Raw genomic sequence first — 143,729 nt, forward strand, 5'->3', positions numbered from 1 at the left:
TAATCTTTTCCATGAAATGTTTCAAAGCCACCAGTCAATTTCATCAATTTAGTTGAAAATAACACGGGATTGACCAACTGCCTACAAACCATTGGCCAGAGCTAGTCACATAGTTCTACCCAAGGAGGGTGTAGGCAGAGAAGTATAATCCTACCATATAACTGGAAGAAGAGGAGAATTAGAGAAGGACAAGTCTGCATCACAGTAACTAGTATAGTGCCTTTCCTATAATGGACAATCACTCTACATCTGTCAAAAAAAATTAGCAAAAGGATGAATGTACAACAAGTAGCTATAAAAACAAAAGAATGGTGACTAATGGAATATGCTTTGCTTTTTAATTCATTTTCATTTTTATAAGTAAGAAAGTATTAACATGGATTTTTTTTTCTGCTAAGTATATAGCTATAGCAACCTTATATAATATAAAAAACTAGTGAGATGTGTGTTTTTCTCTGTGTGTTTAAAAATGGGAGGATGGAATCAGGGAATTGTAAATATACTACCTACTTTTGGAAGAATTAGGATCTGCACTATGAACACACAAAATGATAAGGTAGAAAGAATGTCCAAAACTGTCACAAGATGGTGATGGAAAAGCAAAGTGGTCCAACAAGAGAGATGACTTAGCCAACTCAACTTCTTTCTCCTGGGAGATAAGCACTATTTTCCCTTGATTATAATCAGATGTTAATAAGTTGTTATGAAGTAAATAGTAATCTGAGGAAGATCCTCCCGAGACTGAACTTGGGCGTGCATGACACAGGAAAGCACAAGAAAAGGTATGGGCCTAAAGAGGCCCTTTGAGGTACCAAGTCAACTGGGACCCTGAGAAAGGACACAGCTCAGCCAACACCAGTTTGTGTTCTGTTCCCCTGGGAAAACCATGATTCGACCAAGAATCTCTCAATCTATGACCTGGAACCTATAACCTCTTTTACTTTTGTCTCTGATAAGATTATTGTCACCCTAGCAAGGTAAAGCATTAAGTTAGGGAATTAAATGAAACCCACTGCTGCTGTTGTTAGATGCCATTGAGTTGGTTCCCATTCATAGTGATCCGAGGAAACACTGCCTGGTCCTGTGCCATCCTCACAATCATTGTTATGCTTGAGCCCATTGTTGCAGCCACTGTGCGAATCCATCTCCTTGAGGGTCTTCCTCTTTTTCACTGTCGCTCTACTTTACCAAGCATGGTGTCCTTCTCCAGGGACTGGTCCTTCCTGATAACAGGCCCAAAGTATGTGAGATGAAGTCTCGCCATTCTTGCTTCTGAGGAGAATTCTGGCTGTACTTTTTCCAAGACAAATTTGTTTGTTCTTCTGGCACTCTATGTATATTCAATATTTTTCACTAACACTGTAATTCAAAGGAATCAGTTCATCTTCGGTCTTCCATACTCATTGTCCAGCTTTCACATGCATTTATGAGGTAATTGAAAATACTATGGTGTCTTAGTTATCTAGTTCTGCTGTAGCAGAAATTCCACAAGTGGATGGCTTTAACAAAGAGAAATTTATTCTCTCACTGTCTAGTAGGCTAAAAGTCCGAATTCAGGGTGCCAGCTCCAGGGGAAGGCTTTCTCTCTCTCTGTCGTCTCTGGGGGAGAGTCGTTGTCATCAATCATCCCCTACTCAAGGAGCTTCTCAGCACAAGGACCCCAGGTTCAAAGGACACGCTCTCTGGCTCTTCTTGCTTGGTGGTACTGACTTCCCTGTCTCTCTTTTATATTTCAAAAGAGATTGACTCAAGATACAACTTAATCTTGTAGATTGAGTCCTACCTGCCTCTAATCCTGCCTCATTAACATAGTGGTAGGATTTACAACATTTAGGAAAATCACATCAGATGACAAAATGGTGGACAATCACACAGTACTGGGAATCGTGTCCTAGCCAAGTTGACACACATTTTGAGGGGACACAATTCTATCCATAACACATGCCTTTGAAATTGAAAATACCATAGGGTTGATATTTTGAACTAGACTTAAATGTGGGTGTAGTAATACAGTGATGTTTACAGTCACCATAATATTCGTTTGTGTTTTTAATCTAAGAGAAGTTATGATATTGGGCTCGTAACTTCATTGAAATGCCTAAAAGACCTTGACTATGGAAACCAGGATTTAAGTATTCAAGAAAATTGGTTTATGAAATGTGTAGTTTGATTTATTTGTTACATAAAAAATGTGCTTCATAGGTGTAAAAGCTTAACTGACTGAACATTAAACAAAAAGAAGTAGCAGTAAGTGCTGTTTCCAGCCCAGAAGCCCCTGAGACACTATAGATTCTAGCAACAGAGAAGGCAGTTATTATCTATTAGATTCAAACAGGCTGTACCTTCAAGCAAAAACACATGAAGTCTGACTATTACTATTGAAAACAAAATCCAAGCTAATATGCTTAGCAGGAAAACCCAGTCAGCAGCTATATAGGTTGCCTTTTTGCCATCACTTATCTTGACAAGGATTATTGCTTAAGTTGTGGCTTGATTAGGCTTGAGTCACTGGCAGATGTTTGGTCATGTTCATCTCTCTAGTAGCAAGTCCAAGGTTTGTTCCTTTAAAACACTTCTGAGTTCTAAGTAGTTTCATTACATGTGGCTATCATGACAGAACAACTCCAGTTGTCAATTGATGCTAATGTAGTATAATTAATGGATTTGTCCATGATTCTTCATTGCTGTGGACAGCAGCAATGTTCAGTTATTTTCCTGCAATAGACACCTCGACTTGCCCTTTGCCTGGCTGATCTAAGATGCTCTGAGGATTCTCTGAGAACTTATGAGCTAATAATGCTTAGGGATTTAGTGTCCTGAACAACTCTTTAATCCTCTGCTTCTTGAATCCCACCCTAAGCCAGGACCTTCTGTCACATCTCTAAGAGCTTCAGGCAGTTTCAAATCTCCTGAGCGGCCATTCTGTCTGACCCTTAGGGTTTCTATGAGGTACCACTCAGGATTTCCTCAGTCATTTTGACCCGGATGTATTTCCTCCTTGGCACTCTGCCTCAGGTAGTACTCTGAAGGCTGAACAACAGCAGCAAAGCAAACCACACCATGGGTGAGATCAGTCAAGGTGTCGTAGAGAAATACCTTGAGGAGAACCCTCGCTTTGCCAAGGAGTACTTTGACAAGAAGCTTCGGGTGGAGGTGCTGGGAGAGATATTTCAGAACAGCCCGTTGTCCATCAAGGACAGCGCCTCCTTTGCTGAACTAACACAGGTGGAAGAGTCGGCCGTGTGCTTGGAGTTGCTGCGGACAATGCAGGAGGAGGCAGGGAGCATGGAGCTGATGGTGCACAAGGCTCTGCAGAGGCTGGCCCAGCTACTGTGGGCTGACCGCTGCAGCATGTTCATATGCCGGGCCCGCAACGGCACGCCGGAGGTGGCCTCCAGGCTACTGAACATCACCTCAGCCTCTAAGTTTGAGGACAACCTGGTGGTCCCTGACAGAGAAATTGTGTTTCCATTGGACATTGGGATTGTGGGCTGGGTTGCTCACACGAAGAAAGCCCTTAATGTCCCAGATGTGAAAAAGGTAGGTGGCCTTGTAATAGTGGGGCAGAGCAGAGGTCTTGGTGGGGTTGAGGAGGAGCCCATGAGAAAGACAGCTGTGGTTCAGGGGCCATCTTGTGACATTGGTTTGACCATAACCTGGGGGCAATGAGGAAGAAGAGTGTCCAGGCCCAGGAATGTCAGATTTAGTAAATAAAAAAACAAGATGCCCAGTTAAGTTTAAATTTCAGATAAATGATGGATTTTTTTGTTTTTAGTATAAGCATGTCCCATGTAATGTTTTGCATTTTATGGGGCCTGGTGTATTCCACCCCTGCTCTCTTACACCTCCTAGTCTAGTGGCTCTGAGGGACTTCCCTTCTGAACTCCAGCAAAGCAAGCCTTCCCCCACCCCCCACCGGGGAGATCAACTAAGATGCCAAGAATCCAAGGTTTATGAACAGCTCCCTGTGCCTCTCATTCCCAACCCTCTGAAGACAGTTCTTTGGAATGGATTGGCTCACAAATGGATTCATCTGTAGACCCAGTGTGCAAAAAGAAAAATGATACCATTTGAAAGGTTAGATGTTCAAATCTGGATCATTAAAAACGTGAATTTAGGTGATGATTAAGTGCAAGTTCACCACCCCCACCCCCATCCAATAACTCAGCTATCAAGAATGAATTCCGATCATGTGGACCCCCTTGAAGACCAACAGCATATGGCACAAATGCAAGGCATGTTTATGCCCTCTTAAAAATATAAAGTTTCACTTTCTCTTCTTGCCACTGAAATAGATGTCCATTTTAGAAAGATGATAAAATACAAACAAACAAAAAAGGAGAAAATGCAAATCACCCATAATCCTTCCACTTAGCGATAACCACAGGTACCAGCCAGGAGCTTCTCCCTCCACCCTTTTTCCTACACATCGTGTCCGTGCTTGTGATTTACTATACAGAAAAGGAGTCCCTGGGTAGTGCAAACGGCTGAAGTGCTTCACTGCTAACCTAAAGTTTGGAAGTTTGAGTCTACCCAGAGGTGCCTCAAAAAAATGCCTGGCAGTTTTACTTCTGAAAAATCAGCCATTGAAAATCCTATGAAGTGCTGTTCTACTCTGGCACACATGGGGTCACCATGAGTCAGAGCCGACTGAATGGCAACTGGCTTTTTTTTCTTTAATGAATAAAAGGGGAGAAGTGGATCATGACAGTATGGAGTTAAATAGGGGAGAAAGGGAGGATCCCAGCAGTCAAACAAGGGCAGCCAGAGAGGCTGGAGGATAATCCCCACAGGCCTCCTGAAGCTGATTACGGGAGGAGGGCTGCATAGATCCAGAAGGGACAGATGTTGGCAAACATTAGCAACATTCGGCAAACAACCACAGGACACCCCTCAGGTACAAGGGTTGCTGTTGGGCACCTTGGGCCCTCAGTCCTTTACAACCCTCCGTTCAGTGAGTTTAATCTGGTTTTAGTTTGCTTTTGAGGAAGACTGTAGCTACATCAGGTGACTAAACTGATGCATCCTTAGAATGCTATGTCCACACAATCTGAGGCCTTTTCTTGCAAATATGCTTCATGACAGTCTCCATGTAGGCCCCCTCCACAATTACTGCAACCATCACACTTAAAGTGATTTTCGAAATTTTTTTCCCAAAATTTTTTAAAGAAGAGATGGTAAAATGAATTTCTGCTGTAATGCATTGTTAATGAGCCCAGTTCTCCGTGTTGAGGAGGAAATACTATAATGGAACTTCTTAAAAGATCTGGGGGCCTTGGTCTGTTCCCATCCAAGGCATCCCAACTCTGGGTAGACAGGACACTTCGCTGGAGCGTCACATCTTTCCCTCTTCCTCTCCTCTCCCTGAGGGCTCCTGGCAGCTGTGGGTGGGACAGAGGGGGTAAGTGTGTTTTGGCGAAGAAAGTCACCCTCCTGAGCTCTGAGGGGAGATGAGGGACCTCATTTATTCTCCATTTCTGTTAGACCAGTTGTCTTTGAGTTGACACTGGCTCATGGTGACCCCAACTCATGACAACCCCTTGTGTGTCAGAGTAGAACTGTGCTCCCTAGGGTTTTCAGTGGCTGATTTTTTGGAAGTAGATTGCCAGGCCTTTTTCCAAGGTGCCTCAGGCTGTACTCAAACAGCCAACCTTTTGGTTAGTAAGCGTGTGTGTTAACCATTTGCACCACCCAGGGACTCTTACAGTGGTGAGTTTCAATCCTGGCTACACATTTGAGTCAAACGGGGGAGTTAAAAAAAAAAAAAATTACTGATGTCTGACATTCTCAATGGACTGATTAGATCAGAATTTCAGAGATTGGGACTCAGGCATCAGCTTGTCAAAATGGCTCCAAGCGATTCTAATATGTAGCCAACAACATTGGAAACCACTGGTCTAGAGGGTGAGCAGACGTAGCAGGAGGAAGTGAATTTCAAATAAACTGAAATACTAGAGATGGCAACAGTTTAGAAATTATTAGGCCCACTCTTTCCTTTGACAGACAGACACCGAGGAGGACACTGAGGGACTGTGTTTCTCCCCCAGAGTGTGTGGTACGGGTCGTCGAATGAGGAGGCCTGGAATAGACTCAAGTCCCCATGGCTCCCACCCACCCCCTCTTTCCATCCCACCCCACTTTTCTTGCAATGGTGGCACTCGTTAGCCGCTGCTGTCAATCTTCAATGAAGGCAGAAACCCATGTTTAAATGAAATTTCTGATTAGTTCATCTTTTCATTGTGCTTCACAATTTATAAAGCACTTTCTTGGAGCTTCTGGGTGCTTCATGTATTTGGCTGCTAACCGAAAGCTTGGAGTCCGCACAGAGAAGCCTCAGAGGAAAGATCTGGCAATCTACTTCCAAAAGCTCAGCCATTGAAAACCCTATGGAGCAGTTCTACTCTGACACACATGGGGTTGCCATGGGTCAGAACTGACTTGTTGGTAACTGGTTTCTCAATCCTGCTTGATTCTGAGAAAGCAGGGAAGAAGAGTGCACTGAGACCACATCATGATTTCCACCCCCTATGTGAAGGAGGAAACCCTGGTGGTATAGTGGTTAAGTGCTACAGCTGCTAACCAAAAAGGTTGGCAGTTCAAATCCACCAGGTGCTCCTTGGAATCTCTATGGGGCAGTTCTACTCTGTCTTACAGGGTTGCTATGAGTTGGAATCGACTTGACGGCAACCGTTTTTTTTTTTTTTTTTTTAATGTGAAGGAATCTGCCCAAGGTCAGGTATGGCAGGAAGTGGCAGGTCTGGGACTCTAACCTGGGTCTTTTGAGTTCGCCCTCTTTCTACCACACCACGGACCACACATGCTAGCACTGGGGCACAGGCGAGGGTAAGACTTCCTGCATCTAGACAAAGATGGAGAGACTGATACTCCTGACCTTGGGGCTCCATGAAGATGGAAACAAGGAAGACACATGATAGAGGGCGAGGGCTTTGGCCTCAGGCAGACCTGGGTGCAGATCCAGGTCTGAGACTTAATAGCTGTGTGATGGATTCAGTTTCTGCCCCTGAGAAATGGAGAGAACCATATGCACAGATAAAATGTACATAAAGGACCCGGCCTAAAGTAGATGCATGAAATGATAGCTATGGTGATATTATTATTGTCATGCTGAAGGAGGCTTGGGGGCTGGGAATGGGCAGCAAAAAAGGACCAGTGGTTATTATCTGTTTTTAAAACAGGTTAAAAGCAGGAGAACTTTCTTTAAAAATATGTTATTGTGTTCTTGGTGAAAGTATACACAGCAAAACAGGTTCCCATTCAACAATCTCTGCACATAATGTTCAGGGGCACTGGTTACTTTCTTCACATTGCATCAACATTCTCATTATCTCTGTTCTAGTTGCTCTGTTCCCATTGCCCTACTGTCACAGCTCCCGAACCTTCTCATCTGTCTATGCTTTAGAGTAACTGCTGTCCATTTGGTCTCATATAGGCAATTTTTTTTAAAAGAGCTCAGTACTCAAGGGTGACATTTCTTTACTTTTTGAGCTAACCTGCTATTTAGTAGTTAAAGGGTAACTTCAGGAGATAGTTTCAGTTCACAGGTTTAAAGAGTATCTTAGGGAATCCTCTAGTCTCAATAGGTCCAGTAAGTGTAAATTCTTTGAGAATTTGAAGTTCTGTTCTGCATTTTTCTCCCTCTCTATCAGGATCCATCTATTCTGTCCCTGATCAGAATGTTTGGTAGTGGTAGCTGAGCACCCACCCTCTAGTTCTTCTGGTCTCAAGGTAGAGGAGGCCATGGTTCATGGAGACAGTTGGTCCTGTAGTCTTCTCTGATTCTTGGGTTTCGTTCTTTCTCTTTTGCTCCGGACAAATAGAGACCAAGAGTTGTATCTTAGATGACTGCATACAAGCTTTGAAGACCCCAGATACTACTCAGCAAACTAAGATGTAGATCATAAACTTTATGAACTATATTATGTCAATTGACTGAACTGTCCCACGAGACTGTGACCTTAAATCTTCAAACCAAGAAAACTAATCCTGTGAGATGATTGGTTATGTCTAAGAAGTATCAGCATCTGTAGCCCCTGTTTGTTTTATTATCTATCATCTATCCATCCACCCATGCACCCATGCACCCACGCACCCACGCGCCCACCCACCCACCCACCCACCCACCCATCCATCCATCCATCCATCCATCCATCCATGCATCCATCCATCCATCCATCCAGTCTGTTTCTCTGTCTATCTAGCTATCTATCTATCATCTATCTACCTACATTTTTCTTGGTTGTTGTTGCAAAATTGTCTGTAACATAGCTTTTACCAATACATCCTTTTTCTTGTGTACAACTAAGTGGCATCAATTACATTAGTCAAGCTGCACATTCTTCACCCATATTCAGTGCTACTTTTCCCATCACCATAAATAAAAAGTAACTACTATCTAGAGAATGATTCCCCTCCCTCCCCTACCCTTGCTAACCATTAATGAATATTGATTTCTGTATATATACCTATTCTTGTCATTTCATAAAAGTGAGATCAGACAATATTTGTCCTTTCGTGATCGACTTATTTTGCTCAGCATAATGTCTTCCAGGTTCATTCATGTTGCAAGATGTTTCAAGAACTCATTTTTCTTAATGGTTACAGTCAGGGGAACTTTTAATAACAGGAAACAGAGATATTTAAGTTAATTCTTTTTCCATTGGGAAAGCTGTTATTTAACCATATGGGTGGTTCTGATTCTGGTTGTGGTTTAACAGAAAGCCTAAGTGTTCAATAATTGACTGGGCCCTGATAGCTTCCTTTCTTCCCTCCTCTCTCTCCCTTCTCTCCTCTCTTTTTGCCTCCTGATGTCAAGGGTTAAAAAAAAAAAGGGTTAGCAGTGTTTAATCAGGATTTAGCAAATCTGAGGCAGGATGAAGCATCCAGGCGTCTTGCTGCTCTAAACATTTTTCCAGCTGTGTTCAGGGGTTCCTTTGAAGAAGGACCATGGGGAGGGGGCGGGAGGGGAGGAGTTTGGGAGTCCCAGAAACACAGGATTGACTCAAAGAAACTTCGGGAAGGATTGTTTGTGCTAGGGAAGATTCAAAACGGAAAACTAGGACGCTCCATCTATCTGTGTTCCTGTCAACTCCTCTACCCTGTAATTTGACAGGGCTTTCAGATGCAAAGAAAAATCAAGCTTTAAATTTTGAAACTGATAATTCATTTTCTCAAAACATCCAATTTATCTTAAGAACATTTCCTTGTGTTTAGAATCTGGAATAAAGTCGGCATCAAGTTTTGAAGCTGCAGAGTGAAATGAGTTTGCAAAGAAATGCTGACTGGCTTCATCCCATGGTGTATGTTTCTGGTATTTTGATTATCCCTTTAATGCCTAGGATTGCTGTGTAAATGAAGGTGACTATGACGTGTAAGGGATAATAGGTTAAGAGGAAAACAGAATGCGAGCTGGCCTGGGCAAGCAACGGATTAAGAGAAAGAACCTAAGGAATTCTGGAGACATCCAGGCCTGACGGTAGGGGTGCTACAGGAAGCAGAGAAGGAGTAACAGAAAAAGTCATCAGGAAAGAAATGTGACCTTTGATGGCGTGGGGCAAAGTACTGGCCCTTGGGAGGAGGCCTACATCCAGATAAAGGCATACACGTTCTTCAGTGATTAGAATTGACTAGAAAACCTAGAACTTGGAAACAGAATGGCACTTGTAAAAGAGAACTACTCACTGAATCATACATTTAAAAATGGCTGAGATGGCAAATGTTTTGTTATATATACTTTAAACACCATAAAAGAAAAAAGAGAGCGAGAACTACTTCTCATTCAGGGGGTCCCCAAAAGTGTCCCAGTTTTCTCTTCCCAGTATTTATTGAATACCCACTGTGCGCCAGACATTTTTTAAAATGCTCTACCCATCTTCACAACAAGTATACTATGATTATCCCCATTTCAGATTAGAAAAGAGAGTAAGTAATATCCTGAGGCTCACACAGCTAGTAAAATTGGGGCCCAGTTTCAGCCCAGGAAGTCTGATTCCAGAACTTTCTTAGCCATTATGCGATGCTGCCTCCTAATAGCTGGGCTGTGTGTTTCCGCCTTGGGAATGGTATGGAGGAGATCTAGGGGGCAGAGAATGCATCTGGCTCCCTTAGCATCACATATCTTCTTGGTCATGGAATGGCGGAGTGGAGTGGGACCTTTGTTCGGGACCCCTGTGCTGGGCTAATCTGTCCCAAGGGTGTGGAGACTCTGGAGAATGATCTGTCACCACTCCTGGGTCTGTCATCCTTCGGTTCTGTGCTGCTTTGGCAAAAGAGTGAATATTTCTTTCAGAATAGCCATTTTTCAGACTTCATGGACAAGCAAACCGGATATACCACTAGAAACCTGCTGGCAACCCCGATCGTGATGGGCAAGGAGGTGCTTGCTGTGGTTATGGCACTTAACAAAGCAAACGCATCTGAATTTTCCAAACAGGACGAAGAGGTAATGCCAACCCTGGGCTTCCAGTCGGAGATGCAGGGATTTTCTTTCTTTGTATAATCGAAGGAATGATGTCGCAATCATAATTTGCTTTTCTCTGCCATCTGTAGGTCTTTTCCAAATACCTCAATTTTGTTTCTATCGTCCTAAAGCTGCATCACACCAATTACCTGTACAGTGTTGAATCCCGAAGAAGCCAGGTAAAGGGAAGATGACATCAATTACCCTATGCTGACCTGTTCTGGCAAAGGGATCCAGAGGCAACACATCCAGGCCCTTCCTCTGCCCTCATGGGGGTTTGAGCCACATGGAGTAGATCCCCCAACTTTCGTCCTGGGGGTCCTCTAATGGTCTCCTCTCCTCCCCCATTCAATTCCACTTTCACAAAAGGATCTGGTTGATGTCAGGCTAATTTTCACTTTATGCTCAATCTTTTATTGTGGAATGAAACGATTGGTCTCAGGAATAAATTACAAACAATGCTATGCATGAGGGGGGTAGATAAGCCCCTGAAATTCTGCTACATATGTGCCCAGTTACTCTATCTGTATGTGCAATTGGCTTGGCTTTCTTCAGTCTGTATCCTGGGTGACTTTGGTTTCTTCATCTATGAGAGTGATGATAATAGTACCTATCTCACATGGTTGTTGTGACTATTAAATGGTGATTAAATGAATTAGTTCATATAAAACACTTAACAGTTCCTGGTACATAGTAAAGCTATTAACTTGAGGAGCAAATCGCTCCTCTGAAGTTCTTTGCCTCCATGGGGCAGAAGGATAAAAAACACAGGGTTGGTAGCCAACGATACCCAATTCTGGACCACCCTCTGGACCTCAGCTTCCTCATCAGTACAGTGAGGGGAGGGGGAGTTGGTATGGGGGACTTCCAATGTCCCTTCACATTCTAACTCTCAAGGTAAATTTATCTCTGACTAGCCCAGGGTAGAAGACCTGGTGTCACAGTGGCGAAAGTACTTGGCTGCTCACTGAAAATTTGGTGGTTCAAGCCCACCAGCCACTCTGAAGAAGAAAGATGTGGCAGTCTGCTTCCATAAAGATTACAGCCTTGGAAACCCTACGGGGCAGTTCTGTTCTGTGCTATGAGCTGGAATAGACTCAATGACAATAGGTTTAGCCCAAGATGCATGGAAGGGGGCATGTAGCATTCTCCCTTCGAGGGCCAACAGGAGCCAGTGGCTCACCAATACTGGATCCTTGCCCAGGGGCTGTCTCTGCATCCATGTCCTGAACTTCCCGTTTGGAGCCACAGCATTTTAACATGGGGGCCAATCACATCTTCTTCTCCCCCTTCACAAACAGGCTTGCAATGGTCTGTCTAAATTATTCCACCTAGATAATCTGAGTATTTTGTTGGATGGAATTGCATTGAGACTAGTATTAGAATGTGTATTCACTTTATTTGATGTACCTCATGTCTTCTTCTGGCTAATGCTCTATCACTTCAATGTATTGTTCTCTCTCTTCATTATTTATTTTGTTCTAACCGTTTTCTTTTTAATGCCTACTTTCAGATCCTTATGTGGTCAGCCAATAAAGTATTTGAAGAGCTCACAGATGTTGAGAGACAGTTTCACAAAGCCCTCTACACAGTTAGAACATATCTCAACTGTGAACGATACTCCATCGGACTACTAGACATGACCAAAGAGAAGGTCCTTGTTGTTCCATACATTTTTGTCTCACCTAAAATCGCCTATAAAATACTTGTCACATGAAGTGTGATACATTAAAAACTGGAAAAGCGATTTAAATAATCCCTCATGATAGGTCACATGACCCAGTACCAAGAGGCATGGCACAGAGGCAAAAGCATACATTTTGGACCAAAAAAAGATCTAGACCTGGATCTTGACTTTGCTACTTTGTAGCTGTATGTACCCAGCAAGTATTTTCACTTCGCTGATTCTTGGCTTCCTCATCCATAAAAAGGTGACATCTCTCTCATCAGTTGTAAGGATTAGAGATATTGCATATAAAAATCGTCTAAGGTTTTTACATAAATATAATTAAAAATATAATGTAATATAACATAACAGTATAATATAATATACATAGTAGGCTCTGTTAGCAAGGAAGATGGGGAGAGTGAATGTTGGGTAAGGCAACCAACAACACTGGCCAGTCTGTGTGACCTTGGCCTTGCCTCTTAACGCACCTGGATTTAGCTTAATTTTTTGTAAAAGAGCTGCTATATATTGAGTACTTTTAACTGTGTGTCAGGATAGGTGTTTTGCATGTATTATTTACTTACTCTTCGCAATGACTCTATTGTAGAAATTCTAGTATTATCCCTAATAACTTTACAGATGAAAAAAATTTAAATGAATTGCTCACAATCAGAAGTTAATAAGCAGTATCTCTGGGAATTATAGCTCCTTTCCAGCTCCAAAATGCCTAATTACATACTTCAACACAAAACATGAAAACACATAAAATTCATACAAGATAGTATTGTAATAGAACAGAATATAAATAAAATTAAATATATTTAAATAGAATGGAATATAAATATAATTAAATATAATATAATGTTAAATATAATCTCTTCCAGGAAATATACTAATAATATAGTGATGTTATAATAAAATACTAACTATAGATAAAATTATATTTTATTTAATATTAAACAGTATAAATTAAATACTTATTTTTATATACTATTAATATGAAATTATATGAAATATGAAATTATAAATTTATATACTATTAATATGAAATTAATTAAAAATTTGTTTTATTAATATGATTAATTTACGTAACATAAAATTTTATATTTGTATATAATTATATGTAATTTATTAATATTATATTAAATAATGATGTATTGAATAATGTTGTTGTTAGGTGCTGTCGAGTCGGTTCTCACTCGTAGCGACCCTACGCACAACAGAACGAAACTCTGTCCGGTCCTGCGCCATCCTTACAATCATTGTTATGCTTGAGCTCAGTGTTGCAGCCACTGTGTCGATCCACCTCTTTGAGGGTCTTCCTCTTTTCCGCTGACCCCATACTCTGCCAAGCATGATGTCCTTCTCCAGGGATTGATCCTTCCTGACAACATGTCCAAAGTATGTAAGATGCAGTCTCGCCATCCTTGTCTCTAAGGAGCATTCTGGCCGCACATCCAAGATACATTTGTTCGTTCTTCTGGCAGTCCATGGTATATTCAATATTCGTCGCCAGCACCACAATTCAAAGGCGTCAGCTCTTCTTCGGTCTTCCTTATTCACTGTACAGCTTTCACATGCATATGATGTGATTGAAAATACCATGGCTTGGGTCAGGCACACCTTAGTCTTCAGGATGACATCTTTGCTCTTCAACATTTTGAAGAGGTCCTTTGCAGCAGATTTGCCCAATGCAATGCGTCTTTTGATTTCTTGACTGCTGCTTCCATGGCTGTTGGTTGTGGATCCAAGTAAAATGAAATCCTTGACAACTTCAATCTTTTCTCCGTTTATCATGATGTTGCTCATTGGTCCAGTAGTGAGGATTTTTGTTTTCTTTATGTTGAGGTGTAATCCATACCGAAGGCTGTGGTCTTTGATCTTCATCAGTAAGTGCTTCAAGTCCTCTTCACTTTCAGCAAGCAAGGTTGTGTCATCTGCATAACGCAGGTTGTTAATGAGTCTTCCTCCAATCTTGATGCCCCGTTCTTCATATAGTCCAGCTTCTTGGATTATTTGTTCAGCATACAGATTAAATAGGTATGGTGAAAGAATACAACCCTGATGCACACCTTTCCTGACTTTAAACCAATCAGTGTCCCCTTGTTCTGTCCGAACAACTGCCTCTCGATCTATGTAAAGGTTCCTCATGAGCACAATTAAGTGTTCTGGAATTCCCATTCTTCGCAGTGTTAGCCATAATTTGTTATGATCCACACAGTTGAATGCCTTTGCATAGTCAATAAAACACAGGTAAACATCCTTCTGGTATTCTCTGCTTTCAGCCAGGATCCATCTGACATCAGCAATGATATCCCTGGTTCCACGTCCTCTTCTGAAACCGGCCTGAATTTCTGGCAGTTCCCTCTCGATACACTGCTACAGCTGTTTTTGAATGATCTTCAGCAAAATTTTGCTTGCATGTGATTTTAATGATATTGTTCTATAATTTCCACATTTGGTTGGATCACCTTTCTTGGGAATAGACATAAATATGGATCTCTTCCAGTCAATTGACCAGGAAGCTGTCTTCCATATTTCTTGGCATAGACGAGTGAGCACCTCCAGTGCTAAATCTGTTTGTTGAACCATCTCAATTGATATTCCATCAATTCCTGGAGCCTTGTTTTTCTCCAATGCCTTCAGAGCAGCTTGGACTTCTTCCTTCAGTACCTTCGGTTCCTGATCATATGCCATCTCTTGAAATGGTTGAATATCGACTAATCCTTTTTGGTATAATGACTGTGTGTATTCCTTCCATCTTCTTTTGATGCTTCCTGCATCATTTAATATTTTCCCCATGGAATCCTTCACTATTGCAATTCGAGGCTTGAATTTTTTCTTCAGTTCTTTCAGCTTGAGAAACACAGAGCGTGTTCTTCCCTTTTGGTTTTCCATCTCCAGCTCTTTGCACATGTCATTATAATACTTTACTTTGTCTTCTCGAGAGGCCCTTTGAAATCTTCTGTTCAGTTCTTTTACTTCATCAATTCTTCCTTTTGCTTTAGCTGCTCGATGCTCAAGAGCAAGTTTCAGAGTCTCCTCTGACATCCATCTTGGTCTTTTCTTTCTTTTCTGTCTTTCCAGTGACCTCTTGCTTTCTTCATGGATGATGTCCTTGATGTCATTCCACAACTCATCTGGTCTGCGGTCATTGGTGTTCAATGCATCAAATCTATTCTTCAGATGGTCTCTAAATTCAGGTTGGATATACTCAAGGTCATATTTTGGCTCTCGTGGAATTGCAAGTCCAATATATACAATAATACATAATATTAAATAAAAATGTTATAATGAAATATAATATGGCATAAATGTAGCATAATTATGTAGTATAATTAAATATAATATAATGTTAAATATAATTTCCTCCAGGAATTCTTTGATGAATGGCCAGTCAAGCTTGGAGAAGTGGAGCCCTATAAAGGTCCAAAGACACCAGATGGCAGAGTAAGTGCAAACATCTTCCTTGATGATATCTGCATGGTATTCAGGTGCTAAAACTACGAGGCAATGATTCATAGAGAAATGAGTACTGGCCTGGGAAGGCCTGGGTTCTAGTTCTGTACCTTTCTGTGGGATCCTGGAGAAGCAGGAAGAAAAATGACAAGGAGTTCGAGGTTCAAGACCCAGCTGTGCCCCAAGCCAGCTGGGTGGCCCTTACCTTAATTTGTCTGTTTCATTTCCTGTAGAGCCAGGGCTTGGTAGATCAGTGGTTTCCACTAGAAAGGCGTACCTCAGAGCTTTCTGAGCAGCTTTTTAAACACACTGATACTGAGACCCTTCTTCAGAATTGAAATCTCCAGGGTGCAGTTGGGTTAGATTTACTTTCCCTCAGGAACCATGCTTGTTTTACTCACCACTGTCTCCCAGCACACAGGAAAGGTAAGGTTATGGGATGGAATGTGTCCAGGCCTCAGGTTCTTCGTCTGCCAAATGAAATGGATGGTCTAGTTCTCAAGTCCCTTCCAGCTTTGACAGTGTATTGGCCAGAACCTGTTTCTGAGGGATCTGCTTATATTAGCCAGTGCTGGAAGGAGGTTTAAGCTCTCATTGGAAGTGGAAGCATTAACCAAGGTTGAGAAATCACACCATTTGTTCAAGTGAAGGTATCAATATCAGGTGTTTCTGGACAACAGAAAGGGATCAATTAAAAACAAAAACAAGCACACAGACTAGCTGGTGATTTGAAAGGTAAAGGTTCCCTTCAAAACTATTGGGTTGAATTCAACTTTTAAAATCTAAATTTAGTTAAACAGACCTGTGCATGTGGATAAGTAGCCAATATTTCCAGGGTAATTATAAGCTTGGTAATTTATGTTATGCTGAAAAATATATGGTTGGGAAATAAAATACTGTGTACTTGAAAGGGTTATGAAATTATGGTATAAAGTCTAAGTTCCTCAGTGAAAAATGTTTCCCTAGGGAAATAAGATTATTCTCATCATCCTTTTTTCCCCTCTTAGGAAATCATCTTTTATAAAGTCATTGATTACATTTTACATGGAAAAGAAGAAATCAAAGTGATTCCGTGAGTATTAAAATAAAGTAGCTGCATGGGTTGCCATTTTTATCTTTGTACACAGTGCATTTGTTTGTATGGCAATGATTTTTTCTTCTACTCTTCCTAAAGGACACCTCCTGCAGACCACTGGACTTTTGTTAGTGGGTTGCCTACATACGTTGCTGAAAATGGACTTGTAAGTTATTAAACACATTCACATTTTAAATAATATTGCATGAAAATCTTATTAGTTAAGAGATTAAAAATATGTACTGTGAAAGCAAGAATCCACCAGATAAGGGTGAGATGGCCACTTCCTCTGGCTCAGGACATAGGAGAAAAGGATCTTAGCGTGTTGAATGTGGGTTAACTGGAGATTTCTAAACTCTAAATGAAAATAGTTAGTCAACATGAGAAAGATTCATCCATCCCCCAACTTCTTAGTCTGCAGCCACACACATTTCCGATGTCCCCGAAGTCATTGACTATGATTTATGCCGAATTTAATTCTATCCCAAGTACAGTTACTTTGGTTAAGGCTTTTGGAGCATGGAAAATTACTCACCAAAGAGGAAAATATATAAAGGGAGAATTTTACCCCTGACTGCAATGTAAAATGTACTGAGTTGGTAAAGGAAGTGAAGATTTTTCTACCTTGTCTCTTGAATGGGGTGAACAGTGGGCCAAACCTGGCTGAGAGAGGTCAAGAGTGGGAAGAAAACCAAGAGGGCTGTGGTATGCCCCATGGGTGTCTTGGGACAGAGATCCAGGCAACCGTAGCTTTCCACTCAGCCTCAACCATACTTTTCTTCTTTCTCATGGCCAATTTCTCTTCCTGGCTAGGCTTCACCATCTATGTAGGTTTTTGGCACCAAGATCCCTCTCTGTAAGAATGTTTTATGGTTTCAACATTTCTTTATGTTGACATCTTTCTTCCGCTTCATATCCAAACTACTTAAATATACTTTACAGCATCGTTAGGCATATTTGTGTTTTTCTTTAGTGTTTTCATTTGGTTTTTGCAGTCTTCATTTATCTCCATTATTTAGTAAATGCGCATGTGAATCCAGTACTAACAGTGTTACCCAAGGGACATAAGAAAAAGTTAAATAAGATATAAGTTGTCTACTGTTTTCTTTTACTGTTACAAATTTATCAGTGCTTTGAATACAAATTACTGGGTTCAGAATGGTGACCCAGAAAGGAAAATTCTGTACATGGCTATAAAAAAAAAAAAAAAAAAATTTTTTTTTTTTTTTTTATGACTATAGGGTAGTATTTATATGTAGGATGCTGTACTTGGGGTTTCAAGCAGGAGGTCTTAGCCCAGGCTTTGTGGTTACAGGACCAGTCAGCCACAGCAGCTCCAGACTTCACTGTCACGTTCCCCATGGTAGAGATATGTCAAAGTGACCAATTCCCAAAGCCACTGAGGATTTTTTTCTAGGTTTTGATTCCGCCACAGATTCTCTGCAAATGCTGCATGGTACATCTAGGATCCTTTCCTTGGCCCCACCCCTGCCCTTATCCATGCTGGCAGCCCAAGACTGGTGGCGAACTGCTATAAATCTGGTTTAAATTTTTTGTCACCAAATTGCTCATTGGGCAATTAGCATTCCCAAAGTGATTTTTAAGAGAACAGATCTTGGGCTGTTTCCTGGGGCTCTATAACTAGGGTGAACATATATCCCAGTTTACCTGGGACAACCTTGCGTTATACCTGTTGTCCTGGTGAGTTATAAATATTCCTTTCCTTCATTCTCAAAAGTAACATCCTGTATTATGTACTTGCGGGAGGCAGGACCTAACCTTGGCACCATTAATATTTGGGACTAGATAATTCTGGGTTAGGAGCCCTAGTGGTACAGTGGTTAAACACTCAGCTCTAACCAGAAGGTCGGTGGTTTGAACTTACCAGTTGTTCTGCAGGAGAAAAGATCTGGAGATCTGGTTTCATAAAGATTATAGCCTAGGAAACCCTATGGGGCAGTTTTACTCTGTCCTATAAAAAAAAAAAAAAATTTTTTTATAGGGCTGCTATGAGTCAGAATTGACTCAATGGCACACAACAACAACATAATTCTGTGTTCTGGGGAGCTGTCTTGTGCATTGTAGGATATTTAGCAGAATCTGGGCCTCTACTCATCGGATGCCAGTAGGACCACTCTCACCCCTGCCCCCAGTTGTGACAACCAAAATGTCTCAGATTTTGCTAAACATCCCCTGGAAGGCAAAATCACACTGGTTGAGAACCACTGGTCTAGAGGATTATATCAAAACATTTTGGCAGACCCAGGCAGAGCAATACCACTCCTGGGGACCTGCTGTAATACGGCAGCAGGTTATAGTGAGAAGATCAAGAGACTCTGACTCAGGAGTCCTGGGTTGCTTGTCTTCATTCTGCAATTGACCTTGGGGAAATCCCTTGACCTCTCTGGGTTTTAATGTTCTCATCTGTAAAATGAGGAGGTTGGCCTAATTATTTAAGAAATGACGACTTGAAAAAAATTTAAATTTCTGTTTTCTGGATAATAAAAACATCTGCAGTTTTAATCAAAATTGTTTGTATATATATGATGCTTTCCTAAACTGAAAACTTTGCCTTTTAGCTTTTGAAACTTCTCCTTTGATAACAATTTTCTCATGAACTCTTTTTTATAGAGAGTAAAGTCAGGCTTTAGTGCGACGGTGCCCAGGAGTCCTCATCGGTGAGATCCATTAGGCTCACTGGACTTAGGGAACATGGGAACAGGAGTTCTCATTAACCATTAAATCCCAGCTCTTAATGGGGAGATGACAGACCTCAGTTTAGTGATTTCTTGCAGTTGAAAACTTTGTCATTAAAAACAAAAAACTAGTTATATTTCTAGAATTGGAGGCATTAAATACAGGATCAACTAAGCTGGAATCAAAATGACATGCAAACTCAGGGAGAGAGAGAGAGAGAGATTGATTCTGAATATTGTGATAAAAACTTGGGCTTCTAAGGCCTTGACTGATCTGTAAACGTTCTCTAGAAGCCTGCCGATGGCAAGGTCAGAAAAGAGGAATAAGCTGTTTTTTGCCTCTTCAAGGATGCTCAGCCAATCAGTTTACGTAATCCATTCAAATTAGATCATGAAATTAATGGGATGACACAGGAGAATCCTTAAATTCTTAGACTGTAATAAAAGAAACGCTGGTGGCATAGTGGTTAAGAGTTATGGCTGCTAACCAAAAGGTCAGCAGTTCGACTCTACCAAGTGCTTCTTGGAAACTCTGTGGGGCAGTTCTATTCTGTCCTGTAGGGTCACTATGAGTCAGAATTGACTTGATGGTGATGGATTTTGGTCTTTTATATGCCAATAAAAGCTTTGAAAGATTGCCGTGTTTGCTTTGTAAGAATAGTTCAAGAACAGTTAATGTGGTTTAATCACCCAGAAAGCACTTGGGCTGAAGGGCTGGCAGGGTTTGGAGAAGTGGCGTGTGGGAGCCCGTTCCTAACTGCTCACAAGAGAAATATTCAGAAATGTTGTGAGCAAGTTGTTAAATGGTTGACAGCTTGAAATCACCCATAGTGGGATTATTTACACCATAGAAGTTGGCAAATGCTGCAATACAGGACTTTTCCCCCCCTTTCCTGAGGAAAGCTTATTTTATCAGCACCCTCCCTGGAAACCCAAGTTCTAGTTTTATCCTGTGAATTTGGACAAGTCATCTAGCCTTTTTGGGCTCCTATCTCCTTTTCTTTAAAAGGAAAATCTTGAACTTAATTTCTGAAGTCCTTTCCTGCTTTAAAAATCCTATGATTTTAAGTATCTTATTTAATTTTGATGGGAAGAAGACACAGTCTTTTATTAAGACCCATTTATGGATATGACCAGAAGCCCAGGTATTTCAAAATGATAAAAAATGAAATCATTTCTTGTCCTTATGGATGTGAGCAATAATCTCTGAAGTCTAGTACTTAAAGTGATGTTTCACAATGAACCTGTACTTTGGTGTAACTGAAAGACCGTTGCTGTTTCCCTCCGGCTCCCTAGCTAACATCTTCTAACCTACATTCCAGACAAAACAAAACAAAACATTCCCACCTGCCCCTAGCAGCTTTGTCTTTCTGCTTAGCCTGCTCCTCTCTTGGCCTGAACAGCTAATTGCTTTGAATTTTAAAGGGGAACCTTTACAGGCTGAGAGAGTAGGAACTAGTAGAGATTCTGCTAAATGTCACCCAATGACCCAATTAGCAGAAGAGAAGCCAACTTCAATGAGTTGTTAGCAAACCTGTGAACAGTCAAGAACTATGTTAAGAAAACCTATCTCTAGTTCTTCCTTATTCTGCGTTGTGGGTTTATTGGCTCTACCACAAGGTGTTTCAGAAGGACTTTTGTCTTCTCTTGCTTTGCAGATATGTAACATGCTGAATGCCCCGGCGGATGAATACTTCACATTTCAGGTAAGTGCTCCCCTTCCGGGCCTCACCTCTCTGAGGGGCAGCACTGTGGGGGCTCTCCCTTCCATCCTGAGCTGGCCTCATGCTCAGGTGTGGCCAGAAGGCACACATGGGGCTTATGCCCACTCACACTGGCTAGACCAGTGGCCACCATGTAGCAGATTCTTCAGTGAAGGGAGAAGAGGTAGAAACAGGAAAAGGAGAGGAGAGAAAAGAGGAGACACAGTGTTTGTCACCCTGGCATGAGGGCGGCCATTTCTCCACTGTCTCCCATTCCTGGTCATCTAGTGGCAAAAACAGTGGGTGTTCTTTGGATGAATGATTTGCTGGACACATTGTATGTCCTGAAGTCAGCCCTTTTGGTGGCTTCCTCAGCTGCTGTTCCCTACAGCTTACTGCAACTGTTCTCAGGAAAAAAAAAAAATCTTACTGGGCTTTTCAAGGCCTCTCCTGGTTTTCTTTCTCCTCTCTTGGTTTATTCTTCCTTCTCCAACGCTCCAGAAGCACTTCCTGGAGAATCCACCCTCTCCTCACCATCATTCTAGCCCGGGAAGCAGCACCCCTTAGTTCGCTTCCCTACCTGCCCCCCTCCTTTTCACCTCCGTGTCTTTCTCCTTGGACCTGGCTACAGGACTTGGTGGCTCATGCCTCCCCTTCCCAAGTTCACCCAGCCCAGCCCAAGGGTGTGTCTGTCATCTCACACCTCCTCCCTCATCAGACTGTTGGAAAAAAAGTGGTATTAGGGCTCTGAACCCTCTTCTTTTCTGCCTTCTGGTACTTGTTCTGTGCCCTGTGTTTAGCAAACTTCCAGTTGAAGCCCTAATCCCAGTCAGGAATCACACTGCCAGCTGGCAGTCAGATCTGAGGCTGCCCTTCCCAGTCAGGACCACTCATGTCTGTCTTTCTGTCTCTCACACAGACACACACGCACACAGAGCCCCATCTATGCCTGGATGAAAAAGCTGGTGTTCTCAGGGTTTGAGTGGTGTGTCCTTGGCAGCAGAGCCAAACAAGGCCTTGAGAAAACCTGTACATGCTTGCTTAGTTACATGGAAGGTTTTCCTTGGATCTACCTGCTCATCCCTGTGTTCACTGACATGGAAAACAAGCGAACACCATATGATTGCAGTTGTCCTTGCTCCTTCCTCTTGCAGCCAAAGCCTACTTGTGACTACAACTGTACCCAGCCTGGACCCCTATATTTATGCCAGTTGGGTGCCAGGGAAGAATGCATAGGCAGGAAGAAGGGGACATTGACTTCCCAAAGGTTCTGAATCTGAAGCAGTCATTGTCTAAACAGGAAGTGGGAGTGGAGCTAGCCCAGGAGAAACCAGGGCTGATCTTTGAGGTTTGAGGGGCCCTGCTTTCTCTGGGGCCACACTGTGGCTCCCACAGTGCTCTGAAGACCCTGGTAGAAGCTGGGGACCTCAAGGAGTCCCCATTATGGGGTAAACCTCCAATTCACAGGAATTCCTCAGTTTTCCAAAAGACATCAGTGCGGCGCCCATGAAAATGTTCTCAGATCTCCATCTATGAAAAGCACACTTGTCCAACAGCTGCTGCACTCTGAGACGTACTGCCGTATTGGCACTGAGGCGCCTCTTTCTTGGGCTCCTCCTAGCCCATGACTGGGCACAGCAGGGACACTAAGGCAGGTCCATTTCTGGGAGACTCCTGGGCTCCCCTGACAGGCAACTTTGGCTCCAGAAATCCCAACGGACCTGCAAACTCTTTCAGAGCTGCACTGTAGTCTAAGATGCTTCCACCAGCCTTCTATCCCTCCCTTTCTCATCAACCAGTATTGTGGTTTATCGGCCTCCTCAGGATCCCTCCCCACTTTCCCCCACAGGCATTACCCTGTCCATCATTCCACAGAGCAGACTCAGGATGGTGCAGCTGTCCTCTCCAATCCACCACCTTCTTTCTGCGCGCTGCCTTCCTTGTCTCTACTTGCTCATGCCCCACCCTTAGGCTCATTATTCCCTTTTGCACCTGAGAAGTTTGTTGGAAAAGCCAACGAGCCAAAGTGAGCTACTGTCAAAGTGAGCAAACCTGCAAATAAAGTGGTTCTCAAACTATGTTCCTTGGGGACATGGTGTTTGTATTAATTTCCTATTGCAGCAGTAAAAAATTACCTCAAACTTAGTGGCTTAAAACAACAGAGATGTATTATCTTACAGTTCTGGAGGTCAGAAGGTTTCTCTCAGATCTACCAAAATGGGTCTTTCTGGACTAAAATCAAGGTTTTCAGAAAGGAGGCTCTAGCAGAGAATCCGTTTTCTTGCCTTACCAGCTTCTAGAGGCCTCCCACATTCCTTGGCTCATGACCACTTCCATCGTCAAAGCCAGCAATTGCATTACTCTGATCTTACTTCTCTGTCTTTATTTTCTCCTTCTCTGATTCTTACTCCAACTCTTTTCCCCTTGTAATTACACTGAACTCCCCTGGGAAATCCAGGCTATTCTCTCTATTTAAGGTTAACTAATTAACAACTTAATCCCATCTGCTACTTCAATTCTCCTTTGCCCTATAAAGTAACATGTTCACAGGTTCCAGGGATTAGGATTAGGACTTCTTTGGGGGCCATTATTCCGTCCACCAAAGCATCATTTACAATGAACCCAAGGGTTTGATTCTTCTTTTACCATCAATTTGATCCCAATTCACAGGAAAAGATAAATATATAGAATTTTCTCAGTTTTAAGTTTCTGTTCTACTAATTTTTAACTCTTAGGTCCTTCTCTCAGTTACCTGTCAACAAGCTCTAACTAATGGCAAAACACATGAATGCGTAGGAAGTGAATATTACCTGGAAAACTGAGTAGTCAGGAAAGCGTATTTCGGAAGCTTGTTAAACTATATGTGGGTGCTTGTGGTTGTAAAGTTACTTTGCACAAATATACTATAATCTAGTTTCTGCTATTGCTTCTGTCCCTAGTCTATACGATGGTATTAAGTATATACATATTTTATGATATTTCCAAGGATGACCACTGCGCATTTCGTCTTTTCCTAAGTTTGACCATTAACCAAAACCATTTGCCAAGGGGTCTCCATTGTGTGTCAGAGTAGAACTGTGATCCATAGAATTCTCAGTGGTTGATATTTCAGAAGTCGATCACCAGGTCTTCTGAAGTGCCTCTGGATGAACGTGAACCTTCAACCATTGGGTTAGTAGCCGAGCATGACTACTAACCGTAATAAGTATTCTAATACATCCAATCAGGTGTGCTTGAACCAAGAGTCTAGATTTTTACAGCCCTAACTTGTTCTCTTTGTTATCATTTAATTGTCTGAACCACCCAGAGACTCTAACCATGTTGTTGTTGTTGTTAGGTGCTGACCAATTGGTCCCAACTCATAGTGACCCTATGTACAATAGAATGAAACATGGCCTGATCCTGCACCATCCTCACAATCATTGCTATGCTTGAGCCCATCATGACAGCCACTGTGTCAATCTATCTCATAGAGGGGCTTCCTCTCTTTTGCTGACCCCCTACTTTACCAAGCAAATTGAGGTGTGGTTTTTCTACTTTTCATTCTAAGCCTAAGGACTAGATCTTCAATTAATAAACAGTTGTTTATTGAGCAACTATTATATGCCCAGCCCTGTCCCAGTAGTTATGTGGAATTGAACACTTCCTGCTCGTCGTTTAGAAAATACCCTCAGAGACAAAATAAACAATTCTGAAGCATTTAGAAAATATCTAAATCTAAATTGTGTGGTCTGGGCTATAGTGCTGCTGGAATTCTGAAAAAAGAAAAAAAAATTCCATGTGAGTAGGGAAAGTTAGAGAAGGCTTCATGGAGGAGGTAAGATAACCTGAGCCTCTAAGGATGACTAAATAATCCATGGAGAGGTGGAAGAGCGAATACTGTGGCATGTTGAATGCTTGGCTAATTTTATCTTGACTACATACTGTGCAGATGCCACCGCATGGTTCTCAAACTTCGGAGGGCATTACAATCACCTGGGGAACTTACTGAAGACGTAGGGTCCTGCCAAATGCCCACAGATTATAAAACAAACAAAAAAAAATCTGTTGCAGATGGTCCTTGGGTCACGTTCTGAGGAACACTCCTAAACTTCTGTGCCTGCATCCCCCAGTAGACTGTAAGCATCTTGAGGTGAAGGCCTATGCTGTATTCATCTTCACACCTCCAGCAACTAGCCTACTTCCTGGTACATCAGGGGTCTGACATATGCTTGCTGAGTTGTATGCACCATACCACACAGACCTTCTTGATGGAAAAGTTAGGAAAACAGAAACCACACTAGATATTTCAACAGAAAAAATTTAATATCAGAAAATAGTTAAGCAGGTGCTGGAGGACAGCAAAACTGTATAGGGGACACTGAGCTAACACAGAGCTAAGAACTGCAGAAGTGCTTCTTACCCTCAGGGCTAAGGGAACAAAGAGAAGAAGTTAGGGCTGTCAAACTTAGACTTTGGTTCAAGCACACCTGACTGGCTGCATTAGAATACTTACTATGGCTGTGTAGTCCTAGCCATGATCTTTTGACACAAAGTGAGACTTGTGCATCTTAACAACCAAAGATTAGCCTTTCTCTAAATTAAAAGCAACCCAAGTAGGGGTGGTGGTGGTGGTTACACAGAGATAGCACAAAGGAGCCTTGTGTGATAGTTCTGTATCTTTATTCTAGTGGTGGTTGCACAAAATCTACACACAATAAATTTGTATAGGACAGCACATGTAAGTGCATATGCTGTTGTTAGTTGCCATCAAGTTGGCTCCGATTAACACGATCTTATGTATAACAAAACAAAACAGCCAGGTCCTGCAAAATCTTCCTGATTATTGGTATGTTTGATTCTACTGTTTTGGCTATTATGTCAGTCCATCTCGTTAGGGATTACCCTTGTTTTTGCTGACCCACTACTTTGCCAAACATGATGTCTTTATCTAGTGATTGGTCTTTCCTGATGATGTGTCCAAAGTAAGCAAGCCGAAGTCTCACCATCCTTGCTTCTAAGGAGCATTCTGGTTGTATTTCTCCTAAGACGGATTTGTTCATTCTTCTGGCAGTCCATGGTCTATTTGGTATTCTTTGCCAACACCACAATTCGAATGCATCAATTCTTCTGTCTTCCTTTTTCATTGCCCATGTGCAACCATTCTAACCCTCCTTTTCTGAGTTGTTCCTTCCTCATTAAACAAATTCACTGCCCCCTAAGGTTCCTATCTAATTTTTCAATTTGCTGTTGTCACTTTGATCCCATGCATATAGTTCTTAAAAGAGCATAATGCCCCAAAGAATTCACGAGAAAACTACTGCAACTAATAGAAGGTTTCAGCAAAGTATCAGGATACAAGATAAACATCCAAAAATCAGTTGAATTCCTCTAAACCAACAAAAGAACTTTGAAGTGGAAATCACCAAATCAATACCATTTACAATAGTTCCCAAGAAGATAAAGGACTTAGGAATAAATCAACCAGAGATGTAAAAAACCTACATAAACTACAAGACACTATTGCAACAAACCAAAAGAAACCTACATAAGTGGAAAAACAAGGCTTGCTCATGGATAGGAGGACTCAACATTGTGAAAATGTCAATTTCTACCCAAAGCAATTTACAGACCCAATGCAATCACGATCCAAATTCCAATGACATTTTTTAATGAGATGGAGAAACAAATCACCAACTGCATATGGAAAGGGAAGAAGCCCCCAAAAAGTGAAACATTACTGAAGAAGAAGAACAAAGTGAGAGGCCTCACGCTACCTGATTTTAGAACCTATTATACCACCACCACCACGACCACGGAAACCCGGTGGCATAGTGGTTAAAAGCTACAACTGTTAACCAAAAGGTCGCAGTTCAAATCCACAAGGTGCTCCTTAGAAACTCTATGGGGCAGTTCTACTCTGCCTTATAGGGTCACTATAAGTCAGAATCGACTCGACAGCAGTGGGTTTGGTTTTGGTTTTATACCACCACAGTAGTCAAAACAGCCTGGTACTGGTACAACACCAGATACATAGACCAATGGAACAGAATTGAGAACCCAGATGTAAATTAATCCACCTGTGAGCAGCTGATATTGACAAAGGCTCAAAGTCTGTCAAATGGGGAAAAGACTGTCTCTTTAACAAACGGTGCTGGCATAACTGGGTATTCATCTGCAAAAAAATGAAACAAGATCCCTACCTCATACCATGTACAAAAACTAACTCGAAATGTATCAAAGACCTAAATATAAAACTAAAATGATAAAGATCATGGAAGAAAAAATAGGGACAATACTAGGAGCCCTAATACATGGCATAAACAGAATACAAACCATAGCTATCAATGTACAAACACCAGAAGAGAAACTAGATAACTGGGAACGTCTAAAAATCAAACACTTATGCTCATCAAAAGACTTCACCAAAAGAGTAAAAAGACAACCTACAGACTGGGAAAAAAAAATTTGGCTATGACATATCTGATCAGGGTCTAATATCTAAAATCTACCAGATACTACAAAACCTCAACAACAAAAAGGCAAATAACCAAATTAAAACATGGGCAAAGGATATGAACAGACTTTTCACCAAAGAAGATATTCAGGCAGCTAACAGATACATGAGGCAATGCTTAAGATCATAAGCCATTAGAGAAACGCAAGTCAAAACTACAATGAGATACCATTTCACCCCAACGAGGCTAGCATTAACCCAAAAAACACAGAATAATAAATGTTGGAGAGGTTGTGGAGAGACTCCAACACTTACACATTGCTGGTGGGAACATAAAATGGTACAACCACTTTGGAAATCGATTTGGCGCTTCCCTAAAAAGCTAGAAATTGAACTACGGGATGATCCTACAATCCCACTCCTTGGAACATATCCTAGAGAAGTAAGAGCCATCACACAAATAGATATATGCACACCCGTGTTCATTTCAGCACTGTTCACAATAGTGAAAAGATGGAAACAACTCATTAATGGACAAATGATTTAAAAAATTATGGTATATACACACAATGGAATAATACACAATGACAAAGAACAATGATGAATCCGCAAGACATCTCGCAACATGGATGAATCTGGAAGGCATTACGCTGAGTGAAATTAGTCAGTCACAAGAGGACAAATATTGTATGAGACCACTATTATAAGAACTCAAGAAAAGGTTTAACCACAGAAGAAAACATTCTTTGATGGGTACGAGGGTGGGGAGGGAGAGAGAAGGGTATTCACTAACTAGAAAGCAGACAAAAATTACCTTAGGTAAAGGGAAGGACAACACACAATACAGGGGAAGTCAGCACAACTGGACTAAACCAAAAGTAAGACATTTACTGAACACAACCAAACACTTCAAGGGACAGAGTAGCAGGGGCAGGCATCTGAGGACCATGGTTTTGGGGGACATCTAGGTCAATTGGCATAACAAAGTTTATTAAGAAAATGTTCTGCATCCCACTTTGATGAGTGGTGTCTGGGGTCTTGAAAGCTTCTGAGCAGCCGTCTAAGATGCATCAATTGGTCCCAGCTTACCTGGAGCAAATGAAAATCAAGAGGACCAAAGGCACAAGGAAAATATCAGTACAAGAGACAAAAGGGCCACATAAACCAGAGACTCCATTAGCCTGAGACCCAAAAGAACTAGATGGTGCCCAGCTACCACCAGTGACTGCCCTGACAGGGAATGAAACAGAGAGTCCCTGATGGAGCACGAGAAATGTGTGGTGCAGAACTCAAATTCATGTAAAAAGACCAGACTTGATGGTCTGACTGAGACTAGAGGAACCCCAGAAGACATGGCCCCCAGACTTGCCGTTAACCCAGAACTAAAACCATTCCTGAAGGCAACTCTTCAGACATAGATTAGACTGGACTATAAAACATAAAATAATACTTGTGAAGAATGTGCTTCTTAGTTCAGGAAGATACATAAGACTAAATGGACAACTCCTGTCTGGAGGTGGGATGAGAAGGCAGAAAGGGATAGGAACCGGTTGAATGGACACAGGAAACCAGGGTGGAAAGGGGGACTATGCTGTCACATTATAGGGATTATAGCTAGGGTCACATAACAATATGTGTATAAATTTTTGTATGAGAAATTAACTTGAGCTTGTATGTAAACTTTCACCTAACTCGCAATAAGTAAATAAGAGCATAATGCTCAAGGCAGACATTTTTTACTAGTTAAGCCAAACTATTATTTGGTTTTAAGAAGACTTTTGGGGATATTTTTAATTTATGTTTAAAAGATAATTTCAGGGCAATAGCTTCAGGGATTTTTCCAGCCCCCTTGTCTCTAGAAAGTCTGCAGTCCATGGGAATTTGAAATTCTATATTGCATTCCCCCCTTTTACTCAGGATTCTTCCATAGAATCTTTGATCAAAACGTTCACTAATGGTAGCTGGGCGCCGTGGAGTTCTGATCTCATGACAAAGGAAGCAGTTTTTCATGGAGGCGACTAGCTATACATTCCACATCCTCCTATTTCTGGCTCTTCTTCTTCCACTATTGCTCCAGAGGAATAAAGACCAATTGTCGTGTCTTAGATGGCCGCTTGCAAGATTTGAAGACCCCAGGCACTACACAACAAACTAGGAGGTAGAACAGAAGCACTAAACACGTTATTAGGCCACTTAATTGGGATGTTACATAAAACCATGCTCCTAACCCTCCAAACCAAGGAACCAAATCCCGTGAGGTTTTTGGTTGTACATAAGCGGTCTCAGCAGCTACTGTTTTTTTTTTGTTTGTTTGTCATTTTTATAAATATATCCATCTCATAACTTTTGCCAGTTCAGCTTCTTACAGGCGTACAGCTTATTGACAGGAGTTACAATGATCAGCTGTGCAATCCTACCCTTAATCAATGCGATTTTTCCATCACTGTTAATCCCTGTCCCCTTTTCTAGTAACCACTAATAAACTTTAATCTCTAAACATCTGCCTTTTCTTGCCTTTTTACATAAGTGAGATCATACAATATTTGTCCTGTTGCTGACTCATTTCATTCAGTATAAGGTCTTTAAGCTCCATCCATTTTGTAGCATGTCTTAAGACTTTGTTTCTTCTGCTGGCTGAATAGTATTCCACTGTATGTATGTACCACATTTTGTTTATCCATTCATCTGTTGACAGGCATTTAGGTTGTTTCCACTTTTGGTTATTGTGAGTAGTGTTGCAGTGGACACTGGTGCACAAGTCTCTGAGTCCCTGCTCTCAAGTCTTTTGGGTATATACCTAGGAGTGGAATTGCTGGATCATATGGCAGTGGCATCACTAGGGTTGGTGTCACTCAGTGTGGTAACTCATGGTGTCACCTCTCTCCCCATGGACCTCCTCCCCTGGTGCCACCAGGGACCATCACTGCAGGTAGGTAATGGATGCGAATTGAGGGGCACCCTGGTGCCAAGTACCCTGTGGCCCAGGCAGGAGCCAGAGTGCCTGGGGAGGGGGGCCTTGGGCTCAAAGTACAGCCGGGGAAGCTGGAATGAAGCAGGCATGGGCCAGAGTGAGCCCAGGAGTGCAGGCCGGTGCCCGACATCTGCCTGAAGAGCCCAGGAGCCACTTCAGAGCATGACTCTGAACCTCGTGGGCACAGGGACACCGCTAAGTGGAGGTGGAGGGGCAGTGGCAGTTAGAGGCACCCCCTCTCTTGGCCAGTTCAATTGGCCTGGCTGCCTCCTCCCAGGCTGCACGGTGAAAACACTGCACACAAATTTTATAGACAGTCATTTTGGTGTCACCTCCTCTGACAGTGTCACCTGGTGCAGTCTGCACCCCTGCAGCTCCCTGAAGATGCCACTGGATCGTTCTATTTTTTGTTTTTTGGGGAACTTCCACACTGTTTTCCACAACAATTGTACCATTTTGCATTCCCACCCCCACATCCTCACCAACATTTGTTATTTTCTTTTCTTTTTTTTTTATCTTAGCCCACCTGCCTGGTTATTGTATTATTGTACTATAGTTACACAAAATGTTACCACTGGAGAAAATTGAATGAGAGCTACACGGGACCTCTCTGTACAATTTTTTTTTTCCCACAATATCCTGTGAATCTGTAAGTGCTTCAAAATATAAGTTAAAAAAAAAAAAAAAAAAACTAAGTGACATTATTATTACTTGTAGAAAGGACCTATAGATGAAACTGGTTGGGTCATTAAAAACGTCCTGTCCCTGCCTATTGTCAACAAGAAAGAAGACATTGTGGGAGTAGCTACATTTTACAACAGAAAGGATGGAAAACCTTTTGACGAGTATGATGAACACATTACTGAGGTAAGTGCAGTAATAAAATAATGGAGGTAAATGAAATTCATGAAACAACAGAGGATGCATAGTTACGTTGTTATTCTGGAATAATAGTTTGGAGGAGCAATTAAGAAATGAGTCATACATGGTTGCAATCAATATATTGTTATTGTGTCATCTCCGTTTTCTGACTTCCATAAAGTGCAAAATTCTCCATCAAAGTGGAAAATTTTGTCTTAACCAAAATTCTTTATGATACTAGGAAGGAAATTAGGAGAGATTTCAATCTCTTTTCAACTCTTCTTTCTTCCTTCTTCTGTTTCCTCTCATTCTTCCTCTCACACTTCGCCTCTGTCTCATTTTCAGGCCCTGCTTTATTCTCCCAAATGTTGGTAATTCCTCTCCTCTAATAAAGTATCCATGGTGTATCAGTGATGAACAAATGCTGACCCAAATCCTGTATCCCAAATTGTTCTAATAAAACTACTTAGGAAAGGAAACCAAACTTTAAAGTCTTAGTGTGCTTTTCAGAGAAATCCCTGGGGGGCGCAAACAGTTAAAGTGCTTGGCTGTTAACCAAAGGTTGGAGGTTCAAATCCACCCAGAGGCACCTTGGAAGAAAGGCCTGGCGATCTACTTCCAAAAAATGAGTCATTGAAAACCCTGTGGAGCATAGTTCTACTCTGACACACATGGGGTTGCCATGAGCTGGAGGCAGTTGGAAGGCAACTGGTGTATGATTTTCAGAAGCCATAATTATGTAACTCTCAATGTATTTGAATAGGCAAAATTACTAATCAGGTAGTTAGTTTTCCCAATTCTCCCCCTTTTCACTCCTGCCCCATGCTGCCGCTCTTGTGCCTTCAATTTCCCAAATCTGTTGTGATTGTTCCCTTCCTAAATCTGTTCTGGATTCTGTACTCACACCAAGGTGGAAATGGCTGATTAACAATTTACTCCACTTTTTTTTTTTGAGATAATTTACATGCAAACAAGGGCCCAAGTCTTGAAGTAATTAAGGTCTAAGGGCAAGATTTCTGGTCATGGTTAACAGGTAGAAACCCTGGTGGCATAGTGGTTAAGAGCTACGGCCACTAACCAAAAGGTTGGCAGTTTGAATCTACCAGGTGCTCCCTGGAAACTCTATGGAGCAGTTCTGCCCTGTCCTATAGGGTCACTGTGAGTCCGACTTGACAGCAATGGGTTTGGGCTTTTTTTTTGCGGGGCGGGGGGTTGGTCAACAGGCAGGGAAGATGCTTTTGGAATGGCCTAGCTCAGTTTCTCACACTTTAATGTGCATAGGAATCACCTGGAGATCTTGTTAAAATGTAGGTTCTGATTCAATAGGTCTGGAACTGGAAGAGGGGGAGGGCAAGATTCTGCATTTTTAGCAAGCTCCTGCACGGTACAGGTGCCTCTAATCTGAAGACTACACTTTGAAAAGCAAGGGCTTAGTGAATTTTATTGTCTGTGATTAAGTATTAATATGCTTTTTCTTAGATTAAAATATGGTACTGGGTTGTTAAAGGAGCCCTGGTGACATAGTAGTTAAACGCTTGGCTGCCAACCCAGAGGTCAGTGGTTTGAACCCACCAGCTACTCCACAGAAGAAAAGATGTGGCAGTCTGCTTCCATAGCCTTGGAAACCCTATGGGGCAGTTCTAGTCTCTCCTACAGGGTCGCTATGAGTTGGACGGCAACAGGCTTTTGGTTTACTGGGTTGTTGATAGTGGAAGGGAGACTGGTAGAAATGCGTGTAGATATTGGCCTCCAAATCAATTTTCAGTTAATTTTAAAGACTCTGAATCACCTCTTATCCATTTCAGACTCTCACACAATTTCTTGGATGGTCCCTTTTAAATACTGACACCTATGAGAAAATGAATAAACTAGAAAACAAAAAAGACATTGCTCAGGAAATGCTCATGAACCACACCAAAGCCACTCCTGATGAAATTAAGTCTATATTGGTAAGTGAGAAATTCAGCCCTGTAGACAGTAGGTGGTATCTAATCAGTGCCTCTGCAGCTCATCTATTTACCCCCGGGTCTAACAAATAAGAATAGGTTTAGTCCTGGGCTACGGTTCCTCTCCACAGAGAAGGTGGAGTTGGGGGAGGACCTGGATGGCCCCGCATACACCTATTCTGGACTTCCAGACTGCTTTGTTGTAATAGCTCCTGAATCCATAGAAGCCAGAAGAGTGACATCTAGATTCAAGCATGTTAGCAAGTGAAAAAAAAAAAAAAAATCCCAGGAAGGGAAATGTATCAGTAAGCTACTACCATAACAATGCTGCGTAACAACAACCATAACATCTCAGCAGTGTACAACAATAAGCATCTCTTACTCATTCTTTTGTGGGTTGACCAAGCTTTGATTGCTCTTGGTTGGCCTGGCTTAAAATTGTAAGTTGGACCTAGATTTGCTCTACATGTCTCTCATTCTTCTTGGACCAGCAGCTGCCTGATTGATATTCTTCTTGGGGTGATGGAGAAGTACAAGAGAGCAAACCCAGCTGTGCCAGCACATTTCAAGTCTTTGATCACATCACATTCATTAACATTCTCGTTGGTCAAAGCAAGTCACATGGGCAAGACCAACATGATGGATGAAGGGGGAGTGAGTGGATATTTGATAACAGGATTTTAATCACCATAAACCGAAGGGAAAATATACACCCAATACCTCCATTCCTTTTATTTTCCTAGTTTTAGAGTGTATAGGTGTGGTTTTGCTGTTGGTTTTGTTTTCAGTTGGTTTTGCTGGGTGGTTTGGGAGTTAAGAGAAGGTTGATTTGAGAGTTTGAGATGGTGATGAGGAGATGAAGGGGAATTGCTATAAGGTAATAGAAAAACAAACGTAAGCTGCTCATTTTTCTCTTTCTTTCCCCTTTCCTTCCTTCCTCCCTCCCTTCTTTCTTTTCTTCCTTCCTGTCTTAATTTCTCAGGGCTGTTGTAACAAAATACCATGAAGTGGGTGGCTTTAAAGAACAGAAATTTATTGTCTCACAGTTCTGTAGGTTAGGAGTCCAAATTCAGGGCATCAGCAGGGCCAGGCTCCCAGTCTGCTCTACGGGACGATCCTTCCTTGTCTCTCAGTTTCTGGTAGCCCTGGTCCTGGGCGTTCCTCGGCATTCCTTGCCTTTTAGATGAATCTTTACGTGGTGTGTGTGTGTCTCTTCTTGTGTGTTGCTACCTTTATAAAACACCACCCAGAAAGGACTAGGACCCACCCTACTCGGGTATAACCTTAACTGAAAACATTTTCAAAGAAAGGCCTCATTTCCAAGGTCACGTTCACGGGTACAAGTGTTAGGATTTCAACATATCTTTTTGGGGGGACACAATTCAATTCCTAACACTTATATACAAATAATCCACCCCTCTTTTTTTTTTTTTTTTTAAGACAGCTACTGTTACATTTTGGAGAGATAGAGAAATCAATTATATGACATTATTTCTTGTATAAAACTTTAAATAATCGGGGGCTATAGGTCTTTGTAGCCAGAATACATCTTTGTCACAGGACTTGTTATAGCATATTTTAAGTATATTTTAATTGCTTTTAATAGTAGAGGAATGAAATAAAAGTCTTCTAACTTCATAGGAATTTCACACCTCAATTGCTTTCACTTTTTAGAAATTTAAAGAGAAGTTAAATATAGATGTAATTGAAGACTGTGAAGAAAAGCAACTTGTCACCATTTTAGTAAGTACTTTCCGTCTATGCTTAACGCCTTTTTAACAAAATGTATTAGAACAGGCGGTCTCAGTTTTTAAATAAATGTTGGGTTTCCTCTTCCCTGAGAACTTTAAGCCTAAAAAGAAAGAAAATTTCTCCCGAAGACTGACCTACTAGTTCCCTGCTTTTCGACCTCTTGGTCTCTTACAGTTCAAGCCACACAGATAAATTAGAATTACAACTAAATTAGACTGGTGTATGAGGAGCCCCAGTGGCTCAGTGGTTAAGCGTTTGGCTGCTAACCAAAAGGTGGGCAGTTCAAATCTACTGTTGCTCCTTGGAAACCCTATGGGGCAGTTCTACTCTGTCCTACAGAGTTGCTATGAGTTGGAATTGACTTGACAGCCACAGTTTTGTTTCGTTTTGTTTTTTAAACGAGTAACTTCAGGCATATTCTATAGTGATATCATGGTCTACTTTATTTCGGTAGTTTGAATTGCAACATGGCCATCCCAGAGGACACGACAGAATTGTAGTACATTGACCCTTCTAGGCACAATTAAGGAACCCTGTTGGTGCAGTGATTACAGTGTTAGGCTGCTAACCAAAAGGGGGTGGCAGTTTGAAGCCACCAGTTGCTCCTTGGGAGAAAGATGTGGCAGTCTGCTTCTGTAAAGATTTACAACCTTGTAAACCCTATGGGGGGCAGTTGTACTCTGTCCTACAGAGTCTCTATAGGAACCAGCTCGACAGTGCGTTTGGTTTTGGTAGGCACAATTATCGTCTGTCACCTCTAGCTTTTCTTCTGGAGTCTAGAGGAATTTGGCCCTTTTCTATTGCTGCTAATAAGGTCACCCGTATTATTTCTGCTTGAAATTAACCTCTCCTTCATTAATGTTGTCCCTTTTTGTGTTCGACCTATTGTTAAACCCAACCAATAAATTCTTAATTTTAGAGATTGTCTTCCTCAGTTCTAGAATGTCCATTTATTTTTCACAGAATCCAAATTTCTGTTGAAAATTTCCATCATTTTATCTTTTTTTTTGTCTTTTTCTCTATTTTTTAAAATATTGATCATTAGGGGGAGAGCAATCGGGAGTATGTAGGAAGGTGTAAATAAGTTTTTGTGTGAGGGACTGACTTGATTTGTAAACTTTCACTTAAAGCACAATAAAAATTAAAAAAAAATTATTGATCATAGTTACTTTAAAGTTTCTGTTTCTATACCTGAATTATCCCTAAGTTTAGGCCTACTGTCTATTTTTACTCTTGGGTTTCAGCCATTTGATCCTGTTTCAAAGCACGCTTTGTCATTTTTTCATTGAAAACTGGACGTTGTGGATAATAACTTGTAGGGGCTTTGGGTGATATTATCTTCCTATAAAGAGGACACCCTGGGGCAAAATTTAAGAACAGTACAGAGGCTCTGTAACAGAGCGAGGAAGGGAGACACAAGATAGCACATTGTCTTAGGGACACCGATCGCAGCTGGAGCATCAGTGGGCAGAGGACAGAAGTAGCCTTTGAGGCTGACATGGAGGTGGGACAGGACCATGCTGGGCCTGCACGACAGGAGCTAGAAAGTGACGTGGTCCAATGTCACTCTGGACGTAGATCAGCTGGAGGAGCCAGCCTAGAAGCAGGTAGCCCGGAGCGGGGCCACTTTATAGCCAAGTGAATTGGCAGCAGGTGAAAGCTTCCTCCTCCTCCGCCGTTATCTCTGCCGTGTGACTCCTGCGGCAAGAGGTCAGCCTGGGGAAGCCAGAGTTCCTACTTATTGGACCAATGAAAAACCTTTTGAATGAATCATTTCTTTTATAAGGATCAGCACAAAGCTGGTTCCTATGAGGCAGAGGTTAAACCAAAAACCAAATCCAGTGCTGTCGAGTCGATTGCGACTCATAGCGACCCTACAGGACAGAGTAGAACTGCCCGGTAGAGTTTCCAAGGAGCACCTGGCGGATTCGAACTGTCGACCCTTTGGTTAGCAGCCGTAGCACTTAACCACTACGCCAGCAGGGTTTCAAAGGTGTCCCAAATGTCTAACTCTTCCAGGCTGCTGTACCACTCCATCGTTTCTAACATCAGCTACTCCCTCTTGCCTCAGTACTCTCTATCCCGTCTTTGGGTTCCCTATTTGCTGAACATCTCACAGAACTCAGGAACCATGAAAGAAAATGGCGCATGCGGTTGTGGAGGCTGGCAAGTCCCAAATTCGTGGGCCAGGCATAGACTTCTCCCTGGCCCTCAGTCTCTGCCCAAAGGCACTCAGCTTCTTTGCTTCATGGGCTGGGAAGCCTCCTGCGCCAACTCCTGTGAGTCTCTGCATGCATCTATGCTGCAGGTCTCTCCTTCTTTGGGTGGTGGTGGGCTCTTCTCTCTGCTCTGAAATTGGCTCTCTTTTAAGGCAAAACTGACCAATCCCATCGGTTGGCCACAATGATCTTACTTGCACAGCCCCGCCCAATCACCAGGGTGGGAGTCACAAGACCACACACAAAAGTTATTAATTGCACTTCGTCTTTATTTTTATCAACCTCTCAGTATCACAGACTTAAAACAGTTGACTCTAAACTGTGTTTTGTTGTTGTTAGGTGACATCAAGCTATTTCCGACTCATAGTGACTCCATGTGACACAGTAGAACTGCTCCATAGGGTTTTCTTGGCTGGAATCTTTACAGAAGCTGATTGCCAGGTCTTTCTTCAGTGGGGCCTTTTGGTTAGCAGATGAGAGCTTAACCAGTGTGTGCCAGGGCTCCTTAGCTGTTTTACGGTATTATTTCATTGGCTCACCTGTGACTGCAAGTGTAGCCTGGGAGTCACAACTCTGAGAACTTCTTCCTGTTAACATGTACATTACATTTACATTATGGCACCAAAAAGCATTTCCACATTTTATCTTTACCTAACACTCTGAAATCTGTGGGGCAGAGACAACCCACTACGGAGAGGCTCTGTGGCAAGGGGCAGCCACACCAATCTCTCATCCTCTACCCCGAGTTTTAGTCGAAATGGACTCCACGGCAGCAGGTGGTAGATTTTTAAGGAATGTTATTATCTGTTTCTCCCCATGAGAATGTATGTTTCAGGGGAGAGTGACTATGTCTCTTTTATTCATTGCTTCATCCAGAATGTGTAGAGCACACAGTAGGTACCATAATAGGCTGTGAGGGAAGTGAACTATCTTCCTCTATTTTTGTATCCTCTTCAGTACAGTGTTAAGGATATGGTATGCACTCAGAAAAGATGGTTCACTGATATTTCTTGAATAAGAAAAATGAGAAGCTGAGTATTGAAGAGTGTGTAAGGCTGCTGATAACTGTAAACAGTTTATCTTGCATCATAGAAAATAGCCAGTGGAGTTGAATTTGGAATTGAATCCCATCATTTAGAAAGTTTCTTAATATAGCAGAATCTCAGTTTCACCATCTGTAAGATGGGGATAATTTTGCAGGTTTGTTGTGCGGATGACATATGTAAACCACATAACCCAGTGCCTGGCATGTAAGGATTCAGCAAAGTGTGCGTGGAATTCTTTTATTGTAATTTTGTTTTATACCAGATTTTGGGTATGTGCACAAAAAGGAAAAAAGATGAATGTAATCTGAAACAGTCCATCCTTGTTTCCACAGAAAGAGGACTTGCCAGACCCAAAGCAAGCAGAGCTGTATGAATTCCGCTTTAGCGACTTGCCCATAACCGAGCACGAGTTGATTAAGTGTGGACTACGACTATTCTTTGAAATAAATGTGGTGGAGAAATTCAAAGTGCCTGTAGAGGTCAGATGGTACTTAACTAATTAAAGTACTGTGTGATTCTGAAGCTGAACTTCACAAGTATTTTCTGTGGTTCAAAAAGTAACTTCAGTTGGGATTTTCAATGATTATTAACTTTGTAAACATATCAGCTGAAACCCGGTAAACATAACAGACACATCTTTTTAGATAAGATTGTCACAAATCTTCTAACCTTTAGAATTCTATTCCAAAGTCTGCATGGTGGTGTCTTTTTTTGACAACAGGTTCTTACCAGGTGGATGTACACTGTGAGAAAAGGGTACCGCTCTGTCACTTACCACAACTGGCGGCATGGATTCAATGTGGGGCAGACCATGTTTACTTTGCTGATGGTAGGTGCCAGTTAAACCAGTTGCCATGGAGCTAATTCCAACTCATGTGTGTCAGGGTAAAACTGTGCTTCATAGGGTTTTCAATGGCTGATTTTTCAGAAGTAGATCTCTAGGACTTTCTTTCGAGGCACCTCTGGGTAGACTCAAGCTACCAACCTTTTCGTTAGCAGCTGAGTGCTTAACTTCTTGCATCACCCAGGGAATTCAATAATAGGTACCAAAACCAAACCAGGCCCGTTACTGTTGAGTTGATTCTGACTCAGCATTGGAAATAATTGTAAACCTGCAAAATTCCCACTTGAGCATAGTGCAAAATGGATATAATCCTTCATTTTAGATGAGTAATTTGGAAATCACAGGCACAATCCCATATACTGCAAGCCCCTGTGTAGATGATCCCAGAGAACATGAGTGTCCCTGGGCACTTGGTGTCCCTTATCACTCTGACATTCATGTACTTCCCTCAGTGGGGAAATACAGTCATCTGCTGAGTTCTGTAATTGCCCAGATGAGCTGAGATACTTACAAGAAATAAAGCCAGCTTGCTCTAAAAGCATGGTGGGTTCCCTTCTCTGTTGCAGGCTTCATGGCATTTGGTGTGTTGTTGTTAGTTGACATCGAGTTGGCTCCAACTCAGCGACCTTAGATATAACAGAACAAAATGTTGCCCAATTCTGTACTTGGTGTAAAGGTGTATTAATCCAAGTAAATTTATATATATTTTTTAGACAGGAAGACTAAAGAAATACTATACGGATCTTGAAGCCTTTGCCATGCTTGCTGCTGCTTTTTGCCATGACATTGACCACAGAGGCACCAATAATTTGTTTCAGATGAAGTAAGTGAGCACACACCACCATGCTGACACAGACTGGTGGATGTTTGAAGGAGCCTAGAGGGAGAAGAAAACTCTTTTATCTGTTCTTTAGCTCAACCAATTCCTCTTTGCCATGTTTAGTAATCTCAGAACCATGTTCTCTTCCTTCGTAACTCCTGTCTTCCTCCCTGGGTGCTTGGACCTCCGTTTCCTTTCTGTTTCCATTTGCAAATGTGCCCCTACCTTATTTGTATACACCATCACTCTTTTGTCTTTTCAAGTTTTTTTTTTTTTTTAATCAAAAGTATTGGATTCATATATTGAAGTGCAGAGAGTACATTATCTTGTGTTTAATGGATTTTTACACTCGTACACCTGGGTAACACTACCCAGCTCAAGCTAGAAAACATTTCTTCCTGAACTTACTACCTTTCACTTCCCTGGTCCTTTTGCTTCTGCCAAACCCTTCTTCATCTGGCCCTCCATGTAAACATCACTGTCATCTTCCTCTTGGTCCTATGTAGGAAGCACAGAGTAGGTATTCAAATATTAGCTAAAATTAGAATCCATTATAATATTGACCAGACATAGTCTAATCATTCCCTAACTAGAGTATTTGGTTTACCAGCCCTGTCAATGACCTGTCAATGACTCCTCCCTCCCTAAATTTCTGTTGTCTCTGAACTAAAATGAGGCTTCTCTACTAAAGCTGCCACCCAAGTTTCTGATTTCCTTCTCCCTTAAAATTATTATTCCATATTTCCATGACTGAGTCTTCACATAAATCTGTATAGACCGTTGGCCTCAACCTCTTCCCACCTGTTCTTCCTTTCACCTTTCAATTTTCAATATCGCTTCCCCCAGCTCCATCAGGAAGGCTTGAAGAAAGACTGCAAAACCAAACGAAACCCGCTGCCGTCGAGTCAATTCCAACTCATAGCGACGCTATAGGACAGAGTAGAACTGCCCTATAGAGTTTCCAGCGAAAGATAGGACACCAAAAACCGAAGTTACCACTTACATAAAGTTGTGATTTAGTCATTAGCGTATGGGAAGCTTAAGTTTATGTCACTGTCTTGGAAGAGGAAAGAAATGTTACTTTATGGTGATTTTCATTTCGGTGCCTGGAAATTCTTAATGAACACTTCCTATGTAAATAACCTACAGCTTCAACAGGTTTGCTACACCTTCTATAAATCATAGTCCACCACAGTAAGCTCCAGGGATTTGAAAGATTTTAGATACAGGGGATGAGCTAGATTTCCTGCTTTAAATAATTCACTCATTTATGCATTCAGCAAATAAGATTTTTTTAAGGACTGGTTTCTTTAAAAAGAGCATTTTCTCATCTTCTCAATCTAAAAAACCCTTTACAAGATGATGTTTTTGACCACTTTGCAGATGTGAGATGATGAAAAAATATTCCTGCCCACAGTAAAGATTCTATATTGTATGGACTTATGTGTAATAAGCAGCTATGTTGTTAGTGGCCGTTGAGTCAGTTCTGACACATGGCGACCCTATACGTGCAGAGTAGAACTGCTGTATAGGATTTTCAAGCCTGTGACCTTTCGGAAGCAGGTGGACAGGTCTGTCTTCCGAGGTGCCTCTGGGTAGGTTCGAACCACCAACCTTTCAGATAGTAGTCTAGTGCTTAGCCGTTTGCTCCACCCAGGGACTCCGTAAGTACTTATAATGCTGGCATAGCCTTTTCTTCCTAGATCTGCATCTCCATTGGCAAAGCTTCATGGATCTTCCATTTTGGAGAGGCACCACCTGGAGTACAGTAAGACTCTACTGCAGGATGAGGTACGGGAGACTCTCATGAGCTCTGGATCAAAGCCCTAACCCACAAAAATACCTGGAATTGGACAAACTTGAATTATGGCATTGACAATATATGCCCTTATCAAAGTCAACTGACAGAAACTGCTATTTTGCAAGTTTTGATAATCAAGTTAGACCTGATGATACAGATGAGACAAGCCATGGAATTAAAATATAAGGATTTGGGTTCAAAACTCAAACCTATATAACCTTAGGACAATCATCGAATTTCCATAGGTCTGTAAGGAAACAAAGAAAAAGCTTATGGTGGATGTGACAGGGCTGTGTGCACCCAAAAGTATGTATCAGTGCACCCAGCCACTGATTTACTTTCTCATTCAATCAGCGTTTACTGAGCCCTGCCAGTCTGAAGCATTCACTGCCAGGTGTGGTCCATACCTTGAGAAAGTCAAGTTTAGTACAGGAAGAAGACATGAATCAGGATATAAGACAGTATATCTGCCATCTGAGAGGCACTGAGCAACACTCTCAGTGTTTCAGAAGGCAAAGATACAGACTGGCAGGGGAGAGGGGAGAGAAAGGATGGGATCAGGGATGGCTTTGGACAGGATGTGGCTTTGAGCTTGGTCTTGAATTCACTGTGATTTCCATATAACATGCACTACGGCACTGGGGTTTTTTTTTTTTTTTTTTTGGATTAACATTCCACTTGGGGTAGTCTTTCTTCTCCCCTCTATCAATTGTATTTTACGAGAATGTAGACACGTGGAAAACTGTGGATGTAATCTAATTATACTTAAAAGAAAAAAAAAAAAAAAGCCTCTTGAGAAAGTTCCAAACCAAAAGTGGTTAAGATGAATCATTATCAGATTGAGGAGAACGCTGTTCTGTTGTGGATAGAGAACTTGTTTAGAATTACACACACTCATTAGGGTAAATAGGCCCTCTGGACAGTGGTTTTTTTAAATCAGTTTCTATAATGACCTTAAGGAACCCTGGTGGACTGCAGTTGAGCGATTGGCTGCTAACTGAAAGGTGGGTGGTTTGAACCCACCAGCTGCTCTGCAGGAGAAAAACATGGCAGTCTGCTTCCATAAAGATTTACAGCCTTGGCAACCCAGTGGGGCAGTTCTACTCTGTCCTGTAGGGTCACTCTGAGTCAGAACTGATTTGACAGTAACATGTTTATAGTAACCTTCCATCCTGAGCCAGCTGTGGCATTTCTAATTCTGCCATGCTCTCGGGGAACCACTGCCCATGTAACTCCAGACCAGTGTTCTCAGACATGGGTACTAGGACCAATGGCGTCAGAATCATTGCTTTAACAGGGTGGGACAGGAAGACTTTTAAACACACAGACTCTGGGCTCTCTGGAGCTGCAGTCCAGAAATTCTGCATTTTCAATCAGAATTCTAGTAATTCTGATGTGCAAATCAAGAACCTGGAGCAGAATTCAGCCATAAAAATGACGATGATTCTATTCTATGAGAAACAGAAAAACGAGTCAAATAGAAACTAATTCAGGAAGGTAAGAGTAAATTGTTATTACTCAATTTGTTAAAGTCTTTGTGTTGCTGGTTGGGGCAATTTTGAGCAAGAATTTTCTGTGCCTCCCAGAGATTATGTGATACCATAGTCAAGTGGTGTCAAATACAGTATATGATTTAATTATGCATTTATTTACTAAAGCAAAACATATTTAAAAATGCTACAGCCGGATATTTAAATGCCTAACATAGGGACGGGTCCTAGTATCTTTTATGTTTTTCTTCTGAGATTTGGCAGGTTATAGTTATTGTTTTCCATCTTATTATTATTATTATTTAATGTTATTTACTCAGCAGCCTGAACTGGCTTTGATGGTATTTAAAAAGACTTATTATTCTTTCTAAAGAGGAATATTGCATCTCAGTAATCCATACCATCTTTGTGAGAACCTTTCTGCAATACTACTCAACCTGTTAATTGCAGACTTTTAAAGCCTTGTCAATAGAGTCGCTAGGCAATGCAGCCACACGCAGCTTGTTTATGTGCAGTCCAACTGCACACACACACAAAAAATTGAAATTTTTAGTCATTAGATGTTCTTTTTACATCTTTGGGAGACAATGGAGCTCTCTCTTTTTTTTTTTTTCATGTTAGAAGGTAATAATGTCCATGCTTACAAACTTTGTTTTTTTTTTTAAATAAGGGAAATCCTTAGGGTTTATGGAGGAATGCTGGCATTTTGTGGGCATTACTCATTTTGTTTTTCACGTTATAAAGCTTTGAACTAAAATGTCCATCTCTCCCAGTAGAATTGGATTCACTGCTTTGAGGATTAGAATCACTTGCTTCTAAGCCAACTAGAAATTAACGCTCAAACCTGACTGAATGGGTGGAAGCCTAGTTAGCTGAATTAGCAGGAGCATACATTTTTAGACTCTACTGTTCTATAGAAATGACAAAAATAAATTGCTCTGGATAAATAACAGAATGCTGTTGTTATTCAAAATACCTTTCACGAAGTGTATGACAATTGTATTTATGCTTTTTCCTATCATCCTCCTCAGGTTGTCTTGTTTTGTACAAAGAAGGAACGAAGAAGAAATTAAGTGTTTTGTGTGTGGCCATCAAGAGTCAGGAATGTGTTGGCAATATTCTCTCATAGGTGTCAAGGTCCCCACATTGAAGATTGGAATGGCTGGGACTTGCTCTGGCCTCACATCACCTAAAAGCCCCAATCAGAATAAATTAGAGCCATTTCTACCCATTTTGGTGTGCTACACAGAATTTGTATTTTTAGTGCCATGTTAATAGTCAGAGGAGAACAAAAATAGACTCTTCTTGTGATCAGGTGAGACCACCTGAACAAGCAGGGGCCCAGATGGAACAGGGCTGGGAAGTAGGTTCACTCTTGTTCTGTGGCACCTGTCTTTACACCATGTTTTCAGCACAAGGCTCAGGAAAACAAATGCAATATTACATACTTATATATCTTTAAAATTAATGACTTATACCTGTAAGGGTGGTACATGCCCACTATGAAAATTCAAGCAATAGGGAAAATTTCAAAGACAAATATAAAAAGTCTCTTTGAATCCTACCACCCAGAAATAGACACTTCATTAACATTAATGAGCTTCATTGCAGCCACCTTGTGAATATATGCAGGCAGCATAGACAGAAACAAATTTAGAAAAATTAGATCATAGCATCCAAGCTATTCATTTTTCCTGTGGTCAGAGTTTGGTTTTTTAATCAACATAATTAAGGTGTAAGTGTACAATTCTATGAGTTTTTACAGTTGTTTACACCGGTGAAACTCCCTCCACAATCAAGATACAGAACACTTTCATCACCCTGAAAGATTCCTCACACCCCTTCACATCCGCCTCCCCACTCCAGCCCCAGCAGACACTGACCTGCCGTTCGTTACTCCAGCCGACTAGTGCCCTTGAGTTGCTTCTAATTCCTGGTGCCCCCACGCGCGGAGCTGTGCCCCGTAGGGTTTTCAGTGGCTGAGTTTTCAGCAGATCACCAGGCCTTTCTTCCGAGGTGCTTCTGGGTAGACTCCAACTAGTTTAAATTTTCTAGAATTTTATATAAATGCAATCATATAATATCTACTCTTTTGTCCTAGCTTCCTTCAAACAGAATAACTTTGACATTTGTCCATGTCATCTTTGTCACTGTTGTTGTATGTTAGTAATTCATTCCTTTTTATTGCTGAGTAGCATTCCATTTATTTTAAAAAGTATTAAATTTAATTTTACTTGAATTTTACAGAAGAAACACTTTTGAAATGGAAGGAACTGCAGATTTCAGATATTTCCTTACTACAAGAGATATTAGTTTTTAAAAACCCTCTGAAATTAATTTAAAAAAAGACTGGAAAATTATGAAAAGCTGTATCTGAGCATTTAAATCTTTGACACTTTTAAAACTATATGATAACTTTAAAATATCTATTAACTCCCTGCTATTTTTTTATGAAATATGAAAGCAATTATAACACTTAGCTTCTTCCCACATCTCTACCTCTGTCTAGTAAGGTATTATCATCATTAGTATTTTCTACAACTATCAAAATTTATAGCATTTATACTGTGCTCTAGAATTTCAATAATTTCCCAAATAATTTATTCTTCATTCCACATTTAAATGGGGTCAATATTTACCATCAGTACTTTTGCCATGGTTCCTCCATGCCTGTGTATTTTATTTTGACTTCATTTTCAGAAACCCTGGTGGCGTAGTGGTTAAGAGCTACAGCTGCTAACCAAAAGGCTGGCAGTTCAAACCATCAGGCGCTCTTTGGAAACCATATGGGCCAGTTCTGCTCTGTCCTATAAGGTTACTTTGAGGTGGTATTGACTTGTCAGCAGTCGGCTTTTTTTTTTTTTTTTTTTAATACTTTTGTCATCTGGTAGTTTTTTCAAGAGGGCTAAGCTAAGAACATAAGTATATTTATATTTGAAGTTTGATTTTTAAAGATCAGTTCGGTAGGATGTAAAGATCTTAGATAACACTTCGTCTCAGAAATTTGAGGACATTTCTCTAATGTCCCTTGGCATTAAATTATAATGCTTTTATTTTCAGAGCCACTACTTTTCATCCTACTAATGAGCCTTTGCTAGTTCACTTTTTATTCTAGTACCGTTACAGTCTCCTCTTTAAATACTTATATTTTTGAGACTATGGAGAATTATTGGTGTGAATTTTTCATATGTTTCCTTGGGTAATTCTTTATATATTTTGTATCTGTCTTTTACATGTGTTCCTTTCTTCCTTTGCTATTTTCCTGCATTTTTGTGTGTGTGTGAATATACTATATTTATTCAGCCATCTACTGAAAGACATTTGGATCATATCCAGTTTGGGACTAATATGAATAGTCCTGCTATGACTATCTAGTACATGTCTTTTGCAGGACACATGCTTGCATTTCTGTTTGGTGTATATCTAAGAATGGAATTGCTTGGTCATAGGGTGTGCCTATGTTCAACCTTAGTGGATACTACCAAACCGTTTTCCAAAGTGGTTGTACCAATGTACGTTCCTATCAACAGAGTATGATGGTTTTGGGTGCTCTGTATCCTCTCCAACTCTTGGTCCTTTCCATCTTTCTCATTTAGCCATCAGGTGGGGATTGGGTGGCATTGTATTGAGATTTTAATTTGTATTGAATTTGTTTTGCATCAGATGAAATAGCATTGATTAATAAATTTGAGCACAGTTTCATATGTTTACTGGTCCTTTGATATTCTGTTATTTGGGTTGCCAGCCTATATTTTCAAATTAATTTGTAGGAGTTCATTATATATTCTGGTTCATGTGTCTTTTTTGCATGTGTGTATTGCAAATATCTTCCCCCTCTCTGTGGGTTGCCTTTTTACTCTCTTAATGGTAGCTTTTGGAAGACAGAAATTTGTCATTTTAATATAACCCATTTGATCAGTTTTTAAAAATTAGCTCTTAGTTTTACAAGGAAAAAAAAAAAAAGATTAGCTCTTATTGTGTCCTGTTAAAAAATCTTGCCTATTCAAGGTCATGCAGATATTTTTCTCTAAAAGTGGTCTTACTTTACCTTTGTCATTTAGATCTACAATCCCTTTATAACTGACCTTTATATATGGTGTGAGGTAACGGTCAAGACACTTTTTTTCCATATGGAAATCCAACTGACTCAATATCATTTATTAAAAAGCCCATGGGGTCACCATGAGTTGGAACCGACTTGATGGTAACAGGCTTGGTTTTGGTTGCTACATGCTCTTAGGTTAAAGTGTCTAAAAGGAAGGAAAGAAAACAGGTTCATTGTGCTATATACAAAGGAAAAAAAGTTGAATGTAAACCATTTTTTCTTAATTGTACGAATTTTAAAAGTATTTCATTGTCATTTTTTTTTTTTTTTTAAGTCCAGGGTTGATTTGCTTTGTAAAGTGAAAGACCTTTGGATAATCTGTTGACTTTAATACAGCTGTTTTATTATTTTAGATCGGAAAAAGCATGATTTAAATTTTTTTTTTACAGCAGTATTCATCACATTTATTTTTATTTCTCCCTTTTTCTCTCACACACATGTGTATATATATCAAAAAGCAACACATATCCAAGTTTATAAATATAAGTAACATGTTTTAAAATAATTGCCATGGAATAAATAGATTTGGTTGACAGTTGTAGATTATATACTCTGTACAACGTGACACTTGGTAGAAACAAAGAGACTGTCCTAAGGTATTATTTATTTGAATTAAACAGGTTGTTTTCCTTTTTAAAAAGACTTCACATGCCATAAATATTAATTTGTCTAAAAGTTTAAGGCATTTCCATACATCTCTCTCATCCCACCTTTTTTCCTAGTACAGCAATCAAGGTTGACTTTAGGTGTTATTGGCTCTGCAAAGTATGTATCTGAATCATATAATACACATTACTTTTGAAACATAACAGTGTGCATCAGAAAACAAAGGCCATTACTCACTGCCATAAATATGAAACTGGGTCACCCCACTCCAAAGGGAAGCCACCATTGTACCCAAATCAGGGGCAGGTTAAGTGAGATTAAAACTACAAATGCCCCACTTACTCTTCCCCTCTCTGGCCAACCCAGACCAGGTTTAAAATAATTGACATACAGAAGATTTGGTTCAGCCATTATGGACTGATATGGCTAATGCACTGTTCCAAGGAAGAAACTGATTCTGATCCAGACAAGCTTTCTTTTTATTTTAATTGGAAGTGTAAGGTAACCACTACTTCACTGTATCAATTTAAAAGGCTAAATGTAATAGGTATTATGAACTCATTATTTTAACAAAGCAAATCACAACTTTCCTTTCTATTACTTACTTTGTAAAATACCATTTTTCTTGTCCTGGAAGTTGTTATGAAAAGGCTGCTTGAGTGAATTTTCATAATATATATCATAGTGTCTAAAACTTGAGTTCTTGTCCAACTTTTGCTTTCTAATATTTCAATCTCCTGGAATGATTGAGAGCTGCATTTGGCTGTGGGTTTGCAATTCTATTTTAACCTGAAGCTAGCCTCAAAATTTTACATAGCAATAATGATACAGCAATCATTAAATTTTGTAGCAATTTAATTTTCATCAATGTGTTCTTAGTTATAATCACATTTGACTCAATATTCCACCAATATTTATTGAGGGTAGACTAAGTGCTAGACAGTTAGGCAAAGCCAAAAAAAAAAAAAACTATTTGCTGTGGAGTCGATTCCAACTCATAGCGACCTTATAGGACAGAGTGGAACTGCCTCATAGGGTTTCCATGACTGCAAATCTTTATGGAAGCAGAGTGCCACATCTTTCTCCTGTGGAGCAGCTGGTGGGTTCAAACCGCCTACCTTTCAGTTAGCAGCCTAGCGCTTAACCACTGCGCCACCAGGGCAGGGCAGCTGTTTTTATCCCCATTTGATAGAACAAATACAGATGTTAAGTGACTGTCTAGGGTTATACAACTACCTAGTGTGAAGTTGGATTAGTAAGCACAACTAACCTGTGCATACCTTACTTATTGGGTAATCCTGAGAGCATGAACTCTGCAGATTGGTTGCCTTGCTTTAGATACCGGTGCTATCACAAACCGGCCAAACTGTAGCCTGGGACAAGTTATTTAAACTCTGTGCTGTGGTTTGTTGTGAGAATTAAGAGTATTCATAAAGCACTTGGAACAGTGTCTGGTAAACAGTAAGCACTGTGTAAGCATTTGCTATTAGTTGATGCTTAGTCCCACTTTCTTTTCTAATTATGCTACCTCTATTTCTACTCTGTCCTATAGGATTGCTATGAGTTGGAATCGACTCGATGGCAGTGGGTTTGGTTTTGGTTTTTGGTATTTCTACATAAGAAACCCTGGTGGCACAGTGGCTAAGCGCTAGGCTGCTAACTAAAAGGTGATGATTCAAACCCACCAGCCGATCCACAGGAGAAAGAGGTGGCAGTTGGCTTCCATAAAGATTACAGCCTTGGAAACCCTATGGGGCAGTTCCAACCTGTCCTATAGAATTGCTATGAGTCAGAATTGACTCAACAGCAATGAGTTTCTTTCTGTCTCTTTTTTTCTTTTTAATCTACATATGTTAACAGGCTGTTTCCTCTTTCTTTCCAGTGGAATTTGTCTATATTTCATAATTGTCAACTTCATTTGGTAAAACTACTACATTATCTGCCCATGTGGTTTTTATGCCTAAAATGGTCTATCTAAAGTGTCAGACCTTTTAAAAACCACCTCTGGCATTACACGCTCATTTTCTAGAAAACTGAGAAATGAAATTGACTGATATGTGAAGAAATTATTAGTAGGAAGCTCTTTGAAGAAAGATCGTTAAGTCTTTGTAAAATATAATTGTAAGATAGCATTTTAAGAATAACATGGGAAGATTTCTTCTTTTTTTTCCATACCTGCACACAAGTGTTAATGTAATTTGCAGTTTTTGAAGGACCAAGGGTTTCTGTGGTTCTCTGAATTACCTAATGGGTAAATTCAACATTTCTAACAAGCATATATCTACCAGAATTTCCTTATTAAAGCTCTACAACTAATACAAACAAAATTTTAATCTATTATTAATTTTTAAATGGTTCTGAAAGAAAACTTTTTACTCTCAAAACTTAAACATTGATTATATGAACATTCGCTAACAGTGGCTATTTTTATAGTTTCAATTACCTTACTTAAAGTAGAGAAATCCATGAGATAAAAGTTGAAAGCAAAAAAAGTGTTGCAAGACCTCATTTTTCTTCTTTCCGTAATAGAATAATCTTTGCTTACTTTGTTAAACACACTTCGGTTGGTTGCTTGTTGAATCAAAGGCAAGTTAACGATTGCACTTCATTGTGAATTTTCATCTTACAGACTTTAAACATCTTCCAGAACCTAAATAAACGCCAGTTTGAAACAGTCATTCATTTGTTTGAAGTTGCAATAATAGCAACTGACCTGGCTTTGTATTTCAAGTAAGTACATTGCTCTCTACCACAGAACTCCCTTATACTCTGTGAGGCTCTACCTTCCATAAGTGGTTTTTCTGCATTAAAGCTAAAAGCTATTCTCTCTCTCACATACACACATTTGTTCATTTTCCTTTTAGATTGTCAGTAGAATGTCCTCAAAATGCTTGGCAGTGAATTTACCAGACATCTGGAAACATTTTAAGTCCCTAATAATAAGTTTGTTACCTGAAGAAGTTTGAGTTGAAGAACATGCAGCAAGTTTTGTGTTTTGCCAGAGGAGTGATGCCAAGAAACCTCACAAGGTGGCTTTTTGTCTTGGTGACAAATCTTGGCCCAGAATCTGTTATAGTGTTATAGGCTCAGGAATTTGATCCTGTCAGAGTCTGGGAAATGAACAATCTCAGTGATTCTGATGCCCACTAACCAAACTCACAAAACTCTGGGTTATATATGACAGAGTGCTAGCCTATTTACAGTAATAAAATACAATTACCAAGGAGACCAGATACTCCAAGCTTCTGGCCAACATTTTCTCATAAGGGAATTATAAAGTAACTTGGCAAACATGGATTAGAACAAGGTGAGCTAGTTACAGGATCCAAACATTTAATGACTTGGAAGGTCTTTGCCAAACTGTGCCTCTCTGATCCTTCTTAATTAAAAATCTAATTATTAAATATTTCAAACATACTAAGAATAGTACAATGGATATTCAAAATCCATAACCCAGATTCAACAAATGCTAGCATTTTGCCATATTTGCCTCAGATCTCTCTTTTTTTTTAAGGAGAAACAATAAACCCTTAGTGATATAATTAGAGTATCTTGTCCCCACCCGACTATAACAATCCCCTCCCTTCTCCCTCACAGATTTATCACCATCCTGATGTTGATACGAACTCATCCTTTCCAATACCATACTATATTATACCGTGTATGGTATTGTTTTTAATGTTTCCATAAATGATATCATACTGTATATACCTTTTTCTGCAACTTGATTTTTCCACTCATTCTATTTTAAAGATACCCTCTGTGATAAGTAGAGATCTAGTTCATTTAACTGTATATTCAACTGTATAATTCATCTATTTCTCAATTCATGGACATTTAGATCGTGCTCACAATGCTACATTGTATATCCTGGTACATATGAGTTTCTCTAAGGTACATACCTAGAAATGGGATTGCTGTAGGGTTTGTGTATCTTCAATTTTGTGCCACATTGCAAAACTGCACTCCCGAGCATTTGTGCCAATTTACACTCCCACCAGCACTGAACAAGAGTTCCTGTTATCCCATATCTGGAATCCTCTGGCTCTGGGCATATTTAAATTCTTATTTTTTTTTACTAATGTAATGAATGTGAGATGGTTTCCTATTCTTGTGTAAGTTTGTATTTTCTTGATTACCAGTGAGACTGAGCATCTTTTCACATTATTTGGGTTCTAATCTTTTGTTGTTCCTATGTCTTGTGACATCTCATTATAGTCTGTGGCCTTTATCCTTTATGGCATGATCTCTTTGGTCATATGTAACTTTTAGTTTTAATGTATTCACATTTACCAGTCCCCCCCCTCCCCTTATGGTATATACTTTTTTTTCCCTTAAACTGTTTCTGTGCCAAGGTTACACAGCCATTCCCTGTTCTTTTATCTCCTGACCCCTTAGACTCCACTATGTGGACATCTTAATGCAAGCATCTGAAGGGCATGTATTTAAAAATGCCTTTTCTCTGCTCTCATATGTGAAAATGGGCTGCACAGTTGTTATCTTTTTTAGGAAGAGAACCATGTTTCAAAAAATTGTTGATGCCTGTGAAAAAATGGAAACTGAAGGAGAGGCTATCAAATACGTAACCACTGATCCAACCAAAAAAGAGATTATCATGTGGGTAGTCAGAATTTTATTCTTCTTTTGGAAAAATAGCTTACTTGTATTTATTTCTCTTTTAACAAATTTCACTTTCGTCTCTTCCAAAGGGCAATGATGATGACTGCATGTGACTTGTCTGCCATAACCAAGCCCTGGGAGGTACAAAGCCAGGTGAGTCCATTTGTTTTATTTCTGTCCCACTCTCAGGTACTGCCTAGATCCCATGTAAAAGTCCATCTGGCAACCCTTGGAATCTTATCATTGCTACTAGTTACATGACTATACATATTTTATAAGCAATTATCTTTCATTACACCAGAAATGTCCTCTCGAATAATTGGTTTATAATTTTAAAGAAAGAAAAAATAACTTGAGAAGTTATGACAGAAATAAATGTTCCCTGTTGGGTTTCTGTTAATGACGAAAGGCAAAAAACTTTCAAGAGCTCACAAATATCAGTAAGACAATAGGTAATTTGATCAGGCCCTAGACCAAAGCAGAGGGAACCTTGGACAGAAAATGTTTTCTAGAAGGAATTCCTTATGATTGGACGGGTTGTAGAACGTTTACATAAAATTACTCAGGGACAGTCTGAGTTTTTTAGTAGAGGAGGTAAGTCAGCCTAGACCAGGTTGAATCCTAAGTGCTTTCTTCTGTCAGGGCTGGTTTTGCTCTTACAATCAATCTCTTCTTAAATGGGCTGCTAATTATTAGAAGGCATTGTCTGTGAGTTCATGTTTAAGGTGGTCTTCCACTGAAGTTCTTCCCCAAGCTTGGAGAGTGGGAGTGGGGAGGCATTAGTTCATCCAGTATTGTTTTCCCACTAACTGGATGAAAGATATGTCTCCTTTCCCTTAATAATTTCTAGGAAAAACTCTAGGCAAGAGAGGCCAGAATCAGCCAGGTCCAACTGTAAACGTGGATTGTCTTGTAATGATGTCGTAATTGGAACCCATCAAGCCCAAAACCAAGCACTTGCACTCCGTCCACCCTGACATGCCTGCTCTTCCTCCTAGATTCTTCATCTGTGCAATCACCTAAGCCAGAATCCGGGGGTCTTACTTGAAGGCATTGCCCTCATTTCAAAACTGTTTCTCTCACCCTTGCTACTGCCTCAGTTTAGACTTTTCATCCTCTTTTATCAGAATGATGAGGCTCTGGTGGCAACCTCATCATCAACTCCCCACACCATCCTCTGACCTGATTGCTGGGGTTGCTTATAGAGCTGAGCCACTCCACTGCTTAAAAGTCTCCTAAAAACTTCACGTTGCCAGTTTTCAACTTTTTAAAAAAAAAGTTCACCCCCCCCCCCAAAAAAACCCTCAAAAGCCACTTGATAAAAGAGAAAAAAAAAAGCTATTTTAGCTTTAATCTCTTTTGGCCTCCACCCGCCTGGACCCTTGGTACACTTTGGAGAGACTCTAGGGCTCCAGGAATAAATCCACTAGCCTAGACAATCAAGTTCAAGTTTCCCAGCAAGGTTATGTGGCTGGCCTGTCGCTACCTGTCCTTACCTCACTTTCCCAGGCTCATTTCCCTGCACTCTCTCCCATGTCAGTGCCTCACACTCTAAGCTCCTACTCCCATAAGTTCTGCACATTGAATTTGATCACTGTACATGCTCTCCCCGCCCCCTGCAAACTACTATTCATTCTTAATGACACAGCATAAACGCAGCTTCCCTCCGTTATGACGCTTGCCTTTCCTCCCTCCTTGTTCTGTAACACTTCATAGTATCGCTGCTATAGTACTTCCTTCATTATTCACATGGTTGTCTTCACTAGATTGTGAGCATCTTAAAGAATGCTTTCTTTCTTGAAGACAAAAGTCATGTCTTATTCCTCTCGGCAAGCACGGCATATGCCAATAAAAGGCAGCCAACAGGTGTTCAATGAACTTGACAGATTTTTTTTTACAATATAAATTAACTCTGAGTCTCCTCACACTGTAATCAAGCAGCACACTAATGTGTGTGTGTGTCTGTGTGTACCCATGTATGTTCTGGATCCTAAAAGATAAGCAGGACAAGAGGAGGACTTGGGAAGCATCAGAGCATGATATGTTTAATGGAATCCAGCATCCTCCCATCTCCCTCTTTACTGTTGAGAGGTGGTGGCAATAGCAATGAGGAGACAGGCACTACCGGAATGAGTCCAGGACATTGAAGGAGGAGGAAAAGTTTCCCTTTCCCATTTCGATACAATTTGTAGATGATCTTTTCAAAGGTCAGGAGTATACGGTACAAATACACCTCAAGTATCAACTATAACGCTATATCCTTAAGCATCACTCATACTAATAAAATGCAAATTCTCTATTAATAAGTGGACTTTAATGAACCAAGCTTCTCTTATTTGCAGGTAGCTCTTCTGGTTGCAAATGAATTTTGGGAACAAGGAGATCTGGAGAGAACAGTGCTACAGCAACAACCTATTGTAAAGACCCTGACACAAAAATGCACTACTCATGCACAATTATCAGTGCCCCTCAATCTATTTTGTTTATTGAATCATAGAAAACTGTATTAAATAGATTTATTCTCTTTTTAGCCTATGATGGACAGAAACAAAAAAGATGAACTACCTAAACTGCAAGTTGGATTTATTGATTTTGTTTGTACTTTTGTATATAAGGTAAGAAAACAAAATTATTTTCTTGAAATATGTAATCACTTGGAGGAGAATTTTTCTTCCAAATGTAACAAAATCGAAAAGTCACCCCCATGGAGAAACATCAGGGATGTCCTTGTTTCTCCAAAGTAGTTTGAGGTTTTATCCTAATTGCTCATTCAGTGGTGGAATAAGAGGTGAGAGAACGCAGATGTGAGCATATTGAACAGACTTACGAAGGCAGGAAAGACAGGGGATGTCTTTCTCAAGTTTCAAAGCCACTGAGCTAAGCTCATCCTCACAGCTAAGAGCATGTTAACAATTTCTTACAGCAATCCTCCTTTGCTATGAAAAGTACTTAAAATCAAGTGTATGGTTTAAGTGGTTTCTGGACCTAAAATTCTTTCTAGGAGTTCTCACGGTTTCACAAAGAAATCACACCTATGCTGAATGGTCTTCAGTGTAACAGAATAGAATGGAAAACTCTAGCCGATGAGTATGATGAAAAAATGAAGGTAATTGAAGAGGAGGTGAAAAAGCAGGAAGAAAGAAACACAACAGAAAAAGGTTAGACGGAATCTGTTTATGCTCCTTGTAAAGCAGCCCAAAGTCAGGCCAAGCTTAACTTTGCATGACAGAGATATGAGAAGTAACTGCAAACAGGAAATGAGCTTTACCGTGCACAGAAGTCGACTAGTGGTTTTCCACTTTTTCCCCCAATCTTATGTAATTCCAGATAGCACTGTGCTGTTTCAGTTGAAGCAGAGGTTGGGGGGCTTCTTCATCCACTCTATAAGGTGGCCCCTGAGGCATCTCCACAGAACACTGGGTTTTTAGGATTAGTATGAAAAGCCACAGAATCAGTGAGATCAGGGTTGAGTTAGGAAAGTTTCTGTCCCAATATTACGCATTAGCTGTGAAACTGTGGGCAAATTGCTTCACCTCTCTGAACTTAATATTCTTCTCTATATAAGGTTTTTCAAGGTATCCAATTACTTCCACACTTAAGGAAGCTCTATACCCAACCCAGTACCGTCGAGTCGATTCTGACTCATAGCGAAGCCCTATATGTACAGTAACTCTGACAAGCTTTGACAAATATCCCAAACATCTTTACACAGTGCTATTTTTCCTGGCCTGAAATTTCTACTCCTAAAGTCACTCTAAGGAGACCTGGTGGTGCAAATGGTCAAGTGCTTGGCTCTTAACCAAAAGGTTAGCAGTTCAAACCCAGTGGCAAAAAGACCTGGTGATATGCTCCCGTAGATTACAGCCAAGAAAACCCTATGGGGGTAGTTCTACTCTGTTACATGGGTTGCTATAAGTCGAAACCGACTCGACTGCAAAAAACCACCACTACAAAGTCACTCTATCGGGTTTAACACTGTCTCCAGAAAGCCTCTGTTAAAACTTAGAATCATCAAATGACCCAAACATCATCTTGAAAGTGGAATGACTTCATTATTTTGTCTCAAAGCTCACAACTCAAAAGGTTTTATAAGGAATTCTTATTATTGACCTTTTGGTTAGCACCCAAGCACTTAACTACTGTGTCACCAAGACTCCTTTCTAGTTTAATTAAAAAAAAAAAAAAAAACCCACTGCTTTTGAGTAGATTCCGACTCACAGTGACCCTATAGTACAGCATAGAACCGCCCCATAGGGGCAACTGGTGGATTCAAACTGCCGACCTTTTGGTTAACAGGCGAGCTATCAACCACTGTGCTACCAGGGCTTCAATTTAGTTCAATTAAACATATACAAATCTTCCAAAAATTTGTGTGACATATTTTAATAGAGGTAGAATTGGGTTCAAAATAATAACCAACACGGTCTTCCACAGCCTTCAAAGGTAAGTTTAAATCTAATATCAGTGTGTTAGTTTAAATACAACTGAAAAGATCAATTGTGTATAATAAAACCAAGAAGACCAAAAAAAACCTCCCAAAACTGTGGGTCCATTTAAATACTTTCATGTGCCAATACTTTTTGAATCAATATGTAAAATATGCTTCATGTTTAACATTATTTTTAAAGAATTTAATTTTAATTCTTTAAAAATATAGCCCAAGTCCACTCATAATTTTAACTAATTCAAGTCCTTCATTTTCAAAGTCTTCATTATTCATTTTTAAGTGTACAGATAAATAAGAACTGTGGAAACTTCCAGATTGTGTGGTTCAGTGTTTTCCTTGAAAAACTGGATGTTAACTAATTATTCATTAGAGTATCTTTTAAATGGAAATATTCATACACAGAATTCAAGTTTTTAAGTGGTTCAACCCTTAGTACTTGATATAAGCTAAAATTGATAATTAGGCTATCGTGTTGACACTAATATCATAAGAGTGTTAACATAAAAATGCTATATATGCATTGACTTCCAATAACATTGCTTTTCTCCTTTTCACTAGCTGCAGAAGATTCAGGAGGTGGTGGTGATGACAGAAAGTCCAAAACATGTCTAATGTTGTAATATTATCCAACTGGTCTGATTTTCAAATACTGTTTCTACTTTCAAAGAAAAATAGACAACAGTCAAAAGAGCTTCAGCAAATTTCATTCAGTAAATCATCAAGTAACAAAGAGGATCTTCAGAAAAGTCACCCTACCCCTGGCTACTAAGAAGAGAAAATATATTGCTAGCCTGACAACTCTGAGGATAAAATAAAGTTCAACAGAAGTGCAAAATAAGACAAAAATGGGTGCATTTCTGGTGCCAATTTGTTTTTAATTAAAAATACGCAATTCTGAAACTAGTCATTTTCCTTATAAAATATGCTCTTATTAATAACTGTGTGACGCAAACGGTTAAGCACTAGCCTGCTAACAAAAAGGTAGGTGGTTTGAGCCCACCTATCAGCTCTGTAGAAGGAAGACCTGGCGATCTACTTCCATAAAGATTACAGCCAAGAAAATCCTATGGGGCAGTCCTACTCTGTCACATGGGGTTGCTATGAGTTGAAATCAACTCAACAGCACCTAAGGACACATACATCAAACTCCTTTCTGAAAAATCTCTCATCAACATGTTTTAATGTAAAGGAATACAGAATGTAAATACAGTATAGAAAACAAACAGAAAAAAGGATGACAGATGGTATTTCATCTGAAATGAATACTATCTATTTCCTCTACTTTTTACTCTTGATGATGGAAGGGTAAAGACCATACCACTTTTGGCCATTAATAAAAACTATGTCTTTGTCCTGTTCCCCCAACTCAACCACCACCACCAAAGTCTGAAACCAATTATTTTTCTATGTGTAACTATTTTTTTAATGTTCAGACCTATTTTTCTCATTGAAAAAATTGTCAATTTATAAGGCACTACTTGGATAATCTGAATGCAAGTTAAATCAGCTAATAAATATGCATTATTAAGAAGCATGATTTGATTATGCAAGAACTTCACTATCAAAGGCAGTTCGAAGGACTTCAACAGAGGAAACTTTTTTTTAAATGGTTAAGAAAACTAAATACTGAATTGTTGAGAGAAACTAAGGACAATCAACTACTTCCACTACATGCTGCAAGGCTACATATCAGAGAAATGTTTAAGATTTCTTCCTTTTACTTATCTATAAAAAAAACTATAAGCATAGTCTAAATTAGAAAACAGACCAAATAATAACAATTATGCCATATATCTTGCCATAGCTTTTCTTGTCAAAGGAAATCTGAATTGTAATGAGTCAAATTGGTTCACTATGGATCCTGAAGGTTTTGTTATGTACAAGATACTGTTCAATTTTAGGCAGCCAAGAAATAATCACCATTTGTTATACTTTTAGAAGTTAGGTACTAAGAATCATAAAATTGCTTCACTCACATTAGAATGTAAGCTCCATAAGAGATTTTTTTGTCTTTTATTCATAGCTCCATTCTGGCACCTAGAATAGTGCCTGGCCCATGGTAGATACTCCGTAAATATGAATGAATGTTATTTTGAATAAATATTGTAAGAAACAGGCATAAATGAGGAGTGACTATAGGCTAACAAGATAGCTTTAAGGAGAAAAGACCACTCAATATACACAACCAAATGACTGTTGTCTGTTAAAGCTGTCACCCTAGTACACGTCCTTATTTCCATTTCTTAAAATAATTAGAAATTCCTCTCCGAGGATCTTTTGAAACCACATAAAAAACTTACCCCTTTAGCCTTACGCACTTTTGGACCAAGAAGTATCAGTCAGCTCAAGCAGCCTCCCTTCCTCATTCACAAGAAACTGAATTGAGGGCAGAGGCGTGCCATCACTGAAGGTCCGAAAAAATAAGAACTTTGCTTAAGAGCAAGGTCATAAGAAAAGCTTAACTTCCAGTGCCCCAGAGTTTACTGAATACCCCTGACTGCACTAACCTTTAGCGAAGTTTGAAATCGGTATGCTGGAGAATTAACCTTTAAACTAATCGTCATAGAGACCTTTTCAAAGACTCCTTAAAAATATGGCTCCCATTATCTGTCATTGTATATAAGTGGATTAAATGTTGTGATTATGTATAATGGACTAACTTGATATCTTAAACCATACTCATAATACTGAATGTACGAATCTACTTTAAAAGGATCTTTACATATTCTTCCTAGACAGGCATTTAATTTTGCAGGAACTTTATTTTCCGATTACCACTAAAATATATGTATTTTATCATAAAAATGTTTTAACTAGATGTATTACTAACATCACAGTTTTGTGACTGGATATTTCTTTTTATTTATTTTTGAGAGCTATCTAGGAGACAATTTTTAAAGAAAATTTATTGTGGTCTAATATACTTAACAAAAAATTAGTCATTTTAACCGTTTTTAAATTACATTCATTACATTCATGTTGTACAACCATCCCCGCTCTCCATTTTCAAAAGTTTTTTTTTTTAAATCACCCCAGACAGAAACTCTGTACTCCTTAAGATGCTGCACATTTCTAACATGTTTTTTTGCAAAAATTAAGGTGCCCTTTTACTCACGATAGATTGTGAGAGGAAAAAAAAAAGTTTCTTTAAAGTAAGAAATGAGGGGGCTTTCAAAGTTGAACAGTAAATCAACGGTTTACTGTCTTCTGGTAGAAGTTCAGAAATGGTTCCACAGTTTGTTACTCTCCTAGACAGTTCCTTTACAGCAATGTCCAGCACAGTGCCTCACACAATGGACACCTAATAAATATTTCTTGAATTAATGAACAACTATTTAGAAAAAGAAAAATCTCTGATACTAACCATTTTAAAATAAGACTTTAAATTACTTATTTTTCAGGTTTATGGCAATCATTCCATTTTTAAAATGAGATTTAAAATAGTGTGTCTTCAATAAAATAATTGGGAATGCTATGATCATTTTCTACATACTCTTATTCACCAAGCCACGTGTCTTCTCCTCTATCTAGCCATCTACTTGCTCTTTATAAAAACGAGTTTTTACCTTTTTTTTTTTTTTTACAATGAATAAATCCTATTGAAAATTTGAGGAAAGCTATGGGCATTTTCCTCAAAAAATACATACACACAGAATTTTACACAGAGATATTAAGAGTGCTTGTATTTCCTGAAATATACCCACGGTACCTTGGAGGTACCAAGTTAAGAAGTTACATTTTATAATATATCCCTGTATATAAGCATATTCATATTTGCACAACTGCATCTGAGAAAAACTGTATGTACACAGTATTATTTGATTAAATTATCTTATTAATCTCTGTTGGGGAATCAAATAAATCCATTATTTTAGACTACTAGGACCTCATTTGATTCCTGCGGTATTAACTTACTTTAGAGTAAATCACCCACAGACTGAAAAGTCAAGGTTTAATTATAACAAACTCCCTTAAATTGTAGAGGTGAGAAGGCATCAAGAGAAAGCCAAGCCAAAAAAAAAAATGACAGCCAGAAGGAGGTGGTAATGGAGAAAGAAACTGCTTAAAAGAGGGGTTGCCAATGTATCAAACAGAAGTAAAGAGTTTAAAGACATACTCAATGTACTCTAAAATTTTTGTGGAACCCCAATAATCCCAGTAATTTAAACTAATTGAGGTAAAGGAAAATAAATATCAATTTAAAAAAATCTACAAAATATAGAAACAATGAAATCACTGTTCAGACTACTAGCTCCATCCTCTAAAAGGTACAGATGAAACAGTTGTAGATAAGCCACTGAAAAGACATATAAGGGATGGGAAAAGTGCTCGTCGTATACCCCTCCATTCTCACCTCTGATTTCTTTTCAACGCTGGCTCTTCTTAATGCTGTTTTATTTGGGGTCTAGATAACTAAGGGGGAAGTCTGGACCAATGGCTTCTATCCACTCTTTCCACAAATGGTATAGAGCCAGAAATTTCTAAAAGAGGTTTACTGTTAAATGATCATAAACCATCAAGTTCTAGATAAACCTATTTTTAAAGACAATTAGCCAAATCAATAATTCTGTTATTATGAGCCATTCCCACTGATTCATCAAACAGACAATGTTCTTATGATGAACAGGCCTGTCTTTTTTCATCATACAATTTAACTGTCTAGAAAAACCAAGAAGATTAATGATGGCAGAGACCATACTGCCTGTAAGGACTGGAAGAAAACATTTTGTGAGTCTGTCTCTGAGCTTTAGAGCAGGGAAAGAAGATGGCTAAAAATAGGTGATTTGTAGGTTTACAGTCGAGGAAAAAATTGCTGCTATCTCAAAATTCCTCTCCAATTCTTGTTTCTCTTCAGAGATGCCACTGTTCAGGAGAAGCTAAATAGAGCTATACCACTTTATTTCCACTTTTTCCAACCAAATAGCCACATTTAAGATTCGGGTAGTGGAAAACCTGTATTCTCATGGGGGTTCTCCTCACCAGCAATCCTCATATTCCACTTTTGAGAATAGGTCACACGTTTTCTTAATGGAGGAATTCATATGAAGTTAAAATAAATGTGAGGGGGGAAAAGAACGCATAAAATTTTCACTTTTCTACATATTTCCACAGAATTTAAAGATACATCCTATATTTCTTAACAATATTTGGCAACATTCTGTTACTGAAGAAAACGGTACTTTGAAAATTATGTGTTGGTTTTTTAAGTGACTTGGTGCTCTGAAGCTGCTTCACGGATGTGAGGCCAGGACACTATGCCATAATCTGTCTCTGACAGAACTAACGCGCTTCCCAAGCATCTGACATCCTGAGAGTAGCTGGATGCTTATTTACAAAGATAAACCATTCAACCTGGGACTTGTAGATAAAACTTGTTAAAGAGTTTGAACATTAAGGAATGAAGGCTTCTCTTTTTTGTCTCACAAAAACAAATCTTGAAAATACTCATCAAATTCTTCTTCCCTATTAAAGAAAAAAGTACATACAGAAGTGATTAAAATCAATAATAAGAGTAAAAAAAAAATTACTAGGTGACACATTATATGAGATTAACAAAAATGAATGAAATGTTTTAATTCAATATATTGGCTGATTCCTCTATGTCTCAACATGTTTCCATGCTTCAGCTATCAAATAATGCTGAGCTTCTAGATTAATCAGAACTACACTCACATGCACCACACTCACATGAATTAAAATTAAAATATTTTATATGTTGACGTGTCTCCCTAGACTTGTTAGGATTTTACTTTGAAGCACTTTTTGAGATGTTATTGCTTCTCTTTACTATTTTGGTTGATATTATGCCTTCTCTGTTCATTTTCATTTCAAAGTATAATATGATCAAGAAATGGAGAAAAAAGAAACTATTTTTAAGGGAAAATACAAGTCTTACTCCTAGGAAAGGTGTTATTGGAAAAGAATGGGCAAATGCTGTAGGCTGCAGTTTTCTACTACTTTGAGTACAGCAAATATATGATGTTATTTAGAGCCGTAAAAATTTTATCTAAAACAAAGAATACAATTCTGAAGGGAGATGTTGTTGGATTATAATGTATCAAAATAGTATGAAAATTGTAAGATACTAAATAAATGTTGAACCTGGGTGGTGTAATGGTTAAACACTCAGCTGCTAACCAAAAGGCTGGAGGTTCAAACCCATCCAGTGGCTCCACAGGAGAAAGACCCAGTGATTTGCTCCCATAAAAGACCACAGCCTAGAAAACCCTGTGAGGCAGTTCTACTATGTCACGTGGGGTTGCTATGAATAGAAATCAATTGAACGGCACCTACCAACATAAATAAATGTCAATACTAGAAGCCAGAGTGGTTCAATGAAAAGAGCATGGGCTTTCAAGTCGGAGAGTTTAAGTGCTAACACTGTCCCTTTATTAGCTCCGTGTGCAAGTTATTTAACTTCTCTGGACTCAGTTTGCTTATAAATTAAATTCCCTCATAGAGTTGTTGCATGCATTAAATGAATGAACAATTCCTTTTCTTTTTTCTGGGAACAGGGGATCAAGCTGGACAATCAAGCTGGGTAGCCTACGAGTCTTTTTAGAAAATGTTCTTTTAGGTCAGATGTCCACAATGGGACGCCATCTTCTGGTTTCAAACGATTGTGAATTAATAAAACCACCACAACTATGTTCAAATTAAAAGAAAAAAAATTAATTACAGAATTAAATAAAGCTGATTTAAGAATTATCTGCAATTTGATATTCCCTGTCCTATTATCCCTTTTTACTACAATGACAGCAAAGTGAAGCAGAACTTTAAAAATTATAGTAAGAACTTAAATATATGAAATTGGTTGAATCTCTGTGTGGATTCAGATGTTTAGTACTTGATCAATGTCAAGTCTTTATAAGGTCACAAAGAATTTTTGATTATGAAAGCCTTTTTAGGACTCACTCATATATCTTTATTGCCTAAAAAAGCAAGTTGATTTTTTTAAAACCTGCTCTGTCATTTTTAACTATAAACTTCCTTCAAGAGGAAGTCACACTGTTAAGCACTTAATTTTAACTATAACAGCAATTTTTTATTTACACCAATAGCTTTTTTATAATCTCATCTATAATGACCACACACTTGGGAATTCTTCATTTGGCTGAACAAGAAGGTTAAGGCCCCAGAAAAATCTTACTTCAGAGGCACAGAAAAAGTAATCTTGTTGAAATTCTCCTTCCAACACACCTGAATTCTATTAAACTGAGACGGTATCATACAGTTAGCAAGCTGTTTTATAATCAGCTGAAACTAATGACTTACAATTGATTCAACAGGTCTTTTTCTATTATGAACCCATATGCCTAGGGCCTAAGAGAATGGGACTAAGATTTATCGAACACTTCCTATAGTATAGGTATTGTACCAAGTGCTTTATATTATTTCATTTAACCTTCAATAAACTCTATGTGGCAGCTATTATTTTATCTTCTTTTAATGAAGTTCAAGTGATGAATGTCCCAGTATATGACAAGAGCAGATAATATTCCAGCCCATACCCAGACAGGATTTTCTTGTCCAATTCCACAGCAGAGAACAATGAGTTTTCTGCCTTTAGGAGGATAAAGGTAGATACTGGCAAGTAAACTTCTAAACCCAAACCCACTGCCGTCAAGCCGATTCTGACTCATAGCGGCCCCATAGGGTTCCCAAGGCTGTAAATCTCTACGAAGCAGACTGCCACATCTTTCTCCCGTGGAGCCTTTGGTGGTTTCAAACCACCAACCTTCTGGTTAGCAGTCTATTGCTTTAACCACTGTGCCACTAGGGCTCCTTAGTAAACTTGTAAACTGTATAAATCTTCAAGGTGGGTTCCCCTGTGTCGGTTTATGATAATCAGAATATCATGGAATAGGCTGCTTTGGAAGCTAGTAAACAGCCCTTTTCTGAAGGAATCTTAACAAGGATCAGAGGGTCATCTGTTAAGGCAAGCTGTTGAAAGACTTATTCACCAAGATGAAGCTAGATAGATTAGCTGTTTACAGCCACAAACAATGGCTAGAAATAAGCTCTAATCTTACTAGGCCAGGTGGTCCCTGGCATTAAACAGACATTCACAATGCTGAAGTTTTTCATTAACTGCTATCAAGAATGGCTGTGGTCACAGCGTCCTACACTGATTTACAAGGTATGCATTATTCATTAATATCAGGACTTACTGTGATTTTTCATCTGTCTCTGGGAGTGGGCCCTTCCAAAGTTCAGATTCTGAAGCACCTTCTTCTTCATCAGAGTTTCCTATTCATTTTAAAGAGATTTTTAAAAATGTGAGTACTATATTTAAAACATATTTTGAACTACCCATCACTGCAATTAAAGTAACTTTGAAAATAACTGCCGTTTAGCTTCAACTTTTATGGTTCTCTGAAAATTTAATTCACTCTCTCAGACATAATAAATTCTTTTTAAAAGTAACTAAATAAATAAGAGATACCAAAGTGTCTCCACAAAAAGGCCAAAGACTTAAAGTCTCATGGGAAACTTCTCAAGTTACACTGAGTTAAAGTAGCAATTCTAATATTAATTCTTGTACGGGATTATCTCTTGTAAAGGAATTCTCTTTGATTTAGTATTCCTCCTTTTATTTGCCATACAAAAGGCATGCAGTTTAAGATTTTTGTAGAACAGTTACATTAGGATTAAGTCCTCGAAAATCAAACTAGAACGTAAGACAAGCTAAAACATAGAAAGAAGTTTGTCAAATATTTTTTAAAGTTCATGCACATTACACTGACTAGGAGAAGCTGTTTCAATGCAGAAAAAAGCATTCTCACACACTGTTGGGAGTGGAAATTCTGTAAAACTCTTTCTTAAAAAAAAAAAACAAACCTGGTAATATACATCAGTTTAAAATGCACAAAGCTTTTGACACATCAATGCTGCTTTTAGGAACTTATTTACTCATAATAAATAAGTACTTCATATATATGTACAAAGATGCTTATTTCATAATAACAACAACAAAAGGAAACCATTTAAATTCCCATCTATGAGGAATTAAACCAAACCCAATGCCGTCAAGTCAATTCTTACTATTAGTGACCCTCCAGGACAGAGTAGAACTGGCCCATAAGGTTTCCAAGGGGCGGCTGGTGAATTCAAACTGCCGACCTTTTGGTTAACAGCCAAGCTCTTAAACACTCAGCCACCAGGGCTCCTATCAGGGATTAGAGATTGGTTAAATAAATACTATACAGCTGTTTAAAACAAAACAAAACCATACCATATCTATATACAAAAAGTGTATGTTAAAAATGTGTGTGTATATATGCACATGCAAATGTCTTTAACATAATTTGGAATACCCAACACACACATAAAAATTTATATAGGTATTAGAAATGTGTAAGAATCAAATGAACTCAACAGTAATTATATTACCTGCGGGCCTGGAACACACTTATTTTCTATCTTAAACATTTCCAAATTGTTCTATTTTAAACAATGAGCATTAACTACCTTTAAAATCAGTAGAAACAATAAAGATACTTACATTTTGAAAATATAACAAAATAAACATGTTTCACATGGATCATCCTATGTTAGTCAATCAAAAATTATAAAATACTGAAAAACGTATTATGAGGCAATAAAATCATTTGCCACAAAGTAATTGCATTAGCAAACAATTCCTCTCCAGTAATGACCAGTAGGCTAAAAAGAAGCTGACACAAATCTGGTCTTCAGTACAGGATGTGCCTTAGTTAATAAACATAACACAAAAATAAAACACCGTTGATTTGTAGCAGTGGTTCTAGTCTTTCATCTGTTGGACTTCGATCTTTGAATCAATGTGAACGTCTGAACTTTGGTCCTAAGTGAATAATCTATTCTGGCACAAATTCTAACGAAAATGGCAAAAAAAAAAAAAAAAAAGACTGCATTTCTAATGATCTACGTACAATGACAATAAAATTATAAAGCCTTGGGAACGAGAGTCCTACTAGTAACAGCCAGCACTGGAACTGCCAGTGTCCCAAATTCAAAATGTGAATACAAAAAGTCCTCTACTCTTATTATTATGGAAACTAATGTAAAGTCAAGAAAGTAGAGAAGCACTGAGGCTTAATAAAGCTATTACTATGGTGTTACTTTGTTAATGGTGTCAGAGAACAAACCCTACAAGTCCTCTAAAAGCCAGCAAAGATGGGAAGGCCCTGATGCTAATTTCAAAGGGCCTTACAACCACCTGTTTTCTTGTTCCCTCCCAAGAGGACTTCCCATATGCCAGCTTTTCTATACCAGTTTTCTGATGAGACAAACCAATTTTACTAAAAACGTTTAGGATAACATTATAAAATAACCCTCTTTGAAAGACCACACACTGAAAATGTGGCCAAATATCCTTGGAAAACCAAGTCCACACAGAACAGACTAAATAATCTTTCAGGTCCCTTACGACTCTATGAATCTATAAAATCCTGCTTCCCTGAAGGTGACTGTTAACTACAAAATTATTCCTGATAATTGCTACAACCTGCCAGAGGTGGGCAGGGCGTTGCTGAGGAAATGACAGCTGGAACAATGGGCACCACAAAGTGATATTACTGCACCAGTGTCAAATGTAAGCAGTAATTATTGGCAACTGTGGATCAGAATTTAAGTCTTTGACACTCTGAGCTGTAATGGGAACTGGGAAGTTATTTAACCCAACCCTTGTCTAATGAACCAATCTCTTACTGCAACACCCCCAATAACAAGTGGCGGTCCAATCTATGCTTGAACATCTTACTACTTCCTAGGACAGCTCATCCCTCCTTTTAGACTGTTCTAATTGACAAGTTTTTCTTTAAATTAAGCCAAAATTTGGTCTCTTTTATCCACAGACTCTAGTTCTGCCAACCAGAGTCACCAAAAATAAGTTTACTATATAGCAGTTTCAAAAATATCTACAGTTTCCATGTCTACTCTCCCTTCCCCTCTCATTCCTTCCCTCTTCTCCAAGCTGAACATGCACAGTTCTTCCAACATCTTTCCTGTGAGACAATTTCTAGTTCTTTCAACCTGGGCTTCGAACTGGTGTCAGTTCGACCCCCTGCTGAGAATGTGCCTTTCCACCACGGATATACTGAATCAGAATCTACAGTTTAACAAGATCCCCAGGTGATACTTATGGATCCCCAAGTGATCCTTATGTATACAACAGAACCACCTGGGGATCTTGTTAAAGTGTAGATTACAATTCAGTATATCTGGGGGTGAAAAGGCAAACTCTCAACCGGGTATCAAACTGAACTGAACCTGTTGGAAGCCCTGCTTTCAACACTTTGGTTGTTCTCTTCTTGACTTGTTTCAGGTTTTCAATGTTCCTTTCAAAGTGTGATGTCTAAAACTTGAACACAATTTTCCCTAACTTGGCCTACTGAAGAAATGGCAAAAGTCTCCAATTATCATGATAATAACAAATAGACAAGTCAGATTTTTACAGACTTAACTTTTGATCTGATCAATTCTAGGGAATAAATAGAATCTACTTTTACACCACTTAATTTCTGGTAGTTTTCTTTTCTCTGATATAACAATAATAGTAGTTACAGGTTATACGTCAGGCACATGCTTTACAAGTATGTTACCTCATTTAAAAATGTATTATATTAAAAACACACTTTGAATCACCTACCATTGTGATTAAATTAATAATCCAAGAAGCAGGCATCTTTATATCCAAATTAGACAGAACTGAGCCACAGACAGATCAAATCATTTCATGTGAATTTGTATAATGTATCTGCCAAAACTAGGGTATAGAGAGTGAACTCACATTTGATTCCTTGATAATTAAAAGGCACAGATTTTGGAGGTACAGGCCGTGTTTAACCCCAGTACTGCCACTAACTATTTAACCTTAGGCAGTTCAATTAAATTCTCTGGGTCCTGGTTTTATCGTCTGCAAAATAGGGGTATTATATGCCTATTATTAAGATAAAATGAGGTAAACACAATTAAAGCACTTGTCATTGTGGCTTCAGTAGGCAATAAACAAATGCAAGTTAAAATTATTTTTCCCCATAGAAATGGAGTTTTTCTTCATGGATTTTGTTTTAATAATCCATATGTTCAATGGGGCTAAAAAGGCAACTGGACATTATCCAAATGGAAATGAGTAGGAAGAGCAAAATTTGAGGTCAGAAACTGCCAACACCACATAAGACAAATCACTGGTCACTTGAGAAGGTATTTGGGTTTGAGATAGCATAACAGTGTACATGCCTCTTACTTGTTATGATAAACAGCATTCTGGTTGCTAAACAGATAGCAGGTCACTTTGAGGGGAATTACTTGTTTCTTCAAGAGCCAAACTAAGTTAGACGTTCTTCAGATTAGGTACAATCTTCTCCCCTCTCCTACGACTAAAGTGTGACCTACTGAGGAGAGGTACAAGAGGAGACTTAGGTCTCTGTCTGGAAGGTGGGGGAGACTTCAGAGGGCTGACGGGAAGGACAGTGGGAGAAGAAGGAAAAGAGAATGAAAGCATGCATATAAATGAGTGAGTTAAGAACTGTGCACAAAAGATTTTTTAATAATGAAAAAAATTGGAATTGGAAAGAGGGAATTTTTTTTCCTCTGCATTAAATACAAGCATTATTTCCACATAGGCCTTCCTATCTCTAAATGTTAAGTCCCACATTTTTCATTGCAATGTATTATTGGAAATGGCCAAAAACCAAAATTAACTTTTCCATTTTAATGTCTGTATGCTTTTGTTTACATCTTTATATCTACTACTTCATCCCAGATAGCATTTGTGCATCAGTCTCATGCCAGCGTTCTAGAAATATCACTACATTTTACCTAATTTAGAAGAATGAGCTACTGATAAATTAAGATTCACATGGGGAGAAAGGAAGTATCAGTGCTTTAGGACACTTCAAATATGCTGAAAACAAAATCAGCATGGGCGAAATAAATTATAAAGAATATGCTGTATTTCTTCCCACTTTGATGAGTGGCATCTGGGGTCTTAAACGCTGGCAAGAAGCCATCTAAGATCCATCAATTGGTCTCAACCCACCTGGAGCAAAGGAGAATGAAGAACACCAAAGACACAAGGTAATTATGAGCCCAAGAGACAGAAAGGGACACATAAACCAGAGACTACATCAGCCTGAGACCAGAAGAACTAGATGGTACCTGGCTACAACCAATGACTGCCCTGACAGGGAACACAACAGAGAATCCCTGATGGAGCAGGAGAACAGTGGGATGCAGACCTCAAATTCTCGTAAAAAGACGAGACTTAATGGTCTGACTGAGACTAGAAGGACCCTGGAGGTCATGGCCCCCAGACCTTCGGTTAGCCCAAGACTGGAACCATTCCCAAAGCCAATTCTTTAGACAGGTTATTAGGCTGCACTATAAGACAGAAAATGATACTGGTGAGGAGTGAGCTTCTTGGCTCAAGTAGACACATGACACTATGTGGGCAGCTCCTGTCTGAAGGCAAGATGATAAGGCCGAGGGGGAGAGAAGCTGGCTGAATGGACATGGGGAATACAGGGTGGATAGGAGGAGTGTGCTGCCTCTCATTAGGGGGAGAGCAACTAGGAGTACACAGCAAAGTGTCTTTAAGTTTTTGTATGAGAGACTGACTTGATTTGTAAACTTTCACTTAAAGAGCAGTAAAAAAAAAAAAAAAAAAAGTAAGTTAGCATAGAGTTTTAGCCTCGTACGTATATTGATACATATAAGCTTGGCTTACAAACAATATTTTTGTTATTAAAACTAACTACAGGGATAACCAACCAAAACCAAACCCAGTGCCATCGAGTCAATTCCGACTCACAGCAACCCTATAGGACAGAGTAGAACTGCCCAACAGAGTTTCCAAGGAGCGCCTGGTGGATTTGAACTGCCGACCCTTTGGTTAGCAGCCGTAGCACTTAACCACTATGCAACCAGGGTTTCCAACTACAGGGGTATTTTTATGAAATAATAAATTCTGCTGAAACACTGCAAAAAAAAAAATTGCTGTATTTCTAAACTACAGAAATACCTCCCACTGACACCTCCCTGTCCATTAACTTTTTAAGGAGTATCTAAATACTTATATTTTTCTCAGTGCAACTTTCTGATTATTGAGCACTTAAAATTTCTCATTAAGAATTATACTAAAATAGTAATGACGCTTATATTTGAGCTGTGGGCTTTGGAATAATTGTTAATTTTTTCCCTGAGTTTCCCACAATAAATGTACATTAAAATCAGGGGAAAAAAATTAATCCTTAAGCCTATAATCTTCCAGAAACCCTGGTGGCATAGTGGTTAAGAGCTATGGCTGCTAACCAAAAGGTTGGCAGTTCAAATCTACCAGGCACTCATTGGAAACTCCACGGGGCAGTTCTACTCCATCCTATAGGGCTGCTATGAGTCGGACTGACTCGTTGGCAACCGGTAATAATCTTCCAAACAAGCCTAGAAGTCTCAAATTTCTAAATTTCTATGAAATAAATCCAAGTATTATAAAATGAATTAGAAATGCTATTGAATTATACTTTACTGTTAGGCCTTCAGCTTATTGCAAAGTCTTTAAGAAATTCGATATTGTATTTCTGTTGAGATTTAGTTAAACCTGTTTGCTATATTGCAAACGAGTGCCTCCTCCCCCACCCCAACCTTTATGAACCCATCGGAGATTCTACTCTCAAAACTCTGCCTGGAAAAAACTGTCATCCTCCAAATTCTTTTTATTATCTGACTGGTACAACTTACCATTTTACTCTTTGCCTCGGTTGTTAGGAAAAACAGTGATAAACTTGTGATCTACCTTTGCAATTATGCAGGACTTTATGGTATACATTTGTCTGTAACAATTTTACTTCTAGCTTTACTTTGGTATTCTATCTTATTTTTCATTATTCTGATTTTATCTTTACCTAAAAAAAAAAAAAAACTTATTGTATATATTTTTGTAAGTCACTGTAAATACTTTTTGATATGTTACAGGAAAAAAAGGAATAAAATATACAGCAAAGAGTCAATGAAACCCAATCTGTTCTTATCCAATCTGGTAAAAACTATAGAACTTATTCAAAAACTAACCACCAGTAACCACTTGCCAATATTTTCCTTTTCACATACAAACCATATACATCTCCTGATCAGTAAGAATCAACTAAATGACAGAGATCACTTAGACTGGTATAATATAAGCAACATGCCTTAAATCTTAATCCTCTCCCAATTCTTTTTCCATTCCAACCTCACCCCTCTCTTTCTTAACATTACCTAATGTAAAATTGAAATGCATTTCCATTGTATTTACTAAAAATTTTTTTCTGCTCTCTATGCTTAAAATTAGAGACTTTGAAGGGTTCTTAATTAGGGAATAAATCATACACTTTTAGTCTTTTTTCTATATTTCCCACTTTATATGGAAACCCTGATGGGCGTGGTTAAGAATTTGGCTGCTAGCCAAAAGGTCGGCAGCTCAAATCCACCTGGTGCTCCTTGGAAACCCTATGGGGCAGTTCTAGTCTGTCCTATATGGTCGCTATGAGTCGGAACAGACTTGATGGCAATGGGTTTAGTTTTTCTGGTTTTTACGCTAAAACAAGTATCAGAATAAATATCTTGCACATCAGAGCCAGATACTATTCATGGGAAAGCCAAATTACAAATAACTTGAATCTACACATTTTTGTTAAATAAACACTTAATACTTACTATTTACAGAATCTCCTGACTCCTTGGAGGATGAATGTCCTAAACAGGAAACAGCACTATTTTATTAAGAATCATCCTGATGTTGTGCAATAGTTGTAGCTGTACTTTTTCTCCAATGTTCTTGTTTGCTTATAGTTTCATAGACAAGCACTGATTTTTCTGATATGTCATGTTTCTTGGTCTTATCTCCCCCCTCCAATTAAAATGTTAGGGTCTTTTAGACAGGAATCATATCTTACACTCTCTCTCGCATGGACTTGAATACCTAGTACACAGCTTAAAAAATAATAAGCACCTGTAAAAACTCTCATATTGTTTTTTCTTTTGTCTTTGGAGATACTCAACATCTGAAAGTAGGCAACAAATAAGTACTGCTTATATTCACAATACTCGAAGTTCATATTACACAGATAAGAATTAGTTCTTGGTAACTGGATAACTACACATACAGTTACGTTATAAAACAAAAATTCTCAGCTCTATAATGGTTATTAGTGAGGCAAAAAGAAAGAAAAGTACTGAAGATCTAGTAAAGTAATTAAAAAAAAATTACAGCTGTACAGAGCCTCCTGCAATGAGTCCTCACAGTAAAAATTTATGAAGGCTGTTTAAGCAAAAAAAAAAAAAAAGACAATTCCTCCAACCTCCCTGGATAGGAAGTCTCATAAGTCGAAGCTGTCACATGAAGAGCCCCTTTAAGACCTGACTAAGAGCGTGTAGGAGTCCCTGGGTTGTGCAAACCATTATCAACTCGACTGCTAGGCTGCTAAGCGAAAGGTTGGAGGTTTGGGTCCACCCAGAAGTGCCTCAGAAGAAATGCCTACTTCCAAAAAATCAGCCCCTGAAAACCCTATGGTGCACAATTCTACTCTGACGCATGCAGGATGGCCATGCGTCAGAATCAACCCTACAGCAACTAGTTGTTTTTTTTTTTTTTTTTTAAGAAGGCTTGAGAACTGGAGTATAGACCTCAATGACAGGCAAGGCCTCAACTGCAGCAGTTGTTTTTTCATTCCTAATTATGTCCTAGTCATCACAGAGCAAATAAAAAAATAGCTAAGCTTGAGGTGGCAACAGAAGAAATTTATTCTTCCCTGCCATCCCCTAATATGGGGAACATGAGAACTGTTTCCAAACATCCAAGTCAGTAGATAAAAATGAGGTTAGGTTTACCCTGGGAGGCCTACAGTGAATCCTTTCAATCATGATTTCAGAGTTGATCTCTGATATTCCTTTCAACTCTGAGAAACTGTGGTTGAATTCACTGATTCACTAATTTATCTAACATTAACTGAAGGCCTGCTATGTGGAGCAAGCACTGTACTAGGAATTGGGGATAAGAGGATTATACAAATCACATAGCCCCTTGCCTCACAGAAAATAAATTATTCCAAGGGTGATATATACATGTTTCTAAAGGAGAAGGCGCAAAGTGCTATTGAAATGTGTAACAGAGACCTAGCCTCGTCTGGAGTGGGACAAAAGGTACCACAGAGGGCCTTTCCAAGAAATTGATCTAAGCTGAAGCCAGAAGGATGAGGTGGCCTTTGGGGAAGGAGTGGTGGTGAAAGGAGAAAGATTTTGAACTTTTTACCAAGACAATCTACTTAAATATCTTCTTCTGCCCTTATATCCCAAAGCAAACTCGTCCTCAAACTCAACGGATTGATCTGTCTGTCTTACTTTTCCTATCTATTCATTTAGCCATTGAGTCATCCACTTGTCCATCCTTCTATCCATTATATTATTTGACATTCTTTTAATGACAGTAAACTGAAGAGAAGTTCTAGGTAAGAGCCCTGAGAAACTCCAACATCTAAGGGTCAGAGTGAGGGGCAACTGCAGCCAAAAGAGGCTGAATAAAGGCCAGAGAGATAGGTGGAAAACAATAAAGAAGGGTATTTTGAGGAGAAATCGTCAACAGTTCAAATGCTCCTGAGATACTAAGCACTTACTAATTACTCTTCAATATGAGCCAAATTAAGGTGACCTGGCAAGAGAGAAGGAGCCCTGGTGGTGCAGTGGTTAAGCACTCAGCTACTAACTGAAAGGCTGGTGGTTCGAACCCACCAGCTGCTCCGTAGGAGAAAGATGTGTCAGTCTGCTTCTGAAAAGATTTACAGCCTTGGAAACCCTATGGGGCAGCTCTACTCTGTCCTACAGGGTCGCTGTGAGTTGGAATCGACTCGGCAGCAACGGGTTTGGTTTGGTTCGGTTTTTGGCAAGAGAGAAATCACACCAAGATCAACCTAGTTCTAGAGGATCCCAGATAAGAAATAAGAGTTCCACACTGTTTTCCTAGAAGTTTGATAAAACTTTTGTCATTCTTGTTCTGTACCATAGGCGCTGAATAAAAGAATTACCTCCTGGACTCTCTGCTCTCAAAAGTGCTCTGAGAATAAATGAAATCACATGCATACGTATGTATAGGCTGAAAAGCCCAGCACCACCCCGAACCTGAATATCCAGCTACTAACTCCTCTGTTTTGAAAGTACTGAATACAATTTTACAAGGAAGACATTAGTTCTTTAATTTGGAATGTGGCATGATTAACATATAATACTACTATGTTATATGAACATAATGCAATAATTAATGAAAAATTTGATATATTATCTTACTAAACACCAAAAGATTGACAAAATTTTAAAAATCAAGTGCGATTTTCACATTAATTAAAATTTATTTTAGAGTTGAGAAATGGTTAAAATAGAAACTAAAAGGCATGCTGTTTCAAATACCTTTTCTCAATAAACAATAGAAACAATATCTTACCTTCATCATTCATTGATTTCCCAAGCTACAACTTGGTGATACTACATATGCTGGAATATATAAGGACTGACTTCATAAGGAATGTATCATGATATGCAAGAAGAAAAATGCATGAAAGGGTACAACATATCTAATTATCTTCATAGCTGGAGCAAGGAAGCCCTCTCTTGTCCAAGTATTACATTAACATTGGCCTGAAGCTAATTCAATCTCAATCTCACATTCTCTATTTATTTTAAGTCTGTTTACTGTTTACTCCCGATAAGTTGTAGCCAATTTGGTTCTACTTTATCATGGACCAAAAAAGCAACGAAAAGAAACCTTCATCATAGCTAAATATGTGCTAGGTACAATGCAAAATGCTTACGCACACTTATCTTATTTCGACCTTTCAACAATCCTGAGGTAGGTACAAATGAAGAAACTGAGGCTTAGAGAGCATAAGGATTCCTGAGAAAGAAGCAACTTGCTGACTGATGGATTTGAATTGACTAATTATTTACTAAGGATATGTGCACAGAATCATGGTGGGTTCTGAGGACACAGACATATATCAATCTCTCTTATTTCAGAAAGCTGATAAGCTAGTATGAAAGTCATATAGATTACTACACTGAAAACACAGTGTTATAAATTTATACTCCATCACAGATTATGTATTATTTTACAGTGTTCAAAGCACCTTTCACATTTGTCATGGATAGAATTATGTCCCCCCAAAAATGTGTGTTATCAATTTGGCTGGGCCATGATTCCCAGTATTGTGTGGTTGTCCTCTATTTTGTGACCGTAATTTTGCATTCAAGAGGGTTAGGGTGGGATTGTAACACCCTTACCCAGGTCATACCCCTGATCCAATGTAAAGGGAGTTTCCGCAGGGTGTGGTCTGCACCACCTTTTATCTTTCAAGAGATAAAAAGGAAAGGGAAGTTAGCAGAGAGGAGGGACCTCATACCATCAAGAAAGCAGTGCCAGGAGCAGAGCGCATCCTTTGGACCTGAGGTTCCTGCACTGAGATACTCCCAGACCAAGGCAAGACTGATGCATCACAAAGACCTTCCTCCAGAGCAGACAGAGACAGAAAGCCTTTCCCTGGAGCCGGCGCCCTGAATTTGGACTTCTAGCCTACTGGACTGTGAGAAAGTAAACTTCTCTTTGTTAAAGCCATCTACTGGTGGTATTTCTGTTATGGCAGCACTAGATGACTAAGATAACATTCTTATTTGATTCTCCTGAATGAGCTTGAAGAGTGTGGAGGCCCCTACATACATGAGGAAAGTAAAACTCAGGAAGTTCACAAGTCTGTAAGTGACAAAGCCAGAAGTCAGCATCCTGTTTATGTTATACCTCCTGCCAAAAATTAATCAAAGCCAACCTTGTCTTACAGCGCCAGTTGTTGCTATTGTTAGTTGCTACAGAGTAGATTCCAACTCATGGCAACCCCATGTGTGCAGAGTAGAACTGCTCCATAGGGTTTTCATGGCTGTGACGTTTCGGAAAGAGATTGCCAGGCCTGTCTGGTTCCAAGGCTTCTCTGGGTGGGTTCCAACCATTAACCTTTTGGCTAGTAGTGGAGCACTTAACCGTTTGTGCCATCCAGGGGCTCCATACAGCTCCTGTAAGCCACTGTAAATTTGTATCTTAATTCCCAACCAGCTTCCTTTCAACTACTCTAATAAAACAAAATTTTAAATACATGTGCCAATTACATTCTACATTTGAGACTGTGTCAGATTACATTTAACATTCACAGATGTGAGTAGAGACTACTTTGTAACTTCTCATTTACCTCTGTCCTTGTTTTTGGAGGGTTCTTCATCAGAAGATAATCTGGATGTTTTATGGGACGACTCTTCACAATCTTTTTTGGTTTTACCCTTTCTGTTTTTTAACTTGACTTCTTTTTTCCTTTATGTAAATAATAAACAATAAAAATTAATTTTTTGAACTTTTACAAAAAATAAAAGCCAATGAGCAAAAAATAAAATCAGTGAAAGTACTTGTTTTAAACTATAATTTACGTAGTGAGAAACCCTTAAAGAGGTCTATAAATATTTCAGGCTAGCATATTAATTAAGATAGTTCTGTAGGATAATGAAGCCTGAACATTCTGAGACAAAGAATTATTTTTTATTTTTTATAAGTTCTGTATACAACCTAAATTCTAGTTATACTTATGTCCTTTTTATATTCTGTCATATAGTCATTTAAAAGGAATTACAAAAACAAATTTCATTTCCCTCCACATAATTCACATTGACCTATACTCTGAAAAAGCACACAAAACGTGAAGAAGCTGCTATGACAGCTCTAAACCACAAGTAAGGAGAAAATTCTTAAGAATAAAGAAATGTAGTAAAAGTATAAGGAATGAGGGTGGAAGGGGCTTGTTAACTGCTATGTCTACTTTAGACCATTTATCCTCCTACTTCTGTAGTTTTATCACATCTGACTTTACAAGGTCAGTACCATGGTAGACATAGAATTAATTTTAATAGATAAAAAAAAGAAATAGTAAATAGGACAAGGCAATAATGCTGAAATTGGCACTGGGAAGGAGGATAAAGACACAAAGAAGCAGATTACTTTCAAGAGACTTGTTTATCAGACCTTCCAAATTAAGGGGGCACAGTGGTTAAGAGCTATGGTGAACTATGGCTGCTAACCAAAAGCCTGGCAGTTCGAATTCACCAGCTGCTCCTTAGAAACCCTACACGGCAGCTCTACTCTGTCCTGTAGGGTTGCTAGGAATTGGAATCGACTCGACGGCAACAGGTTTTTTAATTTTTTTGGTTAGTGACAGATGCTACAATACTATTTAAGGTGGTAACCACTTTTTGCCTCTTTTATAAGAATCATTTCACTTTTGATTTAAAGCTAAAAAAATCAAGATAAAAAACACCAGATTTCTTTCAGTGTCACTGAAGGAGAGGAGAAATAAAGGTTTAGGTCATTTAAGTCATCTAAAATATTCTGCTAATTTTAAGAATAAAAATTTATTATTTAATATGTAATAGCTAGACTACTAAAGTAAATTCATAATAAAGCTGATTATGAAGTTAATATGCTTATATAAGACATTTTATAAAGTCACAGAATCTCATTATTAAGACTTTCAACTGTTACTCAGAACATGTAACCTGACCACCACAACCATACAACCATGACAGGTCACAAAGACTATGTATCTAAACATTTTCAATGTTGGAAAATCCACTAATTTTTATTTACATGCACTTTCATTTAATCCTCACAATAATCTTAGTATCCTCATTTTTACAAAGGATAGAATTCAGTCTTACAAAGTTAAGCAGCTTGCCCAAGAAGTCTAGTGAGTAGAGCAGCTGAGAGTAACACCCAGGTCTGTATAATTTCAAATTCCATGATCTTATCCTACACTGCACAGTGCAGGACAATGGTATCCTCACACACTCAATTGAAAAAAAAAAAAAAAACACACCAAATCCATTGCTGTCGAGTTGATTTCAACTCATAGCAACCCTACAGGACAGAGCAGAACTGCCCCATAGGGTTTCCAAGGAGTGCCTGGTAGATTCGAACTGCGGATCTTTTGGTTAGCTGCTGAACTCTTAACCACTACACCACCAGGGTTTCCACACACTCAATAGGGCAGATATATCCAAGCTCTTCACTAGGAGCCTGATTTTAACATTTGGCATGAATGTGAAAAAACAAAAAACCCAAACCATTGCCAACTAGTAGATTCCAACTCATTATGTCTAATTCTTTTTGAGAACGATAAACTCCAATTGAAACACTGTTTAAATGAGACAGAAGAACTACTCTGTGAAGATCTGCTTTACAACACAGTTTCTAAGAATATCTTCATGTCTGAACATCGGCTCCAAACTAAAAATTCTAACATCTATTTACCACCCTGCACAGACCTTCACATTTAAAACTGCTTGACTAGCAAAGGGCATGGTGAACTTCCTGTTCCCTGGTTTATGCACTCATACAGTAATACCTGGTATCCTCTACAACCAAACAATTCAACATCAACCACCTCAGGCTACATTTAGACACTCAGTGCAAGTAAATGACTGTGACCAAGACTACTACTACACATTAAAAACGATGTTTTAAAAGACAATATTACCTGTGGTGAAAATTTAATTTACAGGAACATTCTTGGCATAACCCTAAAAAAAAAAAAAAAAACAGAGACCACTGAATTGCAGAATTTGAGTAACTACACTGCTACTCTTAATGTAATAAATTCTCATTTTCCTTATATTCCTTTACTATAAGACATAAAGCAAATAATCTGAAGAAAATCTGATTGCTTCACCTCAAAAATGCATTTACATATGTAATAAAAACAGTATCAGGATGCTTGAGGAACTGAAAAGATTCTAACATTAGATTAGAAAGGTATGCTGTCAATTTATGCTAAAAACAAATTGTGTTCAGTAGGTAGTAGATATCTAACAACATTAATGTGGGTAGAGTCATTTCCTCTGAAGTACTCTAAGATTTCAAACGGAAAAGAGCTTTTCCGATAGTCCCACAACTGTGGCCTTTTCTTGTGCCTTAATCTCAGTTCACATTGGCTGAATTTTCCTCATGAGCATTTCCAAGAGGAACTCAGAAACCAGTCTGTATTGGTGTGCATCGAGTTTCATGAGAGGAAATTCTTGACTTCTATCTACAGTAGGCAGAAAACTCCGAGGGCATATATACTTAGGATCCAGAGAAGTCCATCCATCATTAACATGATGAGAGGGGAGAAGCAGATGACTAGCTAAGTCAAGACTAGCTAAAAAGGAAAAGGAAAACAATAAAAGGGAACGACAGGTTCTAAAATATGCATATTAAGGGAAACTGCTGTATTCTGGGGCATATCCCTAAGCTTTTAAGACTGACAACAAGAACAATTATGCCCTCCTAAAATTTTTTTATGGACGCTGTCAAAAAAGAGTGCATTTACTTATTATCCATACCACAATAATATGGCAATGTCATCGGTTAATTGAAATTTTACATGGCCTTTTTGATACTTTGCATCTTAACCACGTAATTTGACGACATTCTTAAGTTAATGGGAAGAGATCTTCGCTCTACAAATCACCAGTTTACACTTGGCATTAGGATTGTTTCACCTAAATGTCACCATAATGCTAAGAACATAAAAATTTTAGGCTCAAGAACTCTTGAGACTTAGAGAAGCTCTGAAGAAAAGACTAACTTCCAGGAAGATACATTAAAATTTTGAATTAAATTTTAAATAGTCTGTACATTTTTAATTCTAAAGGATAAGTTAAAGTTTGGAGATATCAATCATATCTTACCTAACATCAACTTACTTAATTTAACAAGTGCATTTCTCTTTTCACCATGCTCAATATAACCAAAATTAACTTCCCAACTCTTTAAGCCTTCTTTTACATCACAACATTTATTTCCACAGAAAAACTGACCTGCAAAAAAGGAAGGAATATTAGCTATGATAGTTGGTGACAGTATTTAAATGTGTAATTTGGTCTTGTCTTTAAATTTTACTCTCAAAATACACAAATTCTTAGCTTTATAAAGTCAGCATCAAAAAACTACTCACCACAATAATTATAGAATGCTGAAAAGTGTATATGAGTATCAAATCAAAAAGCTGAACCATTTAAAAATAAAATCAGTCACAGCAATTCTTGTTTGATAGATTGCTCATTTATATTTAGATACAGAGCTTTAGTGACTCCCTGTGAGGGAATCTTCACTTTGGAAGATGTGAGTACTAAAGAGTGCACTCACTAACACACTGAAAGAATAAATGCATTTTCCAAAGTATATGCACTTAAGCCTGGGTGAATCCTTTTCAATACTTAGTATTAATATTAAAATTACTATCTTTAAGTACTAATAACATAATGGCATCTACTTTAACTACTAGCATAAATGGTCAACTAAAACACATTTTAAAATTCTAGCGCTTTGACATGAAAATACAGTAAGTAATCAAACCTGACACTGTAAATTTTAGAATCACTCGACACTAAAATAACACACTACCACGTCCATTATGTAACACTCTACAAAAAAGGACTAACACTGATGATCCAAGAGAAAAAAAAATGAAGAAACTACCCAATAATTATTTAATTTGACAGCAGAAAACAAGATCAAATTTTTCTACATACATTCAAAAAAAGAATTTATATCCCTAAATAATATCCAATAGAAGCAAACCTGAAGCCAGTAAACCCTTTTCAAAGAGAAGTGAAAAATTATTAAAACAAAAAAGCACTAGACCCAGGTGGTTTTACAGGCAAGTTTCATCAAATCTTCAGGGAAGAGTGTGATCTCATATAAATCGTTGCAGAAATTAAAGTAAAAATCATTAAACCGTTATATTCTGAGCTGTGCTGATATATCATAAATACACCTTCTCTAACCTTACTTTGGTCGATAATCATTCATTGTATAAATTAGGAATCATCTTACCCAATTATTTCGATTCAATAATATAACAAAATAACCTGTATTCTGTTAAAAAGTAAAAAAAAAAAAAACCTCAAAAATTACCTTTTCCTGAAATGACTTCTTTTTCTACTCTCCATCTAAATCCAAACTGATGAGAAAAAAATTACACTGTGTGCCAAAATAAATTCAAACATTACATTTAAAACTATATGTAAATCTAAACTTGGAGTCAGTGATTGACATAATGACATTTACCAACGGAAAAAGGAAACTTAATTCCCATCATGATAGCTTTTTCTCCTCTTATAGGATTCTAGGTACTTGAAAAGAACTTTGAACAAATACCAATATATCTGTTAAGGAAATATTTTTTTCACTTTCAAACTACCACTACCTTAAAAGTTACAGATGCCAGGCTACAAGATATCTAAGTTAATAAATAATGGATACCCTGCTCCACGATACTGACAAAAAAAAAATGTTACTTAAAGTTCTCTAAGATAGTAACAGAACCTAACATCACCGACTTGTTCATTCTTCTGGCAGTCCATAGTATATTCAGTATTCTTCACCAATACCATAATTTAAAGGCATCAATTCTTCTTCAGTCTTGCTTATTCATTGTCCAGCTTTTCCATGCATATGAGGCAACTGAAAACACTATGGCTTGGGTCAGCTGCACCTTAGTCCATAAAGTGACACTATTGCTTTTTAACACTTTAAAGAGGTTTTTTACAGCGGATTTGTCCAGTGCGATACACCGTTTGATCTCCTGAATGCTGCTTCCATGGGTGTTGATTATGGATCCAAGTAAAATGACAACTGGACAACTTCAATATTTTCTTCCTTTATCACGTATTGCTTATTGGTCCAGTTGTTGAGGATTTTTGTCTTCTTTACATTGAGGTGTAATCCATACTGAAGGCTGTAGTCTTTGATCTTCATCAGTAAGTGCTTCAAGTTCTCTTTGGCTTTCAGCAAGCAAGGCTGTGTCATCTGCATAACGCAGGTTGTTAATGAACCTTCCTCCAATTCTGATGCCTAAAAACCCTTTTGGACTAGACATGGTAAATAACTAGTACAGAGACTGGAGCTGCAAACCTGAGTGCAGAGCCAGTTCATAAGAAACCAAGAAAACTTTTGAGATACACCAAGTGTGTAGGTTTTTAAACACTGGATACAAAATGGACACCATATTATCCATAAAATATTGCAAAGAAACACACATATTCGACCCTACTGAAAAAATTATTAAACCAATCATGGTTCTAGTGAGGTCTAACTATTTAAACAAAAAAGAAATCCTTATATCTTTTTTAAATCTAACATAGCTTCTGAAATAGGTTGTCTTTCTTAATATAAATACACACTATCCATAACATACATGTTTATGCAACATTCCCTCTCCTCCTATTTCTAAATGAGACAGTCTGTCCCTGGGTCACCTTCTCCAGCTACAAGTCTGAAACTGGAGCTAGGAATAAAAAATAACTTGAATTAACTAAAGTAAGATATAATGAGAGAAAGGAAATCTACCACTACTAATTACCAGTGGTAAGTTAACTTTTCTAGAGTAGACATATTTATGTAACAGAAGATGTATTCGCCTCTTCATAAATTTCAATCAGTTTGGGAAAAAAAAAAAACTATCAATTTCAAACATCTGTGAAAATAAAAAAAAACATCATTCTGTCGTGTCATATTATTCATTATAATCACAGAGGAGCTAGACTAGAATCAGCATGAAACAGGATCCAGCAACCACTTGTGTTTAATTTTAGACTTTTCATGCCTCAGCTCACAAAAAAGCATCCTTATCCAAGGAAACCTTTTCTGAATTCCTTAGTTGCAGAGGTTTAATGGTCCAAATGACACCCCACAGGTGCAAGAAAACTTAGGCTAGAATTAGCATCTTGAAAAGAATAATGTAGGACATGACAGTATAATAAAAATTAATATTGTTCTTGAGTAAGAACCTCCTTCTATAAATATTCTGAAGGCATACCTTATTTTCCTTGTATCTACTGAGATCTCCTATGCAGTATTCCTTGAATAATTTATCATAGTATTTCTTTGCAAGCCTCTTCTCCCTAGATCCATAAAATTATAAATACTACACATTAAGAAATCCAACCAGTTTGCTACCTGGAAGCAATGTCAAATAAATAACATATAATATAAATATTAATGTTTTAAAAGAGGCCTATTACTTACATGTACATAGAATATCTAGATATTAACTATTAATAGTAGTTTCCTAAGGAGAGAAACTGGAGGACTCACAGTCAGAGATGAGAGAAAGATTTTCTCTCTGCTTTTTATCCTTTGTAACTTTTGAACTTTTAAAAAAAACATTTTCAGGGATCACTTTTCCTTAGAATATTTTAAAAATTTAAAAGGAGGCATACAGTAGCATACCATAAGGCAACATACAGTGAAACCTGTGAGAGCCGGAGCTCAACAGGACTGCCTTGTTTTCCAGGTCTTGCAAGTCTTCCGCCTATAACAGGGTGCAGTCATCACTTTGCTATTGCTCATTTTGGTGGAAAATATTTGAGTTTTCCTTCACTGACAAGTTTCTGCCTTATACAAGTTCCAGTTCTCACAAGTTTTAATGTACAATCTTGCAAAAAATGTGATAAATTATTTTTTAAACACAAAGCCAAGCAATGAGAAGTCAGTTAAAACTGCCAAAAATGACCAAAACAATCAAACCAGGTTCAATAATCCTAGGCATGGTTATGTCCTGAATTCAGAAATCTTCTATGAAGGGGCTGAATGCCCTAGATGAGTGACAGAGAATACACTCAATAGCACAGAGACGGAACTGCAACATTTGATGTATTATGCCTCTGATTGTTAAAATTACCAAGTCATGTCCATTTCATCCTCCTCATTCCATAGGAATCTATGATTTTCTCGTATGATATCCAAGTCTGTTTTGTCATTTTCCCTGGAAAAAGAATTTAAATTCGGTACAAAAACACAATTAGTCAAATTTAGGTTAAAGAGTTCTGTGAAACTTTTGAAAACTTGAGTGAAAATATAGTACATGAAGATAAACACTGTTGTAGGTAGGTACGTATATGTATATAAAACTATTCCAGTATTTTCAAAAGGTACTTTATAGAGCGCTGCTACAGAAGCAAGACAAATGGATAAGGAAGCCATCTGGTTCCAATTATACAAATGGTGCTAAGTTACCAATGCTAGGATGACAAACCTGAATAAACACTAAATGAATAAGAAAATGTGAATAAAAATAAGTTTTCGGATCTAACCAAAAGTCAGTATACTACTCTGTTTTTTAGAAAATATAAAACGTTCTCCGAACTTCATTTTACTACAGCTTCCTAGGAATATGAAGTAAGGTAGGAGGAGAGCAGACTGGGATGATCTCTCAAGAGAAGGCTCTTAGAGTTTGAGGGTAGGGCAAGGGGTTATTGAGGGATGTAGGCTAAATTGATAAAAGGAGGTATCTTTGGGTAGATGAGATGGTACTAAGGTTTGTTAGGGCCTTTCCAACTCTAAAAATTGGTAAGTCAGAGAAAAAAGTCCACACAAAACCAAGAGGTGCTAACAGCAAATCCTCAAAGTTGGGAAAAAATTTCATGTGTGAAAAACACTACAGTGAGGTTTCTTGTAATGCCCTTTTAAAAAACAACCACAAACATTAAGTTCTAAAAAGTTCAATAGCTCAAAATTCCTTATTAAAAAATCTATTGCATAATCAAACTCTTAAGTCTTTCTCATATATCCTGTTACTGCCACCGCAACAGGTGAGGAGGCTCCTGAGGAGGGCCTGTGGCTGAAGAAATGGTTTCATGAAGGACTACTTAGCTAGAAGCTGTGGACAGCATCCCTATCTTAGGGATATAATAAGTAAAATAGAATAGAAAGCAGGGGAGAGTAGCCAAATCAGAAAACACAATAGCTGCAGGCCTTTAATTAAAGTCATCCATACTCCCCTCCCATTCTTGTAAATGTCATTGATACTTACCCCAAACGCCTAAAGTCCTCCTTTTTGCCACCATAGTACAAAATATAATCATTTACAAACTTTGTATGCCTTTGATACTGAAATGAAAAAAATTAAGGATTTTATACACTCAGGAGTTGTATTGTGTTTATATTACTGAGTGGAAAAAAAGGCATAGTATGGGTCCAGCTGGATTTTTTTTAAAAATATGCGAATGTGTTCTACACATGCTTATATTTAAAAAAAAAAAAAAAAACACATTTGAATTGTGGTGTGGGCAAAGAATACTGAATATACTGTGGACGCCAGAAGAATGAACATATCAGTCTTAGAAGAAAACCAGAATGCTCCTTAGCTGAGAGGATGGTGAGACTTAGGCTTGCTTTACCTTGGACACATCATTAGGAATGACCAATCACTAGGTAAGGACATCATGTTTGGTAAAGTAGAGGGTCAGCAGAAACGAGGGAAACCCTCCATAAGATGGACTGCCACAAAACTCACAATGATGGACTCAAACATACTAATGATCATGAAGATGTCACAGGACCAGGCAATGCTTCATTTTGTTATATGTAAGGTTGCCATGAGTTGGAGCTGACTCGACAGCAACTAACAACAACTAAAGTATTGCAGATGGACAGACATATAGATCGATGGAACAGAATAGGGAACCCAGGAACAGACCCATACAAACATGGTGATTTTTGTCAAAGATGAGAAGCGATTCAACGGAGAAAAAAAGGATTTATCAACAAACCGTGGAGCAACTGGATATCTATAGGCCAAAATAAATAAATAAAATAATAATCTCTACCTAACTCTGACACCTTATAAAAAATTAACTCAAAATAGATCATGGATTTTAACGCAAAAACTTGAAACTTAAAATGTTTAGAAAAAAAATATAGGAGTGAATCTTTGGGATCTAGGATAGAGCTAGGCAAAGAGTTCTTAGATCTGACACCAAAAGCACAATGCATAAAAGGAAAAACTGATAATTTGGACCTCATCAAAATTAAAAACTTTTGCTCTGTGAAAGATATGCTTAGGATGAAAAGACAAGCTACAGGCTAGGAGAAAAATATTCTAGATACAAGTCTGGCAAAGGACTAGAATGTAAAATATTATATAAAGAACTCTCAAAACTCAATAGTATAAAAAAGTCCAATCAGACAGTGGGCAAAAGACATGAACAGACATTTCACCAAAGAAGATACAAAGATGGCAAATAAAGACATGAAAAGATATTCCACATCATTAATCATCAGGGAAATGCAAATTAAAACCACAATGAGAGATGACTATACAGCTATCAGAAGGGCTAAAATAAAAAAGGGGGCCAACATCAAATGCTGGCAAGGATAGAGAAATATGACTACTCATACATTGCTGGTGGGAATGGAGAGTGGTACAACCACTCTGAAAAAGCTTCAGTTTCTTAAAAGACTAAACATGCAACTACCATATGATGTAGCAATGCAACTTGTGGGCATTTGTATCAGAGAAATGAAAACTTATGTTTACATAAAAACTTGTACATCAGTGTTTACAGCAGCTTGATGTGTAATAGTCCCAAACTGGAAACAACCCAGATGTCCCTCAATAGGTGAACAGTTAAACTGTGGTACATCTATACCATGCAATACTACTCAGCAATAAAAAGGAATGAGTTATTGATGTTGTTGTTGTTACGTCCCGTTGAGTCACTTCCAACTCACAATGACCCTATGCACAACAGAACAAAATGCTGCCCGGTCCTGCACCATTCTCACAATCATTGTTATGCCTGAGCTCACTGTTGCAGCCACTGTGTCAATCCACCTCATTGAGGGTCTTCCTCTTTTCCGCTGACCCTGTACTTTGCCAAGCACGATGTCCTTCTCCAGAGACCTATCCCTCCTGACAACATGTCCAAAGTATGTAAGACGCAGTCTCACCATCCCTGCTTCTAAGGAGCATTCTGGTTGCACTTCTTCCAAGACAGATTTGTTTGTTCTTTTGGCAGTCTATGGTATATCCAATATTTTTCGCCAACACCACAATTCAAAGGCATCAATTCTTCCTTGGTCTTCCTTATTCACTGTCCAGCTTTCGCATGCATATGATGTGATTGAAAATACCATGGCTTGGGCCAGGTGCACCTTAGTCTTCAAGGTGACATCTTCGCTTTTCAACACTTTAAAGAGGTCCTTAGCAGTAGATTTACCCAATGGAATGTGTCATTTGGTTTTTGGCTGCTGCTTCCATGGCTGTTGATTGTGGATCCAAGTAAAATGAAATCCTTGACAACCATAATCTTTTCTCCTTTTATCATGATGTTGCTTATTGGTCCAGTTGTGACCAGTTATTGATACATGCTAAAAACCTCAATGACTCTTCAGAGAATTAAGCTGAGAGAAAAAAAGCCAATCCAAAAGCCTACATACTGTACGGTTTAGCTTATATAACATTCTTGTAATGACAAATTATAGAAATGGAGAACAAATTAGAGGTTGCCAGGGTTTAAGGACAGGATAGGTACAGGAGCGAAACAGGTGTGGCTATAAAAGAGTAACATGAAGGCCCACTTGTGGTGATACAAATATTCTATATCCTGACTTTATCAATTTAATATTCCGGTTGGGATACTGCAGTAGAGTTTTATGAGGTGTTGCCACTGGGGGAAACTGGGTGAAGGGTATATGGGACCTATCTATATTATTTCTTACAACAGTATGTGAATCCACTATTATTTCAAAACAAAAAGTGTAATTAAAAGAAAAAATAGGTGGCAGGTCAGATTTGGTCCACAGGCTGCAGTTTACCAAGCCCTGTCTTACAGTCTTAGTTTCATACCTACAATATGAAGGTTAGATTAGATTCTCTCTCTCAATTCCCTTCTACCTTGAATTTTCCCAGACTCTGAGTATTTTCTGCAGGTGACATTAACTTACAAAAATCCTGTACAAACAAGTAGACATAGCCACTGCCACCCCAGAGGGCCTGTCCCTTATGCCTACTCCTATATCTTTGATTCCTGTAAGCTGGGGCATTATCAGATCTCCTTCCACAAATGTCCGACCCTGATGCCTGCCATATGAGGTTCCCTATATACCTGAAACTCCCAGCTGCTACTAATTAGATCCAAGGATATGATTAAGACAGGTCAACTTTATATCTCATTAATAGGCTCCTGTGTACCTAACTTTTGTTTTCTTGGGAACACACCAAACAAGTATACATTTAGAACACAATTCTTTTTTTTAACAGTAGTGATGTTTGCTTTTTTTAAGTAAAATTTTCTGTTTTAACTAAAATTGTTAATATATAAAATCTATCATACCAACAGAAAAATATTCATATCATATATATTTATAGTTTTAAAAAGAATAAATGAACATCCTTATACTTGCCACTCAGAAATGTATGTCCCTTCCCAGTTACATGCCCCTCTCTCCATCCTGGGGATAATTGCCATCGAAACTTTTATATTTCTCACTCCTTTGGTTCACTTTACAGTTCATACATAGGCATCCCTAAAGAATATACTGTTTAGTTTTGTACATTTTTAAACTTAATAAAACTGGAATTTACTGTATATCACTAATTCATATTTAAGTTAAAGACTGTTCACATACAGCCAATCCAACTTTTCAGTAAGAAAAGCTACAAAAACATATTTAAAGCACCGTATTAAATGTAGATAAAAACAGAAACATTTTAAAATCACACATACACCTTAGATATCTTCAACTTCCCCAACACTTAATCCTCCATGTATTATGTACAGACTTAGGAACTTCAAAATGCTAAAGGAACAAGTGGCAGATGAGCTCCACGAGAAAGCTAAGCTGCTGGATACAAGATATGAGAAAGAAATAGACTGATGGCACAAGAGTACTGCTGTTACTTAAAGAAAAGTATTAAGAATGATAGCAAAGTGAAGCAGGTGAGTACACGTATGGGTGTATCTAACTGAAATAGTATAGGTCTTACTTGGCCTCTCATCATTCTCCAATATTTCCAAAAATAATAAGGATGGCCTGTAAAAACAGCATCATAAGCTAACTCATGTCTTATCTAAAAAAAGAGTCCTATCTAAAAGTTGAGCTGAGACATGGCTACAACACGTAGAGCTTAAAGATAGCCTCGAGTCATACATGAGAGGTAAAACCAGAGCAGGCCTGGGAACAGGCTACAGACAGATCTAATTTTAAATGCAAGTTTTGCAAAGACCTTAAACAGCCAAGAACCAGGTATGAAGAGAGTAAGAGTAAAAATGGGACTACAGATAAGTGTAGAAAAAAGTTGAAAAAAATGTCTGCAGGCTCAACGACTTTGTAAGTCTATTGACAGAACACTAGCAATATGTTTTATTATTTTTTTATCTCTAAATCTTTCTTATATATTAATAAGAGAATTGCGCCCAAAAGTATAAACGGCAAAATTCTACATCAATAAAGACTTATCTTTAAAAATAAAATTTAAAAGGTCTATTTGGCTTAGCAAGGTTTTATAAAATAAAAAAGTATATTTGAAAAGTCTTCTCATTCTAAAACTCTAGAAGTATAAAAAGGATACAGCGTCCATAGCTATGAGATGAAACCTTCTACTTCTTGCTTCTTCCCTGTTAAAACATATTTTATTTTAAGCATTTTTTTCATGATTTTTATTGAGCTTTAAGTGAACGTTTACAAATCAAGTCAGTCTGTCACATATAAGCTTATATACACCTTACTCCATACTCCCACTTACTCTCCCCTCAATGAGTCAGCCCGTTCCCTCCTTCCAGTCTCTCCTTTCGTGACAATTTTGCCAGTTTCTAACCCTCTCTACCCTCCTATCTCCCCTCCAGACAGGAGATGCCAACACAGTCTCAAGTGTCCACCTGATACAAGTAGCTCACTCTTTGTCAGCATCTCTCTCCAACCCATTGTCCAGTCCTTTCCATGTCTGATGAGTTGTCTTCGGGAATGGTTCCTGTCCTGGACCAACAGAAGGTTTGGGGACCATGACCGCTGGGATTCCTCTAGTCTCAGTCAGACCATTAAGTCTGGTCTTTTTATGAGAATTTGGGGTCTGCATCCCACTGATCTCCTGCTCCCTCAGGGGTTCTCTGTTATGCTCCCTGTCAGGGCAGTCATCGGTTGTAGCCGGGCACCATCTAGTTCTTCTGGTCTCAGGATGATGTAAGTCTCTGGTTGTGGCCCTTTCTGTCTCTTGGGCTCATAGTTATTGTGTGACCTTGGTGTTCTTCCTTCTCCTTTGATCCAGGTGGGTTGAGACCAATTGATGCATCTTAGATGGCCGCTTGTTAGCATTTAAGACCCCAGACGCCACATCTCAAAGTGGGATGCAGAATGTTTTCATAATAGAATTATTATGCCAATTGACTTAGAAGTCCCCTTAAGCCATAGTCCCCAAACCCCTGCCCTTGCTCCGTTGACCTTTGAAGCATTCAGTTTATCCCAGAAACTTCTTTGCTTTTGGTCCAGTCCAGTTGAGCTGACCTTCCGTGTATTGAGTGTTGTCCTTCCCTTCACCTAAAGTAGTCCTTATCTACTAACTAATCAGTAAATAACCCTCTCCCACCCTCCCTCTCTTCCCCCTCATAACCACAAAAGTATGTGTTCTTCTCAGTTTATACTATTTCTCAAGATCTTATAATAGTGGTCTTATACAATATTTGTCCTTTTGCCTCTGACTAATTTCACTCAGAATAATGCCTTCCAGGTTCCTCCATGTTACGAAATGTTATTTTAAGCATTTTTAAGGCTTATTCTATTTAATAAAATTAAGTCCCCAAGTCCCTAAGTTTACAAAAACATCTTAAACCATGGAATGTAATCTACATTAAGGTATCATACCTATCCAGCAGTTCAGCTGCAACTTGTTTATGTGCTACTTTTCCATGTTTTTCTTTCTGAAAAGGCTTTTTGAGCAGTAAGTCATCTTCAACTTTCCTGGTTTATTAAGAAGAAAAATTATTAAAAAAGTTATTTTTTTCAAAGAATTAGTGTTTTCTGATTCTTTATAATTTCATAATTGGAACATGTTTTAAAGAATGCAAGTCTTAGCTTAAATAAGACTCATTGATCTTTAATAAGAATTTTACATCTTTTTAAATAGCTTAATTAATACCTTAATTTTATGTAATACCTATAAAATTAAGAAGATGAAACTAACAAAAGCATGGGTTTCAGTGCTGGACCATCTGGGTTCCTGGGTTCAAATGCTTGCTTTGCCCTTTACTATCTATGTAATCTTGGGCAAATTACTTAATCTCTTTGTGTCTCAATGTCCCTGTTTTTGAAGTAGGGAGAAAAAGCTTTTGGTAATTGATAATTTGAAAAAAGAAGGGCTGATGACAGGTGATACAGATTGTAGATGATCACTCCTAGTTATTTAGATAACTATAAACCCAGTGCAGAGAAAACTATCCAAGTAGATTTGCTCAAATTTTGTCCTTACAAAGTAACATTTTTTTAATGGAAAATATAAACCAAAAGAAAAAGACAAAAAAAACCATTGTTGTTGAGTCAAATCCAATTCATAGTGATCCGACAGGACACAGGAGAACTGCCCCTTAGGATTTCCAAGGCTGTAAGTACGGAAGCAGAATGCCACATCTTTCTCCCGAGAAGCAGCCGGTGAGTTCGAGTCACCAACCTTATGGTTAGTAGCTGAGCGCTTTAACCACTGTACCACCAGGGCTCCCTTTTGGAAAATGTAAAGCACTATAATTTATTACAATTGTGACTTTTCTTTCGGTTATGCATGAAGACTGAGTACCCAACGAAAATGATTAGTCCAGTTAGTATATCTAATATATTGCTCTCAATGTGAAATAAGAGATCAATTTCTGCAAGTTTGGTTAGTATGAAACAGTTAACCACTACTGAGTTAATGAATAAAACTAAATTTCTAAGCACTGACAACTGAAAACAATGCTCCTAAACACAGCAACACCACCAAGCTGTAGCCTCCTCATAAGGCCCAGGCTTTATCTGTTGACCTTGTTTTGTTCTGTTCTGTTGTTTGTCCCTTCCAATTTAATAGAACATTCTGTGAGCTCTTTCCCTTGGCCACTTAGTCTCCTCATTCACATAACCACAAGATCTGTGCTGCAATTTAATCTCATCCTCCACACTAACCTTATTTTAAAGTCAGGTACTGGCAAAGAGACCACCAATCAAGCCCCTTCTTAGCTAAGGCATTCACAAAAAGTCCTTGAGGTTGAATGAGATATATGCAGTAGAGTGATCTGACAGCTTTAATTTTGTTCCTTCCGCTCCCTTTCAATAAACTCCTTTACAGCATAAAGTTTCTTATTTTTTCACACAACTGTTCTCAAATTTTGAGTCAATTCATTACAGTTCAGTGAAAAAAAATTCATTCACGAGAGCACAGTTATCATCATGTACAAACACAATCCAAAAACATTCAATATTATTTATTTATACCCCATCTCAATCTAGAAAGAATCTGAAACACAGATCAATAAACAATTACTTACCTTTTTTTCCTTTTGCTGGATTCTCCACACTGTTCCTCATCACTAAAATCAGAGTCATATCCTCCATGACCATGCATCTGGAAAGGAGTAGAAAATCAGCTGCTTACAATCTAAGTTGACAACAGTTCAGAAAATAGACTCATTCAAAAATAAGTTACCTTAAAAAGCCACAATAGGTTTAGAGGATCATGATGGGCAGAGTGCTGCCCATGGGCTATCCAGCCATCTAAAACTTCCCTTCACTTTGATAAACAAAAGACTTACCCTTCAGCAAATGCGTATGTACGCTGATCATTTTTCACCTTTAATTATCACTAGGTCAACAAGGGAGGCTACCTTTAACCTTTCTATTGAAAACCAGGTTTAGAAGCTACAGTGTGACTGCACACAAGGTTCTGCAATGGTTCACTTTTATTTGACTCAGTAAAAACAGCTGCTATATATTTATCACCAACTCTGGTTCAGACACTGTGCTAGGTACTTTACAAGCGATACTTCTAATTCTGCAAATCGAGATCTATCATCTCCATTTTAGAGATTAAGAAACCAAGGACAACTAGGCAGAGGTAATGGTTGCACAACATTGTGAGTGTACCATAAGCCGCTGAATAGTTCACTTTAAAATGGTTAATTTTGTTATGTGACTTTCACACATTCTTCCCCGACCCCCTCCAAAAAAAAAAAGGAACAAACTAAATTAAATGTCTACTTTACAAAGCAAATAAGTGGCTGAGCTGATCTACTTGATTCTAAAATCTACGATTTCAACTACTCCAAACTGCATCTACGGAATATACAATTTTTATTAGCTATATTCAATTAGACTTGGGCATTGTGAACTGTACACTATCAACTGAGGAAAAATTTCCTGCCCTTACCTTTTTTCAACACATGTAAAGATCTCTACTTTTTCTCTTAAGCTTAAGTTTCCTCAAGGTGAAGTACTTTCTCCTTTCGCCTAGTCAGATTAATTTTTTTTTAGTTCATTCTGAAATTCTTAGAAATGTTGGAAGACTTCAGTTACCACTTTTTTTTTTTTTTAATTCATGGACTGTATCAGAAGAATCTCCTGGTTCAGCATTAAACTAAATTTGGGACATACATTAATAAGAGACGGATGAATTATCTGACCATTTGATATCAAATAGATTCAGAGCTCAAATTATTAAAATATTAAAAAGTCATATTTGGCAATGAGGGTTTCCCCATTACCTGTGACAGCTTCACACCATGCATAAATATTTATTCATATGGCTGGAAGAAACCAGACTAGACCAAATAACATATCAAATTTTTAAAACCTTAATAGTCTCTATAGCAAATAGGAAACGCTGGTTGCATAGTGGTTAAGAAATACACCTGCTAACCAGAAGGCTGGCAGTTTGAATCCACCAGGTGCTCCTTGGAAACTCTATAGAGCAGTTCTACTCTGTTCTATAGGGTCGCTATGAGTCAGAATTGACTCGATGCCAGTGTGTTTGGTTTTTGTTTTTTATAGCAAACACAGTAGGAAAAAGAGGGAAGAACTCCCTCCCTAAACTGCAGGGCACCGGACCTAGAGCAGAACACATGTCTGGCTACCCTGAATAAGTCACTTCACCTCCTTGGGCTTCATCTGCTAAATAAGGTGGCTACATCAAATAATCATTAAACCCTATGTGATCTTTCTACAGGAGATGTATACATCCCTTCCCTGCCCCAAAGAATTCTACAGAGAAGGCTCCAGCCAAGGCTGGAGGTGATGGTTAGAAGGCCACAGTTCCTAACCTTGCTGACGTATTACTGACTTACAGACACACCTGGCTCTCATGCCCCTTACCAAGTCAACTCCTTGCTCCAGCTGTCTTATCATCACACACAAAAAAATTTTTTTTTTACTCAAGCCACAGATATACTCTTACTCTTAGTCCCACTTTGTTCACATCTTGATGGGGGACAACCAGTGTGGAACTTAGAGACATATCGTAATTTAAATCCCGGCTATGCACTTTTCATTTGTTTTTTTGGACGTGTTTCTTAACCTCCCTGAGCCTGTTTCCCTATGCACAAAATGAGGCTAATAAGAGTAGCCACCTCATAGGACTGAAGATTAAATGTCACCACATATAAAAGGTTTTAGAGAAAAAAAAAAAACAAAAAACCCTGCCCTGTAAATTAGAATTATCATCACGTTCCTCCTCCCCATCATCTTCCTCCTTCTCCCTCACCGCCCCCCGGGGGCTTCACCAACCCCATACCCATCTCATCTCAGTGGTTGTACTAAAAACCTGACACTCACTTCAGTCTAGGAATCAACTGTCAAGGACCGAGAAAAAATCAAGAAGGGAGACGCTGGCTGTCTCCAGAATCTGTCACTAAAAAAAAAAAAAAAAAAAGATTACAATCAACTAGCAAGTTTCGAGGTACTTCTTCCCGTAGCCACAGAAACCCAAGGTTCTCCTCACGCATCCCTTCCCTTCCTCCCTGCTCTGCCAGGATCTCCCCCAAGTCGTCGTTTCCTCCGTCTCTCCCCGCGGCTGCAGCGACGACCCTCGGCCTGAACGAGCCGCTGCAGAGCCAACCCCGTCGCAGGTGCCGCGCTGCCTCGCGACATCAGCTACCGCCGCTACCGCCCGCTCCACACCTCTTCCTACGGGTCCGACAGGGCGCCGCTTCCGGCCCGGCTAGGACGCGTGCATCACCTAATGGGCACGGTCCCAGGGCGCGCCGGCCTTGCGTTACAGCCAGAACAGCCCCGGGAAACAACGGCGGCAGGACAAAAGGGCCGGGGCAGGAGGCAAAGGCTTCCTGCCTTCGCGAAGCTGCAGCCGGTAATATTTTCCGGGGCCTCCTTCCCCTCCGTTCTCGGATGTCCAGCACCTACTACTATGTGGCACTGCCCTGCAGATCATACCACACCCCCCTCATTTGAAAATATATTTTGCTTTAGAATAAACTCCGCCTGAATGTCACTGCCGTCCGCTTTCTAGTAACCTTAGTAACGCCTCCTCAGAGGATCCTCGCGGTGCATCTCAGCCTCAGAACTGCCTTCCCCCACACCCAATAAAACAGTTCTCATAATTAGAACAAAAATAACTTTCCATCGTTTCACCACCCACTCAAAAGATACTATTCCAAACGCAATCCTTGTGGCAGAGGATCTAATAGAATTTTTGAGGAAAGGAAGAAAACCATGAAAGGGAGTAGGGAAAATTGCACAGGGTCGCAGATTCTCTGCCGAACAGGGAACTGGCATGCATAAGAAGAGATCCAAAACAGATCCTTAAAAAAAAAAAACCCGCATAGGCAAGAAAAGTTAAATTATTTTAAGCTCCATCAGGTCCTCTTTGTTTTGCCCTTTCTACATTATGGCACCCGCCTCTGCTTTCAGCCTAGTTACTGAGCTCAGATCTTGTCTCCTTTTCCCATCTCCAACTATTTATCTTTGTTTCCTCCTCAGGCCTAACACTGTGCCTAGAAAATCACAAGCACTAATTAAACACGTATTTGTCAAACAGAACTGGCAAGCCTCTTTTACAGAGGGCCCATTTTAGAGAAAACTTGACAAGACACATTCATTATTTTATATATTTGCACTAAATGGTAGATAACAATATCCTTGTCTCTTCAAGGCTCCCTTTGATCCCTGACAGGAAAGTATAGATGCATTCTGCTTTTACCCAATACCCAAAAACCCCAGTGCCGTCGAGTCGATTCCGACTCATAACGAACCTATAGAACAGAGTAGAACTGCCCCACAGTTTCCAAGGAGTGCCTGCCGGATTTGAACTGCCAGCCTCCTGGTTAGCAGCCATAGCGCTTAACCACCACACCACCGGGACAGTGGATGTGATTTTGAAAAGCTTTAAGGTAAGTTTGATTATTGTAAACTCAATTATTTCAAAGTGTAACCAGATTATATTTCTATAAAAATGTTCATTCAAAATAATTTAAAGCAATAGGAAGCCTCATGATTTAACATGGTACTAATATTGAATTACTTTGTCAAGCAATTCCTCTTTTGATAAATGTCTTAGGCTGAATTCTCTAGAGAAGCAAAACCAGTGAAGCATATAAATATGTAGGGTGAGATTTATTGCAAGGAAATGGGTCACATGGTTGTAGAGGCTAGCAAGTCTCAAATCTGTGGGTCAGGCATCAGGCTGGAGATTTCGCCTGACTTACATGGTTGCAGGGACTGACGAACCCACAATCAGCAGGTTAGAGGTAGGCTCTTGGCCCACAGGCTGAAGAAGATGGCTCAGGTCCCAAGAATTGGAGGTCAGATGATGATAAGCCAAATGCAGGATCCAGAGCAAGCAAGAGAGTTTTGCCAGAATGTCCATATGTGTTGGTTGCAGGCCACACTTCTGAGGAAACTCTCCTTACAACCAATTGGCTGATCACATCAGATCACATTATGGAGGTGATTACATTATATTACTTATGGGAGATTACAAAATGGAGGATAATTACATCAGACCACAAAAATGGAAGATAATTACATAATACTGAGAATCATGGTCTAGCCAAGTTGACACATAACATTAACCATCATGGTCCATCCCTTGTCAACTTGGCACCTGTACACATCTCCTTTAACCATACATAATCTCTAAATAAAGACAATTATAAAGTTGTATTTGTACCTATCATGATAGAATTAACATGTGTACAACTGAAAATGTACTAGCACTGTTTATATCTTATGTTTTATAAGTGATGGGATAAGGGAGGGAAGAAAACAAAAATATTTTATATATGTATATATATATACACACATGTCATGGATTGAATTGTGTTCACAAAAAATATGTGTCAACTTGGCCAGGCCATGATTCCTAGTATTGTGTGATTGTCCACCATTTTGTCATCTGATGTGATTTTCCTATGTGTTGTAAATCCTACCTCTATGACGTTAATGAGATGGGATTAACAGCAGTTATGTTAATGAGGCATGACTCAATCTACTGGATTAGGCTGTGTCTTAAGCCAATCTCTTTTAAGATATAAAAGGGAGAAGGGAGCGGAGAGACAGGAGGACCTCATACCATCAAGAAAGCAGTGCCGGGAGCAGAGCATGTCCTTTGGACCCAAGGTTCCTGCACTGAGAAGCTCCTTGACTAGAGGAAGATTGATGACAAAGACCTTCCTCCAGAGCTGATGGAAAGAGAAATCCTTCCCCTGGAGATGGTGCCCTGAATTCAGAGTTCCAGCTTCCAACTGTGAGAGAATAAACTTCAGTTTGATAAAGCCATCCACTTGTGGTATTTCTGTTATATTACCACTAGATAATTAAGACAATATGTATATATGTGTATATATAGACCAATGGAAAAAAAAAAACCAAACCCATTGCCATCGAGTCGGTTTTGACTCATAGCAACTGTACAGGACAGAGTAGAACTACCCCAAGGACTGCCTGGTGGATTCGAACTGCGAACCTTTCGGTTAGCAGCCGTAGCTCTTAAACACTAGGGTTTATGTGTGTGTGTATGTGTGTGTGTATATATTTATATATATATATATATATATATATATATATATATATATATATATATATATATATATATATATATATATATATATATATATATATAAAACCCATTGTCATCAAGCTGATTCCAACTCATAGCCACCCTACAGGACAGGGTAGAACGAACTGCCCAGAAGGTTTCCAAGGAGTGGCTGGTAGATTTGAACAGCTGACATTTTGGTTAGCAGCCGAACTTTTAACCACCAAGGCTCCATGTACATATATGTATCTATGTATGTGTGTGTGTATACATAGACATATATATGAACACATATACTAAAACAAGGAAGAAATACTCATAGCAATTACAGTTCTCTTTTCTGCAACTGGTCACATTGTCGTAAATGGTATTTAGAACATTTCATGTTCCCTTTACCCTCAGCAAGCACATCAGATGGTCATGGTTCTTTGCCTGGTGGAGTGACCCACACCTTCATTCCTGAAGAGTCTGGGTCATTAGTGTTGTTGTTAGGTGCCGTCGAGTCAGTTCCGACTCATACCGACCCTATGCACAACAGAACGAAACACTGCCCGGTCCTGTGCCATCCTCACAATCGTTATTATGCTTGAGCTTATTGTTACAGTCACCGTGTCAATCCACCTTGTTGAGGGTCTTCCTCTTTTCCACTGACCCTGTACTCTGCCAAGCATGATGTCCTTCTCCAGGGACTCATCCCTCCTGACAACATGTCCAAAGTATGTAAGACGCTGTCTCGCCATCCTTGCCTCTAAGGAGCACTCTGGCTGCACTACATCCAAGACAGATTTGTTCGTTCTTTTGGCAGTCCATGGTATATTCAATATTCTTCGCCAACACCACAATTCAAAGGCGTCAGCTCTTCTTCGGTCTTCCTTATTCATTGTTCAGCTTTCACATGCATATGATGCAATTGAAAATACCATGGCTTGGGTCAGGCACACCTTAGTCCTCAGGGTAACATCTTGGCTCTTCAACACTTTGAAGAGCTCCTTTGCAGCAGATTTGCCCAATGCAATGTGTCTTTTGATTTCTTGACTGCTGCTTCCATGACTGTTGATTGTGGATCCAAGTAAAATGAAATCCTTGACAACTTCAATCTTTTCTCCGTTTATCATGATGTTGCTCATTGGTCCAGTTGTGAGGATTTTTGTTTTCTTTATGTTGAGGTGTAATCCATACTGAAGGCTGTGGTCTTTGATCTTCATTAGTAAGTACTTCAAGTCCTCTTCACTTTCAGCAAGCAAGGTTGTGTCATCTGCATAACGCAGGTTGTTAACGAGTCTTCTTCCAAACCTGATGCCCCGTTCTTCTTCATATAGTCCAGCTTCTCGTATTATTTGTTCAGCATACAGATTGAATAGGTATGGTGAAAGAATACAACCCTGACGCACAGCTTTCCTGACTTTAAACCAGTCAGTATCCCCTTGTTCTCTCCGAACAACTGCCTCTTGATCCATGTAAAGGTTCCTCATGAGCACAATTAAGTGTTCTGGAATTCCCATTCTTCGCAGTGTTAGCCATAGTTTGTTATGATCCACACAGTCGAATACCTTTGCATAGTCAATAAAACACAGGTAAACATCCTTCTGGTATTCTCTGCTTTCAGCCAGGATCCATCTGACATCAGCAATGATATCCCTGGTTCCACGTCCTCTTCTGAAACCAGCCTGAATTTCTGGCAGTTCCCTGTCGATATGCTGCTGTAGCCGTTTTTGAATGATCTTCAGCAAAATTTTGCTTGCATGTGATATTAATATTGTTGTATAATTTCCACATTCAGTTGGATCACCTTTCTTGGGAATAGACATAAATATGGATCTCTTCCAGTCAATTGACCAGGAAGCTGTCTTCCATATTTCTTGGTATAGACGAGTGAGCACCTCAAGTGCTAAATCTGTTTGTTGAACCATCTCAATTGATATTCCATCAATTCCTGGAGCCTTGTTTTTCGCCAATGCCTTCAGAGCAGCTTGGACTTCTTCCTTTAGTACCATCGGTTCCTGATCATATGCCACCTCTTGAAATGGTTGAATATCGACTAATCCTTTTTGGTATAATGACTCTGTGTATTCCTTCCATCTTCTTTTGATGCTTCCTGCATCATTTAATATTTTCCCCATGGAATCCTTCACTATTGCAATTGGAGGCTTGAATTTTTTCTTCAGTTCTTTCAGCTTGAGAAACACGGAGCGTGTTCTTCCCTTTTGGTTTTCCATCTCCAGCTCTTTGCACATGTCATTATAATACTTTACTTTGTCTTCTTGAGAGACCGTTTGAAATCTTCTGTTCAGTTCTTTTACTTCATCAATTCTTCCTTTTGCTTTAGCTGCTCGATGCTCAAGAGCAAGTTTCAGAGTCTCCTCTGACATCCATCTTGGTCTTTTCTTTCTTTCCTGTCTTTTCAGTGACCTCTTGCTTCACGGATGATGTCCTTGATGTCCTCGCACAACTCGTCTGGTCTTCGGTCACTAGTGTTCAATGCATCAAATCTATTCTTCAGATGGTCTCTAAATTCAGGTGGGATATACTCAAGGTCATATTTTGGCTCTCGGGGACTTGCTCTGATTTTCTTCAGTTTCAGCTTGGACTTGCATATGAGCAATTGATGGTCTGTTCCACAGTCAACCTCTGGCCGTATTCTGACTGATAATATTGAGCTTTTCCATCGTCTTTTTCCACAGATGTAGTCAATTTGATTTCTGTGCGTTCCATCTGGCGAGGTCCATGTGTATAGTCGCCGTTTATGTTGGTGAAAGAAGGTATTTGCAATGAAGTCGTTGGTCTTGCAAAATTCTATCATTCAATCTCCAGCATTGTTTCTATCACCAAGACCATATTTTCCAACTACAGATCCTGCTTCATTTCCAACTTTTGCATTCCAATCGCCAGTAATTATCAATACATCTTGATTGCATGTTCGATCAATTTCAGACTGTAGCAGCTGATAAAAATCTTCTATTTCTTCATCTTTGGCCCTAGTGATTGGTGCGTAAATTTGAATAATAGTCTTATTAACTGGTCTTCCTTGTAGGTATATGGATATCATCCTATCACTGACAGTGTTGTGCTTCAGGATAGATTTTGAAACGTTCTTTTTGATGATGAATGCAACACCATTCCTCTTCAAGTTGTCATTCCCAGGATAATAGACTATATGATTGTCCAATTCAAAATGGTCAGTACCAGTCCATTTCAGCTCACTAATACCTAGGATATCGATGTTTATGTGGTCCATTTCATTTTTGATGATTTCCAATTTTCCTAGATTAATATTTCGTACATTCCAGGTTCTGATTATTAATGGATGTTTGCAGCTGTTTCTTCTCATTTTGAGTCGTGCCACATCAGCAAATGAAGGTCCTGGAAGCTTTACTCCATCCACATCATTAAGGTCGACTCTACTTTGAGGAGGCAGCTCTTCCCCAGTTATCTTTCGATTGCCTTCCAACCTAGGGGGCTCATCTTCCAGCACTATATCAGACAATGTTCCGCTGCTATTCATAAGGTTTTCACTGGCTAATACTTTTCAGAAGTAGACTGCCGGGTCCTTCTTCCTAGTCTGTCTTAGTCTGGAAGCTCAGCTGAAACCTGTCCTCCATGGGTGACCCTGCTGGTATCTGAATACCAGTGGCATAGCTTCCAGCATCGCAGCAACACACAAGCCCCCACAGTACAACAAACTGACAGACACGTTGGGGGGGGGGTCATTAGTAGTCATGTGGAAATTGGGTTGCTGTAGTTTTCCACTGACTTTAATCACAGGGCATGGTGGGACTAAGAGACACCCTAACAAATCTCCTTTATACCAGACATACTCTTCTTTGCTTCCGTTATGTAATATCAATCCAATTTCCACTTGGTAATCAAGATCAGTCACACCAGCCAATAGAGTAACTTCCTTCTTTGCCTGCTGATCCAGAGGCATGAGGAATCCAAAGTGCCCAGGTGCCATTCTTAACTTCTAGTTCAATGGAATCACTGATGTGTTGCCAGATGGGAGCATTCCTCCCTTTGGAACTAAGACCTTTAGACCTGCAGAGCATAGGGTTGTGGGGACAGTAAGCGAAAGTTTTGTGAGTGGATGACTAGGGGAAATAGCAAGTGGTACCACTCCCATTTCCACCCCTTGATTTCTGAACCCGTGAACTCTAACTATGGAAGAAACAGCACCATATATTGGACGCTGGTTTCGAGCATAAACAGCTTCCTGGAGAACATTGCCCCAACTCTGCAAATTATTGCCACCTAGCTGGTGCCATAATTGTGTCTTTAGAAGGCCATTCCATTGTTCTATCAAGCCAGCTACTTCAGGATGATGAGGAGCATGGTAAGACCAGTGAATTCCATGAGAATAGGCCCATTGCTCCACTTCTTTTGCTGTGAACTGAGTCCCTTGATCTGAGGTGATACTTTTAGGATACCATGATGGTGGATAAGACATTCTGTGAACCCACGGTGGCAGTTCTGGCAGAAGCTCTGGGTTCAGGGAAGGCAAATCCATCCATATCAGGAGTAAGTGTCTTTTGCAGTAAGAATGAAACATTGCCCTTTCCATGGTGGAAGTGGTCCAGTGTAATCAACCTGCCACCAGGTTGCTGGATGATAGCCTCAAGGAATGGTGTCATATTGGGGACTCTGTTGTCTCTGCTGCTGGCAGATTGTGCACTTAGCAATGGCTTTAGTTAATTTGGCCTTGATGAGTGGAAGTCCAGGTTGCTGAGCCCATGCGTAACCTCCATCCCTGCCACCATGGCCACTTTGTTTATGATCTCCCATTGGGCAATGATGAGAGTGGCTGGGGAAAAAGGATGACAGATTTTTCACAGAGTGGGTCGCCCTATCCACATGATTGTTAAAATGCTCCCCTGTTGAGAGCACTGATGTAAATTCATCCACCTATGGTCACTTGATCTTCCACAAAGGCCCAAAGTCCATTAAATGGGGTAAAAGACAGTCTTTAACAAATGGTGCTGGCAAAACTGGATGCCTATCTGTAAAAAAAAGAAATAGAATGCATATCTCACACCATACACAAAAACTAATTCAAAATGGATCAAAGACCTAAATATAAAACCAAAAACTATAAAGATCTGGAAGAAAAGATAGGGTCAACGCTAGAGGCTCTATCTAATACATGGCATAAATAGGATACAAACCATAACTAACAATACATAAACACCAGAAAATAAGCTAAACAGCTGAAATTTTCTAGATATTAAACACTTATGCTCACCAAGACTTCACCAAAAGAGTAAAAAGAGAACCTACAGGCTGGGAAAAAAAATTTTGGCTATGACATATCATACAAAGTTCTAATCTCTAAAATCTATATGAAAATTCAATACCTCTACAACAAAAGGACAAATAACCCAGTTAAAAAAGGGGCAAAGGATATGAAAAGACACTTCACCAAAGAAGACATTCAGGCAGCTAACAGACATATGAAGAAATGCTCACTATCACTAACCATTACAGAAATGCAAATCAAAACTAACCTTACCACCCCGACATTACTGGCATGAATCCAAAAAACAGAAAATAACAAATGTTGGAGAGGCTGTGGGAGCTTGGAACAAAAGGACAAATATTATATGAGACCACTAATATAAAACTCATGAAAAGGTTTACACACAGAAAGAAACAATCTTTGATGGTTACGAGGGAGGGAAGGGGTAGGGAGGGAAAAACACTAACTAGACAATAGATAAATGGTGAAGGGTAGGACAGTATACGATACTGGGAAAGCCAGCACAACTTGACCAAGGCAAAGTCACAGAAGCTTCATAGACACATCCAAACTCCCATAAGGATAGAGTTACTGGGCTGAGGGCTAGGGACCATGGTCTCGGGAGACACCTAGCTCAACTGGCGTAACGTAGTTTATAAGGAAAATATTCTATATCCTACTTTGGTGAGTAGTGTCTGGGGTCTTAAGAGCTTGTGGGTGGCCATCTAAGATAGGTCTACTGGTCCCACCCTGTCTAGAGCAAGGGAGGATGAAGAAAACCAAAGACACGAGGGGAAGATTGGTCCAAAGAACTAATGAGACACAACTACCACAGCCTCCGCCATACTGAGACCAGCACAACAAGATGATGCCCAGCTACCACCACTGACTGCTCTGACAGAGATCACAAGAGAGGGTCCCAGGCAGAGCTGGAGAAAAATGTAGAACAAAATTCAAACTCACAAAAAAAGAGCAGACTTACTGGTCTTACGGAGAGTGGAGAAACCCTGAGAGTAGAGCCGCTGGACACCTTTTTAACTCAGTAGGGAAGTCACTCCTGAGGTTCACCCTTCAGCCAAAGATGAGATAGGCCCATAAAATGAACAATGATACATGTAGCACAACCATGTATACAAGACTAAATGGGTACATCAGCCCAGGGCCAAGAACAAGAAGGCAGGAGGGTACAGGAAAGCCAGACAAATGGAAATGAGTAACCCAAGGTTGGGAAGGAGAGAGTGTTGATACATTGTGAGGTTGGCAACCAATGTCACAAAACGATATGTGTATTAATTATTTATTGAGAAGCTAATTTGCTCTGTAAGCCTTCATCTAAAATACAATACAATAAAATAAAATCATCCCCTGCTAAGATCACCCTTTGGTGAGCATTCACATGAGACACAAATATCTTCACTTCTTTTTCCCATTCAGAGAGGTCTATCCACATAACCTCTTCCCCATACCTCCTTGTGACTAATTTTCCAATTTTGTTCCTTCCAAGTCCCCGATCTTCCAGCCACGCCATTGGCCACAGCCCATGAAGCAGTATACAATCATACATCTGGTTATTTCTCCTTACAAGCAAAGTGAACAATCAGGTACACTGCTCGAAATTCTGCCCAATGGGAGGATTTCCCTCCACCACTGTCCTTCAGGGAGGTCCCAGAAAGTGGCTGCAGTGCTGCTACATATCGAATGGTGCCTACATATCATGCACAACAATCTATAAACCAGGCATGAGTTTTCTCTTCCTCAGTCAACTGATCGTAAGGAACTCCTCATGAGGCTTTAGGTGCAGACTGGGAGAGAGAGTGTAATGTGGCAGGAGTGGAGACCATAGAGATTTGGGCCACTTCCTCATGCAACTTACTTGTGCCTTCAGGTCCTGTTCAGGCATGATCTCATATATACCACTTCCATTTAATGATGAAGTGATGCGGTGCATATCCGACTTTATGACTCTGTGGGTCAGACAACACCCAATAAGTGACAGGCAGCTCAGGCTGCCTGGTGACTTTGTTGCCCATTGTTAGGCGTTCAGTCTCCACTAGGGCCAGTAACAAGCCAAAAGCTGTTTCTCAAAATGAGAGTAGTTATCTACAGAGGATGGTAAGATTTGCTCCAAAATCCTAAGGGTCTGTGCTGTGATTCACCATTACGGGCCTGCCAAAGACTCCAAACAGCATCTCTATCTGCCACTGACACTTCAAGCACCACACAGCAGCATCACACAGCCCAAGGGGCAGAGCCTTTTGCATGGCAGCCTGAACCTATTACAGAGCCTTCTCTTATTCTGGGCCCTACTCAAAACTAGCAGCTTTTTGAGTCACTTGATAATTAGGTCAGTGTAGAACACCAAAATGAGGGGTGTTGTCTTAGGCTGGGCTCTCTAGAGAAGAAAACCAGTAAAGTGTATAAATATACATAGAGAGAGATTTATATCAAGGAAATGGCTCACGGGTTGTAGAGACGGGAACATCCCAAGTCAGTGGGTCAGACTGGAGGCTTCTCCTGATTCACATAGCCACAGGGGCTGGCAAACCCAAGATTGGAAGGTCAGAACCCAAGATTGGAAGGTCAGAGAGCAGGACTGTTGCTCATAGGCTATAAAGATCAATGAATCCCAAGATCAACAGGCAATAAAACAATGTGTGTATTAATTATTTATTGAGAAACTTACCACAGGTAAGCTGCTAGCTCAAGTCCAAAGAACTAGAGGTCAGATGAAGAGCAAGCAAAAGCCATGAGCCTTATCAGAATATCCACTTACGTTCAAAGTAGGCCACATGCCCCAGGAAACTCCCTTTCAGCTGATTGGCTAAAAGAAATGGCTACTCACAGCAAATCTCATCATGAGGGTGACCACAACATCACATGACTGTCAAACCACTGAGAATCATGGCCCAGCCAAGTTGACACACAATCTTAACCATCACAGATATGTTGCCTCCAAAATTCAAAGAGGCCCACCAGGCACTCTGCCTCCTTTTTAGTTGTCGGAGGTGCCAGATGCAATAACTTATCCATCACTTTAGAAGGAATATCTGAACATAGCCCACATTACTGGACCCCTCGAAATTTCACTGAGGTGGAAGGTGCCTGAATTTTTCTTGGGTTAATTTCTGATGCTCTAGCATAAAAACGTCTTAGCAGTAAGTCTAGAGTCATTGACACTTCTTCCTTACTAGGTCCAATCAGCATAATGTCATCTATGTCGTGGATCAGTGTGACATCTCGCAGAAGGGAAAGGCAATCAAAGTCCCTGCAGACTAAATTATGATGGAGAGCCAGAGAGTTGATATACCTTTGTGGTAGGACAGCAAAGGTGTATTATTGGCCTTGCCAGCTGAAGACAAACTGCTTCTGGTGGTCCTTCAAAACAAGTATGGAGAAAAAGGCACACGAGATCAATAGCTGCATGCCACATACCAGGAGTTGTGTTAATTTACTGAGGCACTGAAACCACATCTGGAACAGCAGTTGCAATTGGAGTCACCACCTGGTTAAGTTTACGTCGTTCTCCAAAATACATCTGTTTTTTGCACTGGCCAAATAGGTGAGTTAAACAGGATTGTGATAGGATCGCCACCTCTACATCCTTCCAGTCCTTAATGGTGGCAATAATCTCTGCAATTCCTCCAGGAATATGACATTGCTTTTGATTTACTATTTTCCTAGGTAGAGGCATATCTAATGGCTTTCATTTGGCTTTTCCTACCATAATCACCCTTACTCCACATGCCATGGATTTAATGTGTGGGTGCTGCCAGTTGCTGAGTATGTCTATTCCAATTATGCATCTGGAACTGGAGAAATCACTACAGGATGGTTTTGGGGACCCGCAAGGCCCACTGTGAGATGGACCTGAACTAAGACTTCATTAATACCTGACTGCCATACACCCCTCCTCTGACTGGTGGGCCACAGTGATGTTTTGGATTTCCTAGAATTACTATTAGTTCAAAGCCAGTGTCCAGTAACCAAAAATCTGATTATTCCCTTTTCCATAATGAACAGTCACTCTTGTAAAATCCACAGACCCTTTTGGGGAAGGCTGGGAGAAAGATTAACGGTATAAATTTTTCGAAGTGCAGTGGGGTCCTTCCCCAAGGGGACCCGACCTCACCTTTATTCAAAGGGTTATGTAAACTGGCTCAAGTCTGGCAATTGATTGAGAGGCTGTGACTATTCTGTCACTTCAAGTTAGAATGTTGTTCGCTTGACCTAGAACTCTTCCTCTTGTATCATCAAGTAAATACTTATTAGATTTTCCATCTATTTCACTCCTAGGGACACCATGACTAAGTAGCCAACACCATAAGCCCATATGAGTCAGAATGTTCTGATTACTGCTTTGACTCTGCCATCCACTACAGAAACCACACCCACCTTGTCTTTGTTGAGTGCTGTCACTTGGCCTCTACAACCATGGGGTCCAATCAGCCCCATTGTAGTTAGGCGTCTTAATTTAGTTAGCGCAGTTCCCACTGTCAAATCTAACTTACATAAATAGCAATCTTTAAGATGCTGTGGCCCCCTTCACAGGTTTGTTCCTCAGCATTGTAGTAAAATGTGTGTTCTCTGGGCACTCTGTGGGTGAGTCTGTGGGTCTGACCTGATAAATCCACTCTCATATGCCATTTTACCTAAGCCTTTGGATACCTTCTTCTACAGGTCTGGTACTGCAACTCGACTTAGTGTAGGCCACCACTTAATCTATCCTGCAGTGAATCAACCATATAAACTATTAGACCATTTTCTAACCTCTTGAGCTAAAACATTGAATGAAGGATCTATGCTTAGTGTGCCCGTATCGATAAACTCACACTGATCCAACTTTATGTTCCTTGCACAATTATCCCACATCCTTAGTAGCCATTCTCATACATATTCCTCAGGTTTCTGTTTGTATATATTAGAAAAGTCACATAGTCTTTTGGAGTGTAGAGTACCTCCTCCAGGGCCACACTTTGTACTTCAGCTTTTGAGGCTCTCTGGGACTTAGCATAGGCCTAGAAGCAAAAATGGGTGGTGGGGTAGGTCCTGGGAACATTCAGCAATGTCTTGTAAGGCATCTGCCCCAGGGGATGCCCCAGGCAATGCCTCAGGCACCATCTCAGACAAAGACTCTTCAGGCACATCTAGGTTAATCTGAACAAATGGGGGTGGAAGGCATAACAGTTTTCCAGGGAAGGGTGGTGTGAAGGATTAAATTATGTCCCCCAAATATGTGTGTCAACCTGGCTAGCCCGTGATTCCAATATTGTGTGATTGTCCACCATTTTGTCATCTGATGTTATTCTCCTATGTGTTTTAAATCTTACCTCTATTATGTTAATGAGGCACAACTCAATCTATAAGATTCAGTTGGGTCTTAAGCCAATCTCTTTTGAGATACAAAAGAGAGAAGCGAGCAGAGAGACAGGGGGACCTCATACCACCAAGAAAACAGTGCCGGGAGCAGAGCGTGTCCTTTGGACCCAAGGTTCCTGTGCTGAGAAGCTTCGAAACCAGAGGAAGGTTGATGACAAGGACCTTCCTCCAGAGCTGACAGAGAAAGAAAGCTTTTCCCTGGAGCTGGCACCCTGAATTCAGACTTTTAGCCTACTAGACTGTGAAAGAATAAATTTCTGTTTGTTAAAGCTATCCACTTGTGGTATTTCTATCATGGCAGCACGAGATGACTAAGACAGCAGTTATCCCACTTCTGACACCAGAAATGTCAAGGAGAAACAAACTTTTATCTCTGTTATGATTAGGAAAAAAAATCAGTTATACTGAGAAATAGAGCAACAGCAGCTGGAGAACAGTTAGTGTTTTTACTTCATGCTCCCTGATGCCATTGCTCTATTCCTCAATAAAACTCTTTTTTCTACTCATAAGAGAGTTAGATGTTTGTTTTTCTTCAAAATTACTAAAATTTCAGATCTGTTGCTACCAGCCCATTCAACCAATGATTTGCATGTTTCCCTTTGAAGCAACAGTAACAGAAAGGGAATAAATAAAAAATGTATGTTACAGATAGAGCACACGATCTAAACTAGAAACAATTAATACAAGATGGAAAATTTACCTGATCAGGAAACCTCAAGTTAGCAATTTTAGCAATTATAGCTCAACAACAATAAAGACCACAAATATTTATTAAGTTTGACAGTACTTACTAACACTGAACACACATATCCTGTGTCTCATATATTTCACTCCTTGATGTATAACCAACAGAGAAGTGTACATATGTTCACCAAAAGATCTGAACTAGAATGTTCATAACAGCACCATTTGCAAGTCAAAAACTGGAAGCAACCCAAATGTCCATCAGCATTAGAACAGATAAATAAATCATGGGTTATTCACACCCTGAAATACTATACAGCAATGAAAATGAACAAACTACAGCTATATGCGATAGCATACATGACTCTCACAAACATAACACTAAGCAAAAGAAACCAGACACAAAAGAATACATATAACATAATCAGTTGCTATCTAGTTGATAGTGACTCCATGTGTGTCAGATTAGAACTGTATTCCATAGGGTTTCTATTTTGGAAGTAGATCACCAGGCCTTTTTTCTGAGACGCCTCTGGGTGGACTTGAACCTCTAGCCTTCTCCTTAGCAGCTGAGCACATTAACCCTTTGTACCACCTAGGGACTCCTACATATGACGTGATCCCATTTATATAAATAATAAAAGCAAATAAAAATAATCTATCTTGTTATAAGTCAGGACAATGGTTTCGCTGGTGAGGGTAGACCAAGTGATTGGAAGAGAGCATTGAGGAGGGGGAGGGGAGAACTTTTGAGAAAATGCTAATGTTCTGTTTTTTGATCCTGATGCTCATTACGTGAGTGGTTCATTTACAACTATGATTTGTGTACTTTTATGTAGGTACGTTATACTTCAATTAAAAATTTACATTTAAAAAATTTAACTTCTCCTAGAAATTTTCAAGACTCTGACTCTAGTTGGCAAATGGAAGGCTTTGGCCATTAAAGCAATTTCAGGCATGACAGAATAGGTTGAGGAATATGATCCAGCAATCCCTACCCCTTGGAATATATCCTAGAGAAATAAGAGCCTTTACACGAACAGATATATGCACACTCATGTTCATTGCAGCACTGTTTACAATAGCAAAAAGGTAGAAGCAACCAAGGTGCCCATCAACGCATGAATGGATAAATAAATCATGGTATATTCACACAATGGAATACATCAATAAAGAACAATGATGAATCTGTGAAACATCTCATAACATGGAGGAATCTGGAAGGCGTTATGCTGAATGAAACTAGTCAACTGCAGAAGGACAAATATTGTATGAGACCACTATTATAAGAACTCAAGAAATAGTTTAAACATGGAAGATAATATTCTTTGATGGTTACTAGGGTGGGGAGGGAGGGAGGTAGAGGGGTATTCACTAATTAGATAGTAGACAAGAACTATTTTAGGTGAAGGGAAAGACGACACACAGTGCAGGAGAGGTCAGCACAACTGGACTAAGCCAAGAGCAAAGATGTTCCCTGAATACAACCTACCGCTTTGAAGGCCAGAGTACCAGGGGCAGTGGTCTGGGGACCATGGTTTCAGGGGACATCTAGGTCAATTGGTATGATAAAATCTGTTAAGAAAACATTCTGCATCCCACTTTGGTGAGTGGCATCTGGGGTCTTCAACACTAGCAAGCGGCCATCTAAGAGGAATCAATTGGTCTCAACCCACCTGGAGCAAGGCAGAATGAAGAATACCAAAGACATAAGGTTACTATGAGCCCAAGAGACAGAAAGGGCCACATAAATCAGAGACTACATCAACCTGAGACCAGAAGAACTAGATGGTGCCCAGCTACAACCAATGGCTGCCCTGAGAGGGAACACAACAGAGAATCCCTGATGAAGCAGGTGAGCAATGGGATGCATACCTCGAATTCTTGTAAAAAGACCAGACTTAATGGTCTGACCGAGACTAGAAGGACCCTGGAGGTCATGGTCCCTGGGCCTTCTGTTAGCCCAAGACTGGAGCCATTCCAAAAGTCAACCCTTCAGACAGGGATTGGACTAGACTGTAAGATAGACAATGATACTGGTGAGGAGTGAGCTTCTTGGCCCCAGTTGACACATGAGACTATGTCGGCAGCTCCTGTCAGGAGAGGAGATGAGAAGTCAGAGGGGGACAGAAGCTGTCTGAATGGATATGGGGAATACAGGGTGGAAAGAAGGAGTGTGCTATTTTATTAGAGGAAGAGCAACTAGTAGTACATAACAAAGTGTGTGCAAATTTTTGTATGAGAGACTGACTTGATTTGTAAACTTTCACTTAAAACACAATAATAAAAAAAAAAAGAATAGGCTGGGGACTGGGTAGGTGGGATTTCCTGGATCCTCAGAAATCATGCCATGTAAATACTTAACGTACTCAAAGACAAATTTCCTGTAGGCACTGAGATGGAGGCAGACAGAGGCTCTGTGGTAAGTGCTGAGAAATACTAATCAGCATCCAAAGGACTGAAAGGGCCCGGACCTTGGCAAGGTCAGCCTGTACTTCCTGTACATTTATAAGCTAGGATCTGGCAGAAAGCAGCCCCATAACCTCCTCAGTAAAACTCAGGCCTGATAGCTATCTTTTGCAAGTTGGCCAAAGGGTCTGCTACTTGCTTGTGTAAGTGCCTGACAGAGGCCGCCACAGGGGTTGCACTGAATATGTACTGGGATTGGAATGGCCATTGGGAAACAAAGTGGAGAGAGAACAATATGTCAATTAGCCAAATGAATTGATTGTCATTTTTAGGCCTGCTCCCAGGAGAAGAGAACAGAGACAGGATGTCTATAAAACCCCTCTCTGAGGCAGTTGTTAAGGAGCCTTGTGATTAAGAGATAGGGAACACTTACCAGGTCAGATGAGATGAGAGGCAGAAATCAGAACACCGGAAAGCTGATGCACTTATTTTTTTGTCACATGATATCTGTGTGTATAAAGATTCCGTGCCTTGCTTAGGATTGTACAAAGTGAGAGACCCGCTATAATAATTAAAAAGGTCAGTGGGTGCTGTATTTCTGGATCATTCCTCAAGGGCTGTGTTAAGCCTGGGGCTATGATCATGGAGAAGACGTAATCCCCATCATCAAGGCTAACACTCTAGGTGAGACATAGACATGGAAACAGGTAATTACAATACAGTGGGGTGGGTAGTGATAGGAACAGGCCCCAGAGGACTATGGGAACATCAAGGAGGGGCCTCTAACCCTGAGAGAAGAGAGGCCCCAAAACTTCAGAGACAGAAACTTAATGTTTATGTTAAAAATGCTTAAACCACAGGTTTAAGTTCCAAATTGCTCCAAATTGCTGTGACCTTCCATCCAAAGATGGGAACCATCTTCCAGACTGCCCACATTTGCCAAAGACCCACAATAGCCCCTCTCTCTTTATAAGGTGTAAGCAAGTGCCAAGTAGGAGTTAGCCATATTACATGATTTCAAAATTTATGAACAGTGAGTTGACCATGTAAGGAGGCTACTGGTATGGTTAAGTCAAATGTCCAGTGAAGTAGGTCTGTGGCATACTTCAACATACATGTAATCATTATTATGTGGTCAGGCAATTAGCCATAAATGGCAAGCAATTTTGCTAAATGATGCCTTGATTTAAAAGTCTCTGAAAGTAAAACCTCTTTGACTAGTTGTCCTGGAACTGAGAATGATAACTGGTGGTAGGAAATGGACATACTTACACACATGATAAAATAAATAAATAATGAACAGGTTCAGGGGAATTGTGCACGAGAGATGGAAACTTCACGCTCCTTCTCACCCTGGCTGTATGAGTACCCAAAGTAATAGCTGTATTCCTGAATAGAACATTTTTCAGTGACACTCTCCACCATCAGGAATTTTTAAAAATAGTATAAGAGGTACACTAGGTAGAAATGCAGGCTAAATTGCTAAGTGTCCTAGTGAAAACACCAGGCTGACGCTCTGCTAGAAATTAGAAGAAGAGTTTTATTGAAGGAAAAAGACAAAATCATTTCATGAAATGTAGAGATACAAGGGCATGCAAACAAAAGGCTGCTTTGTGTGCTCTAGCTTGCAGGGACAGCAGTGAGGTGTTTATCAGGCACAAAAACAAAGGCAAATGGTTTCACGCCAAGGAGGGTACAGGGAAAGGAAGGAAAATTGACAAGGGATTGTCAAGCTACAAACTTTCCTAACATCGATTTCTAGCCTAACGTCAATCTTTTATTTCCCAATACAGATTGCCTAAAGCAATATTTTTAAGCAGCCACATAAGCATTCCTGATGTGGGGGTTTAGTGATTGATTGTAGGTGGGGCCAATCCTAGTTGGAGTCCTTGAAATGTAAAAGTCGATCATTTGGTTAGGAAGGAGTTTAGATCAGCTCCAACTTGAAGCCTCTTGAAATGTAAACATTGTCCATTCAACTAAGAGGGAGTGAGTTAGGGCCTAGGCATTTACTGAGAGCAGTTAAGTAGCAAGATTATTTACAAAAGCTAGGGTCCGATGGCTACACTCTTTATGTCACAAGCAATCAAAACTTTCACAGGAAGCCAACTTGTCTTTTGTAGAAGGCAGAGGCAGACTTCAAACTTAATTGCAGCTTAATTTAAAGTAGGATTTCAATTTTGGTCTGGTATTAACCATGTCAAACATGCCAAGCAGCCCCAGTTTTAAGGTTTGCCTATTCATAGGGCAAACAGTTTTTCAAGAGAAGTTGGAAGTCTAGATTATTAGCTTCAGTATGCTGATTTTTAATATTGACATCTAAGTCAAGTTTTAAGAACAAAGCAAAATACTATGTGGAACAAACCATTTCTGTGAGGTGAATTCAGGACACAAATTTGCCAGAGGATGATCCATTTACCTTAGACCTGTGCTTCAGTGCTGGTGGTTTGGAAGCAGAGGTTAAGAGGATGTCTTAGGATGCATCTCTTGGGGATAAGTCAGCAGTGGGGACTCCTTCAAGGGAGGAATCAGAATCCTTCAACACACAGGAAAGGGTGCGTGGAAGAGATCACCGCCTCGGCCACAGCCAGGGACAACCCTGAGCAGGAATATCTGTGCTGCCGGGAAGGGCAGGTATCATCCAGACTGGAGGAATAAAATTCGTGTTCCAGAGCACAACATCTTTATGTGTTCTGTATTATTTAACATAATTTCTAACAATAAAGTATATTGTTGAAAATATTTACACACACACACACATATGTTGGTAGTTGCCATAGAGTTGATTTTGACTTAAGTATGCAAAGTAGAGCTGCTCCATAGGGTCTTCAAGACTGTGACTTTTTGGAAGCAGGCCTTCTAAGATGCCTCTAGGTGAGCTTGAACCACCAACCTTTCGGCTAGCAGTCAAACGCTTAATGTTTATGCCAACCAGGCCAGGGAGGGACACACACACAAACACACACATATGGAGCCCCGATGGGGCAGTTGTTAAAGTGCTCTGCTGCTAACTTAAAGGTCAGTGGTTCAAACCCACCAACTGCTCCATCAAAGAAAGATGTGGCAGTCTTACAGCCTCGGAAACCCTATGGGGCAGTTCTACTCTGCCCTATAGGGTCGCTATGAATCGGAATGGACTTGACAGCAATAGTTCTTTTTTTTTTAAGACTTCAAGGGGCCCTGGTGGGGCAATAGTTAAACGCTCAGCTGCTAACTGAAAGGTCGGCAGTTCAAACTCACCAGTGGCTCTGCAGTGGAAAAAAGAAAAGATCTGGCACACAACAATCTATACCACTAAAAGAAGTATTACACTATGGGATGCTGCCCTCCCACGTGGTAATTAAGCAGCAGATGAACTGACTCTGAACATTTAAGCTGAGACTTGAAAGATAAGTGGTGTTAGCCATTCAGTGTAAGCACACATGCATGAGTGTGTGCATGCCTGTGTGTGTGTGTGTGTTTTGGGGGTGGTGGCAGAAAGTCAGCTAGTAGCCTCTACAGTCTGTCCTTACCCTCAGCAATACTAGAGACAGGTCTGCAGCAGCTGCAGTTATTGCTTATGCCTCCTCAGGGCCCTGGGGTGTACAGGAGGCAAGGCCAAGTCCTGCCCTGCCAGCAATGTCACCACCTTTTGAGTCTAAGCTTCAAGAAATTTCAAGAGAAGGAGAAGGTCCCCTCCTAAACCAGCTCACCCTTCTTCCTCCTCCATCCCCGTTTCCTTCTATATCTCTCCACCTGCTACATGAAACCTGAAATGTCTTCAACATATGAACCACAGTTTAACCCACAAAAGGAGGTTAAAAGGCTTTAAAAATGCAAATGACTGGAGGAATTAACACATTAGCATGACTGTGTAAAATGATCAGCCCTTTTGTTGAACTGATTTGATTAGAAAGCTGCAGAGAACCAGGATCTTATGGGCAGAAGGACAGACTTTCAAGGAGGTGTAAAATGAGAGGGGCACCAGCATCAATGTCACCTGCCCCACAATTTTGTCCAGAGCCTGGGCAGTAGCTCATTGCTGTTCCAAAATTATTTCAGGCTGCACCATGGCTCTCACCAGGAAGTTGGCACCAGAAGGGCAAGGTGGGACCATCTGCCTCTAGTTGGATGGGCTCATCAGGGACAGAAAGCAGAGGGAGGAGAAAGTGGGGGGCAAAATCTCAGGGCGGGGGCATTGATATGGGCAGGAGAGGAAGAAGGAGATGGAGAAGAACAAATCAGAGAGCCCAAAGAACCAGAGGGAGGAAATGTTGTATCATAGCAACTGATGGAGAGTTTAAAGAAAGAGGAAGTGGCCAATTATGTCAACACAGAGGGACTGTTTCTCAAAATGTGGTGGTTCTGGATCACCCACATCAGGATCACTAGGGAGATTACTAAGGATTCATGTTCCTAGCCTGGCCACACCTGATTTGGAATCTCTGGCAGTAGAGCCAGGAAATGGAATTTTAATAGGCACGCAGGGATTCTGATGCCTACTCGGGAGTAGTGTTATAAGCACGTGGGCTCTGAAATCAGAGCAGGGTCCAATCCTGTCTCCTTCACTTGGGCTGTTAGGCAAATTATTCAACCTTTCTGATATTAGGTTTTTATCATCTGTAAAATAACACCTATCATAAGGGGTGATAAAAGGACCATCTTCACGTGAAGTTTTAAGGATATCTCTATCACTGCAATTCCGTGGGAGAAAGACCTGGTGACCTACTCTGGAAAAATTACAACTTAGAAAACTCTGCGGGGCAGTTCTACTCTGTCACATGGGGTCACTGTGAATTGAAATCGAATTGATGGCACTGAAAGACAACAACGATATCTATCTATAAAGTGCTTAGCATAATGCCTGGAACACAGTCTGTAGTCAGTAAATAGTAGCTGCTATCATTAAATAATGGAGCCCTGGTGGCACAGTGGTTAAGGGTTCAGGCTGCTAACCAAAAAGTTGGCAGTTCAAATCCACCAGCCGCTCCTTGGAAACCCTATGGAGCAGTTCTACTCTGTCCTATAGGGTCGCTGTGAGTCAGAATCTTCTCAACAGCAACAGGTTTTTGTTTTTTTTTTTTAATCATTAAATAATAAAAGTCCCTGTATTTGAGAAGAAGAGGGTAATTTTTAACTTTCCAGGTCGTTTCAGTAGAGCTTGTGTATTTCTGGGAATTAAAAATGAAATGCATGAATAACAAGTAGATGCAGAAGGTGAGGAGCACAATCTGCAGCAGGAGGAAAGGCATCTGGGTTGGTAGTCAGAACTGGGTAACGCTGGTAAGAGAAGTAGCGTTGTTAGCAAAATAGCAGCGACGGGAGGATGCTTCAAAGATGAAGTAAGCCGAGTAATGGCACAGATATTAAAGCTATTAAAAGGAAACCATTTAGGAGTAAGAGCTTGTTCCCAGAGAAGATGGGAAGGCATCTCGGAGCATAGGTGGTTGGGTGGTATACCAGCTAGAGGAGAAGATAAACCACTTCCTGAGAGACCAAAGGAAAGAATCAGAGCAATAGTTCACCAAGCATAGTCCTAGTCCCTGTTCCAGAAGCCATAAGAATCTCGGTAAGGGGGCCCAGCAATCTGTGTTTTAAAAAGCTCTTCAAGTGATTCCAATACACCTAAAGTTTAAAAACTCCTGAATTAGAGAATAGTTGTAGAGGCAGGGATAAACTGAGACAAAGCTAGGTAGAGTCCTAGGCAAGGCCGTCCTAGTGTGAGAATGACAGGAAGAGCCAGTGAAGGCTGAAGGAGCAGAGGAGGAGGTCTGGAACAACTGCTCTAAGAGGGCAGAGTCAGCTAGAGACACATTCAAGGATGCAGTAATAAAGTAAGAAAATTTATGTCTTACAATAACAACAGTGCTGAGTCTTGACTAGGAAAATAATCCAGACTATTCTAAACATGGAGGTCTCGCGGAGCAGTGGATAAGTATTCTACTGCTAACCGAAAGGTCGGCAGTTCGAATCATCTGCTCTTTGGAAACCATATGGGGCAGTTCTACTCTGTCCTATAGGGTTGCTACATGTCAAAATTGACCCGATGGCAGCAGGTTTTTGGTTTTTTTAATAATAGAATACATTCATATGATTACAGCTATGTAAAAAAAAAAAAAGTATTCATGGGGAAAGACTGGAATTCTTAAAATAGATAAATTGCCAAGGACCAAAGAGGCCTTGAATATGGCTACTAAGGGCAGCCATGGAAGGAGTGGCCATTGTTAGGTATAGTTAGTTAGTAAGTGAGGGCTTCTGCGAAAGAGGAGATTTAGTTGGGGGATTGATGGTTGTGGGTTGAGTAGGGGACAAGGAGCCACTTACTGGCATTAGAAATGGCTCAGAGCCAGAGCAGACTGGATGGAAACACTTAGGTTTGTTCAGAGCTCTTGAGGCCACTGATTTGTTGGAGCAGAGGAGTTCTACGAAGAATACCAGGGGGTGGTCTTGGAAAGCTATGGGGACTACATTTTTAAAACCAAGTTTACAGCTGCTACTGGGAACGTGGGCCAGCATATTTGAATCTGGGCACTTCTGGGAAATGTGAGACCAGGTGGCCGTAGTGGAGCAAGCAGTTGCAGGAGATCATTTGAAGTTGGAGACCTCAGTTTTGAAACATTGTATAGATAAAAGGAAAACAAAAATAGGGGAAGTTAAACAGCTTGTCCGAAGTTGTACAGCTTTTAAGCTGCAAAAGCCAAGGCTAAAGCCTGGTCTCCTGTTTTTAATGCTGTGCTTCCCAGATGAAGGACCTTGAGCCTTGAGCTAAAGAGTTGAGATTAGACGTGATAGGTAACGAGATCTCACGATAAATTACTGCCTAGGAAAGCAACACGGCAAGTGGAGTATTTAAGGAAGGACATGGATGTGTGAACAGGACAGGAAGAGTCTGAAGGGAGGAGTATGTTAGGTGACCAGCAACAACTGTGTTGTTGTTAGCTGCCATTGAGTTGGTTCTGACTCGCGGTGAACCATGTACAACAGAACACAACATTGTCTGGTCCTGCTCAAGACCCTTGTTGTAACCCCTGTGCATTTTGATTGCCTTCCAACCTAGAGATTCATCTTCCAGCACTATATCAGACAATATTCTGTTGTGATCCATAGGGTTTTCATTGGCTAATTTTTGGAAGTAGACCATCTGACCTTTCTTCCTAGTCTATGTTAGTCTGTAAGTTCTGTTGAAACATATCCACCATGGGTGACTGCTGATATTTGAAATTCCGGTGATATAGTTCCAATATCATAGCAACATTCAAGCTGCCATAGTGTGACAAACTGATAGACAGATGGTGGAAAAACCTATAAGCATGTGGTTACTTAGGGCCTGGACCAGATTGCTAGCTGTGAAATTAGAAAGAAAAAACCCATGAGAGAGAAATGGCATGGTCTCACATTGCACACTCTTCCCCATTTCCTTCTGTCAGTTCCTCAGACGCACTTCATTTACCTTCAAGGCTTATTTGTAGATACAACTCGGTACAAACTTTAATCTGCCTGTAGACCTTTTAGGAATTTTCTTGCTAGGCTGCGCTTCCTACATTCTTCAGAGCTCTGCTATATCCACTAGGAAATAAAGGAAATCAGACCCACTACAAACTGTGAGTGGCTCTGAACTTAGGCTTTCTACAAAAGATGTGGTGTTTAAATAAGGAAGCTGAGAACACAGAGAGGCCAAGAGTGTGCTGGAGCGGTCACGTCAGTCTCAGCCAGATACCACACCTTCTTCTCCACTTCTCCTGGGAATTCTGATACTCTCTCAAGTTGGGGCTCAAGTCTTCAGTTTCGTTTGCTTCTTATGGGACAGCCACTGGGTTTATTCAGGACAACGAGGCATCTCACTCAAACTATTAAGATTGAAAGGAACTTTGGGGGTCATCCAGGCTAAGCCCGCAGCGACCAATGAACACAAGTGGCTAAAGATTAAAAACAACCAGAACCAGAACCCAAACCCAGGTCTCCTAATGTCTTCACTGAAATGCAACCTTCCCCTTCTTCTCCCCCAAAATACAACCTGAAACAAAATTCTAAAAAAAAAAAAAAAGTTTTCAGTTCAAAACTGTACTAATCCCATTCATATATACGCAGATTAAAGTCAATAAGAAGAGGTACGGGAAACTCATCAGAATCTTAAATATCACCTTAAATGTCAAATTGAATAGCATCCTTTAAGCCAGATTACTGTAAGAAGGGGGAAAATGAGGAATTTTTATTTTATTGATGTTAGAAGAGAAAAGTACCTCGCTGGGTAGGGGTCTACCATCAGAGGTAATTGATCCTCACTTGCTTTTCTTTAGCATATTACAGTTACTTCCATCAGAACTGCATTAGATTATCCCTCATGCTTGTTTCTTTGTCCCTTAGGGACCAAAACCTGCACAAAGGAAAAGCCGTATCTGATTTATCTCTGCATTTCTTATGGTTCTTGGGATTGTCTTTGGCAAATTGTTCTTCATAAGATTTTGGCACAAGGTTTACTCTTTATCAACATTTGTAGAATGAAAAGGCATACAATAATTTACATCCAGTATTTCTACGACTTTTACCTTCGCCACTCAAAAGAGAAAAGTTAAATAGCAAAATGAATATGCCACATCAATTGGAGAATTCAACAACCTACTTTTTCCAAGAAAATATCTCAGGGAGCTGTGGGCTCAGATAGACAATTCTGAAATCAAAATCACACAGGTGAGTCTGAAGCGTTGAATCAAATCTTTTGAAACAAATTTTAAAATTTGACCCACAGCAGCTTTGGCAGAATCAAACGAAGCACCAAATTGCATTTAAGCCAAATTCCTTTTCGATCGTCAGTGAGTTGTTTTGAGGCAAAAGAAAAAGAAAGAAAAAGTCCAAAGGGTTGCATTTATTTACAATGTTTGTAAGAAAACTGCCTGCTAGCTTTCCTGTAAAAGCGAGAGGAGCAGAGAGGTTCCTAGACTCTCCTCAGGTGCTTCAGCTGAAAAGTTAAGTGAACACCGTGCCAATAATTGGAAATGACAAGAAAAATTATGCCCAACACTTGGCACCAGCTGCAGCAATTAAGTAAGCACCTGCTTTCTGCTTCATCTGCTGTCACCCTTCCCCTGCCTCACTTAGGCTGGTTTCTGGGTTTTTGAGAATAAATGCACCTCATTGTACAAGCAACAAACCTGTTTTTTCCTCCATTTTTTTTTCCTTTCCTTTATCTTGGCCGTTACTAACTCAGACAAACCGAGTGGCCAGAAGATCCAGACAAGACAAGGGTAGTAAAGGCACCTGCACTTTTAAAATCAGAGTTTTAAAGAAAATGTTGGGGGCAGATGTAACCAAAGTAATCAGCTCTGGTCTGAGAGTAGTGACGCAACCTGCCTGTATTAGGCAGCAGATCATACCATCCTGGGAAGACCCTGCAAAGGGAGATGTAGACTGGATTTCTGGAAGCAAGATGTCTTTGCTTAGTTCTGGTTCTTAGCTATGCAACAAGAACAAGTTTGTCTGCAGAGATTCAGATTCGCAAAGAGACGTCGTCAAATAGTTCTAGACCATTATCAGCACAGGGCTAGCATGAGATATGAGATATGACGCTAATATAAGGCAAATGAGATATGAAGAAGGTGACCATGCTTTGAGAAGCTGAATGAATTATGAAAATGTGAGGCAGGTACTCATATTAAAAATGCTTATGAAAAGCCATCTAATAGAAAGTAAGCATATTTATCCCTTGGAAATAAATTAGCACTTTTCAGAGCCCTGAGCTACAATTTCCACTATCCTTTATCCTGTCTATAAAAGCTGGCTAATGACGTCTACATCAGAGGTGACCATGAGGCTTAAAAATGAGATAATGTATGTGAAGCACCTTGCTCCACCTCGTGTATAAAAGACACTTAATAAATGTGAATTGCGTTTCAATGGGAAAACCGAGCACATTATCCTGAGAGTCTTTACACTTGCAGTCCACCAAGAGACGCTTCACATTAAATTACACATTTCCAGGAGAGAAAAACAGAAAGGTCCCCCTCAACAGTACATAATCAGTGAAACCGACTGCTTCTCGCATGGAAAAAACAGACATGCAACAAAAGAATTCATTCTTCAATTCTTACATGTCAAAGTACCAAGTTCCCTCTTCCCATACCACTCTGTTCTCCCAAGAGAAACAGTTTGAAGCTGCTTTTGAGTTCCTTCTAACACAGCCAGATATCCGGCAAAGAAGAGATTCCGAGACTAGAGCAAGACCTTTTTCTAGCTCCAGACAGGAAGCTCCTTGAGGGCAGGGACCACTCTGCTTGTTCTCTGCCATGTCCAGCACTTACAACAGTGCCTGGCACATAGCAAGCCCTCAAAATACACTTATTGAATGAAATAAGCACATCAAAGATATGAGGAAGAAAATGAAATATCAAATTAAAGGTATTTTATTATTTCACTTATGTAACAGGCATATCCTTCTTTTTCTGCCTTTGGTACAAAATAATGTCACATTTGTTTTAATATTCAAGCCATAATGACTCTGAAGTTTTGTTTTGTTGATCAGGAGAATCCATCCCACTCTCGATAAGGTTCTTGTCCCGTGATAAGACTAAGAGCTGCAGACAGTCTGAAGCGGTTCATTTATCTGTTGTTAGTTAATATGGCTTTGCAAAAGAAGAAACCAGAAATTTTGGTCAGTCTCCTCAAGGATCCTAATTTCTGCTGTTTGTACAGGTGTTACATTGATGCAAAAAAAAATGTGAAGTGTGGTTATCTCTATTGGTTTTAGTTATTGGTTCACTAACCAAGGCAGGCCACCATTGGCAGTCCTGAGAGTTTCTTAGAGAGTGGTGGGAGATGGTCTCTCTGTCACTCTGGAACTATGCACACCCATGCAACTTTTGCACCAAGCAGGCCTGAGCTTCCTTGGCTACAGCATCCCTGTGATACAGTTTATACACACTCAACATACACAGAGCTGCTCTGTCCCTAAGGCATGTCTATACTAACTGGGTAGTTGGGTCAGCAAGTCCAGCCTCAGCCCTTCACAGGGTCTAGAACAATTTTCTTGACTACTTTTTTCCCTGGAGCACCTAGAAACCCTGAATTGAAGGAGGTCACATCTGAGTAGAACCTCGAGGATGGGAAGGAGAAGAGGAGATTGGCACTCTAGGAAAGCAAACAATAACACCAAAGACAGAGCAGCAGAAGACCCAGGGTCACAAGCAACCTTTCATTTGGCTGGATACAGAATTCATGCAGGGGGAAAGATGTCGTAGGAAGGCTGGGCCATTTTTTGGATCTAATATTAGGGGGCTGGGTGGAGTGCAGGGATTTTAAGATTTAAAGTAGTCATTCTTACCCCAGAATATGACCAAGATGCCTTGGAAAGGTGCCCCTTCTGCCACATTTTAGACTTGAAGATGGAACTCAAACCTACTTCCAACACCTCAGTATCCTGGTGGTCCCAGGGTGGCCCTAGGAAGCTACAACAGCACATTGTCAATAGACAGTCTTCCAGATTGTTTGGGCAGCATCTCCCAGGCTCGTCTATTGCATAACACTGACTACTATGATAGGAATAGGTTAAAGGTGTTATAGGAGCCCTTGAAAGGACATTCAAATTAGTCCAGGATGATCAGAGAAAGAATAGTAGTCATGAAAGTGGACTCTCCAAAACCTTATCTAGCTTCATTGGTAAGGAATATGCATGTTCATTTTTTTTATCTGGCAAAGGAGAATATGATTAGCCATGATTGGCTTAGACCAGTGGCTCTCTACCCTGGTCATAAAATAGAACCACTTAGGGAGCTGAAATATTAAAAATTCCCAATGTCTGGGCCCACACTAGTGATTCTAGACCATCTGGGCAGAGGATACAATGACTGCAAAGGCCTAGAGCCAAGAGACTCGACAGCAGTGGGTGGGTTTAGAGCCAGAGAGCATGGTGAGTTTATAGGGATATTCATAGTTCTATGTGGCCGGAACACAGAATGGAGAAATGAATATATCATCTTGGGCCTCAGGTAACATTCTAGGGCCACCACTGCTCTGTGGGACATTGAGGTAGAAGAAGTAGTTTTAGTTTTCCACCCCCAGTCTAAAATATTGTAGGTGTCCCTGCATACCACAACAGACGTTGTAAAAAAAAAACAACTCAATAAAATCTTTGAGAAGGGATGCAGTTGTTAAGGGTATAAACTTGGCAATTGCACAAGATGTGCTCAATTCTAACATCTAACACCCAGAGAACAAGCCAGAGGGCCAGACCTGCATCTTTGCTGGAAGCAAGCATACGGGAATCCAAGCCACTCTTGGATTCCCTTGTCCTCATTCTGTCGCCTCTATTGTCTTCCCATTATAGTCTTGAAACTGCAAGGTAACATGTTGTCATTATTTTAGGAGCTGTCGAGTCGATTCGACTCATACTGACCCCATGTGACAGAGTAGAACTGCCTAATAGGTTTTTTTAGGCTGTAATCTTTACAGGAGCAGATCACCAGGTCTTTTTCCCACGGGGCCACTAGGTGAGTTCAAAACACCAGCCTCTCAGTTAGCAGCCAAGTGCTTAACCCTTGGGCCACCAGGGCTCCTTAATGCTCAAAATGTTAGCATGTTACCTTGCAAATTGCAAAAAATTCCTAGTTTTAAAGAATGTGCTCAAGAGGAAGGAGTTTCTTCTCTAGCTGCCCTTCTGTGCTGCAGTCAAGCTATTTGGGTTCAAATCCTGGTTCTACCACTTACTTGTTATTTGCTGTTAGACAAGTGACTTTACCTGTCTAAAACTCAGTTTCTTCACCTCTAAACTGGGGGTGGTAATGAGTGGTGATGGCAGAGACTGTGTGTTCACCAAAACCTCTTTTTCCACCTGGTCATATACCTAGTGGACATTACCCAGCCTCCTTTGCAGTTAGATAGGGCCATGTGACTGAGCTGCAGCCAATGGAATGTGGATGGTAGTGATGTGTGCCACGTTCAGTCCCTCCCATTCAATCCTCCCCATATATACTCTCTCCTCCCCTCATCTGTCAAAGGGTTATAGAGGATCAACTAGAGGGCTCTGAGGCCCTAGGAAGTGTGGGTTTACTCAGAAAGGAACCTGAGTCCCTTCTCTTCCTCCTGCTGGTACTGTGACATAAGTAAAAAACCAGTCTTTACTGTATTAAGCCACTGAGATTTGGGGATTGTTTGTTGCCGTGGATAGCCTACCCTGACTAATACAGCAATTATGAGGCTCAAACAAGATAATTTCTTTATAAGCACAGTGTCAGGCACATAGTAAATGGTCAGTAAGTAGTAGCTATTTATTATTATGAGATACCTGCTCTGCTTTAGGTGTGCAAATCTTTCCCTTCCCATTTTTCCAATGCTATTTCTCCCCTTTGATCCAGTGCCTAGGCAACTCTGGATGTCTAGCTCTGCTTTGTCTTTATGCCTAATTACGGTAACAATGTGACTTTTCTCTCTGGACCATGCACTTCTAATAGCACTTCCTTGAGAAAATATGCGGGGTGGAAGGGATGTTTCTATTGACATGATAACGGTTCTGCAATGAGTCAGAGCATGAGGCTGTCCAGTTGGCACTGCTCATCACAGCTCCATTTTTGCTTTCCCTGCCTTTCCATATGAAGGCTACAGGGCTGAGAGTTAGTTTGAGAGCTGACTTGAATAAACAGCACAATCTGCTCAACAGTAGAAAACATTTCATAAAAACAGTTCCTGCTTTATTCTCATGAAACTTCCAAATTTTAATTAGAAACTAGAAAAGCAGATGGGTGACAAAAGGAATTTAAGGTAATGGGGGAGCAAACACTCATACACTAAGGTGAAAGTCAACAACGCTGTGATGAGGTAGACACTTAATCAGCATCATCTGAGGCGTTCCAAGGGCTCTCCCTGTGGCCCCCAACCAGCAATGCCTGAAAAGTTGTTAATAGCAATGCTCACAGTCATGTTTCACTTTAAATGATCTCTTAACTCTCACAATTCTCCTGTAAATCAAGTGATGTGCCCAAGATCAAAGAGCTGGTAAATGGCAGAACAAGGGCTCACCCCACGTCTCCTGGCTTCAAGGTTCTTTCCATGACACCACCATTGTCTCTGCCATCATTAACACTTCCTTTCTTTGAGTTAAATAATTTCTAAGGAATTGATCATTCAGATGAAATCTTACCTGCCTCTTAATATGCGTGTAGTTGTTCTGGCTGGAGGGTAATTGAGGAGGCGGGATGGAGTGGGGAGGAGTCCGGGGAAATAAATGCAAAAGCCCAAGAAAGACAGTCTAACAAATAATAGGTTAAAGTATCATCCCTATTTAAATGTATATAGCTTTGGAGGAACCACTTGTAGTCATTCATACCCTTGTTTGGCTGGGCCATGATTTCCAATATTGCGTGGTTGTCCTCCATTTTGTGGTTGTAATTTTATGTTAAAAGGATTAGGCTGGGATTGTAACACCACACTTACCCAGGTCACATCCCTGATCAAATGTAAAGGGAGTTTCCCTGGGGTGTGGCCTGTACCACTTTTACCTCTCAAGAGATAAAAAGGAAAAGGAAGCAAGCAGAGAGTTGGGGACCTCATACCACCAAGAAAGAAGCCCGGGGGCAGAGTGCGTCCTTAGACCTGAGGTTCCTGTAGAGAAGCTCCTACTCTAGGGGAAGATTGATGAGAAAGGCCTTCCTCAAGAGCCGGCAAAGAGAGAAAGTCTTCCCCTGAAGCTGACACCCTGAATTTGGACTTTTTGCCTACTTTTCTGTGAGAAAATAAACCTGTCTTTGTTAAAGCCATCCACGTGTGGTATTTCTGTTATAGCAGCACTAGATAACTGAGACATCTTGTATCCTATCAGATCAGTTCCCCTCAACTAAAAAGATACAGAATAACAGACCCAGATGAAAGGGCCCTGTCCATGTGGCACAAGGCAGAAAGGGGAGAGAAATGGAATAAAAGATAGAGATCAACTTTACATTTTGCTTCAGGTTTGCTCAGCCTATGGAGGGAATAACATTTTTCTGTAGCTGATAGTTATTGTATTTCTTGAACATAGCTGCTTTAAAGCTGCTAATATAGACACTGAGAAATTCTAGAAATTAAAAAAAGCAAATCCCTATCTAAGAAGGCCTATATCTCGTTGAAGTGGGATCTTTATAGTCTAGAAATATTTGAGTTCCTTGCCCTTGTCAAAGAAACCCTGGTGTCACAGTGGTTAAGAGCTATGGCTGCTAACCAAAAGGTCGGCAGTTCAAATCTCCTAGGCGCTCCTTGGAAACCCTACGGGGCAGTTCTACTCTGTCCTATAGGGTTGCTATGAGTCAGAATCGACTCGACGGCAGTGGCTTTGGTTTTTTTGGGGGGGTTGTAGTTGTCAAAGTATATTTTCAATAAGTCAAAAACATGACACTTACGTAAATATACAACATGTGTCAAGATTTATTCATTAGTGAGGGATGACAAAGCTGGTTCTAAGGAGAATTAACCAGTTGCCATCGAGCTGATTCCAACTCATGGTAACCTCATGTGTGTCAGAGTAGAACTGTGCTCTATAGAGTTTTCAATGGCTGATTTTTTGGAGGTAGATCCCCAAAACTTTCTTCCAAAGTGTCTCTGGGTTAACTGGGACTGCTAACCTTTCAGTTAGAAGCTGAGTACTTTAACCGTTTGTACTACCAAGGGACTCCTAAAGTTGGTTCCGAGGAGAATTGGGGGAATTGGAATCATATAGGCATTGAAGAAAGAATGTTGGAATGAGATGACTGGATTAAATACAAAACTGGCTGATGTCCTACAAGGAATAGAACCACGAATCTTGAGGATTGTATTTTCCACCTTTCAGAAATCATTTGAGTCTCTACTGGACACAAGTCTACAAGTTCAGATGTAACTTCAGAGTCTGAGCCTTTGATCAATAGTAAACAGAAAGGCAAACAAAGCTCTATTCCTCAGTGTGGGTAACTAATTAACCCATGGTTGGGCCTGTAAACGGTACTCAAATATGACACTGAAGGGACCTACTGTTCTCTCTTTACCTGGTAAAGGTACCAAGTGTCAAGTTGGGCTCAGGCAAGTAAAAAGTACTGGAATTCAAATTCCGAGTTGCCTTGGTACACTGCATTCAAACAGTAAGGAAGAAAAAGGAAGGGCATTTACGTTCATTTTGCACTTTCTCTGCGCTGATCGCTTTCGAATACACACCTCCTTGAATGCTCACCACAACTTGAAGAGATAGGTGCATTTTATAGGTGTGGTTAAAAAAGTTAGGGAGGTTAAATAACCGCCCAAGACTATCCAAGAAGCAAGGTTGTCATATGACTCTGGGAAGCCAGGTGCTAAAGCCAGGGTCCTTTGTGGAAGAGCTCTATAAAAAAAAAACAAAAAAAACCCATTGCTGTTGGCTAGATTATGACTCATGGAGACCCCTCGTGTTACAGAGTAGAACAGCTCTACAGGGTTTTCTTGGCTATAATCTTTATGGAAGCAGACTGCCAGGCCTTTCTTCCATGGCACTACTGGGTGGGTTTGAAATGTCAACCTTTAGGTAAACCTCTCGATAACTTCCTTATATCTGCTATTTGTCATAACCTCTTGACCCTTAAAATGAAGAGGCCCAGTTGGCTTGTCTTCCAAGGCGACATCTTTTGGCAAAGACATGGAGACTGAGTCCCAGGCCATAGCCAGTGTTGGAAAAAACAGGATTTCAGGGATCAGAGAGAATGATGAAAATGAGGCAGCAAGCTGCCTGAAATTCCTGGGGCCTGCAAGATGGGAGAGAAGATGGTGTAGGAGGTGGCCTATGACTGGGAATTGGTGGGAAAACAGCCTGGACCAGTCCTGACAATTTGGGGGAGACTATCTGAGGGGACTTGTTCATTCTCTCATTTCCTTCTTCATGCCCTCCCTCACTGCCTTACTCAATGTGCAAATTCTAGCTATACCACTGGCTAGGCTTTTAACCTATTTATTTAACCTCTCTAGCCTCAGTTTCCTTATCTGAAAAATGGGCATATCAGTACATCATACCCTCCACAGCTGGGAGCAGAAAGGGCAGTACCAAACGCAGGGCCAGCAGTGGGGCTGGTGTAGAAGCCTGGTGCTTTCTCACTATTAACGCCCACCCCTGCCCTAGACCCACAGGGCACTGATCCTATGGTCATGGCCATTTCTGTCATCCCCTTGTCATTTCCCAGGGCCAAATTCCAAGCTTCCTGGGGGTCATCATTCCTACTCAAACTAATGAGTGGAATATAGGCCACAAGTCACAGGCAGCAATGGAAAGCTCATAGTTCTTCCAGAATGAGAGTATAAAGCCAAATAAAACAAAACAGAACCTTTCTAAAGGGATAAGACAAAAGCAAGAAAAAAAGCTAAAATTCAACAAAGTTCAAGTTTCCAAAGCATGAGTAGTCTACTTGTATGTTTTTCCTTTTAACTCCATAAACATAAACAAAACAAAAACAAAAAAGCAGTAAATGGTTTCCTTGAAAGAATGGAGTGTCTCTCCAAAAAACAAAAATATTCCTAAAAACTATCTTGGGAATGACTCAGGCATAAAGTAGAAGAAGAGAAGGGCCATATTTTCAAACTTTATATTGCAATAACTGAGCCCCACTCCAGGGCAATGCCTCAGGAACCACTGCTTTTCTCACTACTGCCTGTGGATATACTTTCTGGCTACATTGTTTTCACCTTTTTTTTTCCTCAACAGAGAGTTATCCTTCTTTTATTCTCCACCAACATTCTTCTTCCCTTTTTTTTTTTTTTTTACTTCCTACCCAGTAAGAAGGCTGGCCTACCATGGCCTTGATTTTTGATGCTTGGCTCTGATAAAATTTAAATATATTTTTCAGAGAAAATGCTAAATTGTCAAAATTCTACTTTATCACAAAGACTTTGGAAGCATTTACTTCTATATACTTTCAGTTTAAACTTTACCCTGTGCATTACATGTATCTACCATACACAAAATGAGAAAAACAAGGTCTTTCCAGGCCGATTTTTACAAGGCATTTTTTTCTTTTCTTTTCTGAGGTTATAAATTATGAAGTTACAGAATGTTGGTGCTGTAAAGATGGAGAAACTGAGGTCTAGGGAAATGAAGTGCCTTGCCCAAGGCCACACAGCTGTCCACAATTCTTGCTAGAGGATATCTGTCAATTTATTTTGGACTGCATATGAAAGGCTTTCAGCTTCTCTGAGTTAATGGATTATTGATTAATATTCAGAAAAATGCACAAAGAAGTTTGCTATGTCCCCAACTATGAGAACCCCTTTTACTCCCTCTCAGTGGGAGCTCTAAGAGCATTTTGGCCAGGACAATTGTTCATTGCGAGTGGATGTTCCAAGAGTGGCAGGTTGTTAGTATCTTCAGTTCAACAAATGCAAGTAGCTCTGTCCAGTTAGGGTGACAACAGAAATGCCCCTCATATTTCCAAACACCTCCTAGGAGGGTGGAACTACCCTTAGTTGATGCCCACTGCACCTAATCCGGAATTCTGAGACCAGAACAATCATAAGTCCTCACTCTCCTCCCTACCCTTTCCTTCCCAGGGTCTACTGTAACACCCTCCTCATCGAATTCTTTTCCTTCCTTCTTTCTATATTTTCTAGAGCATCCAGTAATAACCACGAGTAATGTTTATCCATCCGTCATCTTCAGGCATATGGAGAAACATGAAGCAGGAGGCAAGTAGGCCCCGTGTTTTCAGTACTCTTAAGGGCACCCAAGTAGCTATTTGCTACTTACTTTTGGATATGCAAGGACCTGCTCGACACTTTCCTTTCTTTTCCAACAATCACTCCCCAGTAGTATTGGTGGCGGGGCAGTTTACATGGACAGGATCCTTAGAGATGATCTAGCCCAATACCCTCCTTTGAAAACAAGTGCCTAGAGGTTCAGAGCCATGTCCAAGGTCATACAGCTTATCCATGGCAGAACCAGACATAGGCCCATTCTGTTCTTTCCATGCCCCAGAGACAATCTTTCCATACCTCATAGCTTTTCAAGGGTCAGCCCTGGTTACTCTCCCAGACTAGTACCAGGGCCCAATACCTATCACCTCACAGGGGGACTAGACTCACGGGGTTATTGCCTGCTCATGCATGAATGAGGCAAGATCACTTTTGCTCCAGGAAATCACTCTGATGCAAGGAAACAGTGCTGTGGAGTGATTAAGAGAGTGGGCTCTGGCATCAGAATGCCTCGATTTTAAGCCACCTTGGGCAAGTTAATGAACTCCCGTGTCCCGGTTTTCTCACCTATAAATTGATGGTCAATAATAGTCCCTGTATGTTATGAGGATTAAATGAGATAATGGTTCTAAAGCACCTACAACAGTGCCTGGCACATAATAAACACTCACTAGGTGTTAGTTGTCATCATCATCACTATTATCATCATTAAGTATATCACTTTTCCTCCCCTGGAAATTGAATCAGGGAAAGAAGCAGAGCAGGTTCTATTCTCCCACCAGCATAAATCAGAAAGGACTTTTCCTTTGGGGACGTAAGCAACGGCTGCCAATCCATAGCTAATTCAGTTTCTACTTAGTTTTGAAGATAGGTATGAAATTGTATCAATTCAGCATTACTTCAGTAAGAAAAATGAAGCAAAACAAAATATATATTTTTTTGAGAGTAAAGAAAAGTACCAGTCTACTGCTCTAACCTAACCCTGCTCTTTTACAAGGTCATTTTAGCTGTTTTTCCTCGTTAATGCTTATTCAATCAAAGAAATAGATAAACAATGTCTGGGTCTTGCCTTCAAGACCCCAAAATTCTCCTGGGTTTTACTCTGTGATAGGCTTGGAATCTTAGTATAGTAAACAGGGCCAGGGTTGAAACCCCGTCTGGGTTCATTGGCCCTCCTATTCCCTTCCTGCGGATCACCGCCACTCCTGATGGGGCAGTGCCCAGGCTTCTATCACTGTTCCCAGTTCTCTTAAAGTCCTGTCAGTGGCTTCCTATAGGGTGCTGGGTGGGAGGGAAATAAACAGGAAGGAAGAAGCAGAGACAAGAGCCAATTGGGGTAGAAGGGTAGAATTCAATTCAGTATGATTAGAAGGACATGATAACAACACTTCATGTTTGTAGAAGACTAGAGGTGATGAAAACAAGAGCTCTGGTGGCACAATGGTTAAGCATTTGACTGCTAACCTAAAGTTTGGAGGTTCAAACCTAGCCACAAAAGAAAATCCTGGCAATTTGCTTCCATAAACATTACATCCAAGAAAACCCTGTGGAGCTGTTCTACTCTGTAACACATGGATGGGGTCACCATGGGTTGGAATCAACTCAATGGCAGTGGGCTTGCTTGTTTTTTTTTTAGAGTTGCTGAAGTGTTTTCAATGACACAATTTCATTCAGCCATTGTGAAAAGCCTGTGAGGTCAGCATTATTAACCTCATTTTCTACACAGGGAAATGAGGCCTAGAAAGATTAAATGATTCACCAAGGTCCCACGGCCAGTAGGTGGTAATGCTGAAATGTGAACATTGATCTATAGGGTTCCATGATTCTATGAGTGCCTCCTAAATAAGCAGAGAGAGAATGAGAATGGAGAATGGAGCTGCCTGTTGTTGCTCTTGTCGTTGTTGCTAGGTGCCATCAAGCCAATTCTGACTCATAGCAACCCTATACACAACAGAATGAAACACTGTCTGGTCCTGCACCATCCTAATAACTGTTTTTATGTTCGAGTTCATTGTTGCAGCCACTGTGTCATTCCATCTTGTTGAGGGTCTTCCTTTTTTTTGCTGACCCTCTACTTTACCAAGCATGATGTCCTTCTCCAGGGACTGGTCCCTTCTGATAACATATCCAAAGTATGTGAGACTAAGTCTTGTCATCCTTGCTTCTAAAGAGAATTCTGGTTGTACTTCTTCCAAGACAGATTTGTTCATTCTTCTGGAAGTCCATGGTATATACAATATTCTTCACCAACACCATAATTCAAAGCCATCAGTTCTTCTTTGGTCTTCCTTATTCATTGTCCAGCCCTCGCACGCATATGAGGTGATTGAAAATACCATGGCTTAGGGCAGGCACTCCTTAGTCCTCAAAGTGACACCTTTGCTTTTTAACACTTTAAAGAGGTCTTTTGCAGCAGATTTGCCTGCCCAGTAAAATATGTTGTTTGATTTCTTGACTGCTGCTTCCATGGGTGTTGATTGTGGATCCAAGTAAAATGAAATCCTGACAACTTCAATCTCTTCTCCGTTTATCATGGTGTTGCTTATTGGTTAAGTTGTGAGGACTTTTGTTTTCTTTATTCTAAGGTGTAATCCATACTGAAGGCTGTAGTCTTTGATCTTCATCAGTAAGTGCGTCAAGTCCTCTTCATTTTCAGCAAGCAAGGTTGTGTCATCCGTATATCTCAGGTTGTTAATGAGTCTTCCTCCAATCCTGATGCCCCGTTCTTCTTCATATAGTCTAGCTTCTAGGATTATTTTCCCAGCATACAGATTGAATAAGTATGGTGAAAGGATACAACCCTGATGCACTCCTTGCCTGATTTTAAACCATGTAGTATCCCCTCATTCTATTTGAATGACTGACTGCCTCTTGGTCTACGTACAGGTTCCATATGAGCACAATTTAAAAAATCAAAACCAAAAACAAACCTGTTGTTGTCGAATCAATTCCAACTCATAGCAACCCTATAGGACAGGGTAGAACTGTCCTATAGTATTTCCAAGGAGCTGCTGGTGAATTTGAACTGTCAGCTTCTTAGTTAGCAGCCAAATGCTCAACCACTGTGCAACCAGGGCCCTTATGAGCACAATTAAGTGTTCTGGAATGACCATTCTTCGCAATGTTATCCATAATTTGTTATGATCCACAAAGTTGAATGCCTTTGCATAGTCAGTAAAACACAGGTAAACATTTTTCTGGTATTCTTTACTTTCAGCCAGGATCCATCTGACATCAGCAATGATATCCCTGGTTCCTCATCCTCTTCTGAACCCAGCTTGAGTTTTTGATAGTTCCCTGTTGATGCTGCAGCCATTTTTAAATTATCTACAGAAAAATTTTACTTGTGTGTGATATTAATGATATTTGCATGATTTTGGAGAGATGAACTTCAAAAATCCTTTATCTGTTCCAGTGTGGCTTGCATCTGGCCTTGTTTTTTCTTAAGCAACTCTGACTCCTTAGGAAAGTCACTTCTGGGATTGAGAGGTTTGGTCTAAGTTTCTCAGAACGCCTAAATTTCTAACTACTCCTCATCACAGATGGCTGAACCTAAGATCAAGTACCAGTTCCCTTTGTTTCACTGAAGACAGGCAACCCACCAGCTTTAGCTGTAATGAGAAATCTATTTTTCCATTGACTTCTATTCTAAAATTGGAGATGTGTGCATGTGCTAAAATAAAGTATTTTATTTACAACCAATGACATAGAGGAACTCGTCCCTGCCACTACCTTTCAAAACTCAGCTTCCCACAAGGGTCATTATTTAGATTTTCTGAACAGCTGGCTTAACCAGATGCTTAAAAGCTTGAAATTGCGAATTGGAAAAATTGGGTTGAGTTCCACTTAGTAGCAGTATGACTTGGGACAAGTTATTTAACCTCTTTGATCTTCTACTTCCTTATCTGTAAAATGGGGATAATAATAGTACTTACTTTATAAATTTCTAAAGAGAATTATGAACACTAATATAAGAAAAAAGACTTGTCCATATGCCTGGTTCATAATCAGTATTCAATATATGATAGCAAGAATTAGTACTTTTAGTTCTTCTGTTCTTGGCTGGGAGATGTGGACATTTGCTGTTTGGGCATTGGGTATAGCATTATCAGCTTCTAATCAAAAGTCCCTTAACCACCCTCTTTATCAGTTGGATAGTGTGTCCCTGCTTTCTAACTCCTGTTTGTCATCATTTGACAAAAGAGAGAGGCCTATGTCCCAGTTCCAAGTCCGTATTCACCCATTAATGCAACAGGTATTTATTACGCACTGTTTCATTTTTTTCTGTTGCTGCATTAATGGGCTGTCCCAAAATTTATAGGCTTAAAACAACCACCATTGTATTTGCTCATAATTCTTCAATCTGGTCTGGGCTCAGCTGGGAGTTTCTTCTGCTGGTCTTGCCAGTGGTCCCTCCTGTAGCTGCATTCATCTGGCAGGTCATCCTGGATGCTGGGATAGCCAGGTCTCTCTCTGTGCTCTCATGGCTTTTCTCTCTCCTATGGCCTCTTCAGAGGTAACCTTGCTTCTTACATGGTAGTGCGGGGCTCTTAAAAATACAAAAGCCAAAGCTGTAGGGTCTCCTTAAGGCTCTGGCCTGGAACTGGCACAGCATCATGTCTACCGCATTCCATTGGTTAAAAAAAGTCACAGGGCCAGCCCAGATCCCAGTGAAGGAAACACAAGGGCATGAGTACTAGGAAGCGTACTTCATTGGGGGTCACTAATATAACAAACTGTTGTACGAGCGCCTAACACTGTGTGCCTAACACTTTACCAGGCATATTAGTGAACTTGTCAGATGAGGTTCCTGCCTCCATAGAGCCTACCTGCTAGGGCAGAAGTTCTCAAATTTGAACCTGACATCAGAGTCACCTGGAAGCCTTGTTAAAACGCAGATGCTGGGCCCCACCCTAGAGTTTCTGATTCAATAGGTCTAGGATGGAGCCCAATAATTTGCATTTCTAACAAGTTCCAAGGTGATACTGATGCTGCTGGTCTGAGAACACAGCTAGAGACCACTGTTCTGGGGTAAGTTTTTTTTTTAATCACGGTGTGCTTCAGGGCTAGAAATATGTCCCCAGAGAGTCTAATTCAATCAGTCTGGGGTCAAGCCTAGTCATCTGTATTCTTTAAACACGTGCAGCCAGGGTTGAGAACCACAGCTTTAGCTTCTATTTTGTCTCTCCCCTGCCCCACTTTTTCCTTAAAAGCTCTCTTGAGCTACTCACAATTCCATTCACTTTCATGACCCCACATGAATATAATTATTCTTTTCCTCCTTTAAACAAACCCAAAACCCAAATCCATTGCCATGGAGTTGATTCTAACTCATGGTGACCCCGTGTGTTATGGAGTAGAATTGCTCTGAAGGGTTTTCTTGGCCGTAATCTTTACAGAAGCAGATCACCAGGCCTTTCTTTCACCCTTTAAAACAAGTGTTCTCAAATTTTGCTGTACATGAGAATTTCATGGGGAGCTTTAAAAATCTCGATGTCTTGTCACACCCCAGACCAATTAAATCAGAGTATCTAGGAGTGTGGCCCTAGTATTTTAAGTATTTTTTAAAATTCCCCATGTGGTTCCAAATTGAACCCAAGGTTGAGAACTGGTGTTTTAAGCACCCTTATTTATTAACATTTTTCACAGTGCGCCTTTCCAAAGTTTAAAAAGAAATCTTTCCTAAGATAATTTCCAATGTTCCTTTGAACACTGAAAAATAGGGGTATCTAACCTAGACTCTTACCTCTCCATGATCTACTTATCACCTGCATTCATGCCTCAATTTTATCATTATTCTTTAGAGAGGTCAGATTTTGCTTCATTTGCAATTCAAAAATTTTTTATCCAAGACAGCCAGGAGCTTTTGGTGAGGAAGGGGTTAAGATGATAGCCAAACCAGTTGCATGCTGGGAACTGTAGTACAACAGCAATGCCCACCCAGCGCAGAGCCAAAGCATTGCACAGTATCCCACATTCCACACAAGCCTTTGGAAAGGCAGTGTCTTGGAGTGGTTAACACTGTGGACATTAGAGTCAGACCATCTGGGCGAGATCCCAGCACTACTGCTCACTAGCTGCAGGACTCTGGGAAAGCTGCTTAACCTCCTGGGCCTCAATTTCTTTTTCTGTAAAATAGTGGAAATAATAACATCACGTACCACATTGGATTGTTATGAGGATTAAATGAATTAATATACATAAAGTGTTTAGAACAACCAAAAAAAAAAACCATCAATTGCCGTCGAGTCAATTCCAACTCATAGAGACGCGACAGGACAGAGTAGAACTGCCCTATAGGGTTTCCACCCTGGTGGCATAGTGGTTAAGTGCTATGGCTGTTAACCAAGAGGTCGGCAGTTCGAATCCACCAGGCATTCCTTGGAAACTCTATCAGGGAGTTCTACTCTGTCCTATAGGGTCGCTATGAGTCGGAATCAACTGGATGGCAATGGGTTTGGGTTTTCTTAATAGGGTTTCCAAGGAGAGCCTGGTGGATTTGAACTGCCGACCTTTTTGTTAGCAGCCAAGCCCTTAACCATTGCACCACCAGGGCTCTAGCTGCCCCGTAATAAGCATTCTGTAAGCGACAGCTTTCGTTATTATTGCCTTCTCAACTTCTCTTTTGGCCAAGGTTCTATTCTTGGACCATAAGAATTGAAAACCCTGATTCCACACTCATGACACCAGAGTTTAGCTGCCTTTCCAGGAATTATGCATAACTGTTTGTCCAAATTGTGCTGTGATAATTTTTCTTAAAAGCTTTGAGGTTGGGCTTGGGTGACAGGCTGTGGTAATGGGAAAATATTAGCTAAAGATCCTGGCATTCTTCCCACAGTGAGCATCCCTTGGCTTTGCTTGCCCAGCCACCATCCTCTCTGCTTGTGGTAGAAGCAACCAAGTTTCCTATGGGGAACCATACAGGTATCGTGCATTCTTGGCAGAAGTGCCAGTCAAGGTACCTGCACGCCCATGACAAATGGGAGGGTATGTGACCCAAGCTCAGGCCATTAAACTTTTTTCTTTGAAGAGGGACATAGGGACAAGAACTGGTTGGGGCGGATTCACTTGAGGACATTGTCTACTGGCTCTTGACACCTAGATCCCCAAGTTCCCGAAGGTCTTTCTGAAGGCTGCTTCATCAGTTCTTCCTTAGATTCTGGGGGTCACTATCACCATAGCAACAAGGTCCTTTTATTATGCTTAGCTTGGCAGAGTTGATGAGCTTGCTACCAAAGAGTTCTAAATGGCACCTGGCGGATTTGAACTGCCGACCTTTTGGTTAGCAGCTATAGCACTTAACCACTATGCCAGTAAGTAATCTTTAAGGTCTGCTACTCTGCTCATTGCTGCCCTCTACTGTCATCCACCCTCTCCCAGAACCCCCTCCTCACCCAGTCCATTAATTCCGGAGGAGCTATTGGTAGTTAAATGCCTTCTTTGTGACATGCATTATCATTAGCCTAATATCAAGTCTGCAAACGTGATTATTTCCACTTTATCAACGGGGAAAATGAGGCACAGAGAAGCCAAGCAACTTGTCCAGATCACACAGCTAGTAAATAACAGAACCGATTTTCCAACAGTTCTAATTGCTGCCCTCAATCAGGAGGTGAGTTTTATTGGAATAGAGATCAATGTATTTCTGCCATTGCACAGACTCCTGGGGTGAGTGAGGGTCTTTAGCATCCTCTAATGCAGTTTTTTTTTTTCTCTTTTCTTTTTTGATCACAAACCGATTGTAAAAAACACATTTTACTTCACAATCCTGCCTACATAAACAGGAAGAAAGAGAGAACAGAAACAAAGGCATCATAAGGCAGTATTTACCCTTACAGGTAAAGTACTCAGCATTTCCTCCTAAACTATTTCATTTGAAAAATTCTGCCTGTAATCCACTTAATTGATTTCCCGACCCTCTGATGCATCTGACTGGCAGTTTCAAAAACCCTGCTCTAGCGAGAAAGCTGCCTACCGTGACACCAGTTTGCCTGTCTGAGTGTTTGTAAAGGAGGCAGGGCTGAGTTTGGTCTTTCAAGGCTCCTAATAAAGATTTGTTTACTTGCACGACGTGTGTTTCCTAGGCCACAGGAGCCTGAGGGGAAAACTGGATCATAATCGCGGCACAGGCTGTGCCTCTCTCACTCTGCTGTCCTCGGTTCTCCCACAACCATCAGCCTCCACAAAGACCCCCTTCCCGTTTTTTCTGAGCTTGCCCAGGGAGTGAAGCACACGTGCTCCCAAACACAACGCCAGCTCCCTCATTTTCCTTCTCTTCTGCTTCCGCTCCCTGCTGGGACCGGCTGCCAGTTCCTCTGATGTCTGTGGCACTGTCACTGCTGCTGGGCCACAAAAGGCTGACTGCTCCTGGTGAGAAATCCAGTGACGTGGCCAGTGTCCACCACACATCTCTACAGCAGCCGCTGTGCGTGGTCCTCGTAGCACCCACACACAATGCAATGGTGTCCACCAAAGTGGAGAGAACCCCTCTTTGTTACAGGGGTACCAAAGCTGACTCTTCTTGCACCCTTTAACTTACACATGCTCGAGGACAGTGGACTGAAAAATATCTCCATCCTGTATTCACTAGCCCCTTCTTTTCTCCAGTTCTGGACCTTGTCCAAGGTCCCTAGGTGGCACAAACACTTTCCACTAGGTTGGCAGTTCAAACCCACCCAGTGATGCTACAGGAGAAAGGTCTAGTTATCTGCTTCTGTAAAGATTACAGTCGAGAAAGCCCTGTGGAACAGTTTTACCCTGTAACACATGGAGCCACTATGCATTGGATCTGACTCCATGGCAACGGGTTTGGTTTTTTCGGTTTTGGACCTCGTCCTTGGACCAAGCTTCAGTGCCCCTACTCTCACCCTAATGGTGAGTTCTTTCTTTCCCAGGAGGCTCCTTGGTTCCTTCATGAAAGTAGACTCTTGGCAAGGCCACAGTCTGTCATTGTGCCCAGAAGTGCCTGCTTCCTAGAGTGAGCATAGATGGAAGCTAAACCCATTTTTTTCTGAGAGTTTTGCTCCCCACGTACCAGGAGTGACATGTTCAGAATTTAAACACTGTTGCAACCATGATGACAATGATGATGATGACAACGATGACGATGATGATGATGGCGACGATGATGACAAAATGGCCAGGTATTAAATCCTTCCCCTGTATTGGACTCTGTGCTAAGCACTTTAGGTACATTATCTGATTTAATTCTTGCAGCAACTCTGTGTGATATGTACTATTATTATCCTCATTTTACAGAAGAGAAAACTGTAGTTTAACAAGGTTAAATAATGAGCCAATGCTCATACCTCTGGCAAAGTGCAAAGCCAGTCCTGGACCTTGCTCATCTACTCCTCTACAGCTTGGACTGGACCTGAAGCCTGCCTCAGCAGGGCCTCCCAGCTTCCCTGGGCCTTCTTCCAGCTCTGCTTTCATCTGTTCTAGGCCCTTCTCCCCAGGGGCCCCACCATAATCCATAGGTGGGTTGCCAACCCTTACCTAAAGACCTCCAAGTTGGTGGAAATCCCTAAGCTTCCACCTCCACCTTCCTGCATCCACTCTGTGCACCCCAGGAGCTCCCCAGAGGAAGAGCAGGGGAGGGAAGTATCATCAGCAGGAGACCCCCCTGTGCAGACCCCTCAACACTTCATCAGCAACCTGCCCTTCTCTCCCTAGTCCTCTCTTTAGAGCCAGCTCTGTAGCCAAGAAGCAGTTACTCCTCCTAAAAAACACTGCCTGCCTCCTGCCTTACACAGTTAAAAATTTGCCATCTTAGTGGGTGTTTTAATTGAATAAGGAATTCAAGTCTGGGCTTTAAATGCCATAGAAAAAGAAAAAGTTACTGTCTTTTCAGAATGCCCATTGTAATTTCTCCTTAGAGTTTTTTGTCCCAGTGGTCCTTTTTCCACTGGGACAGACAAATTGAACTGCCAGATAAATACAGCTGCAAAGTGAGCAGTATGGATATGATTTCTTTTCCTCATTCATTTGCCCTCCCAGCTTTACCAAGCCAAGCATGAAAGACTGTCCACCCTTTCTTTAACTGTGTCTATATGCCACAAAGGCAAGAGCTGATAAAGCAATCTTAATAATTTGATACATTTGGAAGTGAAATGTAGGGACTGAATTATCCTGGTTGTTTCTCTGTACTGATCAGTTTAACCAAGTAACTACCAGAGTGCCGCCCCCATGGTGAGCATGCAGGATGGTGGCTCTGCTACCAGCCAGCCATGTGCCCTGTCAGTTTCTCAGTTTCCTCAACTCTAATACGTGGAGATTGGATCCAAGATCTCTGAGGTCCCTGAAGACTGTCAGGGTCGTTGATGACCCCATTTTTTAATGTTGTAGTTACAAATCTCATCATTGACTTGCCAGATAATTCAGAGGGTAGCTATTTGCATACACACGAGCCCCTGTAAAATTTTTCACCACGGAGTACTTCTATGGAGCAAGTTTCCACTGTGCATTTGAAGCAGGATTCAATTTACAAAAAATATGACTTGCAGCCAATTTCCAAAGGACATTTCTACTATTTAAAGTTAGGCTTGCCCCTAGGTGTTGAATTTTATCTTCCCAGGCCCTCTTCCATGGAGTCCTTGACAATGAAGCATTAGTAGAATCCATTTTAAAATCATTACTCCTCTCAGACTGAGTTGGGCTTTTTTCCTGTCCATTAAAAAAAATAATAATAATATTTACAAACTCTCAAAAAATTGTTCAACAACTCCTGAACACCCCGCTAAGTCAGAACTGAAGCCACTCCTGAAGTCTGCCTTTCAACCAAAGATTAGACCTGCCTATAAAACAAACAATAATTTTTTTTATAAAACAAACAATAACACACATGAGGAACGTGCTTCTTAGTTCAGTCAAGCATATGCGACCAATGGGCAACATCTGCCCAAAAGCAAAGATGAGAAGGCACGAAGGGACAGGAAAACTGGACGAATGGACACAGGGATCCTGGGGTGGAAAGGGAAAGGGGGAGAGTGCTGACACAATGCAGGGATTGCAACCAAGGTCACAAGACAATTTGTGTATAAATTTTTGAACGAGAAACTAATTTGCACTGTAAACCTTCACCTAAAACACAATAAAAGTTTTAAAAAATCATTTACTGATAAGAATTTAATGGTCCTTTTGAAATGCTACCCAGATTATATCACTCGTTTGCCTAAACCTCTGAAGAGGCATCACATTGCTCTCCAGACCAGGACCAGGCTTTTGCATACGCTGTTCCCTCTGCCAGGAACATTCTCACCAGCTCCCTTTTTGCCCGGTTAATGCCTCCTTACCTTGAGTGATCCAGTGGTTAAAGCGCTCGGCTGCTAACAGAAAGGTCAGCAGTTCGAACCCACCAGGTGCTCCGCAGGAGAAAGACGTGACAGTCTACTTCTGTAGATTCACAGCCTTGGAAACCCTATCAGGCGGTTCTACTCTGTCCTGTAGGGTTCTATAGGATTGCTGAGTTCGAATCAACTCAACAGCAACGGGTTTGGTGTTTGCTTGTTTGTTTTTTCACCTTGGACTCAGCTCAGTCGTTACTTCTTCAGAAGGGTTCCCTGGCCGCCTTGACTAGTCCAACCACTTTACCATAACTCCGAGTTGCACTCTGACGTTTATTCGCATGAGCATTTGATTCCGATGAACGGACTGTACTCGTCGTTGCTCACTTGGGACATTGTCAGGGCACTGGGCTCAAAACAGGGTCTCTGCTCTCATGGTGCTTACGGTCTTCTGAGGTAATCAAATAGGAGAATGAACGTGACTGCCATTGCCCTTTCTCACAGAGCTTACGGAGAATTAAACAAGCGATTGAGGAAGCACGGGGGTGGGCTATGAGAGGGAAAGGGGAGTGTGTCAATGCATCAAGCTCCAATGCAGGATGAATTTATGTCAACAATCACACATTTGCTCAAACAGTCCTTTTAATGCTTTCATTCTAAGACACTGGAGGAGAACGGATTGTGGACTGACATCCCCTGACCAGTGGGTACCAGCTTGAAGGACGGCCGCTTTCAGCATGGTAAGAGGCCCAGGGCTCTATCGTCCTCCTCTTTCTCATCTTAAGACTCTTTCCACCCTCTGGGACATACCTCTCCCCCATGCCAGAGCCTCTTGTTTTTCTTCTTCAACTGAACTCCTTGTCCAGGGAGCATCCACTTTCTCAAGTACGGCATTAACGCAGCCTACCACGAGGCCGAGCCAGCTCTACAGCAACTGATTTCTTTGAGTCACTGTGTGGTACAAATGATTAACATGCTTAGCTACTAACTGAAAGGTTGGAGGTTTGAGTCCACCCAGAGCACCTTGGAAGAAAAGCCCGGCAATCTACTCCCGAAAAGCCAGTCATTGAAAACCCTATGGAGCACACACAGTTCTACTCTGGTGCACATGGGATCACCATGAGTTGGAATCATCTCAATGGTAACTGGTTTTGGTTACAATCTTCATAATAATGATGGAACTTCTGTAGTGGCATCCCCATTTTACAGACGGGAAATAGATGCAG

General features: G+C 40.1%; 2 protein-coding genes across 13 annotated transcripts; one reads left to right on the forward strand and one right to left on the reverse strand.

Moving 5' to 3' along the window:
• The first annotated feature begins 3,060 nt into the window (after positions 1-3,060).
• PDE6C (phosphodiesterase 6C) lies at positions 3,061-57,663 on the forward strand. The gene is made up of 22 exons (XM_049855310.1): positions 3,061-3,540; positions 10,307-10,459; positions 10,567-10,656; positions 11,991-12,131; positions 15,522-15,596; positions 16,613-16,677; positions 16,780-16,846; positions 21,035-21,082; positions 31,204-31,353; positions 33,153-33,296; positions 34,968-35,036; positions 38,643-38,789; positions 39,032-39,139; positions 39,868-39,977; positions 41,678-41,765; positions 50,606-50,706; positions 52,486-52,593; positions 52,686-52,749; positions 54,939-55,013; positions 55,128-55,211; positions 55,598-55,754; positions 57,602-57,663. Exons 1-22 carry the CDS (start codon positions 3,061-3,063, stop codon positions 57,661-57,663), a joined length of 2,586 nt encoding a protein of 861 aa, XP_049711267.1.
• Positions 37,527-96,109, reverse strand: LOC126059565 (protein FRA10AC1). Of its 12 annotated transcripts, XR_007513444.1 has the most exons (20): positions 96,033-96,109; positions 95,688-95,763; positions 93,410-93,486; positions 91,761-91,856; positions 90,475-90,520; positions 85,933-86,009; positions 84,802-84,885; positions 83,938-84,022; positions 82,035-82,080; positions 80,807-80,935; positions 79,615-79,657; positions 77,284-77,402; positions 72,719-72,757; positions 65,215-65,293; positions 50,420-50,626; positions 47,351-47,515; positions 45,149-45,316; positions 44,242-44,454; positions 39,666-41,817; positions 37,527-37,851 (listed from the first exon to the last, which is right to left on the reverse strand). XR_007513444.1 is itself a non-coding variant. In XM_049855328.1 (15 exons), the coding sequence occupies exons 3-15, from the start codon at positions 93,484-93,486 to the stop codon at positions 51,080-51,082; spliced, it is 927 nt and encodes a 308-aa protein (XP_049711285.1). In that variant the 5' UTR covers positions 95,688-95,763; positions 96,033-96,109; the 3' UTR covers positions 50,638-51,079. The 12 variants fall into 12 exon arrangements, 3 of the variants coding, with proteins under 3 accessions (XP_049711285.1, XP_049711284.1, XP_049711283.1); XR_007513449.1 differs by lacking the exon at positions 44,242-44,454 and having other exon boundaries at positions 39,666-40,031; XR_007513447.1 differs by lacking the exon at positions 44,242-44,454 and having other exon boundaries at positions 39,666-41,732.
• Between the last annotated feature and the right edge of the window lie 47,620 nt (positions 96,110-143,729).

This window comes from Elephas maximus, chromosome 16, assembly GCF_024166365.1.
Source record: "Elephas maximus indicus isolate mEleMax1 chromosome 16, mEleMax1 primary haplotype, whole genome shotgun sequence".
NCBI classification, from domain to species: domain Eukaryota; kingdom Metazoa; phylum Chordata; class Mammalia; order Proboscidea; family Elephantidae; genus Elephas; species Elephas maximus.

Bases quoted from the DNA above. Each gene is read 5' to 3' on its own strand.
- PDE6C (XM_049855310.1), top strand. From the start codon at position 3,061: ATGGGTGAGATCAGTCAAGGTGTCGTAGAGAAATACCTTGAGGAGAAC. The intron at 21,083-31,203 runs GTAAGTGCTCCC...TATTACTTGTAG, and splicing joins ATGAATACTTCACATTTCAG to AAAGGACCTATAGATGAAAC. The intron at 41,766-50,605 runs GTACGGGAGACT...TTCATCTTACAG, and splicing joins AGACTCTACTGCAGGATGAG to ACTTTAAACATCTTCCAGAA.
- LOC126059565 (XM_049855326.1), bottom strand. From the start codon at position 93,486: ATGCATGGTCATGGAGGATATGACTCTGATTTTAGTGATGAGGAACAG. The intron at 84,023-84,801 runs GTAATTTTAACA...TTATGGATCTAG, and splicing joins GATGAAATGGACATGACTTG to GGAGAAGAGGCTTGCAAAGA. The intron at 79,658-80,806 runs GTAAGATATGAT...TTTTTTTTTTAG, and splicing joins ATTAAGTAAGTTGATGTTAG to GGTTATGCCAAGAATGTTCC.